General features: G+C 44.1%; 16 protein-coding genes and 1 pseudogene across 20 annotated transcripts; 8 read left to right on the top strand and 9 right to left on the bottom strand.

Moving 5' to 3' along the window:
- Window positions 1-5730: 5730 nt before the first annotated feature.
- On the top strand, window positions 5731-7396 carry LOC4334198 (uncharacterized). Its single transcript, XM_015774508.3, has 3 exons — window positions 5731-5872; window positions 6311-6434; window positions 6526-7396. Exons 2-3 carry the CDS (start codon window positions 6342-6344, stop codon window positions 7123-7125), a joined length of 693 nt encoding a protein of 230 aa, XP_015629994.1. The 5' UTR covers window positions 5731-5872; window positions 6311-6341; the 3' UTR covers window positions 7126-7396.
- Window positions 7397-10270: 2874 nt separating this feature from the next.
- Window positions 10271-15933, top strand: LOC9271280 (casein kinase II subunit alpha-2-like; annotated as a pseudogene). Its single transcript, XR_001544156.3, has 10 exons — window positions 10271-10593; window positions 11960-12089; window positions 12170-12364; window positions 13031-13188; window positions 13762-13852; window positions 13970-14035; window positions 14598-14680; window positions 14757-14820; window positions 14898-14966; window positions 15624-15933. The product of XR_001544156.3 is annotated as a casein kinase II subunit alpha-2-like (transcript).
- A 784-nt stretch (window positions 15934-16717) lies between these two features.
- LOC4334196 (probable prolyl 4-hydroxylase 9) lies at window positions 16718-20960 on the bottom strand. The gene is made up of 9 exons (XM_015773557.3): window positions 20675-20960; window positions 20436-20558; window positions 19350-19507; window positions 18781-18883; window positions 18106-18201; window positions 17846-17911; window positions 17659-17778; window positions 17301-17373; window positions 16718-17075 (listed from the first exon to the last, which is right to left on the bottom strand). The coding sequence occupies exons 1-9, from the start codon at window positions 20852-20854 to the stop codon at window positions 17044-17046; spliced, it is 951 nt and encodes a 316-aa protein (XP_015629043.1). The 5' UTR covers window positions 20855-20960; the 3' UTR covers window positions 16718-17043.
- A 3098-nt stretch (window positions 20961-24058) lies between these two features.
- On the bottom strand, window positions 24059-28763 carry LOC4334195 (uncharacterized). The gene is made up of 7 exons (XM_066309019.1): window positions 28444-28763; window positions 27382-28233; window positions 27091-27176; window positions 26607-26741; window positions 25744-26198; window positions 24920-25117; window positions 24059-24781 (listed from the first exon to the last, which is right to left on the bottom strand). Exons 1-5 carry the CDS (start codon window positions 28720-28722, stop codon window positions 26033-26035), a joined length of 1518 nt encoding a protein of 505 aa, XP_066165116.1. The 5' UTR covers window positions 28723-28763; the 3' UTR covers window positions 24059-24781; window positions 24920-25117; window positions 25744-26032.
- A 5279-nt stretch (window positions 28764-34042) lies between these two features.
- Window positions 34043-36663, top strand: LOC4334194 (subtilisin-like protease SBT1.7). The gene has a single exon (XM_015777201.2). It carries the CDS (start codon window positions 34092-34094, stop codon window positions 36384-36386), a length of 2295 nt encoding a protein of 764 aa, XP_015632687.1. The 5' UTR covers window positions 34043-34091; the 3' UTR covers window positions 36387-36663.
- Window positions 36664-40783: 4120 nt separating this feature from the next.
- Window positions 40784-44534, bottom strand: LOC4334193 (pentatricopeptide repeat-containing protein At1g77360, mitochondrial). The gene is made up of 2 exons (XM_015777822.3): window positions 42872-44534; window positions 40784-42716 (listed from the first exon to the last, which is right to left on the bottom strand). Exon 1 carries the CDS (start codon window positions 44343-44345, stop codon window positions 42891-42893), a length of 1455 nt encoding a protein of 484 aa, XP_015633308.1. The 5' UTR covers window positions 44346-44534; the 3' UTR covers window positions 40784-42716; window positions 42872-42890.
- Window positions 44535-44624: 90 nt separating this feature from the next.
- Window positions 44625-48438, top strand: LOC4334192 (protein arginine N-methyltransferase 2). The gene is made up of 2 exons (XM_015777823.3): window positions 44625-45344; window positions 47675-48438. The coding sequence occupies exons 1-2, from the start codon at window positions 44654-44656 to the stop codon at window positions 47989-47991; spliced, it is 1008 nt and encodes a 335-aa protein (XP_015633309.2). The 5' UTR covers window positions 44625-44653; the 3' UTR covers window positions 47992-48438.
- A 1360-nt stretch (window positions 48439-49798) lies between these two features.
- On the top strand, window positions 49799-52570 carry LOC4334191 (probable protein phosphatase 2C 34). The gene is made up of 4 exons (NM_001402272.1): window positions 49799-50293; window positions 50377-50744; window positions 51540-51776; window positions 51900-52570. Exons 1-4 carry the CDS (start codon window positions 50035-50037, stop codon window positions 52176-52178), a joined length of 1143 nt encoding a protein of 380 aa, NP_001389201.1. The 5' UTR covers window positions 49799-50034; the 3' UTR covers window positions 52179-52570.
- A 344-nt stretch (window positions 52571-52914) lies between these two features.
- Window positions 52915-54781, top strand: LOC4334190 (upstream activation factor subunit UAF30). Its single transcript, XM_015776456.3, has 2 exons — window positions 52915-53283; window positions 54342-54781. The coding sequence occupies exons 1-2, from the start codon at window positions 52969-52971 to the stop codon at window positions 54459-54461; spliced, it is 435 nt and encodes a 144-aa protein (XP_015631942.1). The 5' UTR covers window positions 52915-52968; the 3' UTR covers window positions 54462-54781.
- Window positions 54782-59055: 4274 nt separating this feature from the next.
- On the top strand, window positions 59056-59840 carry LOC4334189 (peamaclein). Its single transcript, XM_015773530.3, has 2 exons — window positions 59056-59211; window positions 59317-59840. Exons 1-2 carry the CDS (start codon window positions 59124-59126, stop codon window positions 59508-59510), a joined length of 282 nt encoding a protein of 93 aa, XP_015629016.1. The 5' UTR covers window positions 59056-59123; the 3' UTR covers window positions 59511-59840.
- A 1268-nt stretch (window positions 59841-61108) lies between these two features.
- LOC4334188 (uncharacterized) lies at window positions 61109-64245 on the bottom strand. The gene is made up of 8 exons (XM_015772891.2): window positions 63641-64245; window positions 62800-62886; window positions 62673-62717; window positions 62503-62598; window positions 62284-62385; window positions 61741-61827; window positions 61523-61590; window positions 61109-61403 (listed from the first exon to the last, which is right to left on the bottom strand). Exons 1-8 carry the CDS (start codon window positions 64196-64198, stop codon window positions 61319-61321), a joined length of 1128 nt encoding a protein of 375 aa, XP_015628377.1. The 5' UTR covers window positions 64199-64245; the 3' UTR covers window positions 61109-61318.
- A 1532-nt stretch (window positions 64246-65777) lies between these two features.
- Window positions 65778-68899, top strand: LOC4334187 (TIP41-like protein). Its single transcript, XM_015776111.3, has 8 exons — window positions 65778-66194; window positions 66874-67059; window positions 67400-67490; window positions 67608-67715; window positions 67860-67919; window positions 68022-68063; window positions 68419-68550; window positions 68654-68899. The coding sequence occupies exons 1-8, from the start codon at window positions 66046-66048 to the stop codon at window positions 68756-68758; spliced, it is 873 nt and encodes a 290-aa protein (XP_015631597.1). The 5' UTR covers window positions 65778-66045; the 3' UTR covers window positions 68759-68899.
- Window positions 68900-69106: 207 nt separating this feature from the next.
- Window positions 69107-72789, bottom strand: LOC4334186 (cytochrome P450 81Q32). Its single transcript, XM_015776110.3, has 2 exons — window positions 70180-72789; window positions 69107-70002 (listed from the first exon to the last, which is right to left on the bottom strand). The coding sequence occupies exons 1-2, from the start codon at window positions 71116-71118 to the stop codon at window positions 69385-69387; spliced, it is 1557 nt and encodes a 518-aa protein (XP_015631596.1). The 5' UTR covers window positions 71119-72789; the 3' UTR covers window positions 69107-69384.
- Window positions 70896-76064, bottom strand: LOC4334184 (cytochrome P450 81Q32). 2 transcript variants are annotated; one of them, XM_066308383.1, is made up of 3 exons: window positions 75068-76064; window positions 73577-74225; window positions 70896-71041 (listed from the first exon to the last, which is right to left on the bottom strand). In XM_066308383.1, exons 1-2 carry the CDS (start codon window positions 76031-76033, stop codon window positions 73608-73610), a joined length of 1584 nt encoding a protein of 527 aa, XP_066164480.1. In that variant the 5' UTR covers window positions 76034-76064; the 3' UTR covers window positions 70896-71041; window positions 73577-73607. The 2 variants fall into 2 exon arrangements, with proteins under 2 accessions (XP_066164480.1, XP_015631595.1); XM_015776109.3 differs by lacking the exon at window positions 70896-71041 and having other exon boundaries at window positions 72935-74225.
- A 2570-nt stretch (window positions 76065-78634) lies between these two features.
- LOC4334183 (cytochrome P450 81Q32) lies at window positions 78635-81227 on the bottom strand. The gene is made up of 2 exons (XM_015772287.3): window positions 80252-81227; window positions 78635-79525 (listed from the first exon to the last, which is right to left on the bottom strand). Exons 1-2 carry the CDS (start codon window positions 81173-81175, stop codon window positions 78908-78910), a joined length of 1542 nt encoding a protein of 513 aa, XP_015627773.1. The 5' UTR covers window positions 81176-81227; the 3' UTR covers window positions 78635-78907.
- Window positions 81228-82756: 1529 nt separating this feature from the next.
- On the bottom strand, window positions 82757-88373 carry LOC9267058 (cytochrome P450 81Q32). Of its 2 annotated transcripts, XM_066308382.1 has the most exons (4): window positions 87396-88373; window positions 84663-86110; window positions 83252-84561; window positions 82757-83162 (listed from the first exon to the last, which is right to left on the bottom strand). In XM_066308382.1, exons 1-2 carry the CDS (start codon window positions 88341-88343, stop codon window positions 85496-85498), a joined length of 1563 nt encoding a protein of 520 aa, XP_066164479.1. In that variant the 5' UTR covers window positions 88344-88373; the 3' UTR covers window positions 82757-83162; window positions 83252-84561; window positions 84663-85495. The 2 variants fall into 2 exon arrangements, with proteins under 2 accessions (XP_066164479.1, XP_015628229.2); XM_015772743.3 differs by having other exon boundaries at window positions 83252-86110.
- A 9676-nt stretch (window positions 88374-98049) lies between these two features.
- On the bottom strand, window positions 98050-102494 carry LOC4334181 (transcription factor bHLH113). Of its 2 annotated transcripts, none has more exons than XM_015772855.3 (7): window positions 102406-102494; window positions 101891-102302; window positions 101589-101666; window positions 101336-101401; window positions 99661-99726; window positions 99417-99467; window positions 98050-98647 (listed from the first exon to the last, which is right to left on the bottom strand). In XM_015772855.3, exons 2-7 carry the CDS (start codon window positions 102287-102289, stop codon window positions 98354-98356), a joined length of 954 nt encoding a protein of 317 aa, XP_015628341.1. In that variant the 5' UTR covers window positions 102290-102302; window positions 102406-102494; the 3' UTR covers window positions 98050-98353. The 2 variants fall into 2 exon arrangements, with proteins under 2 accessions (XP_015628341.1, XP_015628342.1); XM_015772856.3 differs by having other exon boundaries at window positions 101891-102298.
- Between the last annotated feature and the right edge of the window lie 1883 nt (window positions 102495-104377).

The following is a 104377-nucleotide window of genomic DNA, read 5'->3' as shown; positions in this document are numbered from 1 at the left end:
AAAAACTTATAGTGGTCAAGTTAATCAAGACATAGTCCCAAAGTCCAGCCTTGCCGCTGGCCCGGTCCAACCATTTAGGCCCAACTACCTTTTTATAACTCGATAAAAAGGCAGTGCAAATTTTCCATTCCACAGTGGATAATTGCCGGGAAATCCATACAAAACCTGCTCCACTTTAGTGTAACAAATCATGCAGTTTGAGTGTTTGACAAACAGTAACACGTACGGTTCACCTAATTACAGTAGAGTAAATTCAGTCTAACACTTGCACATTCAGAATCGAATGTCATTTTCAGAATGATGGTATCCGAGACACGGAAGAGGTGAATTTCTGCATTCTGAAGTCTGACATGAAAGATCAGTCACTAAGTCACTCCTTGAATAGTCTTCAAACTGTAAAACATAGTACTAGAGCCATTTTCAGCCAAGCAGAAAATCTCAGGCTTAGCATTTGTTGCATCTGCGCATGGATCACAGATCTCCAAGCTGAGTGGTGTCAAGATCATATTGGCTTTGGGACCCATGTTTTTGTGTGTGTGTGTGTGCGCTATGCTGCTGTTCAAAGCGAACTGCTGCTGCTGCTGCCTGTGGGGTACTACTACTCCTAGCTCTTTTCTTGCCCTGATCAAAGCGAACGCCTCATCGACAACAAGTCATCCTCTCTGCATCCGGTGCTGTGCTTTGCGAGGGCTACAAGACGCATGTTTCGTGGTGCTTTTGCTGGCCTGGCTAGCTTTAAGGTTGCAGTATATTCCCTTTTGAACACTGCATATGTACTGTGTCACTGTACATATGGATCACTTTCTTTCTTACTTACTTTTTTGACATGGATATATATAGATTACTAATCCGGATATACATTTTTATTGCTCAAGGAACATCCCCTGTTTCTTATATGTCACCTAAATAGTTATATTAGTTCATCAACATGCAATGTCAAACTCGACCTTTGCGATATTTAACAAAAGAACAAATTAAACTGAAACTAGTTAACATACACTCACATTTAAATTTATTATGTTACAACTTGTAAAAATCGAATTTAAACTTGTGTATTCGTGGGGTAATATTTGTCATGTTAATCAATCTTGTCTTTTTTTTTTCTTCAAAAGTTTTATAATCATACGGATGACATGCAAGAAGTGTGATGGTATTCTCTCGAGGGATGAAAACACTTTTCCCTACTAATACAGAATGTGTTTTCAGTTTGACTGGTACAAAATAATGATGATGCTGTTGAATAGAGGATTAGATTCTATGTAATTCAAGATTAATTTGTGAAATTAAACAATAAAATATGGAGAAGAAAAATAACTGTGTTTCTTACTCCAATGGATGTGGTTGCTTTAAGGAACATTCTGATGTCAAGAAAGGGGCTCTTGCTGTGCTTTACTGGAAAGACAAGGAACAACACAATTGTGGAAGGGGGGAAAAGAGAGAAAGATAAGAGAATAACATGAAAGTAACCATTTCATTGCACTGATTTGATTGGGAATATATACAAGAGAGAACACCAGGGAGACTGTCAGTTTAGCATCATGCCATGATGCTATCAGGCTTATCGCTAAAGAATAATCTGTCAGTAATTAAGTTATTATATATATTCTTATCCTGGCGCCTGGCCATCTCCATGATGATCCCTAACGGCTGAACATGATAGCCTCGGCACAAGGCATAAGTGGAATGTTAGGGTTTCTCATGGCATGGTGAGGTCACTGAGCTGCAGATGGAACTCATGGAACGCAGGCTTGGTTCTTGTTTAGTAGTACTCCGTAGTACAACCAAGGAATTTAGGTCACTGGATTCAATGTGCTTTTGGGGAAAAGTTCAGCACTGAATTTAAGTAGCTATAGGTTTAGCTTGTGGATTGCTGCCAAGCATGCATCGCTCTCATCATTCTTCCCCATTTCACTGCCGTATCAAACGGAAACTACTGTCAGAATTATCCAAACAAATAAACAATCCTAATCTGCTCTGAATTTGATCGAACTGTTCCCAAACTGATCAACTCAATACACTGCATTTCTTAGTAGTATTAGTTGTATTGTGTTGGACACTTGGACTGTGCATCTTGCACGGCGCCATGATGCAAACCGAGTTCAGCAGAGGAAGCATTGGTGCCTCTGGCTGTTACTTGCCAAAGTGGTTACTTGTTTTTACAGAGAGTGTGGTGGTGGCTGTAGGGATAGGAGGACAAGGGGGACAGTGGCTTTCTCCCCTTTCCACAAACTTTCTGCTGTTTTGCTCCTTTTGATTCCTTCTTTAAGCTTGTCAACCTTCCATTTTCTTTCCACAGTGTTTCAGTCAAAGCTGTGTCTGCGTACTTGAAGCCATGGATTTTATATGGCTGTGACAAGGGAGAATGTTTTGTGTTTAACTTCTATTTTGTGTTTTTTTTTCTTCCCTCGCCTCCCCAGGTTCTTTCACCTTTCTGGGTGATATTGTAAATACTCTCTCCTCCTTAATATACTTCCAGCTTAGGTTGTCTTCGGTTTCAAAAAAAAAACAAGGGAGAATGTTCTAACCCTCACATGCATCATGTGTTTTGAGCATAGTCAAATGTATCCTTTTATCAAACTTCTTCAAATTTTATGGTTTTCAATCATACGAGGAAATGCATATGTCTAACTCGTAATAGTAGTTATCTCGTTGCCGTACCTATGAAAATATTAATATTTCTTTTATAAAGTGTGCTAATCAATTTGTTAAGCATGAAAATGGAGAAGCCACTACACCGGGGAGACGGGTAGCACTCATCCGACTTGGCATAAGGAGAAGGGACCCTCACTTGTTCATGTAAAAGCATATCGGCTAGTAGACCGTAGTCTAAAACAAGAGAGAACGAGAGATGGCAAGATATATATTGTATTGCTCCTAACGAGCATACGTGAGATGCCTTGGCGCCTCATTGCTTGTCTTGCAACAGTCATCCCTTCAATAACTGATGTGTTAGTCAATCGCTGCATCTCCATTGGGGCCAAGAATACCAATAAATTGGTGCGTGGGTTGCTCTTCAAGCTAATCATCGTGATGACATGATGCTGATAGTGTGTCTACACCGTCAGTAAGTTCTATCCACCCTATTAGGGCTTATTCAGATTAATGTCATTTTAAACCATAACATGTTTTTTAGGTTCTCAAATATATGCTTCCATTTAGTTTCTTGCCAAACTTTAATACATACATAAGAAATCCTACTAAAATTTTGGCATTGTCAAAATTTACTCTACAATCTAAATAGTCTCGTGGTCAGCTGGCCCCAACCCCTTAGATAAAAATGTGAGCCAAACTGCCAAAGCCGAGGCATACGAAGACACACGGGGTGGCCTAGAGTGAGACGGCGCCGAGAATCCGATCTGGCCCAGTAAACCGGGCCCATGGGCTGGTGATGTACTCTAGGCCCATTGAGAATGCGGGCCCCGCCACCTGGCCGGAGTGCACCTCTCGCTTGCGGCAGCGCGTGCGCCGTTGTCGGCCGGCTCACCCTCGGTTCCAGCACACGCGCCTCAGCGCCGTTGGAAAGCCGACGCCGACGGGGGGTGCTGATCGGCGACTAGTCGCGCGGCCGCGCACGCGCGCGATCAGCGCCCCCCCTCTCTAGTCTCTACTCCTATACAGAGTACTATGTATATATGTATTATATATATACATGCGTATAAACTTTATATTTATATATACAAAGTTTATACATATGTTTATATAGTATATATACACGTGTATATATATACACTTTATTGTATAAAAAATATACACATGTACATAAAGTTTGTGTGCTTATATATAAAAAACAAAAAAAAATATATATCTATACAAACTTTGTATATATATATATATACCAAGTTTGTGTACATACGTATAAAACTTAAAAAATATACTTATACAAACTTTGCATACGCGTATGTAAACTTTGCATACGCGTATATAAAGTTGGTATACGAGTATAAAAAGTTTATATATGCGTATACAAAGTTTATATTTATACATGTATAACGTATTAAAAAAACGAAAAAAACTAATAATGGTACGGAAAGAAAAAAAGAAAAGCAACCAAACAAAAACAGAAACCGTAAACCACGGAAAGAAAAAACAGAAAAAGAAAAGAAAATCGCAAACTTCAGATACGGAAAAAACAGGAAAAAAAAAGAAACCGCTCCCAAAAAAAATCACGCACCGTCGCCCCCCCCCCCCCACCCCCCTCCACGCGCGACACGGGTCCAGTCGCGGATTAGCTTTCTCTGACGCCGAACAGCAGAAGAGGAGCTGACCGACAGAAAAAAAATAAGAAAGGTCAGTTCTGTTAATCAGACCAAATGAAGCAAAGCACACCTACTTGTCATTCTTTTGAAAGAAGACTATTCTGTTCTTTTCAATTGTGGGGAAGAAACCAGGAAGTGCCGATTTGAATTAACCAAATACTAAAGCATTCACCACTACATTCGTCAGGGACTTGTTTAGTTGCTTCGCTGAATCTTACGTGGCCATGCATATGCATGGCCACCTTTCAGGTTTCAGCTCTTCTTTTCTTGTAAGCGCACTTAGGGCTTGGCTAACTTGCCCTACATGGCCTGTGGGAGTAACAACGTGACATGATGGTTGAAGCTGAAAAGGCACTTTTTGTTAGTCTAGTAACACACAATTTGTCTGGCTCAAAACACTTTTGTTTTGTGCTAAACTGCTAATGCCACTAGCTCCCAATTGCCATTAGATAGAAATTAGGAATGTACCTCAGGTGTGAGGACTGAGGAGCAATGGCAGAATGGCTAGATGCTGGACCACTTTGGTTGCTTGGCCCCCATGAAGCACTGACCGGATACTAGATAACCCTTGCCCCAAATCATGCATGATAATGACCACTGAATGGTCCATGGAAAATTTGTACACCCACTTACTGGTCATGGAGCCACAAAATGTCACAGAAGTGTTTCTTTCACCATCATGAACAATGCTTGATCACCTTTAAAGCAGCCAAATGCTGTCCATTAAGATCTAGTAACAGAGCAATCAGAATTCAGAACTAGTTGCATGCATTGGAGAAAAGTTGCTCATTCTTCCAATGCGTTTCATGTCCTAGCACCATGCCACCATATGTCTGATTAGCACACTTCTTTTAAAGGGAGTATACCTAATCAGTACTTGATCTTTCTCCGGTAACAAGTTGAAGTTGCAAGAACATGGCCAGTATAACAGAGTTACAGAGCTCTTCCTGCTGTACCTACCAAGCTCTTACTTTGAAATTAAAACAGGTTTTTATGGTGGAACAGGACTGTCCGGTAGAAAACGATTTAAAGTTGGTGTTGCCGGCTTGTGTATGTATCTGTAGTACGTACATTTCAAAAGAAGTTCAATGACGTATGGTTGTCATCCAAAAGCAATGTACTGTCCATTTGGCTCCAAAAGCTTGGATTCATCACACACCCTTTTTCCTCTATGCTTAATCTTTTACTGACACATGTAATACAGGTAGTTAGTTTCTTAATCCATGTCATGTCCCTTTGCTTGCTTCCTTTGCTTTCACTCCTGCTGCTCGGCTCAGCTGCAAGAACAATGCCACAGTACTGCATTGTTTGGCATGCTTACAGGGGGTGACTAATTAAAATACCACTGTGAAAGGAATCTTGCATCATTCATGTCTTGTCCCCTTAAACTTTTTTCAGAGATAGGGATGGAGGTAGTAGGAAGGAGATGATGGTCTGTTTCTGTTGGTGTCTGAGGCTTGAGTTGTGTATAAAAGGGAAAGCCTGTGGCCTTTGGAAGCATACAATGATCAGAAATTGAGAGTGAGAGGAGGAGAGAGCTAAGTTAGTTAGAGCTCAGTATAGGAAACAGTCTTGGAGTCACTTCTCTGACATAAAAACTGATAGAGCAGTTATAGGTGAGAAATTGGTGCTCATTCCTTTTCCTTCATCTGATTTGCTCATCAATCTTCAATATTCTCTTCAATCATTCTTGAGCTTTGGAGTGGAGTTTGCTATGACGTTGGTCTTTTTTCAGGCTTTTTAACCTGATATGTGAAGCATGCTTTGAATAGAACTTATTTCAGAATACAGTTACTCTATCGTTCTTTTCACCAGAGAACCAACAGAAAGATTTTAGCCTACTGTTGGTCTTCCATTTCCATTTCCCCCCTACTAAATGTACTATGCTACTATTGCGTTTTTAGATTATAATCCCAATACTTCTGTCCCTGTAGTTGCATTGTACCAAAGATTTCAGTTTTGTTCTTAGTTTTTTTTTTTAAGTTCATTACGTTCAAAAACTGTATAGTAGTATATTACAGATACAAGAGAGGCTTATCTGCTACTTCACGCAGACCCAGCGAAGAAGCATATCTTCCTTCACAAATGACAATGCCGATGGAGCAAGTCTTCGAGCACTACGACAAAGACACCCTAAAGATGGCCATGCTGAAGCATGAAGAGACTTTCAGACAGCAGGTGATATAAAAATGCCTCGATATTTCAAAAGCTTGAATTTGTTCATATAAAGAACAATGTACTGACTAAGTTTCTTGATTTTGATTTGCAGGTTCATGAGCTCCATCGTCTGTACAGAATTCAGAAGCTTCTGATGAGAGACCTGAAGAGGGAGCTCAAGAACCAGAGCAACATGTCAACCTCCTCCCCGAACGGATTCGCCGAGTACAGCAGAGCCGCACTGGACGCCATGCGCTCCTACGAGCAATGCTACGGCGCGGCCACTCGCCGCGGCGCCGCCGTCCACCACGCGGCGGCGGCGGCCCGCGCGGCGCTGAGCCTCGTGCCGGCGGTCGAGTACGCGCAGAGCCCCGAGGAGGAGGACGCGGAGGAGACCGACGACGAGGAGGAGGCGGCGGCGGCGGAGCTGGAGCTCACGCTCGCCGTGGGCGACGCCGCCAGTGCCAAGAAGAGGTACAGCCGCAACGAGCACCACTCCCCCGGGCAGAGCTTCTCGTCGTCGTCGACGGAGTCCGACGTGCTCGTCACAGGCGTCCGGGACGCGGACGCGGCCTCGCCGCCGTACCACCACAAGCGGAGGCCGGGTCCGGCGGCGGCGTTCGACGTGGTGCAGGTGGACGACGGCGCCGTGCAGGCGGCGCCGCCGCCGCCGCCGCTGCTGTTCCACTGGCTCAGCCTTCGGATGGCGTGAGAGAGAGAGAGAGAGGAAGGAGAAGCACGGACGCGTGCATGCATGTACTGTCTCATGGCCGGCCGGGCGGGCAGTGTCAGCCAGCACGCAGCTGACTTCTTGTCGTCGTTGAGTTGTACTCCACCATGCTTCTTTGCTTTGCTTCCCGCTTGGTTAATGGATCAACTCTAGAAAAATAAAGTTAACTTGTAGTTGAGGGACAATGTAGAAGAAGAAGCTACTTTCCGAAAGAGGGAGGAGAATGTACGGAGCTTTTTCAGAAGAAGTTATTTTTGACGATCGCGCAAAAATATTACTCCCTCCGTTTTAGGTTATATAAAAGAATAGTAATATTTTTAACATAAAACAAATTTATTATGAAAAATATTTAATTATTAATTTAATGAAACTAATTTAATATTATAAGTATTATTATATTTGTCTATAAACTTAGTCAAGCTTAAAATAGTTTGACTTTAACCCGAGTCAAAACGTCTTATAACGGACGGAGTACATGTCAATATATTAGAAAAAAAATAAGAATACTACTAACTAAACACCACTGCTCCTAAATTGAGGGAGGAAGACGAGGTTCTTATGGCAGGAATGTTCTTATTTAGGGCTCATTTGGAATGGACGATTTTCAAAGGATTTCAAATAAATTGAACCGAACCATGTGAGAATCTTATAAATTCCTTGTGTTCCAAAGAAACCACTGGACTTTCGAGTTTCAATTAACCTTTTTTTACAATAAACAAGAACTAGCATGGTGGCCCGCGGCTAGCATCATTATATTTTCTCTCATATAATAGCATATATATTTTCTCATTATATAATTTTAAATTTTGCAATAACTTTACAAAACAACTAGTGTGTAATATTCATATTATATTTCATATACGTGTTAGTTATTAATTATTTTTAATATCAAATTTTAGTTATTTGTAAATTATATATATTCCTATATGGACTTTAGACTCGTCTTTTAATATATTTTTTAATTCCAAATTTTCTATAAATTGTATTTCCATATAGACTCTTTGCTCTTCTTCCAATACTATTTATTTTTATTTCTGAATTTTTATTATTTCTAATTGTATTTCTATGTGGACTCTAAACCCATCTTTTAATATTCTTTAATTTTTAATTTCAAATTTCTTGTATTTCCATATAGACTCTTTGCTCTTCTTCCAATACTATTTATTTTTATTTCTGAATTTTTATTATTTCTAATTGTATTTCTATGTGGACTCTAAACCCATCTTTTAATATTCTTTAATTTTTAATTTCAAATTTCAGTTACTTCTAAATTGTATTCCTATATTAACTTTAAACTCTTCTTCCCATGTTTTTATTAATTTTGTATTTTAGTTATTTGTAAATTGTATTTTTATACGGACTCTAAAGTCTACTTTTAATTTTATTATGTTTATTCCAAATTTTAGTTAGTTTTAAATTCCTATATGTACTCTATACTCTACTTCTAATATTCCTTAATTTTTAATTCCAAATTTTTATTTTCTTTCTTAATTGTATTTCTATATGGACTCTATACTCTACTTCTAATATTCCTTATTTTTAATTCCAAATTTCTATTATTTCCTAATTGTATTTCTATATGGACTCAATACTCTACTTCTAATATTCCTTATTTTTAATTCCGAATTTCAGTTATTTCCTAATTGTATTTCTATATGGACCCTAGTCTCCTCTTCTTATATTTCTTATTTTTTAATTCCAAATTTCAACTATTTCTAAATTGTATTTCTATGTGAACTCTAGTCTCCTCTTCTAATATTTCTTATTTTTAATTCCGAATTTCAGCTATTTCTAAATTGTATTTCTATATGGACTATATACTTTATTTCTAATATTCCTTATTTTTAATTCCGAATTTCAGTTATTTACTAATTGTATTTCTATATGGACTCTAGTATCCTCTTCTAATATTTCTTATTTTTTAATTCTGAATTTCAACTATTTCTAAATTGTATTTCTATATGGACTCTAGTCTGCTCTTCTAATATTCCTTATTTTTTAATTCCGAATTTCAACTATTTCTAAATTGTATTTCTATATGAACTCTGTTTTTTTTTTCTCCGATTAATGTGAGAATTTCTATGCCATAAGAGCGAACGTGGAGGCTCCTTTTTCTATTCTTTTAATAATATAATAGATGTAGAAGATCAAAACCTCATTGAACTATATATTAGCTTATTCGTTTGGCCTATTGCTGGCTTATTAGTAAAAAAACAATTTATGGTTAAGATTATTAGTGCTCTGTTACGTATCAAACCTATCCCTACCCACACTATTGGCCTGGCCTTAGTGCCAGAACCTGTTTATTTCTTCTGTTTTATAGTCTGATGCATTTTTGTTAATGGAAATGGAGGGCCTTTTTCCCTTCGATAAAAAAAATGTATAAGATTATTAGTTAATTATGGTAGTATTGAAAAATATACCACGATAAAAAAACTTAAAATCAAATTAAAATTAAGTTTCAACATTTATATTTTAGCTACGGGTGATAAGTCAAAACACAAACAACGGTCTTTGTACGTAAGTCTTTTTCAAAACTTGTGGTAAACATTCTCCGTTCAGTTATTAATATTTGATGTTTAGGACAAGATCCGATCAAACTTCTAAAATTCTAACAAATCAATTCTATATTAAATTAAGTTTATGAAGCGCTATAAGCTTGTGATTTTATGATAGCACTTGTTGAGATAAATATATGTATATCTTTTATCTTATCTTTAAACTAAGTAGAGGTATTTGTTAAATTATTGATGATCAGAAATTTAAAAAGTTCGACCATATCTTGTACTAGTACTAAACGTAAAATATTTTTGACTAAAGGAAGTAATTAAAATTTAAGAGGCAAAATTACGTGTGAATTTGAGAAGACTTCCAATTCAACAGCTCAATGATCGGGACACATTCTTAAAAAAGAAAAAAAAGAAACAAAAAAGATCCGGACACGCATGCGCAAATGGAGCTTTCATAGGCAGAAGGCGTAATCAACTGGAAGGCGTCTTCTCCTGGAGGGAAAGGTCGGGCCCACGTAAGGGAACAAAACCACCTGTCAGTGACCAAAAGCCAGCAGATTCCAGAGTCGCCGTCCCACGCCGCCTCTATCTATCTCCACGTGAAATAAAAAAAAAACAAAGCTCCCGAAAATATTCTCTCTCCCCCACCCCCGAAACCCTAGCGCGACCTCGCCGCCGGCAATGGCCGCATGACCGATGCGCCTCCGCCGAGGAGCCGCCCGCACCCACCCAGCAGCAGCGTCGCCGTGCCCGCCGCCGCGGCGGCAGTGATCGCAGCCGCCCTCGCGTCCTCCTTCCTCGCCCTGCTGCAGCCGCCCCGGCGCGCCCCGGTCGCCGCGGGATCCAGGGTCGGCATGTCGAAGGCGAGGGTCTACGCCGACGTCAACGTGCTGCGCCCCAAGGAGTACTGGGACTACGAGGCGCTCACCGTTCAATGGGGGTAGGTAGCACAGCCAGCCAGCTGACGTCACCTTCCTGAGCCCCCTGATCAGCGGCCGTAGCTTGTATTCTCCAGATTTAGTTCGCGATCCGTATCCCGTACACCTGGGCTGGGTTTGCTTATTGGGATTAGGTTGGATTATTGGGTTATGCGTAGGTTTGCTTGTGCCTGTAGATTTTGGTTTTGGTCAGGGAATTGGGAATTTATTGTAGCTTGAAGGTTAGATTGAATTGCTTCTGTTTCTATTAGGACGAACTCAATACCGAAGACTGCTTTGGTAGTTTTACATGTTTGTACTATAGGAGTAGGGGACACATGTTTACCGAATGGTTGAAGAAATTGTTATGAATTTGCAAGGTTATGATTTTAATTTTGGAATCAATCTCACTATATCTTCCTTTTAAAGTTGATACTAGTGTTGTTCAGTTAAGAGCCTTTGTTTGATTGTGAATGGCAAGCTGTAGGTATTGATCCTATTTTTGTTGGGGATAAAATCTAAGTTAAGGCAAAATTAGGCAGTTTTATGTTTAATCATTGGAACAAAGTAAGTTGGTGATGGGTTTCTGGGTGTTTCTTTTGCATCATCTGATAACCAAGATTGATGAGTAAAGCATAACTTGGTAGTATAGTGCTTTGGGCCTAATCTTCTTTAGCACTGAACATTCACCAAGTTCTATGCTTTTATGTAATCTCAAATTTAACATTGTGTTTTCCTTCACTCACCCTAGAATATACTACCTGAAAGCAATCAATGAAATCAAATATAACTTCGTTTCTACCTATATGATTGTAACATGCTGAGTAATATGGTGCCAAACAACTCAACACATATAATACTGTCCTTAACAACCCATCTTCTTTTCCCTGTAGAAGTTACAGCCCTAGTATATTCTGTACATGTCATGCTACCTAGATGACAGTTGAGGCCTGGTAGGAGTGTGCTTGTTTAATTTTGGTACTCCAAAAGTGCACTGTTTTTCTCAATCTGACTCTGTTACCAGTTGTGTTTCCTCTAGATGTATTCCTTATCTATGGTGAATTATTAAATAAGTTGTCTGGTGACAAAAAAAAAAGAAAAATAAAAGAAGAGATGAACAATATGTAGCTCATTGATGATCCCTTGTCTGCTTGAACTTTATGAGAAACTATAGAAAGCAGTGGTGTTTTCCCTGACCTGATGTTAAATACTTGTTAAGAATTGAGCTTTCTTCGAAGTTTGTTCAGTTTACACACCAACACTAAGAATTGCCATATATCTCCCATCTTTTGTCCATTTAATTCTTGTTACCTCAAGTCATTGAGGGACCTGGCAGCATGTTATGACTTACACAATACCTCGCTAACTATTATGGTGCATCTTTAACAGTGAGCAGGATGACTATGAAGTTGTCAGGAAAGTTGGAAGAGGTAAATATAGTGAAGTCTTTGAAGGCATCAATGTTAACAACAATGAGAAATGCATCATCAAGATACTCAAGCCTGTGAAGAAAAAGAAGGTATTTAATTGATCTTATTGACTGTTTTTTTTAATTGCTAGTGTTGAAGTTCTTAACCTACCTTTCATATGTTTGAACAGATCAAAAGGGAGATTAAAATACTTCAGAATCTTTGTGGAGGTCCAAACATTGTGTAGCTTCTTGATATTGTCAGAGATCAACATTCTAAGACTCCTAGCTTGATCTTTGAATATGTCAACAATACAGACTTCAAAGTGCTGTACCCCACGTTGACAGATTATGATATCCGCTACTACATATATGAGCTACTCAAGGTCTTCATTGAGCCTTCATTGTCATCCCTATTTATTTACTCTATTCAGTAAAACATCCTGTTCTGTGGATCTGTAGAATGATGTATCTCTTATAGAAATTGTTTCACAATTACTTTCCTATTATGTGAAGATCCAACTAAACACACTTGTAATATATCCTAGACAAATATCACCATTCTCACTGCTTGCAAGTTGCAACATATCTTTAATTATTTATGTATATATGAACTTGATTATTTTCTAAGTTACATGGCTTAAAACTTGTCACAATCTCAAGCAGTTTATGGATCAGTTTTGTTTTGAGTTTTAATTATAGTAGCATCTTGCACTTCATAATGTACAGATGACAAAAGAATTCCTGAATTGCATATGTGCTATAATGGTTTATGATCTGGGATTTTGAAGAGAAGTGTCGTTTTATACATTTCTAAGTTCAGCACTATGTTGGTGTTAAGAATTCAGCCATCAATGGGCATCTTAACGTATGTGCTAGGTCATGCCTTCTATCCATGGGTAATAAACTGTTAACACACAGTGTGTGTTTTTCATATCGATATTCTTAGCCAAGAACAGTAGCATCATTTGCCCTTAATCCTGTGTGTTAAGTTTGTTTAAAGAATCTAGTTGATTTTCTTTACAATATTTTCCTTCTGTTTATGGCCCCAGGCATTAGACTACTGCCATTCACAAGGCATTATGCATCGAGATGTCAAGCCCCACAATGTTATGATAGATCATGAGCTCCGAAAACTTCGATTGATAGACTGGGGCCTGGCTGAGTTCTATCATCCAGGGAAGGAATATAATGTTCGTGTTGCTTCAAGGTTGGTGTAGTTACAAGCAAACTACTTGTTTGGTTATGATTTTCTTGCTTTTTTATTGAATTGGATTGCACCCTGATAATCACTTGAATCATGAGAGGAAGCTAACTTAAGAAGGTAGCATCCCTGTTTTGCAGTTTGTTTGCTAACTTGGCTCTAGAAGCAATACGTGAACCGATAAATTACTTGGTTTGAATTCACTGCTACTGTTGAAGTCTGAATTGCCTAGTGGTCCTTTTGCAACATTAATGTTACGAAATGCTGAAAGTTAAGCAATGAAGCTGTTTACCCTTAAACAACTAAGTTTACGTCTGAAAAAAAGGCAATAAAACAGATACCATTACTAGCCCTTTATTATTTTTGTAAGCATGTTATCACTGGAGTATATCATGCAATTATTGGGTGTACGTCTGAAAAAAGGCAATAAAACAGATACCATTACTAGGACTTTATTATTTTTGTAAGCATGTTATCACTGGAATAGATCATGCAATTATTGCTTACTAATGCGTCAATTCTTTGCTCATTTTTGCTTTGGTACCTGAGTTGAGCATATGGTTTCTCGTTTTTATTCAGGTATTTCAAGGGGCCTGAGCTTCTTGTTGATTTGCAAGATTATGATTATTCTTTGGACATGTGGAGCCTTGGTTGCATGTTTGCTGGGATGGTATGTGTGGCTGTAAAAAATATCGCCTGTCTAGGTCAATGTCTGGATATCTAATGTACTATTGTATTGATAATAAGTCTGACGTCTGAACTCAGTTAACTGTATGCTATGATGCAGATATTCCGCAAGGAGCCATTCTTCTATGGTCATGATAACCATGATCAACTTGTCAAGATCGCAAAGGTAAGTCCCAGTTTGATTCTGGCCTCTCACATTTCTCAAGGGAAAAAAAATGGTTTGGTATGCCTGATAAAATGTTTAGTTATGCAACTCGTGTTTTGGACTGGTTGGTATACATGTTTTACTTTGTTTCTAAAAAAAATTGCTGTTTGTGCTCCTTTTAGCTTAGTACTCATATGTTATTCTGACATATAAGCAGTGTGATGTCGTCAAAATAAATTATGTTCATTTGTAAATTGTGATTTTTGAAGTTCTTATTTGTTGCTCTCGAACTCTTACTAGGACGGTTATTGGCATTTAAAGATGTTTTAAGCATCCAATAATGCCTCGAGTGTGTGTCAGCAGTGTTGATTCGCTTGTCATCAGTTGAAAACTAAGTACTTTTCCAGCATTATGCTATTGATATCGGACTAAGGCAGATGTCATAATGTACTTTGATATCTATGCAAATTTTATTCTTGATCTGTTTTAGTGGTTTATATAAGTGCTTATTTTGGAATAACAATAAAACAGCTATATGTGAAATATTGGTATCTGATCCATGTGTTTTCCCCATCATTCTCAGGTACTTGGAACAGAAGCACTAAATGCTTATTTGAACAAGTACCATATTGAGCTTGATCCTCAGCTTGAAGCTCTTGTTGGGAGGTACGTTGCCATGCTTTTAGATATTGGTTTTGAACGGGAAGATTCAGAAGTATAACACTTACATATACATATGCAGGCATAGTAGAAAACCATGGTCGAAATTCATTAATGCTGATAACCAACATCTAGTATCTCCTGAGGTTTGTCAATGGCTCTTGCTGTTTCCAAATCAACCTTAAGATAATGTTTGCTTAACATCATGCTTGTACATTTGTAGGCTGTAGATTTTCTTGATAAGCTTCTACGTTATGATCACCAAGATAGGCTCACTGCACGTGAAGCTATGGTAAGTCTACCCCGACAGATAATATTTGTTACATTCCAAGAAGATACTGATTTTGTTTGACTGGATATTTCCTATTTATGTAACAGTATTGACTGTTCACTGAGATTGTTAGTTTATTGCTGAATATTTTAGTATATATCCTCCTTTTTAGTCATAAGAATTACATCAATGATGTCATAATAGTACTTTCATCTTCCTATCCTATCACACCTCTGTTCAATTTTTATTTTAGGCATATTCTGTTTCACTTATTGCTCTGTATTATGACAATATCATAAAACATTTTCCTGACCCTCAACCAAAAATAGTTGGCAAGTTATGCATTTGTATAGGTACACTTCAACTAGGGATGCAAGTGGAGCGGGCAATCGGTTATTTTTTGCCTGTTTATCTCAATTCTAGTTCAATTGTTGTAGGTATTTATGCAGGTAACAGGATTGCTTACTCGCATCGCTAACTTCAACCCAATATAATTTGGCAAATGGTGCATTTGGCAATAGATAGAAACCCTTCAAATTTCTCTGCCACATTGGCTTTTGTATGCAATGAACAACGTTTCATCTTCACATAGTATCTGGCCAGTTGTAGGAGGAACAAATTGTTATTTGATTACTCTTGGACTTCTCAAATTAATGCCATAATCATGAATACTTGCAGGCACATCCGTACTTCCTCCAAGTGAGAGCTGCAGAAAATAGCAGAGCACGACCACAATGATCTTGTGTACCTGCTAAAATGATGATCCAGCTGATGATCCACGACGGTACTACTTTGAGTTTGTGTGAACGATCGTGGAATGTGCTTGTAGCCTTGCATTTGTAAACTGTAATTCACTCCGTTGGTTGCGTTTGATGAATGCCGTGACATGCACATAATTATTTATTTCTGTAATGTTTTACCATAACAACGATTAAGATGCAACAGGTACCTGTATGACAGCATGAGCCTTGTTAAGCTTGTTTCGAAATGAGGCCGAAGTGCATGTCTTAGCTCGGTTCAAATTACTAAAATTAACTCTAGTAGTAAATATTGGGGCCAAAATTTGGCTGCTTATTTCACCACTAACTTATTTGGACCTTTAACGGGCCATTAAATATACAAACCGACCATTCATGGCACAGGTAGGCCTCAAATGGGCCCATAAATAGGCCTACCATGAGATATAATCAGGCCTTACATGGGCCATCGGTTGGATAAGCGGGGCCTAAATGGACCAAACCATGGATTCTCGGGGCGTAAATGCAGCATCCAAAATTGGGCGGTGAAGGTACCGTGTTCTCTCTCCCTGTTCTTTTAAGGGTTGAACCGTGTTATAACTCACAGAAGGAAAAATATCACGAAATATTTCGTCCTCATGTTATGTCACAAATTCCGTGTGCAAATCCCAGTACTTGTACTAATGAAATTAAATTTTTGGTCGGAGGGAAAAATTAATACGTTTGTTTTCCTCAAATGTTAATACTCATGTGTTTTGACCGAATGTTATATAAGTCACGAAATTATACCCCGAAGGCAAAATATCGCAAAATATTTTTCCCTCGTGTTACTGGCCATAAATTTCATGCATAATGATCCCATTGCTAATACTAGTGAAATCTGAAATCTTGTGTCGGAGTAAAAAAAATAATGTTTTTCTTAAAGCTTATTGCTCACAGGTTTTGGTAGAAGGTTATAACTTATAAATTATAGCCTTACGGTAAAAAACACAAAATGTCAGAAAAAAAATGATGCGTTTTTTAAAGGTTCACGGATTTTGATCGAAGGTCCTCTTAATATTTTACTTATTGTGATGCATTGTACCATAGTCCATAGATCTCAGAATGCATTTACTACATGAAATCCTTTCTTCTCCATTTATTTTCTTCCAGAGAGGACAAAAATTGGACCACTAGAAAGCCATCTCATAGTGATTAGTGAGACGAAAAAACATTAGAGCGATGGAGATGCTGGACGATAGTACCATATACATCTTGCGAATATGCACCTGCCCCTGGCCCAGAGGAAGCTATTCAGACTAATCGACGTGCCGTACAAGTTGAGAAAGTACAAGCCAGCTCCTCCAAAGACTTGCAGAAGATCAGGTCACCCATAGCAGCAAATTTTCTTGCCCTACAAGTGTGGAAAAATTAACACCCAGACCTACAAGTGCAAATACTTCTCTTCGAAGACTCAAAAGGAGAAAGTGACATCATTTCTCACTAGTTCATTCATGCTGATGAAAATTGAATAAATGTAATGTTCGTACAGAAACGTGTACAAAGATTGTTTAGTATATATATGCCTATGATCTACATGGGGCGTGGAGACTCCTATACCACATTTACACTGCCTTACTCTTGTCTCTAATCCATTTTGTGGCGACCCATTTTTCTCCTTTGATCACTGGGCAGCTACCATGAAGAGATGTCTGCAAACAGTACGCCCACAATATAAAGTTAAAATCCCAAACGATGCCTGGCGTGCAAAGCCATCTAGAATCAGTATTTTTTTTTTCCCGAACACATCTAGAATCAGTATTATAATTGAACTAGTGTTACTCTAGATATGTCTTGCACAGAAATTAGCATCCAGTACAGATAGAATATGAGTCTCGATTTACTAAAATCTTTGATTTTGCAACGACATATGTAGCTAACTTAGAATCTTTTCACAAAATGGGAAGTCACGAACAACTTGAGTGGCAAGAACATACCGGATCAATGGTGCCATTTACCATAAGGGAGTAAAACAAGAGACCATCACCCTTCCTTGGTTTAACCTTTAAGCCAATGCACTTTTCATAGTCATACCCTATATCCATGTTTTCCCCGTTCTGCAAACCAATAAAGAACAAATTAGAATCTGTTGATGGAATACATGGTAAAATCCTCAATGCTCACCTCATATGGGAACATGGTTTCTCCGCCTTCTTCAACATCCGTGAGATAAAGCAAGAAAGACGCGACCTGAAAATTTGCATTTCAATAGTTCCTTAGCTATATTCTTGTCAAATCATTCAACCTAAATTATTCTATCTAGTGGTCCATTAAGCAGACTTAGCACCTCTGTTCACATAAATAACAAAAAGAGCCCAATCTTCAAGACATCTAGAACCGAGAAATATAGGTTAGGCAAAATGCAAGCAAATGTAGGAGCATACCCTTTGACTTTTTTGTGGACCATACTGAGCTGGGTCGAATGCGTCATAATGCGAAGCATACCTCTGTCCAATCTCATAGCGCAGGATATTAAAGGGCTGTAACATAACAAATGAATATGGTAAAATAAAATTTCTTTTCATAATCTGAATGATCCGAAAACTATATTTCATATGGGTAGCAATAGAAATGTTTAATACTTTAATGAGGACAAAAAATTAACAATTACACAGAAGAACACCACAAGGTTTGCATTCTTATATCACTGTCAACATTTCTTTTCAAGAAAGGGTAAAAACGAATTAAAATGTGCATAAATTATGGTACTGCAAGGACCAATACAAAATCACAGAAACATGTTGCTTCTAGTTCATTAATGCAAACAGTTAGTAATTTATTTCTAAAGTTAGGTTGCATATCTACACAAAAATGATTTTGTTATTTATAGATACTCTTCGTATGCAAATATCATGTGAAAAAGAGCAATTTAAGCTCCAAGGGTCTTCTTTGATACAAGATGCCACTGCCAGCATCAGTGCACTTAGCAGAAAGAATGAATCAACTAAGTAATGAACATGTGAATGGAATCCTAGAAAGAATATTTTCCTTTGGTTCTTCTAATTGGAAAGAGGAGTGCTATAATTTTGTGCGTGATCACAAAATTCATAAAAGAGTACCTCCCCATGATGTCTAGGGATCATGGTGGCCTTTGCAATCTTCTTTTCAACTTCAGCAAGGGTTCCGGTTGGATCTTCATCAGAACTTAGAAATGTGCCTGAGCTGTTTGGCAATAGCAATTTACCATTAGTGCAATGCAAGATTAGATAAGACCATAATGACTAGTCATTTCTGAAAGGGTTCCAGTTGGATCATGGCAAAGTATAAATCTGAAGCTGCAACTACAAGAAGCATATATTACAATTGGATCAGCATGCCAAAATGAAATATATGACCAAGCACTCTGAGATGTCAAATCTTTTCAATAAGAAATACATGAAATAGAATAAATTACTAATTCCCATTTGGAACCAAAGAAATTTATTTAGAGGTTATAATTTGAAGACAAGTATCGTGTTCCCACTAGAGGAAGCAAATAAACAAAACAAAAGATGATTGCTTAGAATTTCCATGATACTACCACAATAGAAGTATCATAAATCCACCATAACTACCTAATGATCACTAGCCTGGTTATCTTCACTTTTTTATTTATTGCAAGCACTTTGTGGCTTTAATTAATCAGTACCTTGTCCTTATTCCTTTGGTGCTCTCCTCAGTTTCTCCTTTCCTTAAAGCCAATGTCGATGGCATAAGCCTTTGTTTAGCAGTTTTTACAATATTTTCGCACTGTTGCGATGTTGCAAATTGTGGAAAATATAGTGCACGAGGTTGCCAACTCAAAATCTGCAGAAGAGTCAACTTTACATTACTAAAGCACCACCAACCAGATTACAATAGAAAATTAGAAGGTGATAAGCAGCATTAATTAATGCAACTGAGATTGTGGTTTAACATAAGTAAGCTCATACCACAGACACAAAAGAAGTTCACCGCATACTTAGTAAAAGGACTAGTGGGCTGTTCTTCAGGGCTAGGACACATCAAATAAAGTATATTAATTAACCCAAGGACCTACTTAGAGCAATAAATAAGCAGGTTGCAGCCATACAGGGCATGAAATCTAGCAGCTCCATCAATTATTGCTAATAACTTTCCTTACATAGGCAACAGCCTGTGCACATTGTCCAATACGGAGTATAGGTGAAGTAGAAGTACTACAAACCTCAAATTAACAGACTAGTTCAACTGGTAGAAAAACAAACTGATTTTGGTCATGCACATTACGTGATTCTCACAAAAAAAAACTTGTTTCACTCGTAAGTTATGTAATGTCACTAACACAGGTGCGCGGCGGTCACACATTCCACACGCATACGAGTATACCATCAAGCCATCACATTCAAGCACACGACATCTGCATGCTCACAACAACCTGAATTCGGAATTCCCCACTAGCAAATATACCGTGGCACCATCACATCAAAATCTCTTTTATACATACAGAGAGTAAGTTCGGATTTGGCAGGCACTTTACACCAAACAAATTACTTCCCCTGCAAGTGTCCATCACAACAAACCAACTATCGAAACAAAACAAATAATGGGAACAGAGGATTCTCATCGTGACGTAAAATTCACGAAGAACACTACCGCCCCAATGCTAGTCACCTCAACCCAAAACTATTATTCTAAGAAAACGTCAATATCCGTCAGAAATAAACAACATCAATGCAACATTGCAACCAATCGAGAAATCGAAGCGAGGCGTGACCTGGTAAGGGATCAAGGACGGCTCCGGCTCGCCGGACTCGCCATACGCCATTCCGGGCCACGCCGCCTCCATCAGCCGCTCCCTCCTCATCGGCGTGTCGAGCTCCTCCTCCCCCTGCGGATCCTGCCTCGGGAACAACACAGCCGCGCGCCAAAAAACCACCACCCAGATCAGAACCCGACAAACGAAACGAGGGTGGCGGTGGGGTGGGGGTCTCGCCGTCGCTACGCCTCGCTTACCTGGGTGAAGAGGATGGAGCCGAAGAAGCCGGCGAGGAAGAAGAGGGAGCAGGAGAGGAGCACGACGGGGAGGCGCAGCCGCGTGCGCATCAGCCCCCCGCCGGCTCCCCCGCCTCCGCCGCCGCCGCCGACGCCGATGCCGCCGACGCCGCCGCCGCTCCTGATGACCCCGCCCTTCATCGCCTTCCCGGGTTGGGTTGGGTCTCGTCGGAGTTGTGACTTGTGAGTGAGTGGTGACGCGTGTGCTTTGCTTTGCGGGGTAGCGGGTGGCGAGGAGGAAGAAGACGAGAGAGAGAGAGAGAGAGAGAGGTCGTCCCGTGTGGAGGTGGAAGTGGAAGGAGAGGGAAGCGTGCGTGGCGCGTGCGGCGAATCTCCGACGGGTGGGGGCCTTGGCTTTGCGTGCGTGGAACGGGATAACGTCGGCAGGTGCCATTTTGTACCTGGCTAGTGACTACGGAACCAGTCTCGTCGGCAATATAGTACGTACAACTTTTTCTAATGGTGATGATAGAAAAGCTTTTGTTGTTTTAACCTTTAGATTGGCAGTAAAAGTATTACTCCATATTGCTTCAAAGTAAGTTACTGGGAGATTAATAAAAGACAGTTAAATGTGTAACTAATGAGTACTAACTAGAGGATTGCCCTGTGTAATTAATATACAACTCTGAAATTTTGTGTTTAAAGGTACCATTATATTTAGATGTCTATTTGGGTTCCATATACGGCTCGTGGTTTTTATTTCTATGAGTATCTGGATTTCATATACTACTCTTAGATTCTATTTTATAATACCTGGATTTCATAACAATTCTTAACTTTTATTTATATGATTCTTTGGATTTCATATATACAACTCTTAGCTTTTATTTCTATAATATCTTACTTTCGTATACAACTCTTAGCTTCTATTTTTACAATCCTTAAATTTCATATACAAGAATCAGATTCTAATTCTATAATCTCTGGATTTCATATCTTAGCCTCTATTTTTACAATCCTTAAATTTCATATACAACTCTTAGATTCTATTTCTATAATATCTGGATTTCATATATAACTCTTAGAATCTATTTCTATAATCTCTGGATTTATATAAGGTCTAGATTTTTTTTATACAACTCTTAGATTCTATTTCTATATATTTAGACTTCTGGATATTATTGTATTTTGTACAACTCTTAGATCAATTTATACCGTTATAATCCGGAATCACTGTGATCTATTAACGGCTAAGATGTATTCTTTTTCTCCAACTAATGTGAAAATTTATAGTCTCCATAGCGAATGTGATACCTTTTTTCAATGTTGTTAATGCTACATACCGGAATCCCGTCCAGACAGGATCCCTTTTGTCCCCTTGCTTATTTAAAGAGGAGCAATACTTGACCATGCACGTCCCGAGCAGCAACAGCAGCCTCTGCAGGACACGATGCCTCTCCAGCACGCGCGCATGGCCGACATGAGTGGTGACGCTACGGCACCCACGGCTAGATCGTCGACGCACAGCCCCGCGACCGCGAGCTCCTCGCCGGTGGTGCCGGCACTGACGCAGGGGAGGAGGCCAGCGCGAACGCGACAGTAGATGAGGAAGTAGAGCGCGAAGGTGCTGCCCTCGCTACCGTCGTCGGCGCAGAGCACGACGAGCACGTACTTGGCTAGCGGGACAAGGGTGAACATCCAGAAATACGAGCGAGAGGACGCCGTAGATCTCCTCGTTCCCCACCGAGTGCTCGATGTCGCCGCCAGCAAACACGCTCCTGTACACGTACAACGGCGCCATTGCCACCTTGCCGTACACCACCCCGAGGCTCTGGTACCCAATTGAAATTACTTGATATCCAGTGGGTATCACCTGATACTTCGCAAGTATCATCTTCTACATGGTAAGAATCACATGATATCTCGCAAGTATCACCTTTTATGTAAGTAAGAATCGCATGATACCTGATAGATATCACATGATACCTCACAAGTATCACCTAATACGTGGTAGAATCGCATGATACCTGATAGGTATCACGACCTGATACCGCGGTATCATCCCGTCCGAACGGGATTCCGTTGTATAACAGCCCAAATGCTATAATAGATAGATAAATATGAGTACTACTACATGACACAATCACCGATTATCTCTTGTTTTCACACGGTAGATCACAACCGTCCAAATGGTTGAAAGAGTATTCTTCAGATACACCGGATCTTCGTGAACACCTTCAGCCCCATCGTTTTGGGGGACAACTAATGCGCGATAGCCGCGCGTCCCCGCGCATGCACGATCATTGTGTCGTTCCTTGTGTCTTTTCACGTATGCACTTAGGGGTTGTTTGATTCACTATCACAATTTACCTCACCATGCCACAACTCAAGGTAGGCACCTTTGACCAAGTTTGGCGTCTATTTGGTTGTCACACTTATGGCAAGATTTCTTCATCATGACATGGGTCCCACATGCCATTGGCACATAAAAAGTATTGTAAACTGTTTTTGTATGGCTGAAGTATGGCTTTAATTTTATTGGCCACATGTTCGACATGTTAGCTAATAGAAATATGGTGAACTTAGGTAAATTTTAGAAATAATAGACCAACCAAACACGCCCTTAATCTGGGTGGGTTTTAAAAAAACGAGTTTAAAAATAAGTTTGAAAATAAATAATAAAAGGAAAAAAATATTTGAAAATACTCATGTGTATAGATTTTATACATTATCTGAAGAAACATTTATACTCGTGTTTATAATTTTGACATAGTAACATTCCGTATACAACATTTGAATCGAATCCAAATTCAAATTCAAATAAGGCACATACATTTTTAATTTATAAACTTCAGATGTAGAAAATTTGGGTATACAGACTTTAGGCGTCCAAAGTTTAGGTGTGTAAACTTTAAAAAAAAAAAAAAGCCGCATAGTGCCAAAAAAGGAATGGACCTCGTAGCGTGCGTTAATCACTAATTAGGATTTTCGTATCGTTTCGCTTATCCTTATTCGTACGGCTCATTGGCAACCAAAAAATAATTTGTGAGTAAAACTACTATATAGATGTCCTTAACGATTCAAAAGCAAATACAATTAAATAAATTACGATGAAAAAAAACACAATCAATTCCAAAATTAGATTTTAAAATTTAAAATTTGGTTTATAAGTATAAACATAAGCCATTGCCAACATTGGGGCCCCACTTGTTTGTCTTGCTTCGCTATTCCATGTTCCTCCTTGACAGATATGCGGCAGGTTTGTACTCCGTTTCACAATGTAAGTCATTTTAGCATTTTCCACATTCATATTAATGCTAATGAATCTAGATAGATATATATGTCTAGATTCATTAGCATCAATATAAATGTGAGAAATGCTAAAATGACTTACATTGTGAAACGGAGGGAGTAACTTCGTATTGCACTATTGCTGGTCATCTCAATTTCAAAGAACGGGCCTGAAACCACAGCTTACAACGATTATTGTGGCAAAAAGAAAAGGCATATGTACATGATTGCATCCATATGGTGAAAAGCAACTCCTGGGGTCCTGAACACAACAAACCTGTACTACTCGAAACCAACCCGTGAACATGAGACACTTTGGCACTTTCTTCACCAGTGATGTATAAACATCAGGATGCAATCACGAAGCATCAAACTAGACCAAGTACTTTGAACTTGAATTAACTTAGTGTACCACAGCATCAGCATGTGTTCTCCAGAAAATGTTTAGGTCTCTTGGTCAGTGAATTCAGAAAATTCCAAGCATATGAAGTATTTGACTAGATTGGTTCCTGGGGAATAATGGCCTAGTTGGTACCTCCCAGACAATGATTAAACCAGACACTAACAGATCTATTATCTTCTTGAACTAAGTTTTACCGAAGAGCCAAAGTTTCCGTATGAAGGTCAACTGCAGAGAGTTAGTGTGCCGAGATCAAAGTGTAGTCTTCCATCAGGTGGAACTATAGAAGCAAAATTCATTGTCTCAAACATAAACAACTTGCCCACAATAGCATGCGCAACTCAGTCGACACCTAAGAGGCTAAGAAAATACAATATCCCTCTCCATGCAGAGCTGTTGCTGCTTGCTGGTGCTTTTTCATAGTGCTTTCCCCTTTTCTAAAAAAATAAAAATAAATCAGAGCTTTCCCCTAATTTGAAGAACAATCAAACATAATCCTAGGAATTTCCTGTAATTTGCTAACAATACTCAAAAAAGTATATGAGAATATGCGTATTATCTGAATAACATACTACCTTAGAATGTTCACGCTAAGCTCGGTGGCTGCTTCATCTCTCACCTTCACCAAATTTAGAGGGTGCTCGCCTAATATAAAATCAATATGCCAAGTAGATTAAACTCCAGTCGAGAAGCCAAGTAATTATTAACTTTCTCCCATATTCCCACCCGTTGGTCATAAGACAGACTTCAAGTTAACTGGCCATGGCTGAAGCCTGTAGAACAATTCAACGTAATTTTGGATTAAAATTCTTGCAAACTGCAAATGTACACATGTGTACCATTACATACATGCATAATGTTGGATAACAATAACCATGGAGAAGGTGCATGCCACTGCAAATGTGCAACTGTAGGACTCGGGTAAAATTTCTGCTACTTAATAACAGGCAAGCATGTCTTCAAGTTTTCTATCGGCGCGACAGTTAGTTCATGTTCTGGTGTAAAACATTTATAAAAAAAAAATGCATACATCTGCAGTAACATAAAGTTACTCTTATCGAACCATTCTTGTGGATTAAGACAAAAGAGCATGATGACAGATGACCAGATGGTGTTGCCAATGTTTAAGGTAGCATCCCTTCTCCAAAAGAGTTCAAACCAGCCATTCCTTTTTCCCAGAAAGAAATGGCAGACAGACGAGTTTACAAAACTTTAGGTGCTTTCTTTCAGCTATGAACCATATCGTTGTAATGTGCACGGTTCCTTAGTTGTATGTAGTGTTGAATGCTCATCCAAACAGTACGTGGTTACAAGGTGCAAGTATAATCAATGAAGGGCACAGACTTAGAATTGCGAAGATTATAAATAGTAGAGAAATGCAACAGTTTAGCTTATTTACCATAATGTCTGTCCTTTCATAGCAAATGGTGTGGAAATTCTGACATCAGCACAGCAAAAAAGCTATTGACCAGGGGTGCCACATCCAACAATCAGCACAATGAACAGCCTCAGATAATTTTGCTTATTCTAGAGGTGCACTATATATCTTCCAGTGCAGTGCCATGATGCTACATAGCCACACCAAAATCTCAAGGATATGATCAACGGGTGAACAAGGCATGGCATCATAGTATCAGAGTTGTCAAAGATCAAATTCTTGAAACTGCTGTGCATTTCTCATGGTGTTCTCATGAACTTTCCTTTCCCCCATTGAAGATTTTTTTGCACAATTGACAGATATGAGATGACTGCAGTTCCAGGAAGGTCGTAATGCTCCATTTCTTTCGTTGAGCATCCTCAATATCCAAAGATCTGTAAGCTAGAGCTGCCAGATACATTGCTGGATGCAACCTCCTGAAATTTTGGTTTGAAAAGAATCTTACGTGCAAAAATCAAAACAAGTGCACATGCAATTGTGCAATTGTCAACCAATTAAGGAAAGCTTACCCCCACCCAACCTTATGTAAAAAGTAATAGTTTTAAAAAACTCCAATGCATTCAGCATCAACGAGGATTTGTTAGATAAAAAGGTAGACTGCTGAATTGCAACGACAACAACATATTACATAAACAAATAGTGAAAGGCAGTATTTTAACTTTAAAACTAGACAGATGGCAAACTTTAGGAAATTAGCTTTCTCAGCCACTAAATGCAGCAAGGCTGAAGCAATATAATATCCAGAAAGATGTGCATTTTCAAGGAAAGTTACCAAATCCTTTCCACTTGATAGTAACACAACATTATAAACAATCTGAGCGCACCTTTCAGAGTGTTCATTGGAACCATCCCATTGTCTTGGTGATAGAATTTTCCTCCCTTTCTTGTCCCTTCCAAAGGTCTCAATGTACCAGCCACCAGTGTCATGCATATAACAACGAGGCTCAAAAAGCCAATATCTGAAAAGAGGAGTGTTACAGCTAAAAGTGGTTTGTTATTACCAAACCGTATACAGATAGATTTCCACAGTATCACAAAACCTATCCGAAGCTAGCCCTCTCCGGTCCTTGAAGGGAGAAGTATAGGATTGTATCATTCATTTGATATAAGAACAGATGCAGTGAAGTTATATTTTTTACAACAGTGACTTTATAAAGCATGCTAAAATTAGTGTCAATATGCATTATGATTTCTAAACCAGTTAGCCCAAAACGACCATGACATTTAAGGCTTGAGTTCATCAATGCTATTTGTAAGATCATGCAGCGTGAGTGCAGCCAAGACAAGAAGATAGAAAGGAAAGCATACCTACTAGGTGGCAACCGAGCCCTACTGCATCGACACTCACATGGAGAAATTTCATCTCCAACTTGATACCAGTGCATGTGTTTGACCTGTAAAGGAAGTACAGTCAACATTTAACACGGTATGTGTCTGAAGATTAATGTTGCACTGCATACAGTTATACAGCAATAGATAGTGCATGCTAAAGATGGGGGTGCTTGAATTCCATCGGCAGATCATATGTATTACACAATGTACCAAAGAAACTTTGAATGTGTATAGAAAAATGTGATAAATGTGGACAGCTGTGCATACCATTAATGTTCTGTGCTTGACAATTAGATGTGTCTTTATCCCACGGCTATCATAGACACAGCAAGATCCTTCCTCCCCAGTGGTGGCCAAGCCAGTAATAGTTCCCAGGATAGGAAGCTCTTGTGTAAAATCAGATGAAGCCACTTCATTTGGGACAAGAAATACATGTATGTGATCTTCCACATCTGATTTATCAATACAATTGCACTTAGGGCTCCTCGTTGCAGTAGCTACTAATTTCCCACAGATCCACAATTCAATATCCTTGTAGGCATCTGAATGAGGACCATCATTCTTGTCAATCTCTCTCTTGTGAATATATACAGGACTGGCGTGTACTGTGCCTTTCTCCAAGTTTGTTGAAACATGCTGACTAATCCCGTAAGTTTTAAAACCAGGTAGCGTCTGCTTCTCCTGAAAAGCATCTGGCAGCTGTTGAACTCTATCAGCTAGACTAACAATACCAAACAGATCACGACCCGATACAAGGTGCAATAGCTCAGGGGTCTCATATACAGACCTCTCCTCAGCTTCAAAGCAATCAGGAAGGAGATCCACAGACCGAACATCCGGACCATAGTATGCAGCATGGATTGCTGTGTACAGTTCACTTTCAAGCTTATCAAAGTAACCTGACCCTGTCGCAACCCTCTTCTTTGTAACTATGTCATCAATAGTGAGCCTATACCATTTTAGCCACTCAACAACATTACTTTCTCTTGTTACTACAATGCCTGAACCACTTGGATTTGGATATACATGATGAGATGGCCTAGGATGCTTCTGCAAAACTCGCTTCTGCGATCGCAGGTAGATATCATAGTGAGCCCTTCTCTGTGAATCCGATAGGATCTGCAACATAACAATATTGTTAACCATTAAATTTCTCCATGTTTTGATTCCTTCATAGTACAAAGTCTTGCCCCCTCAATTTATCAATACTACAATCATAACAATTATAATCATATGGTAGGGTTTGAAAGTTTGCACTCATGATACCCCCAATTACCCATTAGTAGCCCCATTCCCTTATCTAAGTAGCCAAGTGAATCGAATGAACACCTCGTAGGCAGCGAGGATCTGAAGGAAGCGGCTGGACCCGGCGGCGGCGGCGACGTCGGGGTGGGTCTCCTTGGCGAGGCGGTGGAAGGAGGCCTTGATCTCGGCGGAGGAGCTGGTCTCCCCGACCCCGAGCACCTCATAGGCGCTCTTCCCGGCGAGCTCGTCGTCGCGAGCGGCGGTGCTCACCGGCCGGCCGCGCCACGCGAGGGGGAGCGGAAGGGCCGCCTCGCCGCGGAGGAGGACGACGAGTCGCCGGAGCTCCGCCGCCCGAAGCGCCATCACTTCGCTCCCGCCGTTGCTCTGTCGCGTGGGGCCGGAGTGACGTAGACAGTCACCGGTCCGGGAGTACCTATACATCTTTCGAAAGATTTTTACGATCGTATCACACAGATTTTTAATCTTTGGATTAAAATCTGATAGATATAATAAAAAGCAAAAAGCAATTAAGAAACACCATAATGGACACTAAATTACCATATCCTCAAGAAAAAGACCAAATCCAATACAAAATTTAAAATTTACATGCGAAGATTCAAAAATTACAGTGCAACTTACAAAAGTTACAGTGTAAGTTTTATAAATTACACTGTAACTTATAAGAAAATGCACTGTAAATTTGAGTCAGAAAATCGAGTGAGAGATAAGAAAAAATCTTTCGAGTGAGATATAGCAAAATCGAAAAACTATTGCCCGGCCCAAGTTTGCTTTTGGGCCGTCAGTTGGAAACATGGAAATCGATTAGTAGATCAGCCCGGTTCAGATGCAATTTTGCTTTTTTAAAAAAATTTGATAAAGAGAGCCCATTTTTTTCGGAATCGCTATTAATATGGCGCCATATTTCTTTCCAGTTTGCAGTCGATTCTTTCACTGTGCAATTAGTTCAGAGATTCGTGCATGTCCGAGACTCTAATGCCATCGTAACTACTATTGCTGATACTAATCTCAGATCTCTAATCATTACGGAGTAAAAACCAAGATTCCATGCACAGATGGCAGGCAAAAGGATAAGAAAAGTAGAAGCAGGGAAGATAGGAAGCTCATCGTCAATGTCTGTTTTTAATTACACTCCAGTTACATATATAATTACAGTGTAATTATACTATAGTTACATTTGTAATTTCTATATAACTATAGTAATTACACCTCACTTATATACCACTTACATATGTAATTAGTATGTAATTTTAGGATTTACATATGTAATTTTAGAACTTACATATGTAATTTTGGAACTTACATTATAAGTACACTAAAATTACATGTGTAATTTAGAAACTTACAATGTAAATACATGTCGACTATTTTTTGGTGAAAAATATGGCGCCATAAATATAGCTACTCCCATTTTTTTTGAAACACGGCATGCGCATACTCACCCCTATCAACACACATATGTGTCCAGGATCTTCGAAGACACACACTCTACTCCTATAAGCATATCCGAAGATTAAGCCAACGTATCTTGAGAATAACAAAGTCACCACAAACGTCTCACTATCAATAGGTATATCGCTTATCACTAAAAAAATAATTAGCCATAAATACGAACATCCGTGTCAAGTTTAGAACTTGAACCCGGATGAGCAGACTCTACCACAAGTAATCTACCCAATTAAGGTATGCTTGTGGAAAAATCTAATATGTTGTATTCTGATGTTTTCTAATATATTACATCGACCCTCTTATGGGGTATATATAGGAGTACATACGGGATAGAGACTTGGAGTACAATACAAATAAAAGTAGATTTATCTCTAGGATTCTATCTCTAAGATATATCTTTATCTCTATATTTGTATCTCTTATCTCTAACTAACATATTATACTTCTAACAATGCTCACTTCAGAGAGTCTGATTTTTTAATCGGTGATCATTGTCATTTGTAAGAGAGTGCCATTGTTTCTGTAAAAAAAAAAAGAGAGAGAGAGAGTGCCATTGTAAACGACCTTTTTTAGAAGTTTTTTTAAATCTCTCCGACCTTGCTCTGACGAGGCGCGATGCGGCACGTTTGTCTTGTCCTGCCACCTTCACCGTCGTCCTACGTAAACTAAGGGCTTTCACGGTGCTCCAGCCTCGAGCGTTGCTTCATGCGTCCACATAAGCTGCCTGATGGCGTGGAGGAAAAAAAGTGTGGGCCCTCATCCCTTAACAAAGGTCTTCGTTTCTCAGCAAGGATGCGAGGAACTCACTTCAAAAAGCTAAAACAAATCCATGCAGGTGCAGAGCAATTCATAAAAAAGGAAGCAACAACAAAGGTCCTGGTGAAAGTAATGTTAGGTTGGGGTTTCTGTCAAAGCATTTTGCACTATGAGAGAAATGTATTCGATGTGCATTTGTCCTATGTGGCATATGAGGTAACTCAAATGAGGTGCTTGCACTGCTACAGCCCTAACACATGCGTCGCTTCGGGAACTGCGGGCTCATGGAGTAGTAGAGTAGTGTACATTTGTGTTGGGTATGTGTGAAAACATCAGCTAGCTCAGTTGTGTAATTCTTGATTCAACTCCCATCCACTTCACAGCAACGGCAGACGCAACGCACAGCTTGGGCAACACCAACACACACTGCTCTAGGTTGGTGGAACTGTGAAAGCACGCGCGCGTGTGCCCGAAAAGAGCCGCATCAAAAGGTGAAGAAATCGAGCAAAAATGCAGTCACCATGCGTCCATGCCCCATCAAAAGGTAAAAAAAATCGAGCAAAAATGCAGTCACCATGCCCATGCCCATGCCCCGCTCTGATAACTGACCCGCTTTGCCTGCTCTTCCACGCCCCAAAGCTGGCCGCGTGCGTGCTCACAAAGTCACAGCCGGTCGGTCACGAGGTTCACAGACAATGGCCGGGCAAGGCAAAGCACGGAGCCGACTCGCCGTGTGGCCCCCCACCCGCCGTACGTCCCGTGCCGTTCACATCACACGGGAGGGATGGTCAGAGATCGTCCGTGCCGAGACATTACTGCGGCCGACGCACATCGCGGCACATGCATGCATAACCGTATGGACGTGTGGTGTACCTAGCAGAGACGAATGAAGGGAACGGGCTGTGAGCTGGTGTGATCGAGGCGGTGATGCAATCCAGAAACGGTTCATAGAGTGGGATGGAAGCTGGAAAGGTACACGCAGAGATTGCTTATTCATCACCATGAATGCTTGCAAAACGGTCTACACTCATAAGTTGTTCCTCCTACCATTCTCTTTGACGAAAATGCTGTGTTATCTGTGTTCTTTAGAGTAGGTACAATAAGAGACTATAAACTAGCTATAAATATATTTTAAAGAGATAAAAGAAAAGAGAAAAAAACAGCGGGCTACAGATATATAACCAGCTACAGCACGGACTTCAAGACGTAATATGTGTATAACAAGTGTGATCGTGTATTAATAGTATAGTAAGCAACTATTGTATGAATTGGCTATAGATGATTTAGAGCTAGTAGTTGGCTATACTATTAAACTTGCTCTTAGCCCGAGTTCCAACTCATTTTCATAGTTTTCGGTGCGTATGTTTCCTAAACTAGTAAACATTATATTTTTTGTAAAAAAAACTAAGAGAAGTTGTTTTAAGAAAATATATTAATTCATTTTTTGTTTTTATAATTAATACTTAATTAATTATGTGTTAATTTTATTTATCTCTTGTACGTGTGAAGAGAAGAGATTCCTAACCCTAAAAAAACACAAGAAGTTTGTTGTGGATAAATTTGTACCGGAACGCCTCGTCCAGTCTGCCACTACAACGATCCGCACCCTGCAGTGCAGACTCGATGGATTCAGCGGGTGGTCAGAGCTCTCACCCAAACGAGAAAATGGCCATTATACCATCATCAAAATGAGGCTTCACTCAAATGCCAGTCTACAATTTGGATTCGTCTAAATACCACTCTCAACTGGGAGTAGCTTACTAAAATGTCATTTTCTTCCTTACTAGTAAATCAAAAGCATTTTATCCCTTTTCTCCTAATTTTAATGACCAAACTGCCCCTGGTTGTCCTAGATGTTTTATCCAAATACTTGTTTGCCGCGAGAGGACTGCCGCGGCGGGGTCACGTGAGGGGAAGGCGGTGGCTAGGTCTGCGGCGCCAGAGGAGGGCCGCCGCGCGAGGGGAGGGCGGCGAGCCAGTGACCTGGTCGCCGCCAGGGGAGGGACGTGACGTGGCTCGGTGGCGCGAGGGGAGGCCCGCAACACGGCGCGACGGCGCGAGGGGAGGGCAGGACGACGCAGCGGCGCGAGGGGAGGGCTACGCGATGGGGCGAGGGGATGGCGGCGGCTGCGGCTGCGCCCAGATACGATCTGTTCCCCTCGTTAATTTCGATGAGGCGTAATTTCATCAACTAATGTAAAAAAGAGGACTAAATTCTTTTAATTTTGGTGAAAATGATTTGGGATGGTATTAGAGTGGGTTGGTTCCAGTTGAAAATGGTATTAGGACGAATCTCGGCATTTCAGCGAAGCCTTGTTTTAACGATGGTATAATCGCCATTTTCTCCACCAAACACCCCCTCACACTGAACAGTGCCCCACATTGGGCCGAGCCGCACTTTCAGGCTGACGGCCTTCAACCCGGCCACGCTAGAGGGGAGTGAGAGGTCCCGACTCCCGAGCCAACATGCCGTCGCCGTCTCCAACTGTTCTCTGTTTTTCTCCATTCCACACTGCAATTCCCAGTTCACACAACGAGACACGGCGCACCGCACCGCACACGTAAAAACCGAAGATATTGTTTTGCCATTTTCTCTGCTGACGATGACGATGCTCACGAGTTGATCTGTTTTGCGGTCGATACGGCCAAGCAGTTTTGTGACAGTCGCGTGACCTCGTAGGCTACTACTTGGCAACAAGAAGCTAACCATGCTTTTAACAAAAGCAAGCGTTGTATTCTAGCTCTCGCATCGAGACACCGTCCGTTTGCCATCATCCACCAACCTGCCCATGCACGCACGGGCACGGCGCACAGCGAAGCGGACACATCTACACAGCCAGTCCACCACGGCACCCAGCACTCCAGCAGCCAGCCACTGACGTTAGCCAAAGGAAGCACACAATCCTGCAGCACATAAGCACATGCACCCGTGATTAGGCGAAGAGCTAACTGTATTACTATAACATTTCCGAACGCTGTCAGCGGGTATAATATTCACAGGCCTTTCTTAATTAAAACGGTAGATGGAGCAATGGGAGGAGTTCATTATCTCCATATCTAATGGAGATAATAGTCACAGGCACTGAGGCACAGCACAAATTGGCTGGACCCATGGGATTAGCATGCAGCGTCGCGGTTAAACAATTCACAAGGTGGTAACTGTTGTTGACCACCACCACTACCAGTAGGGGCTTGTTGGCCGGTTACCACCTTTTCACAGTCACTGCACTGCAAAGTGAGCATCTTTTTTGGTCCTGAAAACGGTCATGTGGTGGTGGAGAGGCTAAAAAACCAGAGATAAAATGAGAGCAACGCCATGTGCTTCACCCTCTTCCTTCTTCTATCTCGCTCGCCTTCCCTTCGCTGAAGCATCCGTCCATCTGTTCGCTTTGTCCTCTTGCAATCATTCACTCTCCTTGCTCGATTCTATAAACACGCAGTGAGGCTCCGATCCGCCATCGGCTCACCGCCATTGCTGAGGAACACAGCTTTCTCTTTTTTTTCCCACGATGTGGCGCCATGGCGAGAGATGTGTGATCCTTGCTGTCGCCGCCGTGGCTCTTGTCGCGGCGGCGACGGCAACGGCGGCGGCGGCCGTTGGGGGTGAGAGGAGGACGTACATCGTGCACATGTCGCGGTCGGCGAAGCCGAACGATTTCGTGGAGCACGGCGAGTGGTACGCGGCGTCGCTGCAGTCGGTGTCCGACGCGGCCACCGTGCTGTACACCTACGACACCATCGTCCATGGCTACTCGGCGCGGCTGACGCGCGCGGAGGCCGAGGCGCTGGAGTCGCAGCCCGGGGTGCTCCTCGTCAACCCGGAGGTGCGGTACGAGCTGCACACGACGCGGACGCCGGAGTTCCTGGGGCTGGACCGCACGGACGCGCTGTTCCCGCAGTCGAACACCGGCAGCGACGTCATCGTCGGGGTGCTCGATACCGGCGTGTGGCCGGAGAGGCCGAGCTACGACGACGCCGGGCTCGGCCCCGTGCCGGCGGGATGGAAGGGGAAGTGCGAGGAAGGCAACGACTTCAACGCCTCCGCCTGCAACAAGAAGCTCATCGGCGCGAGGTTCTTCTTGACCGGGTACGAGGCGGCGAAGGGCCCCGTCGACACGTCCAAGGAGTCGCGGTCGCCGAGGGACAACGACGGGCACGGCACGCACACCTCCAGCACGGCGGCGGGATCCGCCGTGCGCGGCGCCGACCTGCTCGGGTACGCCGCCGGGACGGCCAAGGGCATGGCGCCGCACGCGCGCGTCGCGACGTACAAGGTTTGCTGGGTCGGCGGGTGCTTCAGCTCCGACATCCTCAAGGCCATGGAGGTGGCGGTGAACGACGGCGTGGACGTGCTCTCGCTCTCGCTCGGCGGCGGCACCGCGGACTACTACCGCGACAGCATCGCTGTGGGCGCTTACAGCGCCATGGAAAGGGGGATCTTCGTGTCCTGCTCGGCGGGGAACGCCGGGCCAGGCTCGGCCACGCTGTCGAACGGCGCGCCATGGATCACCACCGTCGGGGCCGGGACACTCGACCGCGACTTCCCCGCCCACGTCGTCCTCGGCAACGGCAAGAACTACTCCGGCGTCTCCCTTTACAGCGGCAAACAGCTGCCCACCACGCCGGTCCCATTCATCTATGCCGGGAACGCGTCGAACAGCAGCATGGGCGCGCTCTGCATGTCCGGCAGCCTAATCCCGGAGAAGGTCGCCGGCAAGATCGTCCTCTGCGACCGTGGCACCAATGCCAGGGTCCAGAAGGGCTTCGTCGTCAAGGACGCCGGTGGCGCCGGCATGGTGCTCGCGAACACCGCCGCGAACGGCGAGGAGCTCGTCGCTGACGCGCACGTCCTCCCGGGCGCCGGTGTCGGGCAGAAGGCCGGCGACACCATGAGAGCGTACGCATTGTCCGATCCGAACCCGACGGCCTCCATAGTGTTCGCCGGAACACAGGTTGGCATCCAGCCATCTCCCGTCGTGGCCGCGTTCTCGTCCAGGGGGCCGAACACCGTGACGCCCGGCATCCTCAAGCCGGACCTGATCGCGCCCGGCGTCAACATCCTCGCGGCGTGGTCCGGATCCGTCGGCCCCTCGGGGCTCGCCGGCGACAGCCGCCGCGTCGGATTCAACATCATCTCCGGGACGTCCATGTCGTGCCCGCACGTGAGCGGGCTGGCGGCGTTGCTCCGCGCGGCGCACCAGGACTGGAGCCCGGCGGCGATCCGCTCGGCGCTGATGACCACGTCGTACAACGGCTACCCCAACGGCAACGGCATCCTCGACGTGGCCACCGGCCTCCCGGCGACGCCGCTCGACGTCGGCGCCGGCCACGTCGACCCCAGCAAGGCGGTGGATCCGGGCCTCGTCTACGACATCGCCGCCGCCGACTACGTCGACTTCCTCTGCGCCATCAGCTACGGGCCGATGCAGATCGCCGCGCTCACCAAGCACACGACGGACGCCTGCAGCGGCAACCGCACGTACGCGGTGACCGCGCTCAACTACCCGTCGTTCTCGGTCACGTTCCCGGCGACCGGCGGCACGGAGAAGCACACCCGCACGGTGACCAACGTCGGCCAGCCCGGAACATACAAGGTGACAGCCAGCGCCGCCGCAGGCAGCACGCCGGTCACGGTGTCCGTCGAGCCGTCGACGCTGACGTTCACCAAGTCCGGCGAGAAGCAGAGCTACACGGTGAGCTTCGCGGCGGCCGCGATGCCGTCCGGCACGAACGGGTTCGGCCGCCTCGTCTGGTCCAGCGACCACCACGTCGTCTCCAGCCCGATCGCCGTGACATGGACCTGACCGTCGTCGCGCTCATAGCTAGATCTTCTGGATGATCCATCAATGGCGGGCGCAAGAGATTATCCGGGATAATTAGCGTGTAATCTGCCGATTAGTGTGGCGAAGTATCGTTTCAATTTCTTAGCTCCAGCCTTGTTTAGTTGTTCGAACTGTGGCATAGCGAGGAAGTGAGTGAGTGAGTGAGAGTGATCCGAGTTAGCTCCACTCCTAACAGGAGTCCAAAAAAATTAAAGGATAATGAATGGACCAGCAAAGCAAGTGGTTGCTCGTAGTAGTACAGATCAATCTCAGGTGATTTATATCTGCATTTCGTACACCATTAACGACTGCCAACAAATTGTCCGTTCCGTTCCCGTTCATCATCTGCGCCTCGAAACCGCGGAGAATCAAAGTTGTATACTCCATTTTAGCTGACAGTGGTCAGTCTTAGGTTGGACACGAAAGCATTGGATACTGTAATTAGGCACGAACTCCATACAGCATTCAGCGGCACTTTTGTCGGTCTTTGCAGGATGTTTAACTGACCAAAGCCTGAACCATGAACAAAATACGAATACTAGTACGGAGTAGTACAAAACCAAACTTGACCCCAGACAGTATCATCGTCGCATGCATGCGGCCATGAGTGAGTGAGAGCGACCTATCACTATCATCATCATCAACAACAAAAGGGAAAGGGAAACAAAAAAGGAGAAAATCTCCTCCCAACTCGCCTACAAATCTCACATTAAAACCTGCTAGAAACGCGGCAATTGATTGATGAGACGAAATCCCTACACCTTTTCTTCGCTGGATCATGGGCGAGTGTACCTTGTCCTTGCGATTACAGCATGTACAAAAGTAGACTATTAGTCAGTTATAAATATATTTTAATGAGATAAAAGATAAAAAAAAAGAGCAGCAGCTACTCGTAAAGGAATTCGTAAAGGAAGTCGTTCGTAAAGGAAATCGTTTAGGACAATGTTTAAGTCAAACCTTGGAAATATAATCATAAATAACTCTCAAGCTATTGAGTTTGAAAATATAAAAATTATATGAATAGATTGGTCTTGAAAAATACTTTCATAAAAGTATACATATATCACTTTAAAATAAATATTTTTATAGAAATAAAAAGTTAAAGTTGTGTTTTGGGCACCGTGTCGCTGTCCTAAACGATTTCCTTTCCGTAGCCAGTTGCAGCGCGGACTAGAAGATGCAATGTGTGTATGGCAGGTGGGACCATATATTAATAGTATAGTAAGCAACTATTGTATGAATTAGGGCATGTTCAGATTGTAGCCAAAATAAACCTTACCAAATTTTGGCATTGGCAAGATGGCAATATTGCCAAAATTTTGGCAAGATTTCTTATATATTTACTAAATTTAGCAACAAACTAAATATATATATTTTTTGGTAACTTTGCTAATGAAAATGGTATGGTTGAAAATAGCATAAAAGTGAACGGTCCCTTAGTTATTACTTCTAAATGAATTGACTATAAATGAATTGGAGCTAGTAGTGTAGTGTGCTGTCCTATTAAACTTGCTCTAGGCACCACCTGCTTGCCTGGATAGTACTCCTACACAGCTGCGGCCCCCCCCCCTACCTAGTACACACATGTGAGTCCCTTTTCGCTGGTAGCATCCGTGGCAATCTGGCATGATGGACGTCAGGTTTTGAGCTTTTTTTTTTGGTTTCAGGTTTTGAGCTCCCACATGCTCGTGGCGACCTCTTCACATGCATGTCCGTGCGGGCGCCGCGGTCCCAGGTTGGATGATGGATGGACCGTGGACGGACGGATCATAGATATTTCGCCGCTTTTCCTCGCCCAGCCCAAACGCGTGATTTGTGGTCAGTGGCTTTAGCATCGCTCGTTTTCGGTATCGGTTTCATTCATTCGACACTGTATCGGTTTCATTCACTCGACGCTGTCTGTGTGATCAGTTAATACTCCCTCACTAAAAAAACCAATCAATCCATTTAGATTCATTATACTAGATTATATCTTATCTTAAATTTAGATTTAGTTTTTTTTACAACGGAAGAAGTAGCAAAGAGTGAAAACGACATGAGAATAAAAATGGAGTTCTTAAAAAGAAGATTGAGATGTTTTTTTTTTGGTCTGTTTATGTTTGGGAAGAAACGCTATCATCGGATAGGTATATACTCCTTGTAAACAAAAGTTGATATAGATGTTGGCATTTTTGGACGGTACAAGCGTTACGCATTGATGTGCATTGTGCACCCTGCATCCCAGCGCACGCAACAGTGGTGATATCATGCTTGGTGTGGCGCGGTGCAGCAGTGATAATCTGTGTCCTCGTACCATAGGGATTTGTTTTTCTTTTTACCTTTTGAGAACATCAAATAGCACAAATTTCTGCTTAAAAATGTTCGAAATGCTGGAGTTTTTTATCAGGTTCATTCGGACGGCATTTCTGCACGAAGTGAATCGGCCCTCTCGTCGTTGAAGTCACGATAATGGCTACGAGGAGGCTATCCACTTTGATATTCTCCCCTCTGTATGGCCACAATCTAGGACAGCCAGAGCACACTCACCCACAAGCCATTAAAAGGTCCTCCTATGCCACCGTGCCGGCTACAGGAAGGAGACGGATGTGCGACGCCGCTGTGCTGTGCTGTGCCCTGACCTGACTAGCCGTTGGACAACAGTACACTGTGCTGCTACTACTCCATCCGATCCGCATCTAGGGCTGGTTTGCTTGAGGGCTAAATTATACTTACCAATATTTGTTAATTTTAATAGTGTTTAGTGTCTGTTTGGTTTGAAGCCAAATTTTGGCATGTCTAAAAAATAGGCCATTTCAATAGTGAACTTAGGCTATTTTGGCTTCAATCCAAACACAACTTTATCTTACCAAAATTAGTCATGTTAAAACTTACTAAAATTTAACATTGATAAAATTTAGTAAGGCCTGTTTAAACTACGAACCAAACCAACCCCTAGCGACGAACAATGCTGCCGCCCACAGTAAGCTGCGGTCAAAAGCTGATCCTGGGGGATCCCACTCTCCTCGAGCGGTCGGCACTGGCACCGATTGCCGCGCATGTCGCGCCGTGCTCGCGACGGGGCATGTCTTGGCGGGCGCCACCAGACCGATCCCTGACCCACCTCCCAGCTTCCCATCCGAACCGAGCTTGAGAGCAATTTTTACAGCTAACTACTTCATCCGTTTCGTAATGTAAATCTTTCTAGCATTATCATTATTCACATTTATATGGATATTAATAAATCTAAATATATATATGTGTCTAGATTTATTAACATCTATATAAATATAAGCAATGCTAGAAAGTTTTACATTATGAAACGGAGAGGGTATTGATTATTAACTTACATTAGTGTTAATAAATGTATAATAAATTAATTATAAGGTTGATTCTATTTCTTCCCTCCTCTTTTTCCTTCAGGATGAATTCAATGTAAATATTTTAAAGCATGTGTATAGATAGTTTTTTTATGAGAACAAACATTGCTCACTTTTCTTTATCTTTTTCATCCATGTAAGGCCGAGTTTAGTTCTAAATTTTTTTTTTCAAACTTTCAACTTTTCTATCACATCAAAATTTTTCTACACACACAAACTTTTAACTTTTCCATCACGTTATTTCAATTTCAATTAAACTTTTAATTTTAGCGTGAACTAAACACACCCTAAAATAGTACGTAGAAGTTGGTTTACAGCGGAAATTTAATACGGGTGAGCGCAGCAGCCAGCACGGGATAGGGTGGCGCCACCGTTTTGACCTGTGTAACCGTTATTCGTCTTTGCTTTTGTCTCAAAGCAACGGGAACCGCCGGGGCGGTGGGCAGTGTCACGCTAAAATGAATGCTGCCACGGCCTGTTGCTGGTTGCTTGGTTGTGGCCTTGTGGGTGGGGTGCTCACGCTACTGTGAAATTTAGGTGAGCACTGCAACGAATTTCTGATCTGATCGTGGATTCGTGTGTCCTGAAAGAGGGGGTGAGCAGAGCAGGGAAAGAGATCACAATGCTTGAGTGGCTCTTTGGTTTCCAGGGACTTATTCCAAGTCCCTGTCACATCCGATGTTTCGACACTAATTTAGAGTATTAAACATACACTAATTACAAAATCCATTTCATAACATTGGACTAATTCGTGAGACGAATCTTTTGAGTCTAATTATGCCATAATTTTAACAATGTGATGTTACAGTAAACTTTTGATAATTATAAATTAATTAGGCTTAAAAAATTCGTCTCGCGGATTAGCTCTCATTTACGAAATTAGTTTTTTTATTAGTCTATGTTTAATACTCTAAATTAGCGTCCAAACATCTGATGTGACATGGTCTACAAAATTTTAGCCCCATCTAAACACCCATGAGTGTCTCAGTCGCTGTCCATTTTAACACTACATACTCTGTACAGTTGTTGTTTGTACTATCAAGTATATCGACCAAAAGTAGTTGCAGTACAGCTCAGAGAAGCAAATGTGTCAAATGAACAGACCCTATCAACCTAAATCCTTGATGCTACAAACAAAAATAGGTGTACTATACGTGGAAAACAGACAAGATTCATCACATCTCTGTTTCCTTTCGCATCATAGTGTGGACTAACTAATGAACTTCCACAAAATAAAACAGAACAAAACAAGCAGACTGCAGACAGATAGAGGAGCATCCATGAGCTCAGCATCACAGCAGAACGGGCTGGTTTGAGCCACGCATGGTCCACAACAGGCCAAGCCCGGCTGGTTAGCAGGATTTGCCTTCATGCGTCCATCACTTGTTGGCCCGTAAGAATAGTTAACTCCAGTTCTTAACTCCGGACGATCGATACATCATGATCTGCTCACTGCTATAGTATGCCTAGCAGAGTAGTAACAAGCAAGGTTCATTCTGGCACGCTAAGATGGCGTGATGACACATTGACACTTATAGGAGTGCGAGCTAGTTTTGCACAACATAACAATTTTGTGTTTCCAGAAGCACAAGGGATAGTTTAAACTAGCATAATATCCCAGGTGACAGCACATCTCGACAATGTTAGGTATAGTTATATTTCTTGCACAATAATATCCCAGTTGTTTGTAACAACTCACACAGAAAGCAGTGAAGACATATGAAAAATTTTCTACTGTTTACCTTGCTTGTCAGCACATGTACATACTGTGCAGTGCCTAGCTTCAGCACAGGGTCAAATGAGCAATTGTCCTTTGTTATTTTGATGTCACCTTCTGCTCTATGAATTATAATCCTGCAGTGAAATTTGAGCTCAATAATTTCCTTGCATAATTCTTAAATTCTTCATCTTGAGGTTCAACCGTTCAACAAATTCTCCAACTTTTCATGGACAAGGGTTCAGTTCTTCATGCTCCACTGATCATTTGTACAACATAGATGATATAGTGGATTTGTTATTCTGCAGTATGGCATGAAGACATGAATTGAGAACATCATCATTCCTAACTGACAAGTTCTTGCAGGATGCTTGCACCTAATAGCTCATTTGGATCAGCTAGTGCATATTGATCTCTTTATGATGACAAAGTCTCAATCTGATATTGCAGCAAGTAGTCACCTAGCTGGTTAGCAGTCAGCAGTTGAGCACTTTAAGCACAAACCTTGTGATCAGCAGACCACTGGTATGTACGTTGCCAATACGTTGTACAGAAGAGTTTGATGATGATACCATGGCCAAGCCTTAAGGTCTATTCTGGATGCAATTGGATCATGTCCAATCCCTTTCAACAGGGAAGTTGACTAAAATCCCTGTTGATCCGAATGGAATGGATGAATTGCAATTCCTTCCAATCCAAACAAGCCTTGATTGGACCTCCACTCATCCTCCTGCCGGGGACACTCACATATGTGAATAGCAAACATCTCAATGTGTTGCAGCACATTGGGACTCAATTCACATCACACCGGGCATCGACGACATCAGAAACCTACAACTTTTTCAGCGGCCAACGAACATCCCAGCAGCTCACCATCGCTCCTTTATTCTTCTTTGTTTGTTGGGTATTTGGAATCATCGTCATGATGTAATCTTCAGAAACCAGGAGCCCTCCTTTTAACGATTACTTCGGCGCTGCATAGATGACGCCACTCTCTGGGTCGAACGCCTGAAAATTCAAGACAGACAGGTTGCTTCCGCTTGGAAGCATGTACTCTCTTCCCCCCTACTTGTTTCTTCCTGATTAACTGTAATGGCAGTGTCGCTGCACTCTGCTGATCCATCTCCCTTTGTATCAGACTTGCTTGTTTATTTAATGGAAATTCAGGTGGGGAACCTCTCCCCTCCGGTGATCGTTCCAAAAAAAAAAAGTGTTGCAGCACATCAAAATTTATGAACCCTGAAATTAGCAGCAAAATGTTTAGGAGTAGCATAAATAATGGACTAGTGCACAAAAAATAACAAATGAAGAAATAAAGTGCATAACATATTGAACATTGATATAATTTTAATGGCGTGTATGAAAACATATGACCGTGGATCAAGTGCTCATACCATTATAAGATATGAATGGTCAATCAAACAAAGGTTCCTGAATCAGGATGTTCATTTTCTCAACAAGAAAGTCAAGCACATCTTTCCTTCCTTCTTTCAAAAGCAGCTGCCTTAGCTTGCCAAATGTTGAACCGGGAGGTCTGATGCCCTTCTCTATCATATCTTCAAGCAAAACACAAGCTTGACTAACCTCACGCTTGTCACACAACCCATTGATCAGTACAGAGAACGTGTGCATGCTTGGGAGAAACTGCTTCAACCTCATATACTTCCATACCTTGAGTGCCATCTCTACCTTGTCATTCTCACAGAACATTTTTATCATCATGGTGTAAGTATCACAGTCCGGTTGGCAACACTTAATCATGCGGCGGAATACCTTGTATGCTTCGTCATCCCTTCCAAGGCTAATCAGATGATTAAGGATGATGTTCCAGGTCCTTGAGTTTGTAGTGATTCCATGGCCCTCCATATCATTAAGGACTCTAAAGGCATTCTCAAATTTTTTCGCTTTGCAGAAGGCAGAGACAAGTGCATTGTAGACAACAATATCTGGCACAATCCCATCCTTCTCCATATCCAAAAATGTTGCCACAGCATCCTCGATCCTCATCTCAACGCCATAAGTATGCACTAAGACACTGTATATGTAAGTTGTCGGTTGGCATCCCCTGGAGGTCATGTCCTGCACCACACGGACAGCTTCCTCAACGCGGCCTGTCTTGCAGAGTGAATCGACCATGATGCCATAGGTGACAATGTCCGGCTCACAACCAGCGTCAAGCATCTCACTATAGACCTCTCGCATCTTTGGGAGGTTAGGCGCTCTCCCCCATCCCTCAAGCAAGATGCTATAGGTCTTGGCATCGGGGCTGAACCGGCTATTCATCTTGTCAAAGATCTCCTGTGCTTTGCGCACGTTCTTTGACTTGCACAGCGCGCCAAGCAGGCTATTGAACGCGGCAAGGTTAGGTACCACGCCATACTTCTCCATGACGTTGAAGGTGTAAACTGCCTCATCAACCTTCTGCGCCCGGGCATACTTCCTCATGATGATGCCGAACGTCTCGACATTGACCGCGCCCTCCCGGCGCATGACAGCCACGACGTCCCACATGAGCTGGTACTGGCGGATCTTGGCGAGGGACGCGACCACCGTGTGGTACGACCGGACGGTGTGCGCGCAGCCGCCGCGTTTCTGCCTGCGCGCCCACTCGAAGAACCGGTACGCGAGCATCCCGGCGTTGTCGAGGCGCTCCAGGACGCGCTCGGCGACGTCGGGCGTGACGCGGACGCCGCTGTGGTCGAGCTCGTGCTCGACCGCTGAGGCCTTCCGGCAGGAGATGATCAGCTTGAACAGGCGCTTAGCAGGGTCAGCGGTGTCCACCAGGGCGTCACCGCCGCCTACACCGCTGCTAAGCATTCTAACAAACACCTTGCGTGCATCAAACAAGGTGGGGCGAACGCCTCCCATACCGCGATTACTTCCAACTTCCAAGAGGCGGCAACGGGAAGGGTGGAGAGGTTGACGGCGACGGCGACCGTGAATGCTTAGATGGCGATGGTGCCGGTGCTAGGGAGGAAGGGAAACGACGCGGCGAGCGACGGCGGCGGGAGGACGATGCAAGTTGCGAGTGGAGGCAGTTGGATTTTCCAGAGGCCCACGTAGACGAATCAGCTGGGACAAGCTAAATGGGCCGGAAAATGGGCCCAACTCCGGCTAAAACCTCAAAAAAAAAAATTCGAGGAGGGCGAGAGGTATCATCCAGTTGCACACCGAAAATGGCGGCGGCGGCGGAGAGCAAGGCGGGGAAATCGCCGGAGGAGCTCCTCTGCGCGGCGGCGGAGTCCGGTGACGCGGAGGCCATCACCGGGCTCCTCGCCGAAGGCGCCGACCCGACCCACTTCGATGCCTCCGGGTTGACCCCGCTGATGCACGCGGCCACCGGTGGCCACGCCGCCGTCGTGCAGCTTCTCCTCGACGCCGGCGCGCCATGGAACGCGCTCTCCCCCACGGGGATCTCCGCGGGAGACCTCGCCTCCGATTCCGCCACCTTCGACCTCCTCCTCGACCACGCCCTCCGCTCCGAGCTCGTCCTCGGCACCGTCGCTCGCCGCCAAGCGGGGCCCGCGGACTCCCCCGCCGAGAGCTACCTCGAATCCAGGGTTTCATTCAGCGAGGAGAGGGTGATGGACGCGGATAGCAAGGCCGTGATGATGGAGTGGGAGCGGCCGCTGATGGAGGCGCACGCGCGGGCGGTGTGCTCCGGCGGCAAGGTGCTCAACGTGGGATTCGGGATGGGGCTCGTGGACACGGCGATCCAGAGGTACGAGCCCGAGGAGCACACCATCGTCGAGGCCCACCCGGAGGTGTACGCCCGGATGCTCAAGCTCGGCTGGGGCGAGAAGAAGAATGTCAAGGTCGTGTTCGGACGGTGGCAGGACGTGCTCCCGCAGCTCGGCTCTTATGATGGTATAACGAAAATCTTTCTCATTTTCTTAAGTTCAGCATTGCAATGTGTGAGCTCGGAGCCATTGCTTTGATTGCTCGTTTGGGCTGTTGGGGAACGCGGATAGATAGTTGAGACTGTTCTGTCAAATGTTGTTGGTGTTATTAGGATGAGTTGTCCAGGTTTAATCACAAATTCATAGTCCTGTCAGGGTTTATTTTCATAGTAGCATTTCAATGGTCTTGGTTTATGGGTTAGGAGTTGTAGCTAGAGCAACAATGTTCAAACGTGAAAGCTAGAAGCTGGTAGGATTCCTATGTAAATCTGTTGTGTGCATGCGCGCTAGTAGCTTGCAATTTATGCATGTGTGATAGCTCTTTTAATCTAGTAGTTGTGCATTGTGGACCGTCAGAGTTGTCGGTCTCTTGTTTTGAAGGGATTGCAAAGCAGGTTAGTGCATTAGTTTTGTTTTAGTAATTTGTTTCTTATGCAAGTTAGTATTCCCTCTGTTATATAAGTTGTGATATGGTTTTCACCGTTGAACAATGAACCATCAATTTCTTTTAGAGTGCATTATCAACAACTACAAAATTAGCATAATGTGAAATAACTGTCAAATATGAATCCAATGGTACCACTTGTATGTGTCTAAACATATGCCTCTAGGCTAATTCTAAGGCTCCGTTTAAAAGAGCTGAATTGATGAGCTTATATGTGGCACACAAAATGAGAACAGTCATCAGCATAAGATCAATTAAGTATTAGCTGTTGTTCTGTAAAAAAAGTATTACCTATTGCAAACTTGAAAAATGGATTTATTTTATTTTTAAAAGAAAGCTATATAGAAAATATTTGCAAAAAACATGTTGCTAGTTCATAAAGCATGCTAACGAAAAGCAAGGAAGTAGCTAAACCAACTAGCTGTTTAGAAATTAGAATGGAGCCTTATATCTATGAACAGAGGGTGCAAGAACAAAATGTGTTTTACAAGTTAAATAAATAAAGAAAAATGCTTTAAAAATGAGCCTAAAAAAATTCTAATCAGGTGATTATGTATTTTATGATTGCTGGGAATATGATATTTTTAAAGAGTTTATATCTAGATAGTTTTTTAGACCTCAGAAGTTAGTACATCTTTAGAGACTTCGCATTGGCAAAAGGAATTTCTGTTTATATTTTTATACCCAATATAATTGCAATACCATGTAAAAGAATTTCTCTTCGATTCATAAACATTTTAATATTTTATACTGTAGTCTGGAGTTAAATAAATTTTGAAATGGGGCCTTGTTTTTTTTTTTTTAAAAAAAAGAAACTGAGTGTAGTTATTATATTTTTAATATATGCCTATTTAAACTGCAATTGTGTTAGAATGACTATAACTAGTTGATATTTCAGTTGCTGATAAAAGCTTGTGGTACCGTTTGAGTAGTGTAGCAATCTATTCAAAGTTGGTGAGTACCTCTCATGGTCTCCTGGGAGGAAAATATCAAATATCTACTAGATGATACTTATGCATCTTCCCTTTTTTTTTGAAAAAAAAAAGAAATTGAGTGCATGCAAAAGGTGCATAGTGTCTTTTCATTGTCTTTTTCATCAGCAAAGCTTGCTAATCCTGAAAGTTGTAACCATAATTGTCAATGAAGACAATTTACAGTTATCACTGCACTTTATGGCAATTCATTGAACTGTGAGCACTCAAATTAACAGCAGTGCGTGCCTCTGTACAATACAAGGTTGGCTATGTCAAACCATGTGCTGTTAACCATGCCTGACTCTGACCTGCACTCACGCAGGCTCATGTGACACACGCCCAAGCTTACTTTTCTTGGAGTTTTTTTTGACAATATCATGGTAAAGCAAGAAAGGAGTCTGCAAGTGACTGGGAAATTGCATTTTGCTATGTCTGTTGAAAAGGATCTGCAACTTGCTTACAGGATTTCTACCTTTTGGATTCGTCTCAGATTTCTGCAGCCAGTGATAAATATGATGCTATACTCAATAAAATCATTGCATTGGATAATTCAGTCCTCCTTATTCATTACTATCCAAAAATGTTTGTTCATGTTTATTTCATTACAAAACAGCATGGTAATCAACTTTGTGGTGGGCCACTATTATTAGTATTTTTGCCTTTTGGGGGAGTTTGATAAGCTGGTACACTTTTCAAATAGCATTTTAGTATATATTGATATGTAAACTCTAAAGTATTTGATCCCATTTGTGTTGATTGGTGAGTGAAAGTAATCTATAGAGAAATTGCTTAAACTATTTCTGTTGATTACTTAAGCTACTGAGACATTGCCAAACGCCCAAATCTCGTCTAACGCCTTGTGATTCCTACAATGCGCAGGTATATTCTTCGACACCTATGGAGAATACTACGAGGATATGAGAGAGTTCCACCAACATCTTCCTAAGCTATTGAAGCCTGGAGGGATCTACTCGTATTTCAATGGCCTCTGTGGCGATAATGCCTTCTTCCACGTTGTGTATTGCCAGCTCGTAGCGTTAGAGTTGGCAAATCTTGGCTACTCGACACAGTTCATCCCGCTCCCAGTCAAAGATTGTCTTTCAGAGGAAATATGGAATGGGGTGAAGCAGAAATACTGGCAATTGGATACTTACCACCTCCCAGTTTGCCAAGCAGAATCAGAACCGGAGCAATAATCCAATGGATTGTCAGCAAATTGTGCTAAGCGTCAATGGCCAGCAAATTGTGCTAAGCGTCAATGGCTGGCTGCTTTGGCTGCTGCTACGTTTGTTCAAGCGTGTTTCTGAATTCCATACACCATCTCCGGAGCTGGAACTTCCATCGGGCATGTGACGTTTCCACTGCAATCGACTACTAATCTACTCCTGTAGATGCTTATCGGCTGTGGCCTGTAGCCAATGAAAGAGAACTTTCACCGAAACTTTGTTTTCTTGGCAGTGATGTTACAATTTTGTTAGGTCTGCGAATGCTGCTGTTTTTTTTTCTTTTTTTCGTTCCAAGCCGCCCGTGTCGTTGTTCTGGAAAGGCGGGAACAACACCTAGCTTTCCCAGTTTTTTTTCTCAATGTTCTGGACGCGGTTCTCTTCTTTTCTGCAGCAAACAAGGATAGTTCGAACTCGTTACTCCTACATTCCTTTGACCTCTTTTTGTTTGTATGGAGCGACACGGAGTTAACGCAGTCACGTATCTCACCAAACAGTCGCACCTCCATCGATCCCGTGAAATACGGCAGCAGTGTGCTAGTGCACCATCCACCGTAGCAAGTTTTTTCTCATGTGTGATAGTTCTAGGCCTTTCTAGAAACGTCCCTTTCCGTGTGGAGTGGTCCATGGAAAAAATGCCGACCTGGGCGTCGTGTACGAGCACCACTTTGGTCGCTTGCTTAGCCCGGAGAGTATCCGTGTCGCTGCACTCGGTCTTGTACTCGTGTTCATTGAATACTGCCGCTACTTGCAGATCTTGGTCGTGAACTTGTACCAAAATTACTCCTGTACATATTACAAAAATTAAAAAGAAGTACGAGTACGAGTACGACTACCACTACTACCAGTACAAGTACTAACAATAACCCAAGTTGTTCACCGATTCTTCTGCCGGCGGCAGCGGCACGCGAGGCCGGCGATGTGAATTCGCCGGGACGCACGCCGGCGGGCGGCGGGGACACCGCCGCCGGCGTCACGGGCGGCGCGGCGTGACGTCAGCGTTGGTGTTCAGCGAGCTCTGCCGCTTTTGCCTTTCTGGAAGCATCGGCGGGGGCGACAGCTGTCCAACGCTGGGGGCTAACCGGCGCAGCACGTAAATATCTGCCGCCACTCGCATGGCTGCCTGCCTGCCTATCAGGTTTTCAGGCGGCGGGAAGTCTACTTATCATCATATACAGCTGTTCGGCTAAAATTAAAGAAAAAGGAAGGAAAACCACGTCTGCTCCGGAATCTAAGGCTAGTGGAGGAGCAAGTGTATATTGCAAGTAATCAAGTCGAATCCCCGTACATTATTAACAACATGCTAATCTATTACTCATATCTTAAAAAAAGTTAAAAGCATGCTAATGTGTACACACTATTTCATCCGTCATCACACCTCCTAGATACAACTTCCTTATCGTGCTACTTGTGCGGCTGCGCTTTATCTTTTCATACGAATGATGTGTCGACGTTATCTCTTTAAAATTGATTTGTCATCTAACTATGCTGTTGTCATGTACTACTACACTAGAATATTTTACTTATATTTTTAGAACGGTGATACTCTCGTGAAGTATACTCTGTATTTATATTATATTTGTATTATAGCATTAGAGGAAAATGAAAAAGAAATATACGTATAGCGGCAACCACCTATCACCCAACTAACTACACCTGTCTGAAACCAACAATTTTCTAAATTTCTAAAATACGAATCCAACGGCAAATATTCAAAAGCCTAAGAACAGCAAGTCAAATCGACCAATCCTATAAAGCGACACATCACCGGATAACCACCGTAGACTCCTCCCCTCTTCCCTCCGCCCGTTTCCCCTCGTCCTCCTCTTCTTCCTCCAAACGCGCTTTCCCCACGCTTCGTGTACATAACCTAACCTACTCCTCGTCTTCTTCCTCCAAATCAAATTCCAATTCCAATTCCATTTTCTCGATCAAACACAGCACACAGGATTGGACGCCGAGACGAGGAGGAAGAAGAAGCGAGCGAAGCTTGTGTTGGATCGGAGTGGGGAGGAGATGTTGAGGGCGGTGGCGAGGTGCTGCGGGCACTGGCCGCCGGGGGCGGCGGCGGCGGACGGGATGCTGTGGCAGACGGAGCTGAGGCCGCACGCGGCGGGGGAGTTCTCGATGGCGGCGGCGCAGGCGAACCTGGCCATGGAGGACCAGGCGCAGGTGCTCGCCTCCCCCGCCGCCACGCTCGTCGGCGTGTATGACGGGCACGGCGGCGCCGACGCCTCCCGCTTCCTCCGCTCCCGCCTCTTCCCCCATGTCCAACGTACGCCATCTCTCTCTCTTTCTCTCGGGGTCTCTGCCCTTCTTGCGTTTCGTGGTTTACTGATTTTGCGATCGTTTTGACAGGATTCGAGAAGGAGCAAGGGGGGATGAGCACGGAGGTGATCCGTAGGGCGTTCGGCGCGGCGGAGGAGGAGTTCCTGCAGCAGGTGAGGCAGGCATGGCGGCAGCGGCCGAAGATGGCGGCCGTGGGCTCCTGCTGCCTGCTCGGGGCTATCTCCGGAGACACGCTCTACGTGGCCAACCTCGGCGACTCCCGCGCCGTGCTCGGCCGCCGCGTGGTCGGGGGCGGGGTGGCCGTCGCCGAGCGGCTCACCGACGAGCATAACGCGGCCTCCGAGGAGGTCCGGCGGGAGCTCACCGCGCTCAACCCGGACGATGCGCAGATCGTGGTGCACGCCAGGGGTGCGTGGAGGGTGAAGGGGATCATTCAGGTGAGAGTTTGATGAGAAAATACTACTTCTGTTTACTTAATTAATTTGATGCATGTATGCCAGGATTTGGTGGTGAAAATCGCCGTTTGTGGATTAGATTTACAGCTTTCTGTGGTAGAGTGATTTTGTGTATTTTGCAGCTTCTCATATGATGTATCAGAGCTTCATAGGAATTGAATTCAGAAATCCCTGAGCTTACTCCCGAAGGAGTTAAAATGAATTGGTCATTTCTGTCAATTACTCAACCTTTGTTATAACTTGATTGGTGCAGCCTAGATTGTGTTAGACTAATTGTTTGGGTCTTTAGAGATCTTGCTTTGTAGATTTCACAACTTAAAAGTCGTTCTACACGTTTCCAGGACTTGGACCAGTTCAGCATGCAGTTGTTTTAGAAGATGCTCTGAGCTTGTGACTACTATTTTGTCATTGTTTTAGAACGAGCAAAAATGACCAAGTTTTAGTATTTTTGTTTTCACAATTTTTAGTGGCAACTGTGCATAGTATGACAGCTACTCTTGCATATCTTAGGAAAACTAATGAAAAATAACGAGTTATATTGTTTTCATAGTTTACTTTTCACAATTTATAGTAGCAAGTGTGAAAGTATGACAGCTACTTTTATTGTATCTTAGCAGAAGTAATGAACTTGGACATGGTTTGAAATTTTGATCAGGCTTTATCTTTCGGTTCACTTATCTAATTATCTTAAGATAACATAAGTTTTTTATTCTGAAGTTTCTCCCATCTTGCCAAATTCTAGAGACATGGGCTAATATTTGACTCTTCTACTGTCAGGTATCGAGAACCATTGGTGATGTTTACTTGAAGAAACAAGAGTATAGCATGGATCCCGTGTTTCGTAACGTTGGTCCCCCTATTCCTTTGAAGCGGCCAGCTCTTAGCGCAGAACCATCGATTCAAGTTCGCAAGCTCAAACCAAATGATCTGTTCCTGATATTTGCTTCAGATGGTCTCTGGGAGCATCTCAGTGACGACGCTGCGGTGCAGATTGTCTTCAAGAATCCAAGGACGGTAAGTTCAGATAACATCTACAGCATTCGATCATTCCATCACCGGGAGTATATATTCCCCGTGAATGAACGAGGAGTACTTACACAATGAGATAACACCAAGTTCGTGTGAATATTCATGCAGGGTATAGCAAACAGATTGGTGAAGGCCGCTTTAAAGGAAGCCACGAGGAAGAGGGAGGTCAGCTTCCGTGATCTGAAGACGATAGAGAAGGGAGTGAGGCGCCATTTCCACGACGACATCAGCGTCATCGTCGTCTACCTTGACCGCCACCGCGGTCGCCGTCACACAAGGGTCGTCGACTCGAGCAGCAACTGCACCAACGCCCCCGTCGACATCTACTCCTCCAACTCCGGCCAATCCGTGGAGACTCTTCAAGCCCATCGGGGCTCCGGTTGGTAGAAGAAGACTGGGACGCCTCCCTTGAAAAGATCAAGACGGTCTCTTGTTAATTAGTAAAAACATGTAGAGCCGCTGATCAGTAACACTAGCTGCAGTGGCATCATCGGAAGAAACGCGGGAATGTACATAAATTAGTAGCGGCGCGTGGCATTTTGATGTGGGGAAGAATATTTGATTTTTTTTCCTTCCTTTTTGGGCTAATTTAATTGCAGAGATTACTTTTTGCTGTTCTTCTTTGGTTTATATTTCTGCTGAACCAGCAGTTAACTGTTGACTGGGAATTACCGCATTTATGTGCGGCAAGATAATATAGTAGTGGTATAATGGTATTACACTGTAACTTGCTGAGATTATATTAACTAAAAGGTGAATCTTAATGGAGATCTTACATACACCCTAAATTTGCATATACGTGGATTATTTTGAGAGTTTTTTTTTTAAAAAAAGGGATTATTTTGAGATGTAGGTGTTTTTTAAAGAATAAATCCCACCAGTTAGTTCACCGAAACTAATGTATAAATTGAATGAAAATTCCTCCAACATTTCTGCGCTTGGAGGTCAAACATCAACATGGATGCCATACAGGACGACGAGGTATGTCGTTTCGATACGCTTTTACTGAGTCCGAATCCGCTTTCTGACTAAGAAGGCGGTTTCTCTTAGAATACGTTCTCTCCGTTCTTAAAACGCTTTCTTCCCCGTCTCCAAAACCCCCAGCAAACCCTCCCCGTTTCCCGCAGCCATTATCCAAACCAAAAAAACCCAAGCTTTCCTTCCTCACCGACCAAAAATGGCGTCCGCCTCCATGCTCAGCGCCGCGTCGCTGTCCCTCTCCCCCTCCCCGCTCGCCGCCCTCCGCCCGCCCCGCCCCGCCGCCTCCTTCGCTCTGCCGCGGCGCGCCGCCGCCGCCGCCGTAGCCGTGCGCGCGGCCGCCGCGGCGTCCAACTCCCCGGCGGCCGCGGCCCAGAAGAAGAGGGCGGCCACCGGGCTGACGAAGCCCCGGCTCGTGTCTCCGGCGCTGCAGGCGGTGGTGGGAGCCGCGGAGATCCCCCGCACCGAGGCGCTCAAGCGCCTCTGGGCCTACATCAAGCAGCACAACCTCCAGGTCTTCAAGCAAACCCCCAACCCTATTTCTTCCATGTGCAGTTTTTTATGATTCTATTTGTAGGCTTGAATGTGATAAATGATGGTGAGCAATCGCAACTAAAGATGAAAGTATGGCTCTTTTTATTGCATAGAACAGGGACAGATCTGATATTTCCGTTTGGAATAAGTACAAGGGGCCGTATCAGGTGAAAATGTACCAGATGCTGATATGTGTAGATTGAAAATAGTGCAACGTTTTTGTTTATCGTTGCATCCAATGTGCGTGTGGCATATGCTGCTTATTAGCTTATAACATTTCTAAACACATTGCGCAATGCACATTGTCAACTAGTAAATTATAGCTGATGTATTGTGTAGCATTTGCCTGTAGCTATACTGCAGCACTTCTCCGTGTGTCCATGCTAATAATTTGAGACCGCCACTTACATGTTGAATGATTCTATTGGAAGTAAACGAGGAACTTGTATGTCCCATCTTGTTGGTCATTGGCTTCTTGTGATGCATCATGCATATAGAGTTTGCCTGCTATTGTCTGACTAAGTGCATGCTGGTCTGTGGGCTACTATGTAAGATAATAATGGCATAGTTTGTGGCATTTTGATTGGGGTTGGGTATGTTCTACGACAGTCAGTGGGCTGCATGGCAGATGTGAGGTGGAGCTGCGGTTCACTGCTAGGTGGTGGTAATAGAGAGATTATGATTCAACTGTAATTTCCATTTTACAGATGTTGTACTGCTACATGTTCCTCCATATAGTGTTTTATTGATCTCATGGTCATGAATTGGCACAATCACTCTGTAGTACACTCCCAGGGATTAGTATCCAACTCGAGCTTGTACAATTGTTTGTATAGAGAAGCGTTTCATCACCTAATACGAAGCTAGTTTAGGGGCTTGGAAAGACAATGAGGTCCATTCCCTCACCATAGATTGCTTGTGTCCCAAACGTAGTTGTAAATTTGGTAATGCTCGTAGACATCCCTGTGTCATGATTGCTCATGTCCCACATACCGTAATTTGCTTTTGTTCTTATGTTACTGGATTAACAATTTCCAGGATCCTGCGGACAAGAAGGTGATCGTGTGTGATGAGAAGCTGAAGGTCCTGTTTGCTGGCCAAGAGCGCGTGGGATTCCTGGAGGTCGCCAAGCTTCTGAACCCGCATTTTGTGAAGTGACTGCCCTCATCAGTGGAGTTGAGTTAGCTTAGATGGTTTTTAGTGATCTTGAAGGGGGTTCGTAGATTGGTTTTGTTGGCCTGAGTTAGCTCGACTTCGTAGCCTCGTAGGTTTACCTATTTCTCTGGAGACAATGGTAGGGTGCCTCTGGCAGTTGTAGTAACACTAGTACCGACGTTCTTAGCAACTTTAAGCACGTATCCGTGTTAATGTATTAGCAAATGGAGATGTGTTCTGGCCTGTGGGATCTAAGCTTGCCAGTCCCACTCCACTTCGGAATTCAGATGCTGAATTGCATATGCTTGCACCTCTGCTTTGCAGTGTTGCGTGTGGGAAATTTCATACTTCCTCCGTTTCATAATGTAAGACTTTCTAGCATTACCCACATTCATTTAGAATTTTAGATGTTAATGAATCTAGAAATATGTATGTGTTTAGATTCATTAACATTTATATGTATATGGACAATGCTAGAAAGTCTTACATTGTGAAATGGAGGAAGTAGCTGGTTGCTTTGCTGATGCAGCACTACTCCGTTTGTATGCTTTCGATGTTTGTATCTCCAAATTGCTATGCGCGGCATGTAATCAGAACGTGTTCTGGGGGAATTGGTGAATTATCACCCTGAGCAACCTAGTACAGCAGCTTAAGATCATCTCCAACAGCCTTTCCATGGCACTTTTCAAGCTAAATTTTAGCAACTTTGAAAAAAAAAATGTACTCCAATAACATAGCTATCTCACTAGCTAAAAAATAGCAATCGCCAAACATGGGCTCGAGCTAGCCAAACTTGGCCAGCCTTTGGCCACCCTCAGCCACTGGCCATCTGTGGGCCCCACCATCTTTTCCCTCCTCTCTCCCCACCAGCCGCACCATCCCCTGACCCTTGCTCGTGCCCTTCCTGCCTCTGCATATCGCCACCGTGCACCAGCTCCCTCCGCTCGTGCTGCTGCCACCATGGGGAAGGAGGCGCGTCGTCGCTAGCTTGCATCCTTTGCCCGAGCTCACCGTCGTCGTCGCCGTCAGAAAGGAGCGCCTTGGCTTTGTTGCCGCCGGCGAGATGGGGGACAGGTACCGGAGAGGGCCACCTCGGCGAGCGGAGCGAAGACCTGTAGCGGCCACCTTGGGCGGCCGATGCAGTGAGCAGAGCGGAGGGGGCCACCTTGGTGAACGTGGCCACTGCTGCCCGCCGCCGCCACGCGCCTCCTTCGGATCCCGCTACGCGCGTCTCTCCCGCTGCTCCAGCGACTGGAGGCTCTCCTCCGCCGCCGATTGTTGAGGAGGACAAGGCCGTCGACGTCTTGGCTTCGTCGAGGTGGCGGCGGCGGCGGTGTGACCTCCGCCCCCGCCAGATTCGGCCGGCCGTGCGACGTTCACCCCCACCGGTTTCGGCCAGCCGTGCGGCCTCTGGACTGGCGGCGTGGATCGGGGGCCGCACAGCCTCCGCCTCCGTGCGACCTCTAGACCGGCGGCGTGGATTCGACAGGTCGTCGTCGAGGTCGCCGTTGCCGAGGTCATCATCGCGAGCCGCCGCCGCCATCGCCAGCCCCTGGACGGTAGCAGTCGCGTGCGAGTGTCCGAGAGAAGAACAGTGAGAGAGAGAGAGGAGGAAGAGGGAGAGAAAGTGGAGGAATGAGTTTGGCTAGCCAAATCAATTGGAGAGCTGGCTATATGGGTGTTTAGAGAGGCTGTTGAAGATGCACTAACAAGGTTGGAGTCAGCCCAATTGAGCAATTTAGACTTAGAGAGGAGTCCAAATGTTTACTCTCTCCGTCCAAAAAGTCTAAAAAATCCCAGCCTAGAAGGGGATATGATCTCTCCCAGTACAACGAATTGGACATGGAGGGAGTACATTTTAACTGCGACGCTATTCACTGTTCGAGCTGTGGTGGAGGCTAGTGGCCCAATCCGACGTACTCCCTTCGTCCCATAAAAAATCAATCTAATATTGAATGCAAAATATTATAGTGATTATGAATCTAAATATACGTTTTTATGGGTCGGAGCAAGTAAACGTTGAGCCGTTGACAATTCTTAGGAACAGTGAAGGGTGCCGCCTGGACCAGTTGAGAAGCGCCAACCTGAACGGAGACCACCACCAAATTAGCCGTCCCGTTCGAGGCAGAGGCTACTTATTTCGGCACACGGTTCCAGCCCATCCCTCGTACTACAACCACCCCTACTCCAAATCCCCCCCCCCCCCCCCCCAATAGATGAGATCCCGACGAAATCTCTCAACAACTCTTCTTTACCTGTGGCCTGTGGACGCACACGCCCTTGCCTCCGATCCCCTGCGCCTCGGTACGTGTGGAAACGGTGGATGATTCACTGATTCACTTCGTGCGCTCGCGCTGTCTCCACACGGCCGCCGTGCTGCTACGTCCGCGAGAATCCGAGAATCCAACGGGGGAAACCGCGTCGTCTCACACACCACCACCGGCACACGCGGCACGCGGACCACCCTCAGCGGAAAGCTCTCGCGGTCGCGGTACGGGGCTCGTCTCGTCGCCTGCCAAAGCCGACGCGCCCGTGCCTCCTGATCCTCCCATCCCATTGCCGGCTCCACGTACGCTCGGTCGACCGTGTGTGTCCGGCGCCGCGCGCGCCCGTGCCCGTGCAGATTCTCGCCGTGTGCCATCGCGTGACAGCTGCGATCCAAACGCGCCGAACAACAAACAGAAACCCACCCAGCACTGTCACCACTCCGGACGCTCTCTGTCAAGTCACAGTAAAAAAGAAAAGAAAAGAAAAGAAAGTGAACTGTAGTGTCATTGTGCCAATCATGAGCTCGATATGTACCGGGCGTATCTAGGCCGACCTTATCCTGGAAAGAAAGAACATGCTTAGCTGCGTGAACAAAAAAACAAACGAGGTTGCCTACTTGCCTTGTAAGAACAGCATCAACTTTACTCTCGTCAACTCCACAAGCTACTGGTGTGGTAGTAGTCAGCGAGAGCAAGAAAAGTAAATTCTGGAAGGTTCGAGGCTATGATGGTTATGCGTCGGCAGCAGGCCAAGGCAGCCAGCTAGCGCACAGTACTGCGTGCTGTGTGCTGACACCTCTAAACATGGAAGCAGTCCGGCAAAGGCAAAACCAAAGCCATGCGTTATCCTTGATTGTGGGGAGCTTAGCTTGTTAAGCTAGCTCATCTTGATCCCGGCAGGTCGTCGTCGTCGACTCGTCGTACTCCAAACTTGGCACTCATTAGCCATGATGATCCACCGGTCCCCAACTCGATCACTGGACTGAGGTGCATGAACGCTGTGCTCCTCAACGAGCTGTTTGGGTCTGTTTCGTTGCCGGCTATAGTTTATCATCATTTATGAGCTGAAGTTGTCACACTTAATTAGCATGTATCTCTAAGGTTACGAACTTAAAATAAGAAACCTAAAAAAAATTATCCTATTTTTTTGGGTCATTAAAAATATTTAATTAAAATAAGAATCTAATTATTAGAATAAAATATTGCCATAACTATGATCAGTGACGGAGCTAGCACCATTGTTATAACCAGATAACTAATAATGTTTTGTGGGATCAACTTATTTTAATAGACGTCAACAGCTATCCGAAGTCAATTTAGATCCTTTGCAGTGGAGGAGAGAATGCAGAGGGAGCTACAGTGCTCTGCATTAGGGTGTGTTGTTTGCTGTTGGATTCACATCCAACGGCCTAAAACAAATCGCTACAGTAGGTCTAAACAGTAAATGGGAACAGTAATCAGGCAAACAGTAGAAAGATTACTGTTTCAAATTACTTTGCTACAGTACCGAAACACTGTTTGGTCCATTAATTCACTGTAGCAGACTCAGAATACTGTAGCTGCAGTTCTTCTCTGCTGAACTGTAGAGGACCTGGATCCATCTGAAGTGGAGACGACATCGGCAGAGTCTGGGCGGCCGTCCGACCGACCTGCGTGAGAGCTGTCTCTTCTGCTAACTATGAAAATAACCAAATTATTGTCTAAATTCATCAAATATATCTAAAGTTAGAGATAAATAGTGGCCAGCAACCAAACAACCTCTTATCTTTCCTGATCTCATGGCCGGCCACTAGCTAACCTCTCTCCATTTTTTGGAGAGACATGTTAAAACACACCGATTTTCTCATAGCAATGTTAAAACATCAGCCCTACTTGGGATTAGCAGAAAGCTTTGTAACTGCATGCCTGTGTTAGGAAGCAAAATTTGACAAGGAAAAAAATGCTTGGAAATAGTAGGGTGGCCACACCTAAGCCAATGACTCTCTTTAAAGAAAGGTCTGCCTTTTGGATGCCAGCTCACAGCTCATCAATACATCACCATGCCCTGGTGGTCTCCCCTGCCTGACTCTCCTCTGTGCTCTCTGGGGGTAGCTAGTGTTATCCCACAGGCCACAAGTGACAAGTAACAAATTAGCTTCTGCTTCTTGTTTTTCCCTTTCACAAAAAAGGGAGCAAGTTTAGCTAACACTCTACCCCAAAGCAAAAGGGTTAGAACCCAATGCTAGCTTAGCCCCAACCACCCTCTGCTAGCTTAGCTACACAAACCACTGAATCCTGAGTACTCCAACCTCTGCTCCTATAAATCACCCCAAAACCTCACTCACCAACTCACACTCTCCACAACACCCCAACTCTGAAGCTGCTTGCTTGGAGTCTAGGACCAGCATTCACAAGCACAATGAAGCTCAACACCACCACCACCCTGGCTCTCCTCCTGCTCCTGCTCTTGGCCTCCTCTTCCCTCCAAGTTTCCATGGCTGGATCAGGTCAGTTTTCACAGGCATTTTTTTTAGCAGAATAATCTGCACAAGTACACTGTTTTTCTTTCTTGGTGTTAACATGGTGAGCTGAAACAATGAATGTTTTGGTAGATTTCTGCGACGGCAAGTGCAAGGTGAGGTGCTCGAAGGCGAGCAGGCACGACGACTGCCTCAAGTACTGCGGCGTGTGCTGCGCCTCCTGCAACTGCGTGCCGTCGGGGACGGCCGGCAACAAGGACGAGTGCCCCTGCTACCGCGACATGACCACCGGCCATGGCGCTCGCAAGAGGCCCAAGTGCCCATGATCATTTTTGCATTATGCATGCTACATGATGCTTAGCCATCATCCGTAGTTGCTTTGCATGCATGATGCATGCTCATGATCGAGATGGAGTAGTAGATATATGCATATGCTTGCCATGATCGATCGTATGGACCATGCAAAGTATGCTTGTTTGTGTGAGGATCGACTCGATCTTGAGTCTTTCCATGTTCTTGGTTTTCTTTTTTTACTGCTAGTTAATTACTATGGAGTACATGTGAATATGACATCGGATATGTAATGTATACATGCATGCCTGGTGATAATAATGGTGTGTGTGCTGTAATAAAGTGTTGGCTTAATTGGTGTAGTACATGTTCAGTTTAGTGTGCCCAAATGCTTGCCGATTAGCGTGCAGATTTTAGTGGGAGTGTGATTTCGGAGTCATGCGATGGGCGTCGGTGCAAGTGAGCTGGACTGGCCTACCCGAGTCTCTTTCAGTTACTCCTGAAAGACTGAAACTAGTGCAAACTGAATGTGACGCATCGACGATTTTTTTTTTCTCGTCACCCAGCCCCCACACAACTGTGCAATTGATGAAGCCTTTTACTGAGTTTGTTGCAATTATTCCAAGTTGCAGTGATGTGCTCTGGATCCAATACTGGTTCTGAGCTCAAAGTGGAAAACTGTGGCATCCAGAAGTATAATTTACTGTCAATCGTCAGCTAGATTGCGAGCCATCATTTTTTTCACCTCTTCACATCGAACACGGTGTAAAAATTTTCAGAAATGGAAGCCACAATGTACGGTATATGCTTGAGAGAACCAAACATCAATTTGGCTGCTATGTTTGCCACAGCTTGGACCATTGGTCAAAACTAGAACGAATGGCCAGATGAACCTGTCCGTCGTTCCAGGTCCTAACTTGGTCTTTTCGTTAAAAGATTGCCAGTGGCGCCCAAAAACAAATGGCATCTCTAGATGGTTGCAGATAACAATTCTACTACAGTGTACTACTATATTGCAAGATGCAGGTTAACGTGTGTTGAAAACAAAAGGCTGAGTAATTTCTGAGGCGAATACTGCTGGCCTCGCGTTGCTGTCGTTTTCTAGCAAAGGACACAAACAAGACGCAGGCACGGCAAGCACATGCAATCAACCTCTTGTGCAACTAATTTTAGCAGTAAAGGAGGGAAAAGATGACCTTTCAATGTCATCCGTATCTATATATAGAGCTAATGCTACGAAGAACAGGACAAATCACTTAAATTCACTGAGTTGTAGCAGCACAAATACTCTTCTAATTCCCTATCTAGGAGTATCAATCAAGAAAGGTAACATTCCAATACAGGCACAGCAACACGTCGCTGACCATGAAACCACAAAAGACCAGTGGACAGAAGTGTTTCGCTCCAGCTGTTTGCTTTCAATAAAAACTGCACCAGGAACTTCCTGCTTGGAGGCGTTTTCCAGAGCTTTTCTAGTTCAGGTTACACCAGGCCCTAGCTTTGCACCCGAAAGCAAATCTGGTTGGCCTCTTTCAGCCTCCATTCCACCCAAAATTGAGATGAGCCAGCTAATGTACCAAGAAATTAATAAAAGCCTAAAGCAAAAGAAAGTAAATTGTAAAGATGCAACACATAGGATGAACAAGGGCCACACTCCAATTTCCCAATTTCAGATTTCTTCTACACTTGTGCAGAAGATAGAGCAAAACCGTTTTACATTTATTTCACTAGGAATATAGATTACAAAAGATGATCAAAATTGATCTCATACTAACCAGAGTACATCCGTCAAACAATGACTAGAGCAAAGAGGGGCAAGGAGAGAAAGGTACAGAAAAGAAAATCACTTGAGTAGCATTTCAGCAATCTGCACAGCATTGAGTGCAGCACCTTTACGTATTTGATCTCCACAAACAAATATGTCCAGCCTGTAAATGTAAACCTAATTAGTTAAGTCCATGGTGCTAATTGCTATCGAAACAATGCTTTTAAAAATAAATGTTTATCATGATATATCCAAATTGAAATTTACTAAACACGATTATACCCTTTGTTATCATCTTGCGACAAATCCTGACGAATTCTACCCACTGCTACATCATCTTTATCCGATACCTGAAAAATCAAGAGTTAACTCTCAGATGCAAAATTCATATGCTTCATTTGTAAACACAGAAACCAAATGGAGTGCACATGATGATTATTGATAACAGTACCTCCTGTACCCTCCAGCATAAGATGTTCATGAAAAGAAAAGCCAATTACCTCAAGAGGTGTGGGGAAGCGATTGGAAGCACGGTCATCAATAATGGTAACACCTTCAGCTGCCCTCAAGATTTCCCTTGCAGTATCCTTCAGAGTTTATACACAAGCAGTTTCAGAATTTGAATTAGTAGCATGACCATGACAATTGCCAGCAAAATCATTAACTAATCAACTGGACTCTAATGTTCTTGTCATGGAGGAAAATAACCCAATCAATTATATTAACAATTAAAGACCCCACCCTTTTTGTCCCACCCTTTCCCATCTAACGAGTTACACAAGATAACTTTTACTGCAAGATGGTGCTTATCAATTTTTGCATTCAGTAAAATCAAATGACCAATCTACTGACTGATGGCAAAGAGGATGGTCTGCCAAATAAGGAATAATTCAATATTCCAATTAGGGCAATTGATGGTAGAAAATAATATGGACCTGATAAACATATTAATACCTAACAAAAGAAGGGTATAGGATTACCACAAGCAGAAAGGATTCTTCATGCTAACCAGAATTTATCATTAAGAAATATTTTATGCTAACCTCATCAAGTGGCTTTTCAAACTGTAGATTCACACTTTCAGCATGTGCACGCATCACAGGAACTCGTATGCAGGTTGCAGTTACCTTCACATCTTTATCATTCTAGGAATAGAGAAGCATAAAGTTAGGATGTAATTTATGTTTTCTTAAAGTTAAAGAGAAAAGTTGGATGGAGAGTAATGCAATGACTTCCTAGACATCAATTTGGCTTTCACATACCCAGATTTTTCTGGTCTCCTTCACCATCTTCATCTCCTCCTCATTGTACCCATTTTCAACAATTGGTGCATTATGTGAAAATATATTAAAAGCATACTGCACAAGGAGAAGCAAATTCAGCTGACTTGAAAATAATCTGGCGTGTGTCCAGGATATTATAGAATTAGAACCTGCTGACTGAAAATGTTGCATGTTGGTGCTTTCCCCGCCAAGACCTAAATAAAGTGTAAAATGGCAATCAAGTACTGAATTAGCACCAGAACTGGAAAGAGAAACATAGTAGGGAAAATATATTACCTCTTGAGTTTGAAGTTTGAGTTCTTCCATGGCCGCAGCCCCAGCACCACTTGCTGCTTGGTAAGTGCTGACAACCATCCTTACCACCTGCCACATTGATAATCATCAGTTTGTTGGTCGACCCATCAATGCGCCAAGCAAGCAAACTTTTACACATCAAATATGCTTTGCACACCCTCAAGCAGAAATAAACATATTTTAGAAATACTCAATCTCACAGACTGCAAACTAAGAATTCAGCAGACAATGGGGCAGAAATAAGAATAATTATCTATATGAATCAATCTATCGTAATAAGGATATTACCAAATTTCATCTCTAGGAACTCAGTGATATCATAGTTTAGAAAAATGACATTTTAAATCTGAAATGCAGAAGCATGATCAATGCATATATTTGTTTGCTCAAACTGCTATAATGGAATATTCACAAAGCTAACCACAAATGTTCTGGAAATGAAGTGGTTGTGGTGTTATCAAACTGCAAACCAAGATTCCCCTATCCAATGAATACATACACGATTCTGGTGCACAAATTTTAGAATTCATCCACACTGTTTTATTTTCTTACAAAGGTGTTGGTTTTTTTCCTTTAGCTTAAGATATCATTTGCATAAAAGATCGCACTTGTACTTTTGCGTTAGGCACTCAAATACCAGGGGTGAGATCAGTTTTGTTACACGCAAGTGGAATTAGATACTTTTCATTGGTTGAGGTAGTAGCACTTTCTGGTAATGAAATTGGGCACTTCTTTTTTCTGATTTATTGGCACCTTAGTTCTGATTTCTCAATGAAGAAGCATCCATTACCATCAAACAAAGATAAAGGTGGTTGTGAGATACCTTGGCGTGGCGGTGCAGAGGTGTGGCAGCCATGAGGCAGATGATGGTGGAACAGTTCGGGTTGGCCACAATAGCCCCCTTTCCCAGCCGGACGTGCGCCATGGCCTCGGGATTGACCTCGGGGATGACGAGCGGCACCTCGGGGTCCATCCGGAAGGCGGAGCTGTTGTCCACGACGACGGCGCCGCTGGCGACGGCCGCGGGAGCGTGGGCGCGGCTGACCCCGCCGCCGGCGCTGAAGAGCGCGATGTCCACCCCGTCGAACGCGCCCGGCGCGGCGAGGTCCTGGACGGTGTACTCCTGGCCCTCGAACGGGAGGCGCTTCCCCGCGGAGCGCTCGCTGGCGAGGAGGCGGAGGCTCCGGTAGGGGAAGCCCCGGGAGGAGATGACGCGGAGGAACTCCTGGCCGACGGCGCCCGTCGCGCCCACGATCGCCACCGACGGCCCGTCCTCCCGAAGCGCCATCCGCACGGTGGACGACGGGCGGCGCGCGCGGCCACCGCCGGGGTAGGCGCCGAGGAGGTGCGGGCGGTGGACGGCGGCGGCGGCGGCCTGCATTGTGGCGGCGCGGTTCTAGGGTTTTGGGAGTTGGGCGAGGTGGTGGTGGTGGGAGGCGGGGATTGGGTGGGGTTTTGTGCGTGCCGTGCGCGCGGCGTCGTGGAGTGGACTGTGTGGGCGGCGCGGCGCGCTGGCTCGGTGGGTGGCTGCTCGTTTCGGCGGCCCACAGACAGCGAGCTGAGCTGCCGGGCTGTGATCCGCAGTGGGCAGTGGCTGTTCCCATCTTTTCTTCTAGTTTTTCGCACCCACGCTTTTCAATTACTGAAACGTTGCATTTTTTTAAAAAAAAATTATACGAAAATTGCTTAGATAAATTATATTAAATTATTTATAAGAAAAAATAGCTAATATTTAATTAATCACACGTTAAATGTGGCTGACAGGGGCCGCTGGTCATTTCGCCGATGCAAAAGTTGCAGAATTCAGTGGCCGCCGTCATCCACCGATCCACGGGTGCCGTTAAAACAGTCCCCCCTCCGATTGGATGTGTATAAATATAAATGCAGTATACGATTTTATATATTTTAAGTTTATCATTCTGAACACGTACTATGAATCTGGATATAGTTTTGTCCAGATTCGTTGTACTGGATTCTTGACGAAGAGAGTATTCATATATTGGAATGAAGAAATTAGTGCACTGCTGTTACCATGTGTTGTATTCTATACTAGGCCCACTCTAGATCCGGAGGGCTATTAAATAGTCCTCCGAAATCTTGTTATTTAAGAGTATTAAACATAGATTACTGACAAAACTCATTCCATAACCCCTAGGCTATTTTGCGAGACGAATCTAACGAGATATATTAATCCATAATTTGTTACAGTGATGCTACAGTAATCAACCGCTAATTATGGATTAATATACATCATTAGATTCGTCTCGCAAAATAGCTTAGGGGTTATGGAATCGGTTTTGTTAGTAATCTACGTTTAATAATCCTAAATAATAAGATTTCGGATGGCTATTTAATAGTCCGGAGGATCTAAACAAGGCTTATATACTCGATCAATATTTTTTTCCTTCGGCTGCAAGCCTGCAACTTGCATTCTGACGGGCTGACGGCTAGTGCGTCGATGTTTAGCTTTGGGCAGCTTTCTGTGGAGTATCATAAGGTGAATCTAGACGTGTTTGTTTTCCCTTCTCATAAGAAACACCGCCAAACACCAGTGGAGCAACGAGCAATGCCATGAGCGACACATGCTGACCGCAGCACATTGTTCAGGGGCCTTGTACCGTGTACGGCACAGTCTGAATCTCTGATTTGTACTGGACACTCCTCTGATTCCTTTCTGGCGTTGCTTGTATCAAGAACGAGTGAAGACCAGCACATCATCGCTCTAGGACCCGGATTTCCATAACTAAATTACTGTGCTTTGCGTCACGTACGATAATCTCGTTTATTTGAAACCAAACAGTAAAACGTGAGCAAAAAAATGCAAAAAATAAAAAAACTCCGTACGTTTACTGGGATGAAAATGCTGCTCGCCTCATGGGCCTAAACTTGCTAACCTCCAAACATTTCAGCCCATTGGCCCATGTAACTAATATATCACCACCTTTTGGGGAAAGCCCAGTACACCGGTTTCCCCTTCACGCGAGCCCATAATCAAGTCGGGCTCGCCTCTCGACCTCGGTGTTGCGCTCTCCTCCGCTCGGACCGCTCCTCGCCGGCGATCCCCCCGCCTCCACCGCCGCCGCCGCCGCCGCCGTCGATCTGCGCTGCCACGGCCGGGGGGGAAGCTTGTGCTGAGGCGCAGTCCTGAAGAGAACCCCACTTGGGAGGCCGGGGGGCGTCGAAGCTCCAAACAACCAAGCACCATCGTGACGAAGCACGCCACGGGAGATGACTAAGGCGGCGGAGGCGTGGGAGGGCCCGACGGCGGCGGAGCTGAAGGCGGCCGGCGCGGAGGCGATCCCCGGCGGGGTGCGGGTGAAGGGGTGGGTCATCCGGTCCCACAACGGCCCCATCCTCAACTCCGCCTCGCTCCAGCTGTACGATCCACTCCCCATCTTAAACCCTAACCTTTTTTTTTCTGCTCTTTGTTACTTTGATTCGCTGGGTAGAAATTTTTACATTAATATTAGGTAGAACATTACAGTAAACTATTTCTACTTATGTTTCAAAATTTCTGCGTTTATTATGGCACTGAATTGTGCATACTTCTAAATGGATCATATGGAACCTGAATTCTGTATCCGCCACAATATCTTCATCATTAGCTAAAAACTGGTACTTAAGCTCGTTTACTTGAGTGTAAATTGTGTATATATCGAAATACTCATGAGAAACGAGAAGGTGAAAACTAATCGAACTGGTGAGGAAACAGGGTGGAATGTAGAGATGGAACTATGAAAGAATGAGAATACACACATTGGGAATATTAAGTATCTGTGAACAAATAAGTATTCGTGAATTGAGTAAATGAGTAATGAATAATGCTAGCCTACCATTCATTCTGTTGGTATGCTTGGTCAGACAATCTCTGTAACATATTCCAGTTTATGTTGATTTATCATATAAAAGAGTTTATTCTGCATAAATACAGATATTGGATCTCTCCACTGGTTGTAAATCATTGACTTGCCAGCATAGGGAAGAATTTTACATGAATTAATTGAGATTTAGAGATAAAGAAAACTGGTTTGTAATATGCTTTCTTCTTTTCTTCAGCTTTGAAGATAAACTTCAGACAACACATTTACCTGAGATGGTTTTTGGGGAGAGTTTCTTATCTCTTCAGCATGCTCAAACTGGCATTAGATTATATTTCAATGCGCTTGATGCTCTGAAGGCATGGAAACATGAAGCACTACCACCTGTTGAAGTTCCTGCGGCAGCAAAGTGGAAGTTCAGGAGGTTCTTCTATAACTCTGTTTTATCACTTATAAAGTTATACTCGATGCATGCTAGGAAGTGTTTCTAGTGAAAACCGTTGGATTTTCCTGGTGTGACCTTTATTATATAGTCCCATGTATGAATGCCATAAAAAAATTGAGATGACTTTGTTTACTTTTTACTGTACAAACTGCCAGGATGCTTGTATTATTTTTATGCCCGTTTTAGTCTGTCATAAGAGTTTTATAGCACATGCCTGTAATTTCTTTCCTTCTAGAATCATTTAAGGAAAGAAATGATGTGCTCTGGATTTATTAATGAGAAAACTAAGAGCAAGTTTGCGGTGGGTGTTTTCATGCAGTAAGCCTTCTGATCAAGTAATACTTGATTATGACTATACATTCACGACACCGTACAATGGGAGTGATGCTTTGGTTCAGAACCCAGATAGTGTATGTGCCTTATCTCTGTACTATATCAGTTTCACCTGTGGCCTTAAGTTGTCCTGTTGTCTTACTAGTTGGTATCACATTCAGACAAATACTTTCTTTTTCCCATGCCTTCTCCAGATTCAAACAAGTTTGGATGAACCCCGCAATTTGTGTTGGGAGGATTCTGAGGATCGGATTGACCTTGTTGCCCTTTCAGCAAAAGAACCAATTCTTTTCTATGACGAGGTATGAAAATGAAAAAAATTATCCATGCTTGCTCTATAGTCTACATCTCACAAAATATATTTAGGTTATCCTGTATGAAGATGAGTTAGCCAATAATGGCATTTCATTCCTCACTATAGTCTACATCTCACAAAATATATTTAGGTTATCCTGTATGAAGATGAGTTAGCCGATAATGGCATTTCATTCCTCACTGTGCGAGTGGTAAGTGTTTTTCTAACTAACCTTGTTTCTAATTGGACTATATGTATGGGTAAAGCAACTTTTAGTCAATACTAAATATGATCTTCGATTGCATTTCTACAGAGGGTGATGCCAACTGGTTGGTTCCTGCTCTTGCGTTTTTGGGTATGATCTGCTGCCTGTATTATATAACTTGTGCTTGTTTAGTACGAATATAATCTTTTGAGGACAATAGTAAGCAAATATCTAAACAGTGATTTTCTAATAGTCCAGTTTTTTAAGAAAGAAATTATGCAAACAAAGTTTAGTCCTCAGTGTAGTAGTAGTTACAAACTACTTTACTCTTCCTGTCGTGACAGAACTTTATTTACTCTGAAATCTAGGAGACACTTTTGAAAGGGCTCGAAATTCCAAAGCTAGTATTTATGCTCAAAAGACAACCTACAAGCAGCTGTAACTTTGGGTTGAAAGACTGCAATGGCACTATCATAACAGCGTTTTCCCTCCTTTGTGTTAACAGCTTAGGGTTGATGGTGTACTTATGAGATTGAGGGATACCCGGGTGTATTGCTCTTTTGGTAGTGACGAAGCAAAACCCATTGTACTGCGTGAATGCTGCTGGAGGGAAGCAACATTTGCTAGTCTGTCTGCGGTATGCTCTCTAAAAATCAACAAATTATTTTGAACCAGTTCATCTCAAGCATATTGGAGACTTGGAGTACATCCATTTAATATTCATCTTTGATGTAATACAGAAGGGATACCCTTCCGACTCTGCAGCATATGGAGACCCGAATCTTATTGCTCATAAGCTTCCAGTTGTGATGCAGAAGATCCAAAAGCTGAAATTACCCAATTAACCCGACAACCCATCTCGTGTACATCAGCGTTTTTTTTTTCCATTGACTGTTGGACGGTGTTCTCTTTCTGCTTATCATGTGCTGTGGTCTGTGGATGCACGTTCCTGTAGCTGGCAATAGTATAAAAATTCTTGTGGTAAAGGCTATTTGTCTACTGGGGCTTATCAGCTTTTAACTCTCATTCTCGCCATGCTTGAATAAGACGCTTCAACGGGGCTTTGCATGTTTCTGATACAGAACGAGTTTACAGAGTTCAGACTAAATAGAAAGCCAGCTCGATCTCATGAAAATATATTCGAGAACATGCAGTGGAAATTTACTCCCTCGGATCTAAAATATAGCTACTAATTTGAACCAGCAAGATAGGTATATTTTCGGATAGTGGTTATAGCTTCCACGAGCAGCTTTTGTGCTAAAATGATGTGTACATTGTTTGACGAACACTGCACGACTATCTTATTCCCTTCTGTTTAAATGACTAAGTATAGCTTCTGTCTTTCCCACTCCCTTTGTCCCAATAAATATCTAATCCTAGAGATAAATTTGGATACAAGATTAGGTTTTGTTTGGACAGAGAGTATATAGTCACCAGAACTTTATTCCCTGCTACACAGCCGTGTATGGCTTCACATGAATTTCCGAAGAACATCGCACATAGCTTCTCGTGGTTTGCACATGGCCTCCAACGGAATGACCTTGAGGCTAGTCAGTCCATTGCTCTGTGTCATATCAACCATAGCATCATCAACTCTGCCCCAATCAAAGCACTGGATCATAGTCCCCAAAACTAACCCAATTGTCTGCAATGCCAGCATCTCCCCGGGACACCTCCGTCTCCCCATCCCAAACGGTATCATGAACAATCCCTCGAACCTGCCATTCTCGAACCTCTCTGGCTTGAACTCACTTGGCTCTTTCCAAATCACTGGGTCTCTTTGGATGGCAGCCACGTTGACAAGCAACATCGCTCCGCTTGGGATGTGGTAGCCACCGACTTTGCAATCCGCAGATGATTCATGAGGTAGCAGAAGTGGCGCTGCAGGGTACATGCGAAGCGTCTCGTTGATGATGCACTGGAGATAGCCCAGACGATGCACGTCGACGACACTGATTAGGCGAGAGTTTCCGACGGACATGTCTATTTCTGCTTGTGCTTTCTTTAGAATCTCTGGATGGTTCAGTAGAAGTGACATCGCCCACTCTATTGTGGTTGATGTAGTCTCTGTTCCGGCACCAAACAATGGCTATTCACAAAAAGGAGACTATATAAGTACAATTCGAAACATGCCTATATATAGATATCATTATCATGGTTTCTGATCAAGCGTTTTAAAATTTATTGATACTTAAGTTTAACGTCCCACGAGAAACTAGAGTATTTACCATCAGAAAATGGGGGATTTAGCGAAGAGAGTACTCACCGCACAGAGAGTCATGATCAGAGTATCCGTGTAGACCTCTGGCTGAGTCTTTTGCAGAGTAAGCAGCACGGAAATCATGCTCTTCTTCTCGCCATCATCGCCGCCGTCGACATCGTTGTTGTCCATCCTTTGCCGCTCCGCGTCGATCAGCCGGCGCATGAACGCGTTCCTCCTGTTCACCGCCGCCACGATCTTGCGCTTCACGCCGAACACGTCGAACCACCGGAGCGCCGGCAAGTAATCCCACAGGTTGGCCGCGCCGATAAGCGGGTTGAGCTCGTCGAGGACATGCCTCAACTCCTGGGCCTCCATGGACATGTCCGTGTCCGCATCCGGCGCCTCACGACGTGTCGTCTTGCTCTGGGCTATGGCTTCCATGAGGACGCTGAGCGAGAGCTCGAACAGCCTCCGATTCAGCTGGACGCGCGCGACGCCGGCGGCGGAGGCGGTGGCGGCGCGGTACATCCTCCGCACCATGTGGCGCGCCTGGCCGGAGATGATGCCAGACATGCCGCTGACGCGGTGCGAGGAGAGGAGGTGCACGGTGGCGATGCGGCGGAGGTTGCGCCAGTGCGGGCCGTAGTTGGCACTGCCTAGAGAGGTGCCATTGAAGGTCGCGAGCATCTGCGACGGGAACCTGGGGCGGTTGGCGAAGCACACGTCGTTGTCCGTGAAGCACTCCCTGGCGCACTCCGGCGACGACACCACGACGGCGTTGCGCGAGCCGAGGCGCAGCGAGAAGACCGGGCCGTGGCGCTCGGCGAGGCGGGACAGCGCGGCGTGGAACGGCTTGTCGATGAGGTGGAGGTGGCCGAAGAACGGGATGGCTGGAGGGCTCGGAGGCAGCGGCATGCCATTGCTCCTGCCGCGGCGGCGGAAGAGGAAGTGAATCAACAAGAGAACGGCGATGGAGAAGATGGCAATGTAGGCCTTAACCATGGTTTGGAATATAATGATGCTTGAGCCTTGAGGTAGGTTGCTAGCTAGCCAGTTTTATTGTGCATTTGGGTACCCACGATAATACTAGTATATTCAGATATTCTCCATGCCAACCGGTAGTTGCTTATATTTATTGTGCATAGTGGTACATCCGTACATGTGCTGCATTGGCCCGGCTTATTTTTAAAAACTTTCTTCTTCTTCTTCGTCTTTTTTTAAGATGCTGATTGTGTGGCATTACTAGCTCCGTCTCTTAAATAGTACTAATATCCTGGTGCGTAATAACTATAAAACACGTCTCTCACATAGTAAATATTTTACTACACGTTATATATTCTCAAATATCTGATAGTAAAAATTTTACTGTTAGACTTTGTACGGGGATTTATGATAATTGCACTCTCAATAAACAAATTTACTAACATTGTGTGCATTTTAATTATAACGCACCTAAGTGTGATATAATATGTCTTTATACATATTAGGTTTAATATATAAAAACCGCATCGATAGATTTATCATGAAAATCATTTTATATTATTATATTTTTAGTAACTTTTCCAAATATGTAGTTAAAAGCAAAAAAGGGAACACATGCATTACAAACTGTGTTGGTGGCACAAATGTAGAGAATGTAGTAGTATATTATAAGTGTAAGGAAACTTTAGTCCCAACCAGGACAAAACAAATTGTTTTCTATTTTGCAAAAGAGACAATCCAACATCTTTTCTTTGAGTGTTATATTGCTCGATTTGTTTGGAGCTATATGTTCTTTACTTTCAATAACTCTCCACCTCGTAATGCTAAAAATATTTTTGGTGATTGGCTTAGAGGGATACCTAGGTCAAAAAAAGATGATATTAACTAGAGCTAGTGTTTTATGTTGGTTAATTTGGCATTGCCACGATGACAAAGTTTTTAGTGGTAAGCAATTGTCAAACCCGATGTAGCTTATCTTCATTTTTTTTCTATTGGCTTCACTTTTGGTTTATGATGCTTTCATAGAGGAGTTGGATACTATGCACAATAGTTCGTAGTGAAGGATCTCTTGTTACACTACGGAATTACGGATGGTGTTGTTCCATTAGAATTGTTGGTTGAATCTATGTGGTTTAACAAAAGTTAATAATAAGGGAAAGTTAGGGGTTTTCTCCCATCACCAATCGTCTCTTTTTTATTTGTTGAACAAACTTATGGTTGTGTATCTTAGGGCAAAAGCTGAATATATATTAATCATTTCCATAATTATGTAAGAAAAAGAAAGAGCTTATATAGTACGGACTAAACAAGAAGCCAACATTTCCACTAATTCCTTCCCTATCAATATAAAATTGGCAAAGTTTTACCTTTCCTTAAAAGAAAACATTTCACTAATTAAAGAACATGCGGATGGATTGGCTTTGTAGGTTCTCTAAACAGCATTTCTGCTAAAATATGATGCACACATTGTTTGAGAAAAACTGTAATAAATTCATTCTCACATGGTCGTATGTAATGCGTAAATTTCATAAAGAACATCCAGGCAGGAGATTGGATGATGACCGTGTTCCCCCTTGTGAAACTTAATCATACTTCCATGCAGTGGCGAATCCAGCATAAAAATTAAGGGTGGGCTTAAAGTCGAAGTCAACAAGACTAAAAATCAACCACGCACCCTTATACAACTCAAATTCAACAAATATGCTACCCCATCTCTAATTTCAAAGCATAATTCTCTATGGTATTCGTTGGGTTGGATTGGCAAAGATTTCATTAGGATAAAATTCTAGCAGTTTTAACAATATATAGCCTCATCAGTGGGGGAGAGTTAGTAAAGTAATCAAGCAATGTTGTTTTCTTCTACATTTCAAATCCACCAACTAATAAAGAAACTACAAAACTTAAGTCTTAATTTCTCATAAATGATAAATCACCTGATTCAATATACAAATAGGATAGGACTCACTTTAGGTAGCAGCAGCACAACAGACTAGACGAGCAGCGAGAAGCGATATGGATTGCCAATTCAGTCACGTGTGCCTATGCCTGTCACGGCTCACAGCCAAGCGCCCAAGTGCCCAACACCCCTTCGCCCGTCGTAGCCGTGGGCACTCGGGTCTTGGGCTGCCGTTGTGGCACCGTGCGCTCGCCGCACCTCGTGCCCACTGGCGCCGTCGCCGCCGCAAGCCCTCAATTGCAATGAGCCATCCCCATCGCCTTGTGTCCAATCTAATCCCTAAAGCTGAATACCCAAAGAGTTGGTGCCTAATGGGCCATGCAGAATTGGCCAATTGGGCCTTTAATGCATACCGCTTCACCCTCTCCCCAATCAGATCGCTCCCATGGGGCTCCTGTTCATCTTCCTCCTGACGCCCGACCTCTTCTCGTCTTCCTCCAACAGCAGTTATGAAAGATATCCTATGTAGTTGATATTTTTTTGCAAAAATTGAAGGGTAGGCTAGAGCCTGATGAAGCCTACCTGGTGGATCCGCCCCAGCTTCCATGATGCTTCACAAGAGTTCCCGAAAAACATCAGACATAGCTTCGCGTGGTTTGCACATGGCCTCCAACGGGACAGCCCTAGGGTTGGTCAGTCCACTGCCTTGCGTCATATCAACCTCGGCGCCATCGACTCTGTCCCAATCGAAGCACTGGATCAGAGCCCCCAAAACCAACCCAATTGTCTGCAAAGCCATCGTCTCTCCCGGACACTTCCGTCTCCCCATCCCAAACGGTATCATGAACAATCCCTCGGACTCGCCGTTTTCGAACCTCTCTGGCTTAAACTCATTTGGCTCTTTCCAAACCATTGGATCTCTTTGGATGGCGATCACATTGACAAGCAGCATCGTTCCACTTGGAATGTGATAGCCATTAACCTTACAATCTGCGGATGATTCGTGAGGGATCAACAGTGGTGCTACAGGGTATAGACGAAGCGTCTCGTTGATGATGCACTGGAGATAGCTAAGATGAGGCATGTCGTCTCCATTGATCAGGCGAGAGTTCCCGACGGATGCGTCTATTTCTGCCTTTGCTTTCTTGAGTATCTTGGGATGATTCAGCAGAAGCGACATTGCCCATTCTATTGTCATTGCTGTAGTCTCTGTTCCAGCAGCAAATAATGCCTTCACGAAAGAGGAAAAGGGGTGTGAATTAAAGAACGTATGAAAAATTGAAGGCGAGTAAGTTGACAGAGTTTAATGAACAATATATCTCTATTAACACTTTAGTCTCACAATAAACATATTTATAAATAGATTTGGACAAATATTTTCTTCTTAAGTGTTGGTATTTATTATTCATGCCACCCATAAAAACAAACCTAGTGCTAAACGTGACACACATCCCAATACTATGTTTGGTTTTTTTATGGGATGGAGAGAGTAGTTTATATCATCGTATTTTGAAATATTAGTTGAGTGAATTATGTAATAAGTGATTGTAACTTCGTTGAAGCATATGCTGGGATTTGTTCCATTATAAAAAAGATGAAAAAAAACTTGATGTTTGATTTTTTTTAAGGGTTCAATCCATTTATTGAGTGACTGGTTTATGTCTTATATATGTATAACAAGTTAGGATGCAGGTTAGGAGCAGCTAGTCATATCCAATGGTATTAAGATAGTAGAAGCCACAGCTGGTGGATTAGCCTGTTAACCCCTCACCACCCCTCTGAATATCAAAGCCTCCTATCCAACGTTTTCCTCTTATAAATCAAGAGACACGTGTTGAAGCCAGAAGATACATTAGATTATGGAAGTACTTTTTTTTTTCAAAAAGAACACGTATACATATCTTCTTTATGCATGATTTCAAATTAAGCGTTCAAAATTCATCAATAGTCAAAAGTTACGTAAGTTTAATTGGTTCATATCTAAAACTTTCAAGTATTTCAATTTGTGATCGAAGGGAGTAAAAAGAAAAGGTGAGATGATTTGAAACCTGGCGAAAGTACGTACTCACTCACCGCACAAAGATTCACGATCACTATATCCTTGTAGACCTCTGGCTCAGTCTTTTGCAGACTAAGCAGCACGGAGATCACGCTCTTCTTCTCGCCATCATCGCCGCCGTCGACACCGTTGTCCATCCTCTGCCGCTCCGCGTCGATCAGCCGGCGCACGAACGCGTCCCTCCTGTTGGCCAGCGTCGCGATCTTCCTCTTCACGCCGAGCACGTCGAACACCCGGAGCGCCGGCAAGTAATCCCACAGGTTGGCCGCGCCGAGAAGCGGGTTGAGCTCGTCGAGGACATTCTTGAACTCCTGGGCCTCCACGGACATGTCCGTGTCCGCGTCGTCCGCCTCTGGCCGCGTCGTCTTGGTCTGCGCTATGGCTTCCATGAGGACGCTGAGCGAGAGCTCGAACAGCCTCCGCTTCAGCTGGACGCGCGCAACGCCGACGCCGGCGGCGGCGGCGGCGCGGTACATCCTCTGCACCATGGGGCGGATCTCGCCGGAGACGACGCCGGCCATGCCCCTGACGCGGTGCGCGGAGAGGAGGTGCACGGTGGCGATGCGGCGGAGGTTGCGCCAGTGCGCGCCGTAGTTGGCGAAGCCGAACCCGGCGCCGTAGAACGTCGCGGGCATCTGCGAGGGGAACTGCGGGCGGTTGGCGAAGCACACATCGTTGTCCGTGAAGCACTCCCTGGCGCACTCCGGCGACGACACCACGACGGCGTTGCGCGAGCCGAGGCGCAGCGAGAACACCGGGCCGTGGCGCTCGGCGAGGCGGGACAGCGCGGCGTGCAACGGCTTGTCGATGAGGTGGAGGTGGCCGAAGAACGGGATGGCTGGAGGGCTCGGAGGCAGCTGCAACATCCCCTTGTTTTCGCCATTGTTGCTGCCGCTGCCGCGGCGGCGGCGACAGCGGAAGTAGTCGACGAGCAAGAAGAGGATGGCAATGGAGAAGACGGCAATGTAGGCCTTATCCATGGTTACGGAAATAGTAAGTTGTATTACGCATAGCAGCTACTAGGCTACTAGCTATTTATATACTCCCCCGTTTCACAAAAGCTTCATTTTTCATTTTTTGATACAACGTATATCTCTTCGTCTTATTTAAAAATTTTCTATGATTAGTATTTTGTTGTTATTAGATGATAAAATATAAATAATATTTTATATGTGACTTGTTTTTTTTATTATTTTTAAATATGAACGGTCAAAAATACGTTAGAAAAATATTGGAAAAAAACCCAAAAATGAAACCTTTATGGAAAAGAGAGAGTATATTGGGATATGAATTTTCATCTCTCGAGGGGATGTCCCTCGTTGGTTGCATGTAATCTAAATAGTTATTAAAAATAATTAAAAAATGGTAACATAGATTAATATAAAATATATCACTCCACAAACATACAAGATCAAATTCAACTTATATAAGTTGCAATAAAAAGAACAAAATAAACTGAAAGTAGTTATGGTACACTCGCAGATATATTTGTTTTTCTTATAACTTGTAGAAGTTGAATTTTACTTTGCATGTTTGTGGAGTGATATATTTCATATTAATATATCTTATCAAATTTTTTTAAAAAACTTTTATGACTATTTAGATGCCATGAACGAAACGAGATGTTATTCTCACGAGCGATGAAATCACTTTCCCCAGCGGTAGATAGAGCTAGTCTATCGCTGTGGTACAGTGCTACAGTGTTGCGTGCGCCATCTGTGACGTCGTCTATGGAAGCGATCGGTGCATGCTGTCATGGAGTCCAATAATTGGATATCTGCATCGGATGGATCATGGAGTACGATGTTTTGGCCTCGTAGTTGCTTGGTTTTATTCAGAAAAAGAATCCGTGCACGTTTGTAACGTGAGGTGTCGATGATTGATCAATGGATTAGAGCAAATCCTCACCCCCGGTTAATTTGCTAGCAGAGCACAAAGGTCGGGTCTGGATCCCCTGAAGTTGAAGTTGAGTATAACTCTACCGGGTGAAGTTAGTCAAATCTGTGCTATCTATTGTTTTCTACGGCTGAGATCATTCCTCATCAATTTAACCTAATAAATTTTTTAAAGGAAATTTCACCTAATAAATTAACTCCTTAAATTAATGGTTATGACTTAGTTTTTTCATGTGTCTGCTCTATAATAGTGATTTGATTAAGTTCTCACTCCCAAAAAATGTAACAGAACAACGTTTTGTTATTCCCCAAACAACAGATATAGTCCATCAACTCTAAAGCGGCAGTCAGTGTATATCAATATAGTGCTTTCACATATATGCAAACAACGAACCATATCAATAATAATGTGTATGATTTTTTAAATAATAGATGAATCTTGAATTTTTTTTGTGCTAATTATACAGTAACAATGATCTCGTGACAAGCTGTTGATGTAAGTTTATTTGTTGCATGGTCAGTTACTGGTTTTAAGTATAAATTAATGTGGCTTAATCCCAGCCCTTGACGTATGCCGAATGGCACAGATTTGGCCAACTCTACCCGGTAGAGTTATACCCAACTCTAGGGGATCTGGACCCACAAGGTCAAGGAACGCCGATGACGTCCGTCGAGAGGGGATGAGAGATGGTTGTCGCCGGCCACAATTCATCGGTGGCCGACGTGGGCCGTGGGGCTCGGAGATTTCTAGGCCGAACGATTGGAATTGGCGGGGTAGGCCTGTGGGCCGTGGGGCTCGGAGGTTTCTCTCCCCGAGGCCCCGACCCATGAAAGCATGCAAAAGATGAACGCATTTTACTTGGTTCACTTTAGGTCCCTCACAACAAGAATCGTGTTTGAATCGAATCCCTCAAGTATAAAAATCAGATATGGAGCATCCGTAGCATGTAAAATCAGTGTAAAGTACTACCTTCGTTTCAGGTTATAAAATGTTTTTGACTTTGGTCAAAGTTAAACTGCTTTAAGTTTGACCAAATCTGTAGAAAAAAGTAGTAACATTTTCAACCCAATACAAATTTATTATGAAAATATATTCAATTATTGATTTGATTAAACTAATTTAGTATTATAAATGTTACTATATTTGTCTATAAACTTAGTCAAAATTGAAACAGTTTTACTTTGACTAAAGTCAAAACGTCTTAAAACCTGAAACGGAGAGAGTATGGTCCTTGGCGGTTTTGGATGAATGCTTTTCTAGCTGACGTGGTTTTACAAGTCAACGGTGCTCTATATCTGGTTATGCGATCGAGGGACGCAATTGAAACTCGACATATATTTGAGGGATGTAAATGAACTTTTTTCCCCTTTTGCTTGTGTTGTCTGCTTGTCTGCATGGACAGGAGCCAAAGAGCAGAAAGCCCTTCCTCCCAAGTTAGAAGTCGTTAAGAAAGTATTTGAAATATTCGATTATTGGATCAATATGTAATATGTGTAATATCCCGAAGTTGTTTTTTTTTTTCAAACGATAGAAAATCAGGAATTTGTAAGACTTTTTTTTTAATTTTAATTTTTATTGACCATTGACTGGCTATTATTTTGAACACTGGTCGTATAAGCTCATAGTAATTTTGTTCTCTTTTGTTGACTGTATAGTATTCGAACGCATACATCACACAAGCAATATGAAATTGAAATACCTGGCGTGTACAATTATACTTTATACATGATTATTGCACATTCATACAAATTGGTTCCTCACTAAAACTGTAAAACACAACTCTCAAAGAGCGATTGCTAGCGCAGTCACTCTCTTCCAAATCCTCTACGTGTAATTTATTCCACATTACAAGCTCACATGTGTTATGTGTATGCTCACGAGAAGCTTATTTGCTACTTACTTTTGGTGCTTTCAATACATGAGTTCGTCCTGGAGATGCAAACGCCGCCAAAAAATATTCAGACGAGCTCGCGAAGAACACCACCCATGGCGTCGCGCGGCCTGCACATGGCCTCCAACGGCACGACCTTGGGGATGGTGAGCCCGCCACCTTCAGTCATGTCGACCTCCACGCCGTCGACCCTCTCCCAGTCGAAGCACTGGATCAGCGTGCCCAGCACCAACCCCACTGTGCGCAGCGCCAGCGTCTCGCCGGGGCACCTCCGCCTCCCCATCCCGAACGGCATCAAGAGATTGCCGTCGCACCCGCCGTCCTCGAACCTCTCCGGCATGAACTTCTCCGGCTCCTCCCACACCGCCGGGTCACGGTGGATGGCGTACGCGTTGATGAGCAACATCGACCCGCGCGGGATGTTGTAGCCGCCGACCTTGCAGTCGGCGGAGGACTCGTGCGGGAGGAGCATCGGCGCGGCGGGGTACAGGCGGAGCGTCTCCCTGACGATGCACTGGAGGTAGCCGAGGCGAGTCACGTCGTCGGCGGTGATCAGGCGAGAGTTGCCGACGGATGCGTCGATCTCGGCTTGCGCTTTCTTGAGTGTGTCGGGGTGGTTCAGCAGTAGCGACATCGCCCATTCTGATGTCGTCGAGGTTGTCTCTGTTCCTGCTCCGAACAAGTTCTGCACGGCAAGAGGGTGGAACTAAGATTTCATTTTTTTTTTGTCTAAAACTGAACTATAATAGTTCCAAGAGTTTGGTGAATTTTTGAGGAAAAAACAAAGAATACAAATTTGGGAGAAGGATTTTAATCGCCCGGGTTGAATAGTCTATCGTGCTACTACCATGATAAACAATAGTACTCCTGATAACTCGCTGACTCAACCATGTAAAAGGCTACTGATTGTTTTCCTTTTATACAATTATAATAAGGCAACTAGGCGATCTTTCAAAATATTCATTAAGTAAAGCTACACTGAAAGTGAGAAGAAAATTATTGATGATTCTTCATATAAAAGGCTAGTACTATACTAGGATTAGAGGGTTGCATAGAAGAAATAATTTAAAGCAATCAATAGACAGACAAACAAGTTGTACTAAATGAATAACTAATTCAGTTCCTAGAAAAGATACTGCTGACTCAAACCATGTCAAAAGCTACTGATTGTGCTGACTCAAACCATGATAGTGATTAGCAAACAACATGAATACTGCTGAATGCTGATAGTGCCACACTGCTACTGACTGACTCAAAGCATGTAAAAAGCTACTGATTGTTTTTCTTTTTATAATTGCAAGGCTACTGAGTGCTTAAGAAAGCTATACCGATGACAGCCAAAAAAAAAAAATTACGCACCAATGAGAGAATTCAGATATCAGAAAGGTAAAACAGCAGAAGATGAACTCACCGCCGTTAGAGCTGTGATCATGTTATCGGTGTACACCTCCGGCTCTGTCTTCTGCAGAGTGAGCAGCACGGCGATCATGCTCTTCTTCTCGCCCTCGTCGCCGTCGTCCAGCCTCCGCCGCTCCGCGTCGATCAGGCGGCGAAGGAACGCGTCCCTCCGGCTTACAGCGGCGAGGATCTTCCTCCTGACGCCGAACACGTCGAACCACCGGAGCGCCGGCAAGTAGTCCCACAGGTTGGCCGCGCCGATGTGCGGGATGATCTCGTCGACGACCTGCTTAAACTCCTGGGCTTCCACGGACATGTCGGTGTCCGGGTCCGTCTCGGGGCGGGTCGCCTTGGTGTGGGCGATGGTCTCCATGAGCACGCTGAGGGAGACCTCGAACAGCCTCCGCTTCAGCTGGATGCGCGCGGCGCCGGCGGGGGACGCGGCCGCGGCGCGGTACATCCTCCGCACCATGGCGCGGACCTCGCCGGCGATGAGCCCCGACATGAGGCCGACGCGGTGCGCGGAGAGCAGCTGCACGGCGACGATCCGGCGGAGGTTGCGCCAGTGCGCGCCGTAGCTCGCCGTGGCGAGCGCGGCGCCGTTGAACGAGACCAGCAGCTGCGACTCGAACCTGGGCCGGTTCGCGAAGGTCACGTCGTGCTCGGTGAAGCACTCCCTGGCGCACCCCGGCGACGACACCACCACGGCGCGCCGCGACCCGAGGCGCAGCGAGAACACCGGCCCGTACCGCTCGGCGAGGCGGGACATGGTGGCGTGCATCGGCTTCTTGACGAGGTGGAGGTGTCCCAGGATCGGGACGGCCGGTGGACCCGGCGGCAGCCGCGCCGCCCCGCCATTGCCGCGGCCGAGGAGGTAGTAGTGGAGCAAGAAGAGGATAGCTACAGAGAGAATGGCAATAATGTAGGCGTTATCCATGGCTAAGCTGAGCTCACGAATGTGTGATGTGTTTCTGTGACTCTGGTGCACTGCAGCTATTTGTGACAATGCGTCTGCCTTTATACCGAGCGGCGCTTGTGCTTCTAGAAGGAGATGAAATGGATCAGATCTTGCGGAGACAATCCAGGCATCTCTGCAGACGCCATGGCTGACGCCTGAAACGCAGATGCGATCGTTGCATTACGGGTCTCGTTGCCTCGTTGGCGAGGCTGGGCGATTACTTCTACTCACTCCGTTGCATATTACAAATCGTTTGGCTATTTTTCTAATTAATCTTCTTTAATTTGATTTAAATTTGACTAAGCTTATAGAAAAATATAGTAGTATTTTTAACATAAAACAAACAAATATTATGAAAGTATATCCAATGCTAGATTTAGTTATACTAATTTTATATTTAAGATGTTGTTATTTTTTTCTATAAATTTGGTCAAACATGATAAAGTTTGATTAGGAAAATAATCAAACGTTTTAAACGGAGAGAGTATTCCGTATTCAATTGCTACGTACCTGGAAGGCGTTGTCGTCTTCGTCGTCGTGCTGCTTGGCATTTTCTTGTGGTGGATCGAGATCTCTTTCCAGTTTCCAGAGGCCAAATCGCAGTGCGACTCTGCGAGGACCGAGACCTGTTGACTATCAGGAGACAGCTTTGGAGACAAGAAATGAACTCAATCGTTGGGCGATTATTCAATTGCTTCCAGCAAGATCCCTGGATTCGATTATTATAGTCCTCATAACCTGATTAGTTGGTTCGTTTAAAACGTAAAGAAAGGTTTGAAGTGCTAATAATGAATACTAATAGAGAGCAATTTGACTTTTGTGCGACACGGAGGAAGAAACCGAGCAGGAGTACGTGTGTTCGTCGTTGAGTCAGCAGACAGCTCGAACCAGTGACGAAGCTGCCCGCCGTCGAGTGCGCGCTGTGGCTACAGATGTCGTCGATTCCGTTGCGGTTCGGAGATTCCAGTTTCCGGCCCACCATGCGTGCAAACTGGGCCGAACGGCCCGAGTTGGCGGGCTTAGTCTGTGGGCCGTGGCGGGTTTAGCCTGTGGGCTCACGAATAAGTCTATTCTTGCTCTCTCAACTCTTGCTCCTGGTTGAATCACATCTCTTGATAATAAAACAGGGTATAACGTCTCCCCCATCTATCAAAATCGGTGCATATCGCCTCCTTTAGTGGTTTGGGAGACGGTTTCGTCCAACGTGGAAAAAAGTACTAGCCACTTACATGTGGGGCCCGCATAGATTCCACGTTAACTCAACTTGACACGTCAGTTAAAACCGGACATAATACTATCTACAATCTTGGGTGATTGAGTTTTGTAGATTGAGGGATCCGTTGTACCTGGTATTTTGGTTTAGGGATAAATTTCAGACTTAGTGATAAATTTAGGAACCTAAAGTGAAGGTAACCTAAACTTAGGAACCTAAAGTGAAGGTGACGGGAAAGTTGGAAGTTTGTGTGTGTAGAAAAGTTCGATGTGACGGAAAAGTTGGAAGTTTGAAGAAAAAAGTTAGAATCTAAACAGGGCCAAAGTGTTGTCGTCGTGCAATTTTAGTGACAAATCAAACAGCTACCAGCCTACCACAATCCATAAATTGATGAACGCACCACTGTCCCCATGTACTATGGTTTAAATACAATGTACTATATAATACAGGTAAGAACTCACTCTCAACTGCATTGTTTGATGGGAGTCATATTAGTCTCAAAAAAACTGGTAACGAAGAATTAGGATAATTCAGGCCATGAGGATCGAGAGTCCGAGACGGTGGCACGAGATGCAGCGAGCACGGGCGGAGGGCACAGATTGGAGCGTGAGGTTTTCGTGGTTGCCGCAATCGCGTCGAGGTGGAGCCGGATTGTGGTACCCGTTGATTGTCCGTCTTGTAGAGTCGGTACCAGTGCTCCGCCACCTCCAACCGGCGCACAGATTGCTTCGAAGTCGGTGGCCAGGACAACACCTGCAGGCAACCAAATCAGGCACACACGCTCACAACACAACAGGTTGATTACATAGGTCGTGATCGGAAATAGAAATACCGTGTGGTACCTTGGAGTATTTGAGGCCTCTCACAGTGCACACAGCTGGACCGGTGCTATGGGGTGCCACGTAGGACTCGGCCTTGCGTGGAGGGAGGGTGCGCGCCAGTGGAGAGCACCTCGTCGCCAAACTGAGCCGCGCGCATCCTTCTCTCGCGAGGTGAGGAAACGGCTGCTTTTCTCGCACTGTGGAGCTCGTGCCCTCGCGCCGCCCGTGCCCGGCAACAAATCGACACACGGCGGCGGCGTCCCCGGCGAGGCGAGGCGCACGGCGGCGGCGTCCCCGGTGTGCCGCCGCGGCGTGGGAGGCGAGGCACGGCGGCGTGGGAGAGAGGAGGAGGCAGCCGGGGACGTATCCCGCCGCCAAGAACCGCTGGCCGCCCGCGCACCGGCCGCAAGCACCCCAACCCGGTGCTCACCTCGCTCGCTTCCTCCTTGACGCCCGTTCTTGAGCCGCCGCCGCCAGTGCCGTTGGCCGGCGCGAGGTGGTTGGTGAATTGCGAGCGCTGCACGCAGACGTCCGGGAAACGCGGCAGCAGGAAGCCGTCGTCGGGGGAAGCTGTCGCCGGAAGCGGGACACTGTCCCACGGCGAGAAGTAGAGCGCCGAGCCGTAGCCGTCGCAGGTGAGCACGACGGAGCTCGACGCGCCGGAGTCGCGGGCGATGTCGACCGCCCATCCCAAGAACGCCATGCGCATCGAGCCCGTCGACGCCGAGCTCCGCTGCTCCTGCCTTGGTCTTCTCAATCCGCCGCGTCCCCAGCCTCACAGCACCGTGGATCTGTCGTCGCCTCCCTTCCGCCGCTCGCGAGACGCCGAGCTCGTCGCGAGCCACCGCCTCGGTCTTCTCGATCCGCCGCCGCGTCCCCAGCCTCCTTCACCGCCGCCGCCGCCACCGTCCACCGCGCCGCCGTCCTCCCACCGCCGCTTCTTCGAGAACGCCGTCGCCGCCGCATGGCATGGAGGACGCCGCCGCTTGGCCCAGAGGAGAGGAGAACCGGCGCCGGCGGAGGGAGGAGGGGAGCCGGCGCCGATGGAGGGAGCAGGGGAGAGCCGGCATGGTGAGGAGGGAGGAGGAGGCGGGGCGTGGTGAGTGAGGAAGGAGCCGGAGAAATCGAGGGAAGAGGGAGGAGTTTGGGGATTGATTTGGTAAAGCTGTGCACTGTGCGTCCCACTCGGTGCTTGCACTGTGAGCAGAAGGTCTTCATCCTGAGGTAACTCACAGTGGGTGCTTGCATTTGAATGGCCTGAGGGCAACGCCGACGAGGCGACGAGAGCCCTGCCGAGCGCAGGACTTCCTGCAGTCCCTCAGCCCATTGAGCTGTACAACATATGGATCAGAAAAATAGAATGTTCAAAGGGGTGGCCTGACGGACAGGACAAAGGACCGGGAGACGGCTTGGGAGGGAAGAAGGAGGCAACCTGTGGGCCGTCTGTAGACAGGATTGGAGGCGATGGGATTTGGGCGTCGCCGTCAAGAGGAGTTGTTGCCTATTGCGTCATTGAGGAGAGGAGCGGGCGGCTTGGAGCGACGAGGGAAGGGTCGGTGTTGAGGGAGGCCATCAATTCCGTGGCTTGGATGGGGCTGCGGCGGCTTGGAGTGACGGGGGACAGCGGCGGATGGACGGTGTGGCGTAGAGAGGAGCGCGTGAGGGGGCGTCAGTTTCGGAAGAGGTTAGGTGCGGAGGCCGGAGGAGGAGTGCGATGAGGGAGATACACGAACTGATCTGAGCTGTTGGATCTCACGATCGTATGGCTAGGATGAGACGTGTCTGCCTGATGCGTCTGTTGTGTCAGGAATCAAGACCACCACTATCAATTTTTTAAGTAGTAAAGATAAAGATAAAGATAAAAAAAGATGTGTAAGAATCAGGAATTTGTAAGACTACTTTTAATCTAGAGTTTACTGACCAGCGACACTGACTTGTATTTCGAACTGGTCGTATAAGCTCATGTTAATTTTGTTCTCTTTTGTTGACCGACTGACCGTATTAGTATTTGAACGCATACACCACACAAACAATAGGAAGTATATAATTATATAATTATACTTTGTACAGGATTATTGCACATCGATACAAATTGGTAATGCTAGAGCAGTCGTTCTCTTCTAAATCCCCTACGTGTAGTACTGTAGTTTACACATCACAAGTTCACAACATGTGTATGCTCACAAGAAGCTTATTGCTACTTACTTTTGGTACTTCATCAGTATACATGAGTTTGCCCTGGAGATGCAAACGACGCCAAAATGTTCAGAGCTCGCGAAGAACACCACCCATGGCGTCGCGCGGCCTGCACACGGCCTCCAACGGCACGACCTTGGGCATGGTGAGCCCGCCACCCTCAGCCATGTCGACCTCCACGCCATCGACCCTCTCCCAGTCGAAGCACTGGATCAGCGTGCCCAGCACCAGCCCCACCGTGTGCAGAGCCAGCGTCTCGCCGGGGCACCTCCGCCTCCCCATCCCGAACGGCATCGAGAGGTTGCCGTCGCACCCGCCGCCCTCGAACCTCTCCGGCACGAACCTCTCCGGCTCCTCCCACGCCGCCGGGTCACGGTGGATGGCGTACGCGTTCACGAGCAGCATCGTCCCGCGCGGGACGCTGTAGCCGCCGACCTCGCAGTCGGCGGAGGACTCGTGCGGGATGAGCATCGGCGCCGCGGGGTAGAGGCGGAGCGTCTCCCTGACGATGCACTGGAGATAGGTGATGCGGGGCACGTCGTCGGCGGTGATCAGGCGGGAGTTGCCGACGGACGCGTCGATCTCGGCTTGTGCTTTCTTGAGCGTTTCTGGGTGGTTCAGCAACAGCGACATTGCCCATTCTATCGTCGTCGAGGTTGTCTCTGTTCCTGCTCCTAACAAGTTCTTCGCGGCAAAAAAATTAATAGAGTGAAAATTAAATTGTTTTTTTTTCGTCTGGGTCATGAAGTAATGATAGTTCCAAGAGTTTGTTGGCTTTTCTGAGGATAAAAGTAAGAACAAAATATGTGTGGCACGCGACAATATTCAGTGAAGCTACAGTAATCCCCAGTCTCCGTTGAGAATGACTTTGCATGCTGAATAATCTATCATGCTAGCGACCGTTGAGCCCATATAATTACCACGATTACACTACCTCCTTCCATATTTATCATCATATAACAAAAAATAAAAAAATTAAATTAATCAGCATATAACCCTTATCCTTTCGTTTGACGTGTAGTATTATTATATCTGTGCATGCAAATTGTGTATGCATGTATGCTTCTCGAATTGCTAAACGATGATTTTTTTAAAAAAAAATTCTGGAACACTTGCCACAATACACTACAATAACTTTATGCTCTTAATTTATTAGTCTTTTTCTTTCATCTCTCTTGGAGTTTGGGTAAAGCTTGCTGCTCCCTTACGTGTAAGGGTGGCTCTTCTCCCTTTTCTCTCTTCTCTTATCCATATCAACATGTGAGGTTACATGTTACTCTAAGAAAACTATACCGATAGTAAGAAAATGATACACCATTACTTATTGATATTTCTTCGTATAAAAGTTACTCTGGTGCACCAGTACTATATCCAGGATTGCATAGAAAAGATAGGCAGGTATAGATTATGGCAATCAATACTTCAATAGGCAGGCACATAAAATGGAAGTGGATTTTTTCCCTCTAGGGAACATCCTGTTTTTTTTCATGTCGTTAAAAAAATTAAAAAAATATCAAGATAGATCAATATATGATATATCTTTTCGCAAACATACGAGTTAAAATTCAACTTATTCAATTTGAAAAAAAAAATAAATTTGACCGTGAATTATAAGTTCTATTGATAGTTAAATTTATTTTTTTCTACTTATAAGTTGAATTTGAATTTATATGTTTGTGAAGTGACATATCACATATAGATCTATCTTACTAAATTTATTTAATTTTTTTATAAACTTTTAAGTGACATAAAAAAAATACTCTTAAAGGTTGAATTGATTTTTCCAGATAAAACCTCTTCAAACCCGGGCTGGGGCGCTTCTCGCGTTACCCGCTGTGCCTAATTTACTGTTTAGCTTTCTCCCGATTGACCGTCAAGCTTAATCAATATTTTTTAGCCGTTCGATCAACCTGTGATCAGTTGTACGGTCCCGATCCATCGGAGAGCAGACTTTTAGACTTGTACTCACCGAGCAAAGAGCCGTGATCATGTTGTCAGTGTACACCTCCGGCTGTGTCTTCTGCAGAGTGAGCAGCACGGCGATCATGCTCTTCTTCTCGCCGTCGTCCATCCTCCACCGCGCCGCGTAGATCAGTCGACGGAGGAACGCGTCCCTCCGGCTCACCGCGGCGAGGATCCTGTTCCTCACGCCGAACACGTCGAACCACCGGAGCGCCGGCAGGTAGTCGCACAGGTTGCCCGTGCCGATGCGCTCGAGGATCTCCTCGACGACCTGCTTGTACTCCTGGGCTTCCATGGACATGTCCGTGTCCGTGTCCGTCGTCTCGGGTCGGGTCGCCTTGCTCTGGGCGATGGTCTCCATGAGCACGCTCAGGGAGAGCTCGAACAGCCTCCGCTTCAGCTGGACTGGCGCGGCGGCGGCTGGGCGGCGGCACAAGCTCCGCACCATGGCGCGCACCTCGCCGGCGATGAGCCCCGACATGAGGCCGACGCGGCGCGCGGAGAGCAGCTGCACCGCGGCGACCCGGCGGAGGTTGCGCCAGTGCGGGCCGTAGCTCGCCATGGCCAGCGCGGTGCCGTCGAACGACATGAGCAGCTGCGACTCGAACCTGGGCCGGTTCGCGAAGGCCACGTCGTGCTCGGTGAAGCACTCCCTGGCGCACCCCGGCGACGACACCACCACGGCGCGCCGCGAGCCGAGGCGCAGCGAGAACACCGGCCCGTGCCGCGCGGCGAGGCGGGACAGCGTCGCGTGCATCGGCTTCTTGACGAGGTGGAGGTGGCCGATGATCGGGACGGCCGGTAGACCCGGCGGCAGCCGCATCCCCTTGTTCTTGCCATTGCTCGTGCCGCCGCCACGAAGACGACGAAGGTAGTCGACGAGCAAGAAGAGGATGACGATGGAGAAGACGGCAATGTAGGCCTTATCCATGGTTACAGAAGTGGAGTACTTCATTGGATACGCACAGCAGCGGTTAGCTGCTTACTTATATATGAAGAGGTAGATGTGCATACGTACAGAAGCTAAGCATGGCTGTAGATATTTCCGACGAGACTAGATATTTTTCTAAAGAATCGGGCCTATCCAGTGATAATCCCTATCTATTAAAGATACTTTTATGCATACTCACTTTCCTAATACTTGTGTGCATGCTCACTTTCATGACACCTGATTAAGGGTGCCCTGACACCTGATTAAGGGTGCATGCATGTATGTACGATTGTATCTATCTCTCGCTTTAAATCCCCCGACAAAATAACAAGCTTTAAATCATTTCCTCTCCTAAATTAGTAATCAAATTATAATCTGCACCATCATATTTGTTTTAAGAGTAAATTATATAGACGGTCCTTAAACATGTAGGGTTGTGTCATCTTGATCCCCAAAGTCTCGAAATGCAGATTCAGATCCTACAACTTATCAAAATGTATCATTTAGGTCCCAAATCGATATAGCCCCTCTAGGATCCTACGTGGTGCTGATGTGGCACGCCACATGGATGTGATGTGCCATTTTCTCTCTTTTTTTTGTTCTTTTCTTTTTCTTTTTCCTTTTTTTCCTTGTCATTCTTCTGTTTTTCTTTCCTTTCTTCTGCTCGGGTAACAGAGAAAGGAAAAAGAAGAAGAAGGAGAAGAAAAAGAGAAGAAAAAAAGAAAAGAGAAAAAGGAAAAATTTTAAATGGCTTCCATTTATCACGTCATGTCAGTGTGGCATGCCACATCAGCGCCACGTAGGATCCCGAAAGGGGCTGTGGCGATTTGGGACTTGGATATGCATTTTGAGAGTTTAGGGATCTAGATGACACACCATTATAAGTTTAAAGACCTCCCGTGCACTTTACTCTTGTTTTAATTAAATCTTTTCAACAACATGTCAATGATTATATTTTTTTGAAACAAATATATGATTATATTTTTAAGGGTTAATTTGATATGTGCCATTGCAAATGTGTATATTTAGATAAATATCATTACAATTCGTCTATCGTAACCGTACCATTTAAATTTTACAAAATTAGAACCATGTTATCGTCGTCACGTTTTTCATCTTCTTCCTCATCTGCACGTGGAACCCACCCGTTAGATTTATCTCCTCCCTGCATCTTTCCCTCATCTCCGTGGCGCCCCCTTGCTCTTGCTCCTGCCATTGCCGAGGCCGACGAGGTAGTAGTGGAGCTAGGGGCGGAGGCAGGACTAGAACAGCTAGGGTTTGAGCCCTAGACCTGCCTCCAAAAACATGGCTAAATTATCTTAAATCACCATGTAAATGTAAGAGAAAATAAATAATTCGCTAATTAAGTCCTACGTTAGTCCTACTCTTTAATAATTTTTGGCTACGCCACTGAGTGGAGCAAGAAGAGGATAGCTACAGAGAGGACAATAATGTACTCCCTCCGTCAAAAAAAACTCAACTTCTGGAGTTTGAATTTTGTCCCACAAAAAACCAACTTCTACCATCCTACCTAACCTCGGCACATAAAATAAGAAGTTTTCTCCCTTAAATACCCTTTACCTACCTATCAACATTACTGGTTTTTTCAATAATGATGATCATTTTGGTTATTTTTAGTCTTCACTAATCTCTCCTTGGGATGTTAGAAATGGACTTTCTGTGGGGACGGAGGAAGTAGGCGTTATCCATGGCTAGCTGAGCTCACGAATGTTTGATGTTTCCGTGACTTTGGTGCACTGCAGCCATTTGTGACATTGCGCCGGCCTTTATACCGAGTGGCGCTTGTGCTTCTAGAAGGAGATGAAATGGATCAGATCTCGTCGTCGTCGTGCGGCTTTGGCCTTTTCTGGTTGATCGAGATCTACTTCTCCACCAATTTGTCCGCAATTCACTTCGATTCCAGATGGCAAATCGCACCCCGACTCTTCGTGAGACCGAGACTTGTACGACTATCACGAGACGTTCCCTTTTGGAAAACAGAAAATCAACTCGCGTTGGGCGTGCGATTATTCAATTGCTTCCAGCAAGATCCGTGGTGTAGTTTATTGTCCTCGTAAACCTGAGGAGAATATTCAGAATCGGTCGACCGACTCAGCGAATGAAAATCGGGATCATGCGGAAAAATACAGCTTGCTAGTTTATTATCCTTTCTTACTTCTCTATTTAAATCTTTTATTTCCTAACTAATTATTCGATCCATGATTCTAACTTGAACGGTTTTGTTAAGACTAGTAATATGCCCGTGCTAACGCAATAGTGATAATTGATAATGTAAAAACCAAAAGGTAATATTTAAGATTCACAAATAAAATAACGATAGAGAGATTTGTACTGTTCTCATGAATATTATTATACTATTAATAACTTCCCAAAGTTGGCCATGAATAGAGTTCCACAATATTTTAATATTTCAAAACACAAACAATAGCTCACGGTGTCTAACTTTCTATACCACATATAGATACAAATATCACCTGCAAGTTCTACAGGTGCTAATTTTTCAATACATGCATCGCCTGGAAACATTCTGTAACTTCTGCTCCTCACTGGTCACCTTCCTCCTTATAGAGCACCTCAAGAAGCCACAAGAACTTCTCTATCGAACGCATATCAATAGAAGCACCATATTGAAGACAGTGTGTTTGCCTACCACGAGGCACACGCTTATAAAGACATATTCATCACTTAGCAGTAGTAATTTAACTCCCAAAATATTTGGCAAAATATCCTGGATTCTATTAAGGCAAAAATATGTATGAAAGCAAATATATAGGCTTTTACATGGCTCCAATTTTGTTCATGTAAATGAGTTGAAAAAGGTAAAATGAACATGAATATTTTGTTAAATCTGCAGATAAACTTTTCGGATCATGGAAATGCATGTGTCAAATTTCATATGTTCAGATCAAATTTCATTATACCCTACGAATACACAGGATGCGTAAATCATCAATATTGCACGCTACCAACAGCTAGGCACAACAGAAAGCAGTCCGAAAAAAACCAAAGAATGCATGCAATATTTCAGGAAAATTAAGAACGATACGATGTGGTTCAAGAGAATAGGCAAGCATGCATAGGTGGTACAGTGGCAAACAGCAGAAACGGATCAATAATAATATAATTCTCACTCATATTCTTGTAAACTATTTAATTCTGATATATAAGATAAAATACTAAAGGAACATAAAGAGAATAAAATCCAGTATCAATAGAAACGTATGAAAGTGCAGTGTGACAGTAGAATTCTGTTTGACTTTTTTCAGTGATGAATAGTTTCAGCATATTTGGTTCTATTTTAAGTGAACAACAATAGTCAGGAAACCTATTCATCTAGATCATAGCATTTTATAAACCTATGCATCTGGAAGATCAATTTGAACAAAGCATATTACTGTCTTCCATTTAAAATAAACTACTATCTTCCATGAAGGCAAGGTATAAGTTACAACGCTATGATGGCAATACATTTTAACACAAGCAAATTTATCTATGGTGCCATCATTTTTTTAGGGTGGCAACAAGGTACCAAGTACCCAGCTGGTTATATAATTGTGCTACTCCATGCAAGAAGACAGAGAGATTAATCAAAGCCACTAACTATTCAGCATAATATTACTAACTACCAAGATGTTCCATCTTATAATATTCAGCATGGTCCAAATTTAGTAGTTAGCTACATTGTCATCATATGCTCTTAGGGTATATAATTTTACGTCTATCTGCTCATGTTCAAAATTATTTCCTGAAAAGTATATAACTAACTGTTGTTACCTTTGGTTCATGTACGAAAGCTAGAGGGGACGTTACCTGGTCATGTTGAAAATTAATGCCTGGACAGTGCTGAAGACAAGTCCTGCGTGTGGGCATCATGGACTGTAATAAATGCCTGCATAAACAAATTAATTCTCAGCAAGGTGATTTCGATTTTTTGTCATTAACGTGACAAACTGAACAGATGCTTTAGTTAGTAGTATGTTTCTGTAGGACACATGAATGTGAAGCTCGTGGAGAAAAAAATAATTGTTTTAATCCAATTTCTGCACACACATATGTTCTGCAAGCATTTCGATAAAATTCACTCGGAAGTCTAGCATTTGATGTATTTTATGCAGAAGCAGATGAAAAATATATAACCTCAAAAGGTTGATGATCGATTTGATTACCACTACTGTTAGACTTCTGTCCATTCAAATGGCTGTTTTCAGTAAGAGCGTTGACCTGGTTGCAATATAGTACTACTAATTCATGCAAACATCCTAAATAAGCACCAAAATATCAATGGTTGGGTTATTGACGTGGGCATGTTGGTGTGTTTCTGTTCGGTGCATCCACCATGGATGATTTATCCCATATGTACATATACCAGGACCACAAAAAAACTAATCTCATGCTGAATAGTGCTTGGCAAATGCACCAGAAACTGTAATTGTAGTCTTGTAAAATATAGTAAGTTAGCTGAGGTGAATCGTAGATCCAAATTTTACTCCTGGCCATTCGGTTAGGGCAGCAGAGACCTTGCAGCCACCTTAACGCATTTTGTGATTAAACCTAACTTTTAAGGGGACCATGCACACTAATATATGTCAGTATAAGATTAGTTTTTTTAAATGAAAAATATATTCTTTATGACAAAGTAATAGTGTTAATAGGTGATTTACCACACAACTGGTCAAACTGTGCATTTAGAGCTAGCAAATACTTCTTGTACTCATTTCCTATTTATTGCTTGTCCAAAATTATTTTCTAGATCACTACAGAACTGAATCTCAACCAAGAAAAAACACAAGTTACCAAAACCTAAATTTGATGTATACATCCACCATGATCTGAATCCATACTTACATCCACCATGCATGACCCTGTGGGATGAAAATATACCCTGCAAATTTCCCAGTGAAAGAAATGCGTCTGTCTAGGAAAGGTTCAGGAAAAAGACAGAATAAATATTGCTACTGGCATTTGAATTTTAAATCCATGCACACAATGAAGGAAATTTTTTTGACCGAACGAGGCATTCAACAGGCACCCAAATGAACCGGTACGTCCTATCGCTAAACATAAACCAAATGAACCTCATCCTATCCTATCCAACAGCCACCCAAAGTTCTGTATAATCCCAACAGCATTCACATAATCTCCTCTATCATCAATATCAGTTTGAAGAAAATAGGAAACATGGGTAGACTAATGGCATTTTTTTTCGCTGGGCCGGAGACTAATGGCATTTTCATTTGGCTGGGCAACGAAAATCCTAAATGATAGAGCAGAACTGGACAGTGAAGTACGACTTGGTCATCAAACATCAGTTTCTTATGGCCGCAAGGTCTCAACTAATTTGCAAGCTCAACAAACAAAAGAATCAATATCCTCTCAGTTTATTTTTTGACATGTACTTCCGCAATTCCATATTACGCTATCTAGCTTGACAAAAGAATAGGCCTGCTATCTAAATTAGAGAAACATATTAAGATAATAACTTTCTTTGCCACACTGCCCACACATTCGCATAATAATTTATTTTCTCACAGGTTTATGCACGTACACACATAATAGCCATGACACTGTAATAATGAAGGAACGGGATCGAGCGATGATTACCTTGTTCGCGGTCGCGGTGGAGAGGGCTAAGGTGGCGGCGCAACGGAGAGCAGATGGCACGAGGGAGTCGACGGCGGCGTCGCGGTATAGAAGGGGGCGCGTGGGTGAGCAGTCCCGGTGGCGGCATGAGGGGCCGGGGATCGACGACGCGTGACAACGATCTGCATTGTGTGGGGGCGTTGGCGGCGTCAATCTGGAGGCGGGAATCGACGGCGATCCTCGTGAGGGGCGCTGGCGGTGTCATCTGGAGGCGGGAATCGACGCGCTGGTTGGGGCGTCGGCGACATCGATTTGGAGGCGGGATTCGATGACGATCAGAGTGAGGGTCGAGGTGGAGAGACGAGAATCAACGGTGGCGCGAGGGGGCGCCGGTGGCGTCGATGTGAAGGTGTGATGGAGCGTCGATCTAAAGGCGGGAGTCGACGGCGGCTCGATGGCGGGGCGTGGGCGGCGTCGCACGCGATGGCGGGGCGTCGGAATCGACGGCGGCATGGGAGAGAGGAGGAGGTGGTGGCGATGATTAGGGTTTGCCGGGGGGAGTGCGGCGGCGCTTGTGGTAGCAGAGGGGAGGCGACGGAGCGCTGTAGGTTGGGAGAGGGAGGCGGAGCGATCTGGGTTGGGGGAAGGAGAGCGCGTTGGGGATTTTCGGTTGAGGTGGGAGGAGCGATAGCGGCGTGATTTTCGTGCGCGCGGAGGTTGAGTGGGTACGTGCAACAATATGTGGCGTTGGATTGGATGATTCTGGACCATCAGATTTGATGAATGAGTAATGTAGGTGTAAGAGTGAGTTGGTGAATTAAGGGTAGATAAGAAGTGAAATTTTCTAATATTATGATTTAAGGTTGTCAATTAAACTGAATATAAAGATGAGGGATGACAAGTGAACTTATTCCTTGATGGAACCGCCAGTCGTCTAATATGCGTTGCGGCTACCGTGGGGAGTTCGGAGATTTCATTTTCCATCCCACCACGCGTGCAAACTAGGGCAAATGGCTGGAATTGGGGGGCTGAGAGCCTGATACTGTGGGAGTTGGAATAAGTTTATTTTAAATTCCTCATCTTGACGTGCAGTCTGAATTTCGTTCTTGAACCGTAATTCCATATATAATGTGTCTCTTATATCTTTTAAAACCGGAGCAAACATAGTCCCAAGGCGGTATTGAATGCAGTTTTAACTGACATGGCACTTGAAGATTTTTTTGTAAAAAAAAAAATCATGTGAGACCGGCAATGATACAATATATATTCTTTCTTATCCACGCCTCTGGGCTGCAAGGCGGGGGAGGTCCCGCGTCAGCTCGTCGCTGCGTGCACGCCGCGAACCCGAACGGCACGAGCCCGGTTGGTGCCGGCCGGGACGAGGTGGCCGTCGACGTAGGTGTTCGACATGGCCCTGTGGCGCCATGAGAGGAGCGGCCCGTCGGCGGCGGGTGAATCGATCCGAAGAGAGCCTCGTTGAGCAACGCCTGCAGGTAAGGCAGCGACGGCACGGCGGGTACTCCGGCGACCATGTTGCTCCGGTAGTCCGGTCGACCACCGCGCGCGTCGAGCTCACGTACGGTGCATGTTGGCTTGGTCGATTGGACGTCGGGGTGGTCGGGTGGAGGACGACGCGAGCTCGTGATAGTGCCATTTCCACTGATTGATTCATCCGAGTGTATGAACCAGTGAATGGATTCAGTGGTCCTCGAAAGACAGAGTTGGAGATACAACTCACCGCGCAAAGAGCCGTGATCATGTACTGTCGGTGTACACCTCCGACCTCCGGCTCTCTTCTCGCCCTCATCGCAAATTCGCAAGGTGTATTTCACACAAAATGCCTGCAGAGATAAGAGGTAATAAACTGATTCAGATAAGACTGATGCAGCAAAAAGCTCCAGTCGCCTCCGTGTTCACCAGGCCGATGGATGCAGGCTAGATCCACCAGCCATTGACATCGGCACAGCCGGATTCGCCGACCCTGAGCTCTGGAAGCTGAACGCAGGGGTTGAGGAGCTCTAGGTAGAGCCAGGGCGTCGCCACCGTCGTTTGGCTTAGCGACATGGGCGTCGCCGTCATGCTCGCCGCCTACGTGCCCACCTATGAGTCAGAGAGTAAAACTGAACCTTTTTCTTAGTATCAACCATTTTCTTCTGAACCAAACGGATGCCCAACTTTGTACGGCTGGGCAAGCCTGTTTAGGCCGTCCTTCTTGGTTCGGCCTATCTTTTAATATTGAGCGGGCCCATTTGTCATGCCTTTTCTCCCACCAGGTCCCCAAGCCGGCTGAACGGTTTTCTTCAATCAGAGAAGGCCCAACTATTTTTGCAACAAATATATTGTACTGTCTATGGACCCTAAAATGATTTGAGATAGATAATTGGAAGTAAATGTGTTTTAGAATTCACGTGGTTCACTTTTACATTATACTATTTTAAAAAGACACGGTACAAATATAGACGCTCACAAATTAACGCGCGAACCCCCTACATTCTATCCCTATAAGCATCTTCGAAAAACTGGTCATATCTTGAAACTAGCAAAGTCACCACGAAAATATATCCCTATAATATATGTATTATTAGTGATTTAAAAATCAATATTGAAAATTAACCTACCATGAATAAAAATCCTAAAATTAAGTTACAAAATAAATACGGTTGAAGCTACTCCGTAACAAACAGACCGTAAGAAACCTAAGTTGCATCAACGCCGTCAAATTATTTGAAGCGACCATTTTCAAAGGTGCGCCGTAAAAATAAAAGACCAAGATGAAACACTCCTGAAGAACCGTCCTTTTTGCTCAGAGTACAGTCTTTTTCCCTGGCCTTTTGAATGATTGCCGTCTTGCCTGGCCTTTTGGAACCACCGGCGATTCGTGTCCCGTCTAGCGGCTCTGTGTAAGTGTGGAGTAAAAGATTACTCCATGCTTCCATTGCTGCGTGCTTCCAGGCCTGCTTAGCCACTGCCCACTAGGGCCACTAGTAGTACTTTCTTTTTGCAACGTTTACTGATTTGCTCATCGCACACGTTAGTTTTATAACACTTCAGTAGGAGTAAACTTAGACCACTATCATATCGAATGTTTATATATGCATGAAGTATTAAATGTGGAAAAAAATAATTGTACAGTTTACGTGTAAATTGTGAGACAGATAATTTAAGCCTAATTGCGCCATGATTTAACGATGTGGTGCTATAGTAAACATTTGCTAATGATGGGTTAATTAGGCTTAATAAATTGGTCTCGCAGTTTCTCAGACAGAATCTATAATTTGTTTTATTATTAGACAACATTCAATATTTTGTCCGTATATCCGATGTGACACCTCAAATAATTTTTTTTTGCCAACTAAACCGGGCAGTAGGAACTGTATAAGAGCAAGTATAGCCAACTACTATCTTTAAATTATTTATAGTCAATTCTTATTTATAGTCAATTCATATAATAGTTGCTTACTACACATTTCGTCGTGGAGTCCGTGGTGCAGCTGGCTACACATCTGAAGCCCGCTACTTCGCCACTCTTCTCTCTTATCTTTTATTTCTTTAAAATATGTTTATAGATGTCTAATAGCTATTGTACCTACTCTATACTCCCTCCGTCCAAAAAAAAACAAACCCTGAGTTTCCGTGTTCAACGTTTAACCGTTATCTGAAAAAATTATGAACAAAATTAAAAAGATAAGTTACGCATAAAGTATTAATTATGTTTTATCATCTAACAACAATAAAAATACTAATTATAAAAAAATTATATTACACGAACAGTCAAACGTTGAACACGAAAATCTATGTTTTTTTTCTTTCGAGGGAGGGAGTAGAAGGTAAACATGGAGTACTCCCATCATAGGTACAAATTTTAATTTAATTTTAGAACTGGAGAGTATTTTTTTTACTCCTGGATAGTGTCAAAACGGATGAAACATGTTGCGCAGTTTCCAAGGATGGCCAAGCCGACTACCGAGGACAATAAAGGAAGATAGCATAATCTGGAGATATCCCCTATAGCCCTATAGGAGTAGTACAAACCACCGATATCGAAGCCTGCCAACCGCACTGCTCTCCAGCACAATCGAGTACCTTTCGATGCCACAGAGACATTCGTGTCCAATGCATCTCGGCATCATCGCATCAAGTGTCTTTCTAACCTTAAAAAAAGCTTAAGCAGGAGCATTAGTACTTGTACTTTAATCAGCTAAAACCCCACCCTCCATTTACACACTTCAGTTCTTTGCTGGCGATGGAATGTGCATCCCTGCGCCACTTTCCAATTTCCCATGAACTCAGCAGCAGCCTCTCCAAAAGAACAGCAAAAGGTAGTACTAGTCGATTTCTAAAACAGATTAGCCCCCCAAAAGATCTGGCTTAGTTCTAAAACCCTGCAGCTGTGAAGAAAGTGGAGTAGAGTAGAGTATATGGCAGTCATCAGATTAGGCCAGCTGCTGCCCTGGACGATCAGCACGCAGCAATGCGGCAGTGGCGGCGGCGGCGGCGGCTGCCTCCTTGCTCCTCTCCACGGCGGCCGTCACGGTCGCCGTCGCCTTCGCCATGCCCGCCGCCACCGACCATAGGTCGGCGCCGTTGCCGTGGCCGGTGCCGGCGCCGGCGCCGGCGACATGCTCGGTGCACGAGATCGGCACCAGGCACAGCCCACGGCTCCTCAGGTCGCTCGGCCGCAGCGCCGGCGGTTGCTCCTCCGCCGCCGGCGTGCCTCTCTCCTGCTCCTGCGTGCACAGTAACACAACACAGTTAACTATAGTTACTACTACATGGCGTCAAGTACAAGCGCGGTATTTTGGGTCTGTTTAGTTCGAAAATTTTTCGGTGTCACATCGGATCTTTAACGGATGTCGAAAGAGGTTTTTGGACACAGATGAAAAAACTAATTTCATAGCTCATCTGGAAACCGCGAGACGAATCTTTTGAACCTAATTAATCCGTCATTAGCACATGTAGGCTACTATAGCATTTATGGCTAATCATGAACTAATTAGGCTTAAAAGATTACTAACTATGTAATTATTTTTTTCTTTTACTCTATATTTAATGCTACGTGCATGTATCCAAAGATTCGATGTGATGTTTTTAGGAAAAACTTTTGGGAACTAAACTGAGCCTTACAATTAAAGGTTTTACTAAGGTTGTGTTTAGTTATCGCTAAAATTGAAAGTTTGGTTGAAATTGAAACGATGTAATGGAAAATTTTAAAGTTTACTGTGGGTGTGTTTAGTTTTTGAAAAAAGTTGGAAGCTTGAAGAAAGTTGGAAGTTTGGAAAAAAAGTTGAAAATTTATGTATATAGAAAAGTTTTTAATGTGATAGAAAGTTGGGAATAGGAGGGAAACTAAACACGGTCCATGTGTGTGTAGGAAAGTTTTGACGTGATGGAGTTTAAAGAAAAATTTTAGATCTAACCACGGTGTAACTCCTGCAAAGCCATCGATAAGCAGAGGTAATCGAGTACTGGTACGGGGTCTTGTCATTTGCTGCTTACCGGGACGCGAGCAGAGGGAGGCAGGCGCTGCAGGTACGGCGAGCTCAGGACCTGACACGAAAAGCAACCGGTGGCAATGAGTCCCGGACACAGTGGTGGTAGTACAGTACTACTATAAACAGCTTATTACAAAGGACAAAGCCTTCTTTGTGTAATGTACCCTACTCCAGTACTGCCTTTTCCGAGCTCATAGAAGACGAAGACCAAGAAGAAATGGGGGGCAAACGGAGTAGTGATGGCGCACCTGAACCTGGTCGTGCAGGAAGCGTATGTATCCCAACGCCTCGTGAAGAACGGAGGCCGTATCAGACTGCAGGCCGGACAATGCAGTTCATAACCATGCATCAGCTAACGGTTAACCATAAAAAAACAGGTTGCACGGTATAAGTAATTACTGTACTGCTCTGTATTGCATAAGTAATTACTCCTCTACTGGAGTATTCCTGTCATCAACTACTCCACCTCCCTCCTAAAACATTATTTTCCCTAAAATATTACTCCTCCATCTATTTTTTATAGTCATATTTCTAAATCTGAAAATTTTATTTTTAATAGACATATTTCAATCCAACAATCTATCATATTAATGACTTTCGAATTTAATGCATGATTCTCTATTCTTCCATACAAGATTGGCAACATAAACATCGAGAAATGTAAATATTAATAAATCGTTTGTTTACGAAGAATAACTAGTAGCATGTTTAAATGGATGATAAGTAGAATTACTTAAAATATAACTATCAAAAGTAGATGAAGGACGTACTATCTGATACGGGGTATATAGAATGAAACGATCTAAATTACACCTATCACTATGATTCTGAAAAATACCATCCTATAGCGGGCATAAGTAGTTGCATTTTGAATCAGAGGTACTCTTTTCATTTCATAATTTCATTTATATTATAAGTTGTTTTGATTTTTTTTCTAACCAATCTTAAAATCAATTTTATTAAACTAATATTTAATATAGTTTAATAAAACTCCCTTCATTCTAAATTAATCTACATATTTCATAGGTACATCAAGACTAAGAAAAGCTAATAATTCTCTCATATCATATTTACTCTAGCAACAAAATCAATACATGTACCATCCTTACTATTTCCTAGCCAATAGCAAATCAAGATATTGCATATGGGTTATAAATAATTGTATCAATGTCCATTTACTCCAATGCACAAATAATGAATAGACTTAATGAATGAACATATATATGTATATGTAGATCATTTAGAAATAACCTAAAAAAACTATATGTAGATAAATTTGGAATGGAGTATGAGTTTTATGTTAAAATTATTATTGATTTTTTCTATAAATTTGATGAATCTAAAAAGTTTGACTGAAAAACAGTTAAAATAATTTATAACATGAAATGGAGATGGTAGCATGTATCTTCCCATATCTACGAAAATGTCGCTGTCAATGTGTATATTGTGTTGGTTCTTTTGAGCATTGGTGCTGAGTTTTGACCACTTTCTGTTCCCTGGAGTAAATGTGGCAGCAGTACTGCCAATCTTGCATTGAGCTACTGTTTGCTTTCCGTGCTCTTCAGGGACGAAAGGAGGTTAGGGGGTGTTCAGTTCCTCCCCGAGAGACTTATGTTTTTGAGAGAGGGGCTAAACACTCCCTTAAAAAGCTTGCAGGGTATAGCAGCCTACTAGCAGTAATTAAGGGTTTTTGCTACTGTAACCTTAAAAACGAAAATTATTCTTGCATTTGCCATCAGTTGTCTCGATGCCTGATTACCAGTAAAAGTTTTGAGTTGGTAAAAATAAGAAATTGCGCCCAGTAATTACCATATGGTTACAGTTTACACCTACACGAGGACGGAAAGGCAAAGTACAACAAGCTGTAGTAAAGAGCGTATCGCCAAAAGATGGAGGCTTTTTCTGCCCTTTTCACTGTCTTACCTTCCCGAACGGAGAAACCAGCTGCTGCAGCGCTATGATCCTCTCTCCGAGCCTCTCCCTCCTCACCTACCACAAAGGAGAGATATCAGGATATCAGATTGCGAGGAGTCTTGTTGACCGGACGAACTAGTTGACAGAACAAGATCCTAACCAACAGCCAAGATTGGCCACGGCTAATTGGCACAATATTTACTTGCCCCGGAATCAGTAATACTACTTAGTAATGAGGTTGAAGAGAAGAAGCATCACTCACCCTGGGTCTCTTGTTTGTGGTTGTGGCAGCAGCAGGAGCAGTAGCCTTCCTCTGATCACAACCTCTCGATCCCTTCTTCTAAACAAGATCGACCATCGAACAGTTAATGAACCATGCAAGAACACAAGAATGATCAAGAAAACCATGACAAACTTGCAGCCAAAAAAGCATCAGCTGGCATTTGGCAACACAAGAAACAGCAACAAATAAATTGGCGTTCCAAGAAATCATCTGATTTGTACAGGCCAAGAACGGTACAGTCGCAACCAAGAGTAACTTACTGACAACTGACAAGTACGCACCTTGAAGGCCGGTGACTTAGAGCTGGAAATGGCGGTGGCCGTCGGCGAGGACGACATGGAGGAGACGGAGGAGGAGCACTCGGTGGTCGGGCTGGACTTCTGCGGAACCACCGCCGGAATTACTTGATCGCCGCCGTAATACTGTAACCCAAAGACGTCATCACCGTGGTACTGATCCTGACCACTGAAGCTTAGCAGGTGGTGGTAAGGGTGAGGAGCCAAGTACGAGGCACAGGTAGGAGAAGCCACAGCTGTGGTGGTGGAAGCAGCAGGAGAAGACAGGTAGGAAGAAGGAGACAGGCACATCAGGTAGTCGGCGGCCTCCTCTCCAAGCCCAAGCATCTCCATGTAGCCTCTTGCTCCTGCTGCCTCTGTGATGATCTCCTCCTCCTTCACCATGATACCTAGCTGCCTGTCACACCCGCATTAGAGGAGAAAGATACACAAGAAAAACAACAAGGTGGATCATGGCTGGGTATCAGAAGTAAAAGAGAGAAGAAGGATTTTACTAGTACCAGTTGGGGATGTTTCTTCGGGTCAAAGAAGTTTCGCGCTAGTATTAGCTGCAGCCGCTCTGTGGCGTTTGTCTGTGCGTGCAGAGTGCAGAACTCTCAAAGGCTTCTTCCAACTTTTAAAGTTTTGCAAGAGAGAACTGCTCAAGATTGGAGACAGGCCAGTGGGGAGTTCAGATGGAAGGGGACCAGGGACGCTTGCTGGCTCGTTTTGCATGTATAGACCGGGTAGCCCACAGGCAGCAACACGATCTATATGACACAATGGAAGGCTCTCTTGATATGGGTGTAGGGAAAGCCTGTCAGCTGCACATACCAAACCATGATTGAGTAAATGCACAGGCCATATGTGTGTGACTGTGATCTCTATGTGTGTTGCATTGATGTTAAGGAGTATGAGAAATCTATGAGAAGGGGAAGTGGGCAAAATGAATTGAAAGAAAATCAAAAGTCGGATAGATTGTGAACCTTGTTTCAGGTTTGGCCCCAAGTGGAAATATTACCCATTTTAATTAGTTTCCTCTTACTTTGACCGATGCATCAACATGTATAGTCCTATCACTTACCGTCCTCCACACTAACTTGGAAAAATAAAGGATTGAACACTTTAAAGTTATATTTTTTTTCAAAATAACAACACAAACAAATAGAATCAAAAGTAGAAATGCTAGCACATACTGTAAGTCGTTATTATACTTGTATGACCCTGTTTAGATGGGACTAAAACTTTTAAGTCCCTATCACATCGGATGTTTGGACACTAATTATAAATATTAAACGTAGACTATTAATAAAAACCCATCCATAATCTTGGACTAATTCACGAGATGAATCTATTTAGCCTAATTAATCCATGATTAGCCTATGTGATGCTACAGTAAACATTCTCTAATTATAGATTAATTAGGCTTAAAAATTTTGTCTCGCGAATTAGCTTTTATTTATGTAATTAGTTTTGTAAGTAGTATATATTTAATATTATAAATTAGTGTCTAAATATAGGGACTAAAGTTAAGTCTCTGGATCCAAACACCACCTATGTCTTCTTTGTTATTTAAAGGATTTTCATATGAGCTGAACCGAACTGATTTTTACGAAGGCACCGTAAAATTCTTGTGTTCCAAATGAACCCTGAATTATTTGTTCTCATGAATTAAACTGTGTTCAAAAAGCTTTACCACCGTCATTTTTTTTACTCCACCAAATATGCTGCTGTGTGTACTGTGAAGACCCATGCGATGATCAGGCGCGCAAAGCGTGGTTCGGTTCTGGTCGGTCGGCCGGCAGTTTAACCCTAGCATTGTCCTTCCCATCGTCGTCGCCTCGCCTACACGACAAACCAACCAACGACCGCGATGCGCAGGGGGGGCCCACGGTGGGGAGACATGTTTGCGTAGGACTTGTCGCTTCCCTTTTTCTTTACTGGGATTTCGCATTTCGTTTCGTTTTCTCTTTCTCTCTATCACCACCTATCGGGCCGAACCCCAGGTGGGCTCGGAGTGATCCATGGGCCTATTATTTTACTGCTTTCTGTCTTTGTATTTACCTCACGTGTATTTCTATATTTTTGTACTACGAGGCAAGCAGGTAGTAGAGATTGAGTAGAGATTAGTGTGTGTGTGCTCGTGTTATCGCAATGTTGATTGGGCCTTGGAAACCGTGGGGTCAAAACCGACATGTGGTGCCCGAGAAGGCCTAGAAGAGGGCGTGCCTTGGCTTGGCTTGTCTCTGCCTTCGTACGTTCAAGTTCCAACCTTCAGCACGCCTGGATTTGTCGCCTCCCTCCCTGGCTGCCTCTCCATACGTCCGTATACTCTACAATACTCTGGGTATCTCTACGAGAAGCTGAGCAGAGGGAAAGATATGCTTAGTACTACCTCCGTCCCATAATATAAGAAATTTTAACAATTTACTTGCACCATTTGACTATTCGTCTTATTTTAAAAAAAATTAGAATTATTATTTATTTTATTTA

Source organism: Oryza sativa, chromosome 3 (assembly GCF_034140825.1).
Source record: "Oryza sativa Japonica Group chromosome 3, ASM3414082v1".
Lineage (NCBI taxonomy): Eukaryota > Viridiplantae > Streptophyta > Magnoliopsida > Poales > Poaceae > Oryza > Oryza sativa.
Note: the sequence above shows the minus strand (reverse complement) of the source record. Positions and strands in the feature narration are given on the sequence as shown.

What these genes read in the sequence shown, in the direction of transcription:
- LOC4334198 (XM_015774508.3), top strand. Translation starts at nt 6,342, where the DNA reads ATGACAATGCCGATGGAGCAAGTCTTCGAGCACTACGACAAAGACACC. An exon ending in AAGAGACTTTCAGACAGCAG is followed by an intron (nt 6,435 to 6,525) that starts GTGATATAAAAA and finishes TTTGATTTGCAG; the next exon opens with GTTCATGAGCTCCATCGTCT.
- LOC4334196 (XM_015773557.3), bottom strand. Translation starts at nt 20,854, where the DNA reads ATGAAGGGCGGGGTCATCAGGAGCGGCGGCGGCGTCGGCGGCATCGGC. An exon ending in GCTCCATCCTCTTCACCCAG is followed by an intron (nt 20,559 to 20,674) that starts GTAAGCGAGGCG and finishes TTCCCGAGGCAG; the next exon opens with GATCCGCAGGGGGAGGAGGA. An exon ending in ACCAAAGGAATAAGGACAAG is followed by an intron (nt 18,884 to 19,349) that starts GTACTGATTAAT and finishes ATTGCCAAACAG; the next exon opens with CTCAGGCACATTTCTAAGTT.
- LOC4334195 (XM_066309019.1), bottom strand. Translation starts at nt 28,722, where the DNA reads ATGGCGCTTCGGGCGGCGGAGCTCCGGCGACTCGTCGTCCTCCTCCGC. An exon ending in TCAAGCACAGAACATTAATG is followed by an intron (nt 27,177 to 27,381) that starts GTATGCACAGCT and finishes CTTCCTTTACAG; the next exon opens with GTCAAACACATGCACTGGTA. An exon ending in GCTCGGTTGCCACCTAGTAG is followed by an intron (nt 26,742 to 27,090) that starts GTATGCTTTCCT and finishes TCCTCTTTTCAG; the next exon opens with ATATTGGCTTTTTGAGCCTC.
- LOC4334194 (XM_015777201.2), top strand. Translation starts at nt 34,092, where the DNA reads ATGTGGCGCCATGGCGAGAGATGTGTGATCCTTGCTGTCGCCGCCGTG.
- LOC4334193 (XM_015777822.3), bottom strand. Translation starts at nt 44,345, where the DNA reads ATGGGAGGCGTTCGCCCCACCTTGTTTGATGCACGCAAGGTGTTTGTT.
- LOC4334192 (XM_015777823.3), top strand. Translation starts at nt 44,654, where the DNA reads ATGGCGGCGGCGGCGGAGAGCAAGGCGGGGAAATCGCCGGAGGAGCTC. An exon ending in GCAGCTCGGCTCTTATGATG is followed by an intron (nt 45,345 to 47,674) that starts GTATAACGAAAA and finishes TACAATGCGCAG; the next exon opens with GTATATTCTTCGACACCTAT.
- LOC4334191 (NM_001402272.1), top strand. Translation starts at nt 50,035, where the DNA reads ATGTTGAGGGCGGTGGCGAGGTGCTGCGGGCACTGGCCGCCGGGGGCG. An exon ending in CCTCTTCCCCCATGTCCAAC is followed by an intron (nt 50,294 to 50,376) that starts GTACGCCATCTC and finishes TCGTTTTGACAG; the next exon opens with GATTCGAGAAGGAGCAAGGG. An exon ending in TCTTCAAGAATCCAAGGACG is followed by an intron (nt 51,777 to 51,899) that starts GTAAGTTCAGAT and finishes ATATTCATGCAG; the next exon opens with GGTATAGCAAACAGATTGGT.
- LOC4334190 (XM_015776456.3), top strand. Translation starts at nt 52,969, where the DNA reads ATGGCGTCCGCCTCCATGCTCAGCGCCGCGTCGCTGTCCCTCTCCCCC. An exon ending in TCAAGCAGCACAACCTCCAG is followed by an intron (nt 53,284 to 54,341) that starts GTCTTCAAGCAA and finishes AACAATTTCCAG; the next exon opens with GATCCTGCGGACAAGAAGGT.
- LOC4334189 (XM_015773530.3), top strand. Translation starts at nt 59,124, where the DNA reads ATGAAGCTCAACACCACCACCACCCTGGCTCTCCTCCTGCTCCTGCTC. An exon ending in AGTTTCCATGGCTGGATCAG is followed by an intron (nt 59,212 to 59,316) that starts GTCAGTTTTCAC and finishes ATGTTTTGGTAG; the next exon opens with ATTTCTGCGACGGCAAGTGC.
- LOC4334188 (XM_015772891.2), bottom strand. Translation starts at nt 64,198, where the DNA reads ATGCAGGCCGCCGCCGCCGCCGTCCACCGCCCGCACCTCCTCGGCGCC. An exon ending in GCAACATTTTCAGTCAGCAG is followed by an intron (nt 62,599 to 62,672) that starts GTTCTAATTCTA and finishes CTCCTTGTGCAG; the next exon opens with TATGCTTTTAATATATTTTC. An exon ending in GCTTCCCCACACCTCTTGAG is followed by an intron (nt 61,591 to 61,740) that starts GTAATTGGCTTT and finishes TTGATTTTTCAG; the next exon opens with GTATCGGATAAAGATGATGT.
- LOC4334187 (XM_015776111.3), top strand. Translation starts at nt 66,046, where the DNA reads ATGACTAAGGCGGCGGAGGCGTGGGAGGGCCCGACGGCGGCGGAGCTG. An exon ending in AACTCCGCCTCGCTCCAGCT is followed by an intron (nt 66,195 to 66,873) that starts GTACGATCCACT and finishes TCTTTTCTTCAG; the next exon opens with CTTTGAAGATAAACTTCAGA. An exon ending in CATTTGCTAGTCTGTCTGCG is followed by an intron (nt 68,551 to 68,653) that starts GTATGCTCTCTA and finishes GATGTAATACAG; the next exon opens with AAGGGATACCCTTCCGACTC.
- LOC4334186 (XM_015776110.3), bottom strand. Translation starts at nt 71,118, where the DNA reads ATGGTTAAGGCCTACATTGCCATCTTCTCCATCGCCGTTCTCTTGTTG. An exon ending in TGATCATGACTCTCTGTGCG is followed by an intron (nt 70,003 to 70,179) that starts GTGAGTACTCTC and finishes TTTTGTGAATAG; the next exon opens with CCATTGTTTGGTGCCGGAAC.
- LOC4334184 (XM_066308383.1), bottom strand. Translation starts at nt 76,033, where the DNA reads ATGGATAAGGCCTACATTGCCGTCTTCTCCATTGCCATCCTCTTCTTG. An exon ending in TGATCGTGAATCTTTGTGCG is followed by an intron (nt 74,226 to 75,067) that starts GTGAGTGAGTAC and finishes TCTTTCGTGAAG; the next exon opens with GCATTATTTGCTGCTGGAAC.
- LOC4334183 (XM_015772287.3), bottom strand. Translation starts at nt 81,175, where the DNA reads ATGGATAACGCCTACATTATTGCCATTCTCTCTGTAGCTATCCTCTTC. An exon ending in TGATCACAGCTCTAACGGCG is followed by an intron (nt 79,526 to 80,251) that starts GTGAGTTCATCT and finishes CTTGCCGTGCAG; the next exon opens with AACTTGTTCGGAGCAGGAAC.
- LOC9267058 (XM_015772743.3), bottom strand. Translation starts at nt 88,343, where the DNA reads ATGAAGTACTCCACTTCTGTAACCATGGATAAGGCCTACATTGCCGTC. An exon ending in TGATCACGGCTCTTTGCTCG is followed by an intron (nt 86,111 to 87,395) that starts GTGAGTACAAGT and finishes TTTGCCGCGAAG; the next exon opens with AACTTGTTAGGAGCAGGAAC.
- LOC4334181 (XM_015772855.3), bottom strand. Translation starts at nt 102,289, where the DNA reads ATGGTGAAGGAGGAGGAGATCATCACAGAGGCAGCAGGAGCAAGAGGC. An exon ending in CCACAAACAAGAGACCCAGG is followed by an intron (nt 101,402 to 101,588) that starts GTGAGTGATGCT and finishes CCTTTGTGGTAG; the next exon opens with GTGAGGAGGGAGAGGCTCGG. An exon ending in TGGTTTCTCCGTTCGGGAAG is followed by an intron (nt 99,727 to 101,335) that starts GTAAGACAGTGA and finishes TCCGGCCTGCAG; the next exon opens with TCTGATACGGCCTCCGTTCT.